The sequence below is a fragment of the Cyanistes caeruleus genome, chromosome 5 (genome assembly GCF_971803275.1).
Source record: "Cyanistes caeruleus chromosome 5, bCyaCae1.hap1.1, whole genome shotgun sequence".
Classification (NCBI taxonomy): Eukaryota; Metazoa; Chordata; class Aves; order Passeriformes; family Paridae; genus Cyanistes; species Cyanistes caeruleus.
The window spans coordinates 41,518,278-41,662,456 of record NC_141705.1 but is presented as its reverse complement, the minus strand read 5'-3'; the positions used below and the strand labels follow the sequence as shown (position 1 = coordinate 41,662,456).

At 37.0% G+C, this 144,179-nt stretch overlaps 5 long non-coding RNA genes across 8 annotated transcripts; 1 reads left to right on the top strand and 4 right to left on the bottom strand.

The window, feature by feature from the left end:
* Window positions 1-4,118: 4,118 nt before the first annotated feature.
* LOC111928354 (uncharacterized) lies at window positions 4,119-5,132 on the bottom strand. The gene is made up of 3 exons (XR_002864049.2): window positions 4,922-5,132; window positions 4,767-4,836; window positions 4,119-4,274 (listed from the first exon to the last, which is right to left on the bottom strand). It is a non-coding gene; the product is annotated as an uncharacterized LOC111928354 (long non-coding RNA).
* A 46,482-nt stretch (window positions 5,133-51,614) lies between these two features.
* On the top strand, window positions 51,615-101,524 carry LOC111927855 (uncharacterized). Of its 2 annotated transcripts, XR_015287470.1 has the most exons (5): window positions 51,615-51,723; window positions 75,303-75,428; window positions 93,065-93,206; window positions 95,363-98,982; window positions 99,315-101,524. It is a non-coding gene; the product is annotated as an uncharacterized LOC111927855 (long non-coding RNA). The 2 variants fall into 2 exon arrangements; XR_015287469.1 differs by lacking the exons at window positions 75,303-75,428; window positions 99,315-101,524 and having other exon boundaries at window positions 51,616-51,723; window positions 95,284-97,952.
* LOC111927856 (uncharacterized) lies at window positions 88,269-104,756 on the bottom strand. Its single transcript, XR_002863788.2, has 3 exons — window positions 104,595-104,756; window positions 90,131-90,199; window positions 88,269-88,355 (listed from the first exon to the last, which is right to left on the bottom strand). It is a non-coding gene; the product is annotated as an uncharacterized LOC111927856 (long non-coding RNA).
* Window positions 104,757-106,210: 1,454 nt separating this feature from the next.
* On the bottom strand, window positions 106,211-136,913 carry LOC111927857 (uncharacterized). Of its 2 annotated transcripts, none has more exons than XR_015287468.1 (4): window positions 136,454-136,913; window positions 108,782-108,833; window positions 108,306-108,550; window positions 106,211-108,147 (listed from the first exon to the last, which is right to left on the bottom strand). It is a non-coding gene; the product is annotated as an uncharacterized LOC111927857 (long non-coding RNA). The 2 variants fall into 2 exon arrangements; XR_002863789.2 differs by having other exon boundaries at window positions 106,211-108,121.
* A 2,074-nt stretch (window positions 136,914-138,987) lies between these two features.
* On the bottom strand, window positions 138,988-143,963 carry LOC111928355 (uncharacterized). 2 transcript variants are annotated; one of them, XR_002864051.2, is made up of 3 exons: window positions 143,619-143,963; window positions 141,762-141,812; window positions 138,988-140,398 (listed from the first exon to the last, which is right to left on the bottom strand). It is a non-coding gene; the product is annotated as an uncharacterized LOC111928355 (long non-coding RNA). The 2 variants fall into 2 exon arrangements; XR_002864050.2 differs by having other exon boundaries at window positions 143,624-143,963.
* Between the last annotated feature and the right edge of the window lie 216 nt (window positions 143,964-144,179).

Sequence of the window (144,179 nt, the reverse complement as noted above, 5' to 3'; positions counted from 1 at the left end):
GGTTGTGTGGTTTATCTAAAGCTCATTCCCCTGTGCTTCTTTTTGTGCCTGCTCCTCATGACCTCACCTGTGACTGATTCCCTGCTGCCTTGATACAGCTCAGACATGAGACAGCAGAGCAAATGGAGTAAAGAAGAGAATTAATAAAATATATACAGCTAGGGAAAGAGTTTTCTCCCAAACACTGTATTCTCATAGTTTCAGCATTCCTACAATTCATCATTTTGACTCAGGCAATGTGACTCACATAGACTGAAAATGATAGCCTCTTTCTTCCATTCCAAAACTTCATGAGTGGTTTGCCTTGGTTATGTGATTTAATCACCATTTTGCTTTGCTAAAAAGGGGTACCTAGAGAGCAATTGGTATTATTGGTATTAAAACTGAGGTAAAGAAGACATTAAGTACCTTATCTATATCACTGTATTCCCCCCTGTATCCAATAAAGGATGGAGATTCTCCTTAGTCCTCCTTTTGTTGCTAATGTATTTATAGAAATATTCTTTTTGTATTTTAGGGCAGTAACCAGATTAAGTCCTTGTTGGGGGTTTGCCCCTTCTAAGTTTCTGCCTGCATAACCTCACAAGATACTTGTAGTCCTCCTAAGATGCCTGCCCTTTTTTTCAAAGGTCATAAATTGTCTATAACAGACTCCCACCAGGATGTCTGCCTTGTTGGTCTATAAATACTCAACCCTGTCATCACCATCATTAGCTCTAGACAATTACAGCACTCCCTATTATACAGGGCCACCCCACTGCATCCTAAAAGGTAAAGTTTGGAATGCAAAAATGAAATGATAGCTTGAGTCTAAATTCAGAAATGTAAGGTTCTGGTTGTAATGTGTATTATTGGAAGTGACTAGATTTTGGGTTTGAGAACAGAAAATTCTCTCATCAATAACCTTTAAAATGATTTAAAATCTATTAAAAAATTTAATTTGTTTTCTTGTTAAAAAATCAATATACTTTGTCTTGACCAACTTTGTGTCATTGGCTGCTTTTTGAACATTCTATTCACTCTCATTTCTAGTGATTCAATTAATGATTATTCATTAATAAGTATGCTCAACCACATAGACCCTCTCAATTTTCCAAAGGTTACTTCTCTCCACCAAGAAAATTATCCATTATTCTACATTTCTGTCTTTTGTCTTTCCCTTAGTTATTTATTCAAGTGAGGAACACAGACCTGGCTGGACAAGAATCACTGAAGCAAGATGCTTAATAGTATAAATGCACTGCTGCTGTGGCACAGTTTATTAGAACTGCTCACTCTGCCTTATTATCCACAGAAAGGATTAATACAGATTTACCTATTATAAACATTTTATGCCAAGATCATATATGAAAAAAAAAAAATTCCCCATCAATGTCTTCAGCACAGTGCAGCTTAGTGTGATCTCAATAACATGAAAAGCATCAAAGTGACATTAGGAAAGATAAGTAGATGGCAGTAGTTATTCACAAAACAGGTCTGGCTTATCCCATATCAAAAGATTTAGCAGCAGTTCTCCCTAGAACAATACAAGTCTGGACAACTAAGTTACTTTTTCTTCAGTATTCAAGAATAGCTCAGAGATGTGCCTGTAAAGAATGTTACTTTGTTATATATAATCTGTGAGTGCAGAGGCTTAAAACTTAGCTTGAGTTTACATAGTTTACTAACACAAGAACTAATTCTCAGCATTGAAAGTAAAACCAGGGTAAAAATAAAAACAAGTAATTTAATTAAAATTATAGGCAGAATATTAAAAAAAAATAAAGTTGAAAGACTACTTTTGCTAGCATACAGGTAAAATTTGCTGTGTAAAAAACTATGACTATAAGGAATCATTCATAGAGAAGGAGGAAAAGCTCCTGATAGGAGAAGGTAGATAATTGTAACAATCTGTCCAAATATTTCACTATAAATTAACTGAAAAGGAGTTATAATGAAGAAAGACTAGGATCACAGTTCACTGAACAGTTCAATGTAATTGAGTTCCTGAAGTGATACGGTATGGATTAAGGGCTCAGCTTTATTGGGTCAAAGGATTAATTGTCCTTTTAAGGTGAAATTTCATGAGGCTGCTGAGCCAATTTAATAGAGAGTGGGTTGGGGGAATGAGTGCCACTTTTAGCAGCATCAGTTGCCTGTTATCTGGTGAGAATTCCCCTTTCTGAAACTTTAGCTATAATGTCTTACAGCATCTAAGACAAATGGAGGAACTCTGTAAGTCAGGAGAAAAAAACCTCACAAGATTCTGAGGGGGTAGAAAAAGAGAATTTATTTAGCCTAAGTGGGCACTGCAGCAGTTGAAAACCTCACTGATTCATCACTTAGTTTGGATGATATTCAAAGGTCTTGTTATGTTTATAGGTAAAAATATATTTGTAAGTGGTTTAATTGTGCAGAAATAAACCCCAACATCTGCAATGTCTTAAGTTTACTTTATGGCATTTGTGATATTTGAAACAATTTTTAATAATTTTTAACTTTATGGCATAGTGTATTTTGAGGTTCTTTCATATATTTGACTTCAATTCAAATATTTCTATATTCAGAGAAATAACCATAGGATAGTTTTAATACTTGAAGACAGTAAAAAGGAATACATGTGACCTTGCCTAACACCACCTGATTGTCACACTGATGACCAAAACTTGGGTCTTCTTGCTGTCAGCTAAGTACTTATCCCTGCTCTGATTTTTTCTAGGTAAATTTAACATAACTAGTGATGTTGGTGTGAATCTACAGAACGCTGCTTTTTAAAAATAGAAATATAACCGTTACCAGTTCTGCAGTTGTTGGTAATGGGAACAGATGTATGGCTTACAAATGTGAATCTCAGTTTTTGGCATTATAAAATGCATATCCAGATGAGGAATCTAAAATTTACATTTTCCTTTTTAACTCCTTTGTAAAAGCTTCATCTTGTTCAGTGGCATGTATCTCGTGGGTCAGAAGATTCTCTAAGCAATATCTGATGTTTTGAGATCTCCAAGTTATGATTCCAAGAACATAATCTAGTACCTTTTTCTAGATATCCAGCTTATATGTTCTGGTTCATGGTGGAGTCTTAGCTTTGTATGTTTGTGATTATTTTTTTATTTTATTTTTTTTTACTGTGCTTTTTTACTTCACAGTATAGTAGTAGTATTAGTAGGGGAAAATAAAAGTCTAATTTGCTTGTCTGAAGTCTATGCCATATAAACAATTCAATTTGACCCACATCTGCTTAGTGTTTTCACCTTTTGAGAATAGGTTATTAGAGCAGCTCCAGCATATAAATGTCATTTATGGAGAAACAGGGGAAACTTCCAGATGGTATTTTTCTGTAGCAATGTGGTCACTTCAAAGAGCAGGGAATTACTGCTACTGTATAGTATTCTAGTCTTGTAACTAATGACAGCACAGATCCCTGCTGTGCTTAATTTTTCTGAGGTTCCTATAAATGGTGCAAAAACCTCATTAGAATTACAGTTCTTTGTGCAGGACCAAAACTTTTGTATACTTTTCTTTTTCTTGCTAGCCTTTTTTTTTTTTTTTTTTTTGATATGTGTACTTTCTAATGTTTTTACATTACATTCCCAAAATCACTTGGTAACACTGCAAATCAATTAGTACCCATAAAATGGAAGCCCAAAGGAGCTGAGTTTCTCAGTGATAGGGTTAGAAGGTGATTTGATAATACCTAATGACAGCTCAAGCTCACAGTCTGTTTCATGTCATTCTCATCTGTATGCTCTATGCTACTCCCTGTGCTCAACTATTCAGAGATATACAAGATTATATGTTAATGCTTTCATTGCTGTCTATATTGAACTATTTTAGCAGTAGAAATGTTAAATATTGTCAGCCAATATAGTGGAAATCATATTCTAATACTACTATGATTGAAATCAGGTTTGGGAATATAGTTCCAAAAAATCTCTTTTTAGGACTTCAAATGCATGGCCCCTGAGAAGGATCTCTGCCTATGATTCTAGTGATAGAATTGTTTTAGAGAGAGTCTCAAGTATTCAAGGGACTTGAAAAAGATGGAAGCATCCAATGTAAATCTCTTCAGAAGCTACATGTACAATTCTTCTGTTCTTTTGAAGTTTTCAAATACAATTTTTAATATCTTTTCCATTGCATTATTCCAAATGCTGGTTAGAAATAGAAGAAAGAAATGCCTATCATTTTCTTATGAAACCACTGTCCTTCTGTATCTTGAATGAAGTCACTGGCATTTGAAGTAAGCTACATCCCCAGGAGGCAATCTTCCTTTCACTTGCACTTACTATTTCCTTAAAAGTAATTTCAAATAAGCAAATAAACAATCACAACATTTCAAGTAATTACTACACTTAATGTTGACATTTCCTGTTAATTAATAAGACATAGCAGGTTTCCTTTTGTTTCCTTATATTTAATTTAATAAATTTTTAAACACTGGAGAGGTTTATGAACAGAATGCTGTCTCAACCTACCCCTGTCGGTGAGGGTAACTCAGGTTCTTGTAATAGATTCCTCAGGGGGATCTACTAACCCCTTAGGTTTCCCTTAGAGTGAAATGATACTGAATGATTGGTGTTTATGGATAAACATATATATATATTTATGCTTTATGTTAGTATATGGTTTATTTAGTTTGGTTGCAACAGAAAGCAAGTATGTTGCCATTTTGGTTGTTATTATCTGCAGAAATGCAGCAATATAAAGGAATAAAAACAACACTTCAGAAAATGTATGGGGAAAAAAAAGAGAAAGAAAGTATAGGAGTAGAAAGACATAGCCACCTGTTGATGAGACTTGATTGTTGCAGTTTCGATGTCTGTTTGTCAAAGTCATGGTTGCAGTCAGGAATTGCTGTGAAACACAAAGTCCAATTGGTTAAAATACACTGAGGTTGGGTGGGAAACACCCCACTACCTCCCCTGGCTGGAAGTTTTACGTTGTCTGTTGCAGCACTGTGGATCATGCACAGACCCCTGCTGGAAGGCCCCAGAAATGAGTTGGGGGGTGCTTTGGGCATCTTTGATGGTTTATGAGCCCTTCTAAGACATGAAACCCCCTTCCATGTCAGTGCAGTTGAACCAGCTATGCCCAGTAAGAGGAGATGAACATTCTACAGCCTGAGAATGAATGTGAATATCCCATATGGGTGTGGGACACTTCCCCCAGGGTGGGCTGGAGGGAGGAGACTGACATCATAAAAAGCATTATCCCACCTCACAGGGTCTGCTATTATCAGCCATCTCCCTTATCTGGCTCAAACTCCAGAGCCCCTGGTGTTCACCCCTCTGTCTCATGCAGACCACAGGCTTCGCCACTACATGCTCAAGACCTCCCCTCCTGCCCTTCTGGGGCAAAACCTGGTCCCAGCAAGGCACCCTGCCACCTCCACAAATGGCCAAATATTTGAGCCATTAGCATCTCAGTCTCTTGTAAGTGCCAAGTCCTAAACATTTGAGAATGGCAGATTGCACACATTTGCTTTTCTGACTCACTATACATCGTGTACTTTGGCTTATTAACATTATATAAGCACCAGATCTCAGCACTTTGACCATAAAATAACTGCATAACAAACCAGTCAAGTAGTTGAGGTTGACCCATGAGTGTGTTTTTTTCTGGTATTACATTTCTTTCCAAAGCCTGTTCAAGTCAATAGGTTCTTACTGACAAGGCTATTTTGGACACGACCTAAAAGTAAACTTGTCTCATTCCTCACTAAGTGTTGTTATTGAAACCAGGGAGGAATTACTCATGGTTGCTGATTTTCAAAACTCAAGTTCTACTCAGTCTTGAGAACCTGAACTTCTCTGAGTCTTTAGACTCTTTCTGTACTTGTAGATAAATATGCACCTCCACCCTGAGACAGGAATGCAAAATAGATGGGCTGATTTAGAAGAATGTAGATGATTCAAGATCATACTTGGGTAAGACTGAATCCAAATTTTTATTGAAATTGTCATAGTTTCACCCCAAAATGAACCTCTGACTAGTACTGTAGGCATATGTTAAAGTAAGTAGCTGACTATGGAACTGTCAGTAAGGAATTCTTGAGACAGAATGTACAATAAATAATAGCCATTGGAAATACTGAATTCAAGTCTCTCCACTCCATGTTGAGTGCTCTGGTAACCAGCTTATAGAGATATTTCTGTCTTTATTTAGCCCATAATTACTCTGTACTTTGAGAAACAATTTTCCTAGGAGAGCGCCGTATTCCAGACTAAGTTATAGCCTGGTTATCAAGGCTCTTTCCATGAGACAGGTGCTTATTTCCTCAGTCAAAAGACATTTTGAACCTTACTGTCTTCTCTGTTAAAGGTACCAGAATTATGCAAAATAGGAGTGAAGCTTTACTTCCAGTTAATGTACTGGGAATCCTGGCTGCCTCAAGAAAGTGGTATCTGAGCAGGGTATTTTAAGATCTAAGTTATATGTTTGAGAACTTCACTGAAAATTAAGTGTTCACTCTGTGCATCTGGCGCAGTGCTTCTGCTGACTTGGTCTTCTGCCTTTTTCTAAAGATTTTTTCTAAGATGTTTTCTCACCTGTGTAATTTCTCCAACGAAAGTTATCGGCAAGTTTTCATTTTAAGTCCAGCAGATTCAGTACTGGTAAGGACATTTCAGAGAGGTAACACATTTTCAATGTGTTTCAAAACTAATGGGTGATTCTTTATTTATATTTTGATAAAGTCTTATTTCCCCTATCTGTGTTAGGATTCAAGGAAAAATTAAAAGTCATAATTGAAACTTGATGTTTAAACATGACATTAACAAAACTTGTCTCTTTCTCACTGCAAGTTCATTGTAATACAGCATTATATATGTTTATATTTCCATTCTATTGTTTATGAATAAATGTCGATAAATAGTGGTAAACCAAACTGGGATCTATTGTGCTGGACTGAGATAGCACAATAGTGCTGCAAGCTAGCTGTTAACCTGTTCTTTCCCTCTTGGTATTGTAACCTAGAATTTCCCTCTGGAAGGATCACAATAAGGCAGGTTGGAATATAGAATTAACAGAAGGAAATGGCTGATTATTTGCTTTATGATGCTACCCTAAATTCTCTGTCCATTGACAGTGAGGCCTAAACTAGATTTTTCTTTTCCAGATACCTGTAAGACTATAACTTCTATAATGACTTTCTTATTCTAAAGTCTTGGTACCATGATTTCAAAGTTTATTAAGTAACTTTACCTTTTGCTGTTATAATCATTTCTAAAAATAGTATTTTTGTTATCTATAACCTTACAGGGTGATATTTGCATCCCTTTAATTGTGGCAGTAGATGTATTCAGGCAATAATTTAATTTCTACTTGTCTTAAGATCTAGAAAATAGAAAAATAAGTGTTGGTTTTGAATTTTTTATATATTTGTGTGTGTGTACTTACTTTCTCTGAAGCCCATCATGGACAGCTTAAATATGTGTACCAAATTATTTATACAGTAGTATGACTTTGAACTAATTCCCATTTGCCTGCTAAACAGAAAGAATAATTTGGCATCTTGATAAAGTATTATTTACCACTGGACAAAATTTTACCTCTCAGGGTTGAACAAATCATTAGGCTGATTTGAAAAGCATCTATTTTACTTGTCAATCTGGAATGGGGGTCTCCTGTGCAAATAAATGAATGGCCTTTCTAGAAGCAAGAATATATCTCTGCAAGTTGTGTCAAAGCTCATGTGTATGCTGTGTCAGTGTATGTCATATTTATAGATGGATATAAGAAGATGGAGAGCTAATAGCTGACTGTGTTGTGGCACTTTTCAGTATGAAGTCAGTGATTCATGTTGATTGAAAGAAACATTAATTTAGCAATCTCAGCTTTATAAAATTGACTTTTTTTTTCAGGGGTTGTAGATACTTTTTTCCAAAATCTCAACTTTTCACTTTCCCAGCCTGCCATGTCATCTGCAAGATACCAATCTTTCATTCTCTCATTCTGCATTAAATTCTCCTAAATGTGTTATTCTTTTAAATGTGGCGTCATATATAGGCTGTTACTGTGTTCTCTTGGTGCATGACTTCTTGTTAAGTTGTGGCTACTGAATTATGTGCTGTAGACTCTGGTTTCTTTAATAATTGTCCTTTAATCAGAATCTGTTTCTGGATTTTCAAAAGTGGGGTAGTTATTTTGCAGGAGTGAAGCAGAGGAGTGGTTCTGCTACCTTTTTGTCACATGTCTAGAGTAAATGGAGTTTGTTCCAGTGTGAGGAGAGTACTTGGTACTGCTTGAATACAGCTGGGAACAGTGGTTTTCTCCTGGGTCACATATCTTTTTTTCTTAATTATGTGACACAGACAAGAGAGATGAATCTATGGAATCCATAATGTAAAGACCGAGATTTTGCAGGAAGGAGGGTTTATGCTGCTGAGTTCTACGGGGAAAAAATAAAATGAAGATAATAAATACTGAATTATCTTAGCAGAGTGTAAAGAAGTAAACAGGGTTAGCAAAATTTTTCTTTTAAAATCTCTTTGGATAAACAGCATGTTTTACTCAGTTTGATCCCTAAATTTCTGGTACATCTGAGGCTTTTTAGATGTTGACAGATATCCTTAGCAAACTTGTATGTGTAATTTCACACATCAGCAGCATCTTAAAGCCATTGAATGATGGGCAAGCTGGTGTACGATCCATAACAGACATTTTACAAACCAGATATCTCTTGCTGTAGAACATCTATTTCAGGTAATAACATAAATGTTATGAGGAGGACTCTTCTAATTATTATCCAAATTATAGTAACATTTCTGATATTTTTGAAACAAAATTTTATGGTGACACATGAAAAGGAAAAAAAACACTCTAGAGAATAACAGTCTAAAATAAGCTGGCATACAAAGGGAGTAGCTGATCTCCTGTGGATGTTGCAGATGACTGCACTTAGAGAAAAAAAAAAAGAATGATGGATTACATTTGAACTTTGAAAAGATTTGACAAGCTGAATATACAGGAGCCACAAAACATTTGTAATTGCAAAAAATCACATTATTTATAAACATTTAAGTCTTGAATATGTGATCAAATTGGATAATAATCCAGTGTGAACATGCATTTTTATTATTTGTCTGACACACAGCTGTAAAATTGGCCCAGAAATACTATTTATCAGACATGAGAATATTCTTCTGAAAACTAATGAATGAAGCTCATGGTGTAGACAGTACATTCAGTGTGAAAATGAAACATGCTTCTCCTTCTGTGGTTCTATGAAAGTGGAAGAGATGAATGGAAATATTCTGCTTCCATGCTAACATAATTTCCATGATTGCCTAGGGTAACTATGTTTTTGAATATCTGTATTCCTCAAAGCTTTTTAAAATGCACAGCAGTTGAAAACATGGGTTTAAAATTAGGTTTTGAGATGTTCAGGACACTTTGCTGAAATTTTACATTCTATTGTACTATGAATGATATTGCTATCCAGTATGGTATTGAATTTTCATTTAACGTGAAAATAGTTTTCAAACATTGCTGAAATAGGACTTAGTAATTACTTATCTTGAATTCTCAAAATAGCAAGAGCAGTCAGCCTTACTGTTTTCGCTCTTAATATCTGTGCAATTAACTAAAAGTTAGTCTCAGGGTTTGAATTCAGTCATTGCTATAAGTATTGGCATAACAAACTTCATTCAGATGTCAAAACTGTGAAGCTTTTATTAAAAGTTCTCCTTTAATCTGTGCATTCCAAACAGGATATAAACCCAGTATTTAGGTTTAAAGTTTCTACAGAAGATGAGGATGAATCAATAAATAGGGACAGTGTGTCTTGAGAGCCTTTGCAGTGGTCAATATCCAAGTCATGTGACAGAATATTTGGTGTCTCTCTGAGTTTGCAGTCACTGCAAGTCACTGTTCTGTGTGTAGCAGCCACATCAGCTCACTCAGCTGCTGACCTGTATGTCTGCTACCATGGACTGCTACAAGTTGGATGAATCTGGAGTTTTAAGTTCTAGCTTGAGCTAGAGCGCTTCCCTTAATGACTTCAAATCTTCTTAGCAGTCATCTTCCCAGACAAATTTTCTCTTAGTTAGCTGATGTAACAATGCTGCCTGGTCTTTCTAATTCACAAAGACCTACTGACCCTTGTTCTTGAGCTCTGAAGACATTTTCCATTCAGTGTGAGGGTGAAGCTTAATCTATGATTTCTGATTATATGCCTCTTAGAAGTACTGTGGTAATTTTTCACATAGGGCCTGACTCCATAGAAAGGATTACAGCCCTTTATGCTCCTACCAGATGTTCTGTACATACTTTTCTGGAAACTAAGGAAATAATGTAAATAAAAAAGATATTGTCAGTCGTAAAAATCCATGTTAAATCATTTGCTGCTCTCCCAGTTTGTGAATCTGAATGATCCTTGTGATGTTACAAAATTAATTTTTCCTGTTTCTTGTACAGCTGCCAGTTAAGCTGAGCAACTTCAGGAACTAAGCAAAAGAAATAGTAAAAAAAAAAATATGTTTAAATGCAGTGCCTTCTATAGCTGGACACTGCTTGTGTTGTCCATGAGACTATGATATGTCCAGTAATTTATACTTATCTTAAATTTCTCTTTATTAGATTTATTTCAGATGCAACTTAATTTGTCACTTAATTCAAACATATGGTTTGTAATGGTATTGCAAGGAATTTTCCACACAAGTTGCTCTAATGCTTTTTGGTAGTGGTATTTATTGTATTGTGCATGTATTGCATTAAAAGCAAATAGTCTAATGTCTCTCTGATAGCTGAAGAGTTCCACTGCAATATCCTCTGTCTTTACTATATAAATATAATAATTCTTGGGACCAATTCATGAACCAGTTTCCTTTAATCTGCAGGATGCCCGTAGACAACATGCATGTGGCTTTCTTCTTGTTTTAATGTGTTACCAGCAAACATATATTAAAATATTATAGCTGGTAGTAAGCTGATGCTAAGCAGCCAGCAGTTAAGTGATAGTACCTTGAGGAAGGAGGCAGGGATTTATTTATTTTTTTTTTTTTATCTTTTACTAAGGCAGGCTTCATAGAGTCCTTGGAATGGTCACTGAGTGATTTTAAAGCAGATGTCTACCATCACAAGATGATAGGGATGTTGGTGCCATGGCAAGATGATGTGTGGTCATGCAAAGGGGGCTGCCATTCCTTTTCAAGGTGACAGGAAGGTGGCAGAAAGATTTGTTCACATTGCAGCCTGTCATTATTTGTAGTGCCTTTGGGAAGAGATTGACAAGCAGGACACTGTGAGCTGTATGAGTGTTTCAGATGACTTATTGAGGTTTTCAGTCAGGAGATCCTGCATTTCTTTTGTTTAATTTTGGTACTTGTCTACCCATCTGTAAGTCAGCTCTAACTTGGTCTTTGAGGTTTTCTCTGCCATTGCTGTGCTCTGAGAGCACGTCGTGAAGTTTCCACATTCCATGATTCCTTCATTATTTCTATTTGCCAGGACCATTGTTCTCATTGGTGTCTCTATTATGCTGCTTTTTCTCTCATTATATAAAGTTCCATGTATTCCTTTCTCTCCATAATGTGAGAAAGGTCATAGGTACCCAGGGGTGTAATATCTCTCTATGACAGTAGAAAATGTCAATGTGAAATAAAGAATTTGTCTGCATTAATATCCACTGGGAGAATAAAGCCTGAACTAGGAAAACTTGTAACTTGTAATGAAAATCTCACAGTTTATGTTCATTTAAACCAAATTCAGCCTTTTGGCACTGGCTGCAGTTTTTGCATGCTATAAATTGCTGCTTGTGTTGTCATTTCAGCCCTTATTGATCTATTTCCATTTATTCTCCAGAAAATATTTTGCTTTTTGAATTGAAAGTTTTCAAGCTTACAATTTGGGTCTTATATCCTCAGAAGATGACTGGAGAGAAGGCAATAGCATACCTTTTAATACTATTTGTGCTATTTAGTACTTTACATATTTACCTGCTATTTTGTATTCTGAGCATGTTTTGAAAACATTAATTTTTTCCAGAACTCCTTTTTGGGAGATTGTATAGTATTATTACTATTATGTGGACTACAACATTAAAATAGAAGTGGACATTTTCTCACAAGGAAATTGCTAAAGTTTTTCAGTTGGTGAAGAAGTTGGTAGCCCGAAATCCCCTTCAATTGATTATTACATCTAATGGAATGAAGTTTGAATAAAAGAATTTCCTCGGCATTCTGTAGTGGTAGACTTGTGGCAGAAGTTGAGACTATTGATTTGGTGGCACTTTGACTTGACAAAGAAGGAGCTGAAATACATCTATAAAGTCAAATACATACAATCTTCAAGTGGCTTCACATATATTTCAAGAGACTGGGACAGAAGCCAGTTTTCTTCTGGCAGCCATGTAAGACTGTACAAAGGCTGAGCTAAGTCATCAATCTCCACATCGTGACCGTATAGGCATGTCTGCAAAGAGAAGGACTTGTTTACAAGGGAATGGATTGTACCCAGAGCAGTGACTAACTGCAGCTAGGATCAAAGGAATTTCATATGTGACACTGAGAATCATACGTGGCAAAGAGAGTGCTCTAGAGAAATTTATCTCCTTGGCAGTTCATCATTGCAAAACTGTTCCTGTGCGTTTTTAGATGGCTGCATATTTTACCACTATTACAGGAATCTGCTGTACCATTAATCATGTTTGGATTTTTTTTTTCCTGGAGCCTTGGCTGTTGTAAAGTAATGAAAATACCTGGTAAAGTATGAGCACATCATCCATTACTGTTCAAATATAAATGGTTTTGATAAGCTTTGAAAGAAGATGAGCCAAAACCCCCTTTTGTATTCTGTAAAAGTGCAGCTTTCAGGTAACCCTGGAAAAAAAACACCCAGGCTTTGTATATGAAAAGAAGTGGTCTTTGTCTGCCTTTAAAAACAGGCATGCTATTTTGTTAAATGTTAGTGACAAGCTCCTACCTAAGTCAACAAAGTCATTTTGTGTACGAACAAATTGTTCGGATTCTTTTTTGTGGAGCAGTGTTTATCTAAAATTTGGATTCCATGAGCCTGGGACTAAATGTCAGTGTTTAAGTGTTCTTACAATAAAAATTTCTTAGGGAGTTGCAAAAGATATTTCTGTTGATTGTGGCAAGTTCAATCAATTATACCTGTACAATATTTTGACTAGAGACATATTCCACTAAAAATGGTTTAATGAAATGCAAACAATAGTAAGTATTTTTTTCTCTCATATCTTGTGTTTAATTAGACAGATTTACATTAAAATCTTTGTCTGCCTGCTAAACCTCGCATTTCTGGATTTTCGTTTCATGTAAAGTAAGATTTCATAATTTCATGTCAGGTAAGATCTGAGAGATAAACAGATGCATTTTTCACATTTTTATTTCAGAGATGAACTATAAAAACAAGTAAAGATGGAGACTAGAAGTGGGCATAAGTAGAAAAGGACAAGAAGGAGATTGGAAATGATCACTTTCAAAAATCAAGAGGATTTCCCTGCAAAATTATTTACCCATTTTCTGAGACAATTTATAAATATATTGGCAAAAACAAGGACATAACTATCTGAGGAAAAAATTCATCCGCCCATCAGTGTTTTCTAAAGTAACAGTACTGTTAGCAGATTTTCAAATAAAAATTTCCTGCTTAGTCTTCTGTGGGTTTCTTCTTTTCTTAATGGGATTTTCAGAGATCAAGACATTGCAGGTCTTCCTTTTTTTTTTTTTATTTTGCCTTTCATCTCCCACCTCCCCTCTAGTAAGTTGTAAATTAATAGTATGAACATCTCACTGTTGCTCCTTTTGATATTGCCACAGGCACTTTTGGTTTGTTCCCTTTGCTTTTGGATCCTGTCCTTGATTCTCATTTTCTCCATCTTCATGTAGTAGCATATGGAAAAGTTATATGAAAAATATTCCTTCTAAAAAATTAGCCACATTAGAACAGTAATTTCCAGCATGTAAGACATAAAAATGTGCCATCAGAGACCACCTCTTCCTTTGCTGTATGAGGACAGGCAAGGACACTTGGTCTGTTCAGCCTGGAGAACAGAGGGGAGATCTCACTGCGGTCTTCATCATCCTCGCAAAGGAAAGCAAAAGAACAGGCACTGATCTCTTCTCTGTGGTGAGCAGTGACAGGACCCAAGGGAGTGGCCTGAAGTTGTGTCAGGGGAGGTTTAAGGTGGATATGAAGGAAAGGTTCTTCACACAAAGGGTGTTTGGGCACTGGAACAGGCTCCCCAGGGAAGTGGGCACAGCACATAAGTGACCACTGCCAGAGTTCAAGGAGCTTTTGGACAATGCTCTCAGGCTGATGGTGTCACTCTTGGGACTGTCCTCTGCAGAGGCAAGACTTTCACACAGTGATCCTTTTGGGTCCCCTCCAACTCAGCATATTCTATGATTCTATGCAGCAAGTCACCTTGATGCAAAAATTATAATACATAATGGAACTTATCCACATTCTCTATATCTCTAGGGCCTCTATCCTTTGAGCAGGAAATGGGCAAACCTTTAATATTTGAAACAATATTGTAGGACTTTTTCTCTATATGCTGTACAAATTAAATTCTTGAAAACTCAAGTTTGTGTTAATTAGTTAAAAAAACCTCACAGGAAAAAGCCATAAGCTAGGCCTCTTCCAATATTTCAGTTGAAACACTGGTTAAAAATAAAATACATAAACTGAATAAAAATAGGGAAATGAAATCTTGCTCCATAAGGATGTCTTTTTTTTTTATGTTCCTCAAATATCCAGTCTCAGAGGCAGTTAAAAAGTCAGTGTGGCTAATTCCTGGCAGTGGAAAAAAGGCTAAGGAAACAGATGTTCTGAGGCCACTTGTCAAAAACATGAAGACACTATATTTTGGATAAAAGCCCATGAAAAGGACATGGGTTTAGCAACATGAAAGGACAAAAACTAATGTCCTTCATGAAGAATGCCACCATTTTCCATTAATACTAATAGAACCCAAAGTCATTCTTTGCACAATTCTTAGTTAAAATATATATTTTCTGCTACTGGTAGCATCACAATGGTTGTGTTACCTTAAACTACTCTGATTGACTGACATGTTTCATAATATCTCCTTAGGATTTTATTTATTAACATATTTGAATATGACTTTAATTTGATAGAAACTCCAGCAGACTGCATATGGATGATTGTGCCTAAGTGTGATCTGTCTGTTTGTCCTAAAGTGAAAGAACTGAATAATCAGTTTGAAATCAGTGGGAATTATTGTATGCTGTAAATTAAAAACAGGATCCAAGTAACTCAAATCTTCATTGCTGGGATCAATTAAAGAGTTGGATGTGGAATAATGGTATGGTAAAGGTATTGTATCCAAATGAATTAAAAAGACAAGCTCTTCATTGCTTTTTATGAAGTTCTGTATAGTTTTAGTTTTACTCTGACAAATTTGTTCCCTTATTCTGTACAGATTTCAAACAAATCAAAACAAAATGTCTAGACCATATTTTACTTTTAGTTCTGGGATAAGGCACAAGTGAGGCAAGATTCCTGCCCAGGGATAAGCAACAAAGAAAATTTTTAATAATCAATTGACTGCTAAAAAAGTAACAACTGCTATCAAAGTCAGGACTAATGCATGACAGAATAAATAATCACATTTTGATCTCAGATATAGCAAATTTCTTGTGTTTTTGTGGATCTATTTTAATTTTGGATACAGGAAATGTTAACATGAGTGGTAGTCCAGAAGGTGACACACCACTGCCTTGCCAGCAAGGTGCACTTTATTAGATAAGTCACATCTATAACATAAATAACAAATTTGTAAATATAACAAATGCTTCTATATCTTACTGCCCACCAAATGTGGGGTAAGGCAGAAGAGTGAATAATGAACAGTGCACAGTTAACACTTTCCAGAGAAAACAGACAGCATAGTGATAAAGGGACCATAGTGCTAATGGAACCAATTCCACTGCTTCTTGGTGAGTCTAATGCTGCCCCTGGAAATGCAGATTTATGACTAAAATGTAAATGAAACAGCCGTTGTTGGCTCTGACTAAGTATAAAGCACTGAACAAATGGAGGATTAAAAATGAAGGCAAATACTCTTTATGTTACAAAATGTCTTTTAAATAAAAAAAAAGCTGGCAAAAATACACTACTATAGAATGGAAACATCAAGACAAATGCTATTTTTATAGTGATTTACTGGAAAATTCCTTGAAGAAAAACAATTCCTTTGCATAGAATATTTGATGCTAATGCCACAAGAATTTTCTTAGCTATGGAGTTTCCATTGAGGTAACTCTCTAAAATGTTTCATTTCAGTTATATTGTAGACAACCCAAATATGGCAAAGGCGATTATTTCAATTTTATTAATAATTCCAAATAATACTCAGAGAACAGGAAAGATAAATCTGAAGGCTAAGCAAACATTAATGCAGAGAATGACATTCAAGGCAGAAAATAGTGTGAGGTAGGATGCCAAAGACAAATACTTCACAGGGTGATTATTCTTTAAGCAGATGGTGCACAGAGGACTAGACTGGTTTTTGTGGCACAGTAGGTATTGCACAGCACATGTTGCTCTAAGAATAATGAAGACATTTGCCATCCCCAAAATTAAGGGTAAAATGCATCATGCTATAACTAATGAGCTGTCTGGGTTATTTTTGTCTCAGTTTATTATGAAAAGATTGGAGTAAACCACAGCAATAAATCTCCAGGACACATACATCCCAGACTGATTTGCATTCAAGGTCATGACAAAGTTCAGCAAAAATGCAGATCTGAGCAGAGCAACTCTTCATGTATCATGTATCATGGATTGCTGTGTTTCTTTTCTTTTTAGGCAGCTCTAAAGAATAATGATGATTATTATATCATGGTGGATAAGATATTAGGGACACTATGTACTTGTGCATATTTGTCTTTCAGTGTTTGTCACATGCCCACTTGTAACTTTCTAGCCAGAGTGGAAAACATTCAATACTGCACTCCATAAGTTTATAAAAAAAACCCCAAAAAACTCCAAAGTATCTGTTGAGTTATGAAGAAGATTTTTCCGGAGGAGACATTCAGGAGACTGCTTGACTTTATTAATCCAACAAAAATGCCTCACACAGAAACTTATCTTCCTGTGTTATGAATGAGAAAAAATATATATTTGAAGTTGCAGTTAGGACCTGGGAGCTCATCATGTGTCTGTTCATGTATCTGATGTATGATCTCTGGTGTGTGTCACCACTAGATTCAAACTCCTTCTCAGTGATCTGATTTCTGTGCAAAACCAAAGTACTTAAAGTACGCTTCAGCTCATCTAGGATCTTAACTTTCTCCATTAATTTTATGTGGAGATAAGTATCCCACCTTAGTAGTTTTATTTAGGTTTTAAGGTTAATCAATTAGACAGTTAGATACCCTCTGAGCAGTAGTTATCCATATCACAAATCTGGATAATTTAATTTATGTGTGATTTTAGATGGCACCATTTTATATCTTTTTATAGTTCAATCAGGGGATAAATGGCAGTAATGTAGATATACTAAAAGTAAAATGTGAAATATACCAAGTCTTCAATGAAACCTAGAGTGAATTTCAGGGCTTATTGAAGGAAATTGGCTTCTATTTTAACATGCAAACCCTAATTTATACTTTGTGGCTCATAATTAGTCTGCTTTTCTCTCTGCAGTTCATCAGTGTGGTCCCCATCAGTGTAGTGATGCTGCTCGTCTTGTGTGATAACTAAACTGTGTCTTCTTTGCTTCTATTTTATTTTTATGCCTGGCAATATGTAGCCTTTGCATTCCTGAGATTGCAGTCCGTGGAAAACAAGGTTGCAGTGGATGAGAAAATTATTCTTCACAAGTAAGAGAAGAATTTCCTACATATAGGGAGAAACAGTACTGCAGAGAGACCACTAATCTGATAGTCACTGTATATTTTTTTATATAAATATAAATATGTTTTTCCTTGTGAAGGAATCTCAGGAGTCATGCTCATTATCGCTATCACTACCGAAAAACTTCTGGAATGAAACAAAATAATTAAAACATCCATCAGCAATGAAATCTCTAGTCATCTAGTCTCTGCATTAGAGAACACTAGCTAAAGGATGAGGCAAAGTCAATTTAATTTATTTCAAAAATACTCCTATAAAAAATGGAATGAGAAAACATGAGATTGAACCAAAAATAATTATATTTCTTGACATATTTTGAAACAGGGAATAGAGATGGATAGATTATTTTTTTATTCAAAAATATTAAGCTATTAATAAAAAACAAGAAAGAGCTAATGATGGCCAGTTAAAAAGAATGAAAAGCATTTTTTGGCAGTTGTTTTGTTTCTATTCAATTAAAGTTAAAGCCCTTAGATTTGTTGTGTAGAGCAAACCCTAAAGGCAGTTTCATTGAATTCCTTCAACAGGTTTTATGTAAAGAGAAAATTCTTGTGAGTCTCTCTTTCTGCAGTGTTGAAAAGGTATAATGTGAACAAAGGCAGACAAGGATGTGGTGTGTCAAATTAATGTTACTTAAGTGTTCCCGTGCCTCTGTAAAATTGCTTTTTGTCATAGGCTGATTATACAGTTTGCATATGAAACATTTTCCTGCCAGTGAATTTTTCTGAAATAAAAATTCCTCAGAAAAAGCAATACTTTTTGCAGGAAATTTCTATTTAGTTCTAAGTCAGGTCAGCTTTAATCTCCCTATTGCCCCAGTCACTTTCTTCTTTGTTCTTTTATATTTGTTGCATTATACAGAAACCAGAGGGCCCAGATGCACCACAGAACATGTGCCCAATTATGTCCTGCCTCTGTATTTGGATAAGTGGGACTGTTTGGTACCATCTTCAGAGATTGGTTTCCATCTAAATGTGAAAATCTACACATGAAGATCACACAGGAGTGTGAAATGATGGAACTGGATCCCTGATGAACCAAATGTTGTGCTGTGATAAGCAAGTCTTTACCCTCAGCAGACTTTTAATACTTCCCTTACCATATCTATATTTCAGAAGAGTGAAGAGATGCTGATGATTACTTTACTGCCACATATCATCATGGTCTTGCACAGCTTATGTATTAATTTCTTGGGTAGAAAAAGCGGTGAAGATAGCTGAGGATCGCTTGTGCTAGCAAATGTAGGGTCTTTGGAGCACTGTTGCCACCCTGTCTTCATTGCTATTATATCTGCTGCATAGATGGAAGCTTGAGTGTCTGTGTCTGTTGTAGTTATGTGCTGAATTTCTCCTTAACCACAACAATCTCATCTGTGTTTGGCATATTTTAGTAGTTAGAATGACTGAAATTTTTCCATATTTTTTTCTTCCTTCCTTCTCTACCAGTGATGCAAATGTTTTTCCTATAGAAAGTAGGAAACCTTGGCTGGCTATGTGATTTTGCACTGCACTACAGCCTCACTAATAAATCTTTTGGAAACTATAGCAGCAACCTTAAGGGCTTATAAAACAAGCTGGACCGAAGGTGTCACTGTACAGAGCCAAGTTGGAAGTCCTAACACCTGCAGGTTGGATAAACTACTCAGGAATATTTCAGAGCTGACTATATTTTGATTTTTGCAGCTGTAACAACCTAACCACCAGTCTAAGTTATAATTCGTCAACATACCACTCCACGTAGCTGAAACAATCCCTTGTTGCATAGTAAGGCTGAACAATGCCCACTGGAAGCAGCATTAGATGAAATAATTTCATTTCCCTTTGTTTTGCAAATTTTTTTACCATTACTCATGAACTAGTCAGGCTGTATTTTCTTTTTATCATGTATTTTATGTCAATTGAAATTTGAAATGTGTAGAATTAGACACATTGAACAGAAGACTTGAAGTCTTACTGTCATTCATTCCTCACTTCTCTCTATTTCATCAGGCAGAGAAGTTGTAATTGTTAGACTTATTTAATAATTTAAGTACCTCACAGAGATGAGGCTGGGTAAAGGTGAATATACTGAAGACACAGTTCAATAAAAAATCCACAAACACTCTGTCTGCCACTACTTCTTTGAAGTGACTGAACACTAGAAGTATATCATTTTTAGCAATAAAAGCCTCTCGACACCTTGCTGCTTTTGGGAAACTCAAGTTGCTTGGCTTAAGTAATTTAGCACTTGTCTCCTAAATAAACCCACTTAGAATGTAGATGCTACTGCTTCCATGTGTAAACATGTATTCATACCTAATTAATGATTAATAATTAATGATTATTAATATAGATATATATATTTTAAAAAGTGGAACTAATATATGATATTTTTATAAAAAAAAAATTAACTAAATCCTGCTCATGTGGGAAAAAACTGCATGGCAATGAAAGAAGCAACTCAGTAATGCTCTATTCTCTTTCTCTGCAATGTTTGTTCATCAGGATCAGTGCAGTTAATTGCCAAAGGCTTCAGATAGGCTGATAAACAGTGAAGTATATGTTTCACAAATATAATAGCTAAGTTTATGGGTGCTTATGCTAAGCTTAGGCTTATATATGAGCACTCTTTTATTGTCCAGACAGTTCTTTCTGTGGTCCCTGGCATGGTTGTGGCCTAAGTGAAAAAATGTCTTCCATTAACACCCAGGTGTTAGCCAATAAATATTCAGTACATCTGCTTTGTTTTGGGTCTAGGCACGAAGATGGGCTTGTAACTACAGGGGAAATAGGCAAGAAATGAGGTTTGTAAGCATAAGAGATTTATTTGCATCCTTAATTTGACAAAAACAGATAGAGAGGAGAAGACAAGAAAAAGAGAGAACATACAAATGAGGAAAGAATTAGGAAATGCTTGAGATTGGAGGAGAGGATTTGGAGGTGATGAGATAAGCTTTCAAATTTCTCATGGGAGAATTTGCTTTTAATTCTTTAGGGGATAGAAAGGAAGAAAGTAAAGCATGTTGTGTAGACTAGAAAAGTACTACAATTTTACCACTTTTCTCTTTTGAAATAAATAGATATAGTCATTGCAGTGTTATAAAAGGAAGCAGGATAAAGGGGTAGTTTGAGCAGTGAATTAAAGGTGACAAGAGGGAGCTGGGAACGGAGAAGTCGTATTGTCAACTGGAACAATGGAAAAACCAAAAGTAAAGGGTTTTGACTCAACTTCAAAGCAGATCCACTGAAAATATTTTTTTTAGTGAATAGTATGTATGCTTAAAGTATTAGAATGATTCCATTTATTAACTTAATGACCTTCTTTAAGGTGTTCTATTTTCTTTTATACCTTTTTTTTTGGTGCAGTGTGTATCTAGTGATTAAAACTCAAAAAATGTACATGTGCATTATCATGTCACAAGTCTCGTGTCAGTCAACTCAAGTCTACTCTTCATGCAGGTTACTAAGTTTTCTACTTTGATAAAATAAAAAAAAAAAAAGGAGGGGGGAACCTCTGTTAAATCCTGATTTTGTTTTTTAGTCTTATAGTGGAAAACATGGAGTAAGCTGTAAGTGGTGGTGCTTTCTGCATCACCTATATTTAAAAATCCAGGATGCTGTCTGTCCTTCAGACCTGATTTGTTTCCAGGGAAAGTCAGAATATGATAAGAGAATTTCTACTATTCTGAGGTTTTATGATCAGTTTTTTCCTGATTTGTTTATGGCTTTTATTTAACCTATTTTATTTGTGTAACAGGTGGTATTTATACTACCTGTTTATAAGTTTATATGACTGCAGATTGTCTTATGAATTAGATTAAGGTCCTTCAAGGTTACAGAACTGCCTCAGCAACACAATTTCCCTCCTGAGCTGTGTTTCAGAGAAAGGAAGAAATACTGCTGCTGTCATGGCTGCTGAATTCGGTGCTGCCAGCAGCTCTGAAAGCCTTTGTAGAAAACAGCAAGTCACTAGCAAGTGTAAGACGGAATATACATTTTAAAGGAAGTCCATTAGTAGCAAACTGTGAACACACAATGCAAGAGAGACAAAAGTGTGTTAAATTATGAATCACATCAAAATAAATAATTTTGGAAGTCATCAGTTGCAGATGACTGTGATGAAATGGTAAGGTAGAGAATGGCAATTTCAAATAATAGCAGGTGCAATAAATTAAACTGGAAATGAGGGAATCCTAAAATATTGTAATTGGCTTTGATTTCAGATGCTGGGCTGCACTCTGAGTTTTCAGCTTGAAGACAAAATGAAACCTATGAAAAATAGATATGAAGAACTGTACCTTTTTACTAGGTGGATGACAGGAAGGATGGAAACACACTGTGCTTTATAGGACCTTTTTTCAGCTGCGGTTAAGGCTGTAAGTAATTGATAACAGGTGACCTAACTCAGCATGGAAAAGCCCTAACCCAGTTCTGGGAGAATTTTGATCGTTTTTTTAAACAGACATTGAGTTCAGGAATAGATTTTTAATAACCAGTTGCACAATATATCACCAACTGTTATCAATATGGAAATTCAATTAGTCCTAACACATTTGGAAGAGTTACAGTAATGTTGCAGCTGCTGTAAGAACTCAGTAGGACACAGGGCATTTTCTTCTCCAGCTGTCTCTCTTCCAATACACAAGGCTGTGGTACAGATGGAATTACAGCCAGACCAGGCTTGGCTGTGCTCTTGCAGAGCTTCTTGGCCACTTGTGCCTCAGGGAGGAGCTCTGCAAAAAGCCATGTTGAGGAGGTGCTGGCACCAGTATCTCAGTGGTGAAGTGCACTTGCTTCAAGCCCTGGGTCATTCTTGTGAGATCAGAGACTGTCTTGAAAAGAAGGTGCTTAGGAGTCAGAGCTGCTCTGGTGTGATATAACCTGTGTGCTGCTGGGAATGGGAACCTCCAGGCTGTGTGTTTCCCAGAGAATTGTTACAGAAGGAAAGCTGTGCCTCTTTGTTGTCTGTGGTAAGAGCTAGCTTCACATCTGACTTACATGAATTGAAGGTAGTTTGTATGTTTCCTTAAATCACAGCTTACAAGAAACCAAACCACTTTCCTCAAAGCTCCCTGCACCAGAAGGGCCAACACTTGCCCCCAAATTTGCTATATCAAGCTGATACCCATGTACAAAATTTTTGCCTGGAAGTAGGAAGCTGAACAAAACACAAATGGGGAAAGCAGAATAGCATGCAGTGACTTTTGCCAACCCTGAGACTAAAATAATCCATGTCTCAATAGCAAACACATGATAGATATGTTCTAGTGAAAGGTATTTGTGCAATACATCACATACGTTTATACTTTAATGAAGAGACTGTTATGACTAATGCATAATGTGTATGGTCTGTTAAGGCCAAAAGATATGTATTGAGCAAATAAAGTAGATTTATAGTTTAATAGTCCCTTTTGAGGATATATAACAAGATAAATTTGAAAAATGTAAACTATACCCTCTCCAGATCAGTAACTGTAAGAAACAGAATGTTTCGGTTCAGAGAAAATTTCTGTTATTTATATAAAATCCATAACCTTAGCTGTTACTGTGAAAAAAGTATCAGTGCAAAAATCTTTAGTACATTAGCAGTATTTCATAAATCACCAGATAAATAGAACATTTAAGCTTCTGGAAAGTTCAAATGTTGCCACTAAGAAAAGAAAAACCCTTGCATAAAAAGTTAATGTGCTCTAATTAAAACAAACAAAAAGAATTTGAAGATCAGTATACAAAGTGAATGTATGAGTTCAGAGCTGTGGTATGAGAAATGAGGAGCTGTTAAGGTCTATCCACAAACTTTGATAAGGAATTGGAATTCTTAAGCAATTTTTAAAGTTGAATTGCAGTTTTTGACATTTTGTATCCAAACATTTCAGCAATTTTCTTTTGCATTGTTATTACTGTTATTTTATTATAAACCAGGATTCCATGTAAAGATGGAGCTTTACTGTCCTAGAATTTCTGCTGTGTTAGAGTAAGAGTAATGTGCAGCTGTCAATTTACAGCCTTTAGGTTCAGTTTGGTAAAAGCTGTGAAAAAGTAATCTGCAGCTTTCTGATTACTTGAGTCCAAATCATGCCTATTTGTAAGACTAAGAACTAAATATGTGTGTGGTATAGTAATTCAGGGATTTAAGTGGGAATAGGTATTATTGATAATCAAAATAGTTTTTCAGGATGCTCAAAATAATGCATATGTGAAATAAAAACATCTGTCGTCTTAATTTTTATTTTCTGTGCAATATCTTTAGTTTCCACAATCATGGAACTGTTGCCATCACAGTTATTAAGATTTAATAGAAACAGAGGCTAGTCAAGAAATTAAAGTATTCAACAGTCACAGATGGCCCAACCTCTCTTCTCAGCTGGGGTCTTTCTAGAGCACATGAAGAGAGATTGTGTCCAGAGGGTTCTTGAAAATCTCCAGTGAAAGAGATTTAATATTCCATTAATTCCTTGGGACTTCCTTTCTAAGTGGTGGTATTTTTAGTTATTTCTGAACCAAAGTAAAAAATTGGCAACATAACAGACATTGTATTCCAGATATTTGGGGGGTATGTCACATTCTGATCCCTAATTTCTAGGCCAAGTAAAAACTCATTTTGGTTCTGAAGTCCAGGGGAGGTCTACAATGCAGTGAGGAACCTGAATTACATCTTTAATCAAAGTAGTGGGGATAGCTAATGGAAGTGTCAGCAGAAATTTTGGTGTGGGCTGGAAAGGAGAATATTTGTTTCCACACGCTTCTCTTGGCCATCTCACAGAGAGGCTTGAGTAGGTTGGGCTGTTCCTGCTGGTGTTACACCCCCTGTAATGGTGCAGTCACACCTCGACAGCAGGGTGGCAGCAGCAGGGCTAAATCTGGTGATGGACAAACAGCCCACAGTGTCCACTCTGCCATCTGGGAATGGTGGCAGTCTCTAAGTGCTATCCTGCTGAACCATCATGTTGTCTCAAACCCTGACCCCAGCAACAGGAAAAATAGCTATGGATTTTTATTTATTTTTTTTAATATAATTTACACTTATAAACAGTTTTTTATATGCTCTTTCTTTGTGCCTATTTTATTCAAGGTTAAATGACAGTGAAATTCTTCCTCAACATGTTTGAAATTGTACGTGTTTATGAGGGTATATCTCAAAGCTTTCTCTGTAATTAAGCCCAGAGAGTCTTTGTTCAGTCTGCATTTATTTTTCAGTTGTGTGGGTGTATATGCTTGTATTTCCCTTATATTATATTTGTGCAATCTCATTTCTTCAGTGAAAGATTTTGAAGCAATAAAATGTTGCAAGTGTTACCATAGCGATAAAGATCTTAGAGTATCAAATATAGTATCTTGTTAAATCCCACTCTAGGGTTGGTACCCCTGCAGTTCCAGCATCACTGTCTCTTACTCAGTAAATTTTCTGGTTTTTCTTTGAAATATGGAATGAGTGTGACATCATATGGTAGTCATATATGAAATACCTCTATTAGCAAAGGTACTTCACATGAGAGTGAAATGTGACTGGTTATGAGGATAAAATATAGCATCATTCCAAGTCCCAGGGAAGATAGAGGATGTGGAAATTTTCTAATTAATGCTACAGGAATCTGAAAATAAATACATTAAAGCCAAATTAGTTGTGTAGCTGTTAAATGAGTAAAAGAGAAGGGAGCATGCTAGCAAAATCATATGATTCCAGCATGCCAGCTTTAAGCATAGGGAATTATTATAACATTAATTAAAAACATCCAACAATGAATATACTCAAGTGGGAAACTTTGGACAAAACCATTTGAACATTCAACCATTGGTATTAAATAAGAAGGGGTTTGTAAAACCCTGTCACATTAATAGTCACAGGATATTTTAGTGTGCCAGAAGTCTGTTTTGAAAAATGATACACCTTCTTTTGATAAATCAACCCAATCAACCCCTTGTTTCAAAAACTTATTTCCAAAGACATTTGAAATTTGTGAGCTAAATTTTGTTTTGAAAGATCATTAAAGGACTCCTAGTGCTCCAAGTCAACCTGCATATCATCAAATTTGATTTGAGATCTTATGTATTGTGTAGAAATCAATGTAGATGTGATCAATATTATGCCATAGTAAAAAATATCATATTCACAGTGGGAAAAAATTTGATTTACATTCTGATTTATTTTTATTTTTTTTACTTTAGATGTTATATATTGAAAATTTTTTAGTTTCCTCAGTATATTTTTAACTCATGCATAAATCTCCAAAGAGTGAGGTTTCTTAGACTGCCCACTGTTTTTCTTCCCCTGCAAGCCAAGTCACCTTTTCTACAATAAAATGTAAATGTTTTTATGTTTAACATCAGGTTAAGGAAAAATCAACTCCCTCAGATCTCTTCTTTCCCCATGCCTTTCTGTCTTCAAGTGGTTTTTGAAAGTCAACCTCTTTTCATGTTTCCTCAGGTGCTTTGTAACACAACTGTGAAAGCAATGTTGTGGTTTCATTCATAATGCATTTCTCCAATACTTTACTCTCTTCCTGTGGACAAAATTAAGGATAAAAGATGTTGGATTCTGTGACAAGACTTGGCACCACATACAGACCCATTTCATTTAATCTGCAGGTGTTTGCTTTGGAAGGCAATTAGGCATCTCTATCCTTTTGAAGTTTCCCTTACATTAATATCCCCATCTGTCTCCTTGCTCTTTTGTTTTTTTAAATGTGTTTTATAAGATAAAGATCAGTATTGAAAAGGTAGTGGCTTCTCACAGCCCTGTGGATTCATCATAATTTATCAAATGTGAATGATTAACCTAATAGAGTCTGAGAGCTGTAATAAACACTTTTTTTTTTTTTTTGTATGCAGTTACACTGCTGTTCAGTACTTCCTTGTGGGATAGGTGTTTATAGAGTTTATTAGAATGATTTACTATATTAATCTTTGTTAAATTACTATAATATTGGTATATCTTTTCCTGAAAGAACATAACTGAATTGCCTGTACCACAGTTCCTTCCACTGTGGCAATTGGCAATGCTTTAAAACATCAGCTTAAGTCCCATTGCTTAATCAGTCTGAAAGCCCTGAAACAGTAATATTGGCTTCTGGAACAACACTTCAGGAGGAATTACACATCTACAGTTGTATATCATGATGCTGCACCTCATTGCAGTAGTATCTCAGGAATCAGAGTTTATATCCAGGAAAGATATCTTAATGTATGAAATACCATGTGATGTCTACAAAAGAAACAAATTGTCAGATATCGGGATTACAATCCCGAGTTCTTCTATTTGCCAGTAACAATGTATAATTTGCAAGTATCTACTAGCTTTTTACTCAGCACAGGAGCACCTGTGATAAATTTATGGATGTCTTAAGAAGTTTAGTTTAGAAATCTTTAGATTACTAAAGTAATCTATTATCTATGTAATTATACGAAGAAAATTTTTCCAATTGAAACAACTTCTATATGAATCGGAATATTATCTATAAGTATCAGAGCTAATAATTTATCATTAGTTGCAATTGAATTACTACTATATCAGAGCAGTGTTAGAAACTACAGACATTTCAATCAATACTTCATGAATACTGATATCAATATTTTATGTTGCTGATAAGCTGTACATTTTTCTTTCTGTACAGGATGTCACATATCATGTGGCAATGTTTTAATTTTTATTGTTTAAATAAGAGGAATAAAAAATACCAATGAGCACATAGCATAGCACATAGTATAGAACACATCAATTTTGGGAAATATCTTTGTACTTTAATAGAGCTTTATGTTTTTACTAAGAAATCAATAATAATTTTTGTAATAAGAACTGATTAAATAGAAACAGGACTAAGATAATGCATATTTATTAATTTACATGTGCGGTTTTTTTTGTTTGTTTGCTCAGAAGTAGGAAAATGCTTTAGAATTTGGATATGTCAGCATTGCTTTTCTGTGTCTCTCATTTGGCCTTTCCTGTGCCTTCTTCAATAGCTGAGTATTAGCTTGAAAAGGTATGTATTAATATATATTTCAAGTGATCTGGTGTCCCTTTTTACTCTCATATTGATTAAGCCTTCTTAGTTATTTGAAACGTGAAGTCTCTTGCTGACAGGTTATGAGAATGCCTGCTGGAAAGGAAACATAATGACATTGCGTAGACTGATTGCTGTAAATTACATGGAGCACGCCAGGTTTGTTTACAAACTCTCAGAAGGGAGATACTGTGGTTTTCCCACTGCAGACTGATATCAACAGAGCTCTGTGATGCTCCTATTGTGCTGCAGGATATGATTTGGTTGTTATTGGAGTACTTAGTGTGTTTGATGAGAAGTGAAAGTGAAATACCAGGAACATGCAAATAATGTTGTACTTACAGTGTTTTTAAATTCTTGCTTAATTAGCTGCAGGGCAAAACCACTCTGATTTTGAAGAAAGCCTCAGAGGATTTTAATTTTGCTAAAATGATATCTAAACAATGGTTATGAGAATGGCACTGGTTAGGGGGAGTATACCTTGTTCCCTTTGCTTGTGTTATATCTGTTAATTAAAAAAAAAAAGTATATATATTTATCCAGTTGTTGCTTCTAAGTAAGACTTCAAAATATGTCCTAGTGTTAGATTCTTTAATATCCAGTACATTCTACTCCAAGGATCCCAATGCAGTCAAAAAGGGAATACGTTCTATTTTAGAAAGCTATGCCTTCATTAGGTTGTTCTCTTAAACTCTCCTGTAAACTTCTCCCAGAAACAATAGGTCTTTCCATTAGGAACACTTTTTATTACTTTTATTTTTTTTAAATTTCTTTTCCCCCAGGAGCTAACATTAAATTCAGAATTACAAAAACACTAGAAATTGAAAATCTGCAGTTTTTCAGGGATACTTCATTAATATTTTTTCATTCATTGCACTTAATCTCAGGAAAAAGATGAATTATCAATAACTCCTCCAGATAGATATTCAATTTATTATTACATGCATATACTTGTATTGGAAGAAGAGCTAAAGATTTGCTTCTACAAAGACTTTTTGTTCATGGTAAGTGATGCACTAGGAAAGTAGGTTAAAAATATGTTGCTAGGAAACAGAAGAGAATCCTAGCAACTGCTTCTGAAAATGAAAATTGTATGTCTGTGTAAGGATGGAGCTTCAGCCCACAGCAATCCAGCTAGCTAATACTGTTTTCTTAAAGAGGATTAATTCTGTAGCCTCTATCTTTGCTATTTTATTAGTAAAATAGCATTTCTTATTTAGAATAGTGTTCTTAGAGAAGGAAAATGATTTTTCATCCATTATAGTATCTTACAATGTACTAGTACAATGCTCAGTATTTAGCTGGACCAGAATAATAAGCTTTTGAGATCCATGTTCCTCATTTATATGCAGGACTCACCAGTTGGAAAGATGCTCATTAACCTGTGGCTTTATGCAATCAATACTCTAACACAGTATTTGTTTTATTGAATTTTTGCTGTTATGTTCAGGGATTTACCACCTCAGGGAGAAAGTATGTAGTAGTGATCCCAAATTATTTTTAGGAAAATAATAATAAGGGATTTTTGAAATATATGTAGCCTGCTCTTTCAGCACTAGTTTCACTTCCTTGCTGGACTTTTCATTTTTCCATCTTCTTTTCCCTCTTGCTGTCATTTTCACCAGTAGTTCACCTCAAAGCATTTGTGCCTTTGCTTTTCTGTCAAACCTTTTCTCCCTTCCTCTTGCATTTCTTACAGACAGACATAATTCCTTCTGTTTTTCCAGTCCTTGCCTTCTCTTCTCTCTCTCTCTTCTCCCTCTTCCCTGATCCACACAGTTATATTCATTTTCCCTAATGAACCTTTGCCTTGGAAAATAGGGCATTAGTTACAGGGCAGTGTGATGCTACGATTCATTCCAGCGTTGCTAACTACCTTCAAGGCAGAGAGGTTTCTATTGGTGAAAGCAGCAGAATGGTAGAGAAAAAGTCCTTGTATACCTTCAGTGTGCAGGCTAATGCCATGCAATCTCAGGACTGCTTTATCTACATCCACATGACTTTTAATAAATATAATGACACTTAAATATAGTCACAGGTAGCACATCATCCTAAATTTGTGTGTATTCTTACACATGTCATAAAGCTGTCTTGATATTTGCCTCAATGTCAAGATAAATTCTGATATAGGAGTACCATAAAATAGATCACCATGCAGAGCTGGTGTAGGTTCCAGCCTGTGTTATTCTTCTGTGTTATACACTTGAGTCAATCTTGGATCAACAGAAAGAGTTAAGTGTGTAAAAAGCCCAGGCAGTTATTGTGAAATGATGCTCTGTACCCTGCAGGTGAAGGCCTGTTAAAGAGTGGGAAATCAGAAGGAGATTTTTTTTCAAAAGGACAGAAATAAGGGATGACAGGTGAAGAAAAGACTATCAGATGTGAATTTACTTTCTGCAGCTATCTTGAGTAAACTACCTATGTATATAGGTAAACATCGCTAAGGAGTAGCTTTGGAGAAATTGTGATTTACAAAGTGGGAGATAGCAGAAATCACTGGAAGGAAGACAGCAATTCCTGAAGTAGGAATCATATCCAAGCTACTGTAGCATCCCTAGTATGTCCCTTTTAGAAAAACTTGTTTTTCTTCGATGCTAATTTCATGGGTCATTGGAGAAACAGATCCATTTTATATCTGCAGGGTTTTTTTAAGACTTTCTTCAATGCTCCTTTCTACTGTGGCAGAACTAAAGCTATGGCATGTGCATTGCAAACATGAGAAATGTAGCTGGCTCCCGTGTCTGTTAGTCCAATCCACTGCCAACCTTGTGCAGTGTGGAGATTCTGCATGCACTCATTTAATAAAGATTAACTCTGCCTAGAAAAAAATATGTACAGTAGCTGGTAAGATAATGGGGCATTGTCCCTTTAAGGAAACACATCTATTTTGAAGTGACTAAGAGTATAGTCCTTGTAAACACAGTGGAAACCTCAATAAATTTAGAAGTATTAAAAAAATAATTAGCTCTGTGTCAGGGTTCTTGATTAATAAGTAATTGAATCTCTCAACCTGCTGAATATAGAGTTTAAGTTTGATGAAATTAGATCTCTGTGATGGTATGAGCTGATCTCCCGCTTAAGTCAAATAAAATCCTCATTGCAGGAATTAGATAATCTTACTCAGATCCTCAAAATATTTTGCTCTTCATTGCTAAAATGCTTAATTGTTTACCAAAAGTTGGTGAAAGTGTTGATTTACAATATATTAGGTCAGGATGAAACACGTATGTTAAAAATGGTGCTAGCACAGAGTTATCTCCAAGTATATTCTGGTTTTCTTTTGCTTCATTAAAAACAAAGACTGATCATATTAGATTTTTCCTTTTGTATATAGTCATGTATTTGACAGCATGGGGAATGCAGTGGGGGAGGTGGATAAACTGGGAATTAGAGATGATATCTCTGTTTTCCACTACACGTAGTTCCACATCTTGTTATTTCCTGCAGTATTGTCATTTGGCTTATTTCTGTTTGAAAGGAATACCTTGCATTTAATATATTCAAAGGTGTATTTTTCAAGGACCTTGGCAGAAAATTGTCTGTCATGAATAATTTCTCTGTGAATGTCAGTCACCTAAGTCTCTAAGCACGGCTGAACACACAACATGTTTAATGAAACTTTAACAGACCCAAAAATCTGGTTGACGTGAGCAAACGTTTATGATTAAATTAAGGATTGTTTCCAGTCCAAAGCCCAGCAAAAACAATCCTAATGGCTCCAGCACGCTAGGAAGGATTAAAGAAAATGTGTGCTAAAGCTGACAGTGATCACTGATCAAAACTTCAGCCTTTTTAGCCCTGAGGTAACTGGGTCAGATTTCATCATTGTAAGCCTTAAGGTATAAAATAGAAATTGAACTTGCATGGTGATGCAAGCTGGCTATGAAATTAGGAGGCCTTGGCTCACAAAATATGAAAAGTTGGCATACTCAATGGAAATGATGTTCAAAGGAGTTCACAGTAAGAATGAGGAAAACAGCTTGTGCTGCTTTGGAAGAATAAACAGCGGTTCTCTTTTTTTCAGTACTCATATTTCACACATTAATAAGTATTAGAAAAAAAAAGCAAAATTAATATCAAAGTAGGAATAAAAATAGCGGTCCTTTGAAGTTTCTAAATGTTTAGAAATTGTCTATTGTGAAACTTCTGTAAAATATAAAAGGTATTTTTTTGTGAAGAAATAAGCATTTAGGGAAAGATCCAAGTAGCTACATACATATAATAGTATATTTTCTTCTAGAAAAAAAAAATATGATAAGACTAGCACTTGAGGCAATTTGAGCAAATAATGAAAGACATTCTCCTTTTGATACAGGTTTTTATGGCTGCATTTGATACTGTACAAGAGAATTTTCTTCTGAGTAGACAGGGAGACTATTTATTCTGTCTCAAAAGTGTAACAGTTAATTAATTCCTTACATTAAATCCTAGATTTTTAACTCAGCAAGAGGGTTGAAATTTAAAATGTACATCAGGAGGAAGCATTACCTGGTGAGAATATCTGAGCTGTGAGTGCTCCATATTAGCTCTAATTTTACTTTTCAAAATAGAAGCAGAGCATTGGGACTCCTCCTGAGGTATGGGCAGGGATCTCTAAAGGAGCACTGGTTAAAAATGAAGTCCAATATCTTACCTTCTCCACCATGCTCTGGGTGTCAGCCCAGGAGCCTCAGTGCTTGTCGGAAGCATCAGCATGATCAGCTGTCACAGTTCAACAGAATCCCCATCCCAGCTCATTGTGCTGCAGCACCTACTCAGGAACACTTAGGCCAAGAGCCAGCACTTCATCCTGCAGACCACCAGGTGCCTCTGAGTGGTTCACATGGAAGGAATAAGGCTCTCTTCAGCCATTTATGTGAAAGTCATAACGTTCTTTTTGAGGTGCTCCACTGTGTGCTGCTGGAGGCCCTCTAAAGACAGAAAGTACAAAGGGTACATGATGCACTTGTGAGTAGGTGGGCTGTGACCGCCTTGTGCTTCTTCTGACCTGTTTCAACATAATGTGAACTTCTGCCAACTTTATTCCCCACCTTCATTTTTGCCTCTTGACCAAAAACCCAAATTAAGGCAATATTGTTTGCTATGTGTCTCTAAAGAGGAGAAAAAGGATGACAAATTTAGAAAGACACAAATGACAAGTGTTGATGAGAAACTGCCACAAACCTGATATGAAATAAAATATGTCTTCTAAGCAGCAACTGGCCAGTGAATTACACTCCCATCTAAGACAGTTTGAAAATAGACTGGATACCTGGGGGTGCAGCAGGATGGGGAGTGGAATATGCTGCAGTATTGTTGTTGCAGGAGCTGGCACCTAGTTTTTGGCTGCTGTTGTGCACATGCGTGTGCCTTACACTACCCTGAAAGAGATACTTCCCTTTCCTATATACCCTGTGCTCCTCCACTGCTCCAAAGCTACCAGCTGCAACAGGCACTGTATTTAGCAGCTAAAGCATGAATAAATAAATCAAGCCTTGTGGCTGGGCATAGATATTTAGCATTAAAGGTTGCATGTGGGAAGAAGGTATCAAACTGGAAATATCAGGAAGGACTGTGATATTAAGGCATATGAGCACCTAAAAGCTGAGCTGGCATGGGATTGGAGAGCAGTCCTCCTTGGAAAGATAAGGCAGCAGGCTGGAATCCCACGAAAAACCCTGCCCAAGGATGAATTTATTGCTATGGACTTTTGATTCTGAACCTTAATGATCTGTGTATACTCCCTATTAAAATGTAATTATTCTTGGTTAAGCTTATTGTCTGCTACCTGTTTTGGAAGTCAGTCTCCTAATAATGTTCCATTTCTTGAAATAAATTTTGGATGTTTTCAGTGATGGAGATATGGTTATTTCCAGGGACTTCTGCCTAGAAAAAACATTGGCATAGAACTGGAAGAGCAGATCTCTCAGGCACGTTTTCTCTCTTTCATACACTCAACATACCTTTATATTGCAGTGTGTATTTCCATGCAAATGCACCCAGACCCATATAAGAAATTTAGGAGGTGATTTAGGAAATCAGCAAAGTGATAAAAAGACATAGCTTTCCTGAGCAGTACTTGTACAGAGTATGGTAATGTGTGCATGAGAGATGCAATTATGAAAAAGGAACCCAGCATGAGCACCGTATTTATGGTGATACAAACAGAAATAAAATAAGTAAGAGCATTAAGATTCTGGAATGTGTAAAGGCACTGTGAAGTGGAGGCGTGTTCAAGCAGTGGGGAGATTTCTACTGGAAGGAGTGCTCTCACTGAAGTAAATTCAGAATACACCAGAAAAAAATACCATTATGAGTAATCATACTTTGACAGAAGATAGAAGTAGCACGGTTTCTATTTCTTTTGAGAAACAACGGGACAAAATGGAAGACAGAAAACAGGTGTTTCCCTGAAAAAATTTGGTACAGTACTTTGAGTCAAAAATGTGGGAAGAAGATGTTACTCATCAGTATTTCTATAGTTTTATTGATGGAGTGTCCTGTTCTGCTTTGATATATACATGTTTGATTAAGATAATGATTGGTTAAGTGTAATGATGCCAATTTTAAATGGTTGAAGGTGAAGCTTACCAGTGGAAATTGTTGGCCAGTCCACAGCAAGCTAGTGCAATCTTGGTTACTCCATTTTCATAGATTCATGCAAGGTGTTTTGTTGAAATCACACCTTGTATTAATGGGGAGGCATAATTGCAGTAATATTTTTCATTATTTTCAGCATAGGCTGCCTCCTCACATTTCCTCCAGGAGTATTGGGAAGAAGAGTTTCAGGCTGACTTGAGGGGTGGGAGGTTGTCTTCTTCTGCCAGTGAGCAAAGGGAAAAGACAGATAAAAAACTGATGCTGAATGTCAGCCTGGGGTTTTAGCATGGATATCAGCTAAGTTTATTTATTTATTGTGAGGGGTCCTTAATGGCCCTTTTTATTTTTTTGCTATTGGCCACCTTGCAAAGGGCTTTTAAAGGGTTCAGCTGAAGTTGAAGCAATAGAACCGATGTACACAGTAGTTAATTAAATTGGCCAAAGTCCTTTTGGCTCCAGCTTTAGGGAAAGGCCTTATTAATATTTTCCAATTTGCTTTCAATGATCTGAAATTTAATAGCAGCACACTATTCCAATATAGAATAAGATATTTTATCAGAAAATTACAAATTGACCTCTTTAAGTCTGAATTGACCTCTGTCTATGAAAAAATCTATTTTCAATGTGCTGTGATAGCAAAAATACTGTTAAAACAACAATTTATATAATAGATTTTTAAGATTGCATACAGTTTTACTGGACATTTACAAAATTACCAGGATGTACTTTTAAAAAGAGTTATAAGGCTGAACCTCATTTACATTGGGTTTTAGTGGAACAGTAAACTGCAGCAGAAATTAAAGGAATATATATTATATGAATTATATGAATTATATGAAAATATTTGTTATGCTTTCATGCTGTTGGTGCTATTGTACCATCATACATTGCTTATTCTTGTTAATATTTTTGTTTCCAAATCAAGGAATTATTGAATTGTGGACTTACATTTGAAGAAAATAATGTTTCTTATAAATTCAAGGAGACTTTAAATGTTCCTTGTAAGTAAGATCAGTTTTAAAATGGAGGAAGAACCCAGACTTCTGTACACAAACAGAGTTATGTTTGTGCTTTGATGTATTCTTTTTCCCCAAAAACATACTCCTGTGTGTAGTTCTAGGTCATTTGGGCAGAAATTTGAAAATAGGCACCAAAGATTTTTTTTCCCCTCTTAAGAACTCAATTCAGCAAAAGCATTCAGGCCAGAGCAGATCTGTAGAGCACTGGTTTTCTAGCTTTGCATTTAGAGTGGCAAATCTTGTCAGTAAGCTTAGCCTTCCAGTAGAATTCTGGACAGAAACTTTCTTCAGTAGCTTTCTCTTCTTTGACAAACATCTGAAAAAGCTTGATACTGTGTTCAGTTCTTACAGTAAAGTCTTCAGGCTTGTGCTTAACTCTATGAAAAATGTTGGGGGCACTTTTCTGATTAAAAGCTAGTACTTGTTGACATTCTTCAGGCCATTCCCAGACATTTCATGCTTCATATTTGTATCCTGAATTTGAATCTACATTATTTCCCTTCCTAAATTTCTTTACAATTATATTATACTGTACAACAAACAAGTAGGGCTCAGAAATCTGAATCTTGCTAATGAATGTGTACTTTTTAGCCTGTTAGACCTTACCTTTTACTTCTACCCTATTTGTTAATATGAAAATAGCTATTGCAGGTTAATTTAAATAGGTAATAAAGTCAAGAGTTAGAAACATGACAATCTAAAAATACTTCAGAATGAAAATATTAAATGTAAGGGCATATTAACAAAAGCAACAGGATTGAGTTCCTTTCTTATTTATTTCATGTAGTAAGTTTTAAAATCCTGTTTGTTAATATTTCATTTAAATCCTGGTTCTCATCTGTTTGTGTATTGCTGTGCATGGGTTCCCAGGAATATGACAGTGCTTTGGCAACAGATAAACTAAATATCTCACACTGGAATGCTGGATATTATCTAGAGCTGTATAAAGCTGGCTTAGAGAAAAATATTTTGTGAGTTATTTAGGGCTTTAGCTATGACATCTGTTTTCAGTCAATCTGCTCATTGATACAACTTAAATATTAATAGCCTTACTGAAATATCAATTGCATAATTAATAAGGGAATGTTGTAAATTAGGTAGGAAGCTACCACTGAAAGATGTAGTTGGGAGTTGGAAGATATGAATAAGTTCAGAGCAATTCATAAATTTAGAAAATTTTTTCCCTTACACTTCACATGTAAATCCTTTAAATTTTTTTGTTTGGTTGCTTTGGTTGGGGGATTTTAAAAATTTTTATAGAATAATTGTGAATAAGATTTTGAGGATAGTAGGCTAGATGTATATTTTGCATGAGCATACCCATAAAAAATATTCCTATTGTTCAACAACTCATGAAAAGTCAAGGATACTTGAATATGTCATCTGAGAGAAGGGCTCTGTTCTGAACAGTTTCTCACAGCAGAGGTCAGAGCTTCAGTAGCTTTACAAACTGCTAAACTCTTATGTATCTTTGTAGTAAAGTTGATGTGTAAATTCAGATAGTTGCAAGTTGACTTTCCAAAACCTATGTAGCCAAAGCAGGGCTATTGCATGTGTTTTGATTTTCTACTTCTGATATTTGCAAAAGTCCAGAATTACATTTACTGCTTTCCTAACTGACATTTGGCTCTTACAGCTGTGCTGTATCTGTTTATAACCCAAAGATTTCTTAACCTGTCTGCCTAAGCCCCAGGTGAAAACTGCTGTTAATTGGTTTCATGATTATCTAGGTTTTTAGGGCTTCACCTTTGGCCATACACTTGCCTCTCAATCTGAATTATCTTCCTGTGCTTTCCCTTTCAAAATCAGTTTTCTTCCACAAAAAGGCTGTGTTTTGAAGAATTAGAATTTCTTGATGTTTCACCAAAAATTCCAGACAAGTTCTAACCTTTTCCAAGCCCACCCATTTTCTAATGATTATAGCTTGCCTAAAATCACACTACAAATATGTGAGAGAGGACATGCCTGCACTGGCACACGGAGGCAGGTCTGAGCTCCCTTTGGTTGTATTAGCCTGCAAAAGGCAGGAAAAGAGACTCCTGGTTCAATTAAATCCCAGCTACCTTAGTGCAGCACTTTCACACAGCCTAATCTCACACAGCTGAGAACTCATTCTTCTCTCATGTATAGAACATGATCATTTTACAAGTGTTCTCCACCATCCTCTGTTTATGAAGTCTGCTGCTCCCAATGAACATACCTTCAAAATGACCCTTTTTTCCATCCATTCCAAGTAGTCACCAAACTGGTGGAGAATGGTGTTCTTTCTTATCTGTATGTGAATCTGTATGTGGAACACTGGAAATGAGTGACTGCTTTTGTTACTTGAATTTGCTTAAAGTAATTCTATCCCAACTGATCTTAGCTGGTAGATAAGGAGAGGCTTGTTCCTGTACAGGTTAATTACACAAAATATCTACAGTAAACCCAAAGCATGAGGGGTTGTGAGACTGAGTTGTGCAGGTACTGGCTGCAGTGTCCATTCATCATGGCACTTAGACTGGAGCTCAGATATCAAAAATCTCAGACAAATGCACAGCACTCTGTTGTGTTAATAATGGAGGCTGGGATTTCTTACACACTGGCTTCAGCCCCCCTGGCTGTAAATCCAGGTTTAACTGATGAAAAAGTAATATAACTAACAAGTGGCATGTAGAGCTGCAGCATGAATGAAGCCCCATTTCCTATGGACTGGGGCCTTGTGGTTGTTTGGCCTTGATTGTTAAGGTATAAAAATCCTGTGGCTTTTCTTACGACTGAATATTTATAACTGCTGGCATGCAGATTCTTAGGTATCATAAAAATTGTGCACTCCTCCTGCAGCCTTTCCTTCAGCCACAAACTTACAGGATCTGATCTCAATCCTCAGTTTTATATTTCTGCAAAATGTATGGAAACATCATAATCTTTGAGATCAATGTCCTTTTGTTACATTTCCGCTGAGATCAGACTGTGAGCTCCAAAGCTGTTTAGGAAGCACGCATGGATATGTATGGAGTGTACTCAGACAATGTTTGACAGAGGAGCAAAGTATGGCAGAAACAGCACTGTATTTTTCTCAACTGTCATTAGTGAAAAGTTAGAATATATTTTTCATAATTCTGGATGTCTGTAGGGGAAAATTGTTGTCTTAAAAATTTCTGCTTTGACAAGTTTGGACTAAATCTTGATTTGTGCCTTAGGAAATAAAGCCAAATGAACTAGCTGTCTTGGAACTTTCAAGACACAGAAACAGGATGATGGACAATAAAGCAGGAGATTACAAGACTATAGACTTGTGAAATTTAGATTGGTTTTGAAGCTTCAATTTGGCACCAACCTACAACCCAATTGCCTGAAGTTCATAAGAAATGCTTTGCCTTTCTTGTACAGTAACCTTGTCTCTTCTTTCAAACAATAATCTGGAAGTCAGTTCTCAATATTTTATAATTTTTGTGACTTTTAAACCTTACAAAGTAAATCCACATACCTTGGTTAACTTTTAAGTTCAAAGAAACATTTTAGTGAAAAGTAATAAATATTTCTGATTGTGTTTATAACATTGATTTAGTACTGATTAAAACAGAAAATCTATTTTTTTCTCTGAGATAATATATATTTGCGATGCATATAAATTAAGGTCTGAAAAATATAAGTTATCAGAGCCTTTAGCACCAGTAAAATATTATTCTTGGCAGACATCAGTTTCAATGAAATTGGAACCACAGTTTATGCAAAGTTCTCATAAGAAATTAATGCGTTCATCCATGTAAGGCTGAAAAAGTCAGACCAGCAATGACCTGTGCAAAATATGGAGGAGTCTGGAGAATGAGCCCATGGAAGTGGCACTGATTACCTGCATCTTACTGCCTCTTCACAGCTGCTCACATCTAACACGGCTCACTTTTCCTCTGCTTTAGAATGTGACCACACAACAACCCTTTCTCCCTGCTGATGTTGTCTCGTGATGCTGCTCCTCTGATTTCCTCAGATTTATGGAGAAATCTGCCAAGAGAGAGCTGAGTTATGAGGCAGTATATTTATTTCTCAGGGGAGTTACCTCATTAGCAACCCTCTTTGCATTTGCCAATTTGCTGTACGTTCGTTCACTGGACAGCGAACAGTATGGCATTTACACGTGCACTTACTTACACATGCACATACACAGAGGAGCAGTAGCTTTGAATCTGCATCCTAGAAGCAAAAAGATCATATTTCAAATTGAGTAGCCTCTGCATTTGTGAATTAAATGGCTGTTTTTATAGCTGAACCTAATACTGAGATATTTGCAACCCATTTACCATAATCCTGAGGTACAGAGCAGAGAAGTGGGAGTTTCTGAAGGGAGCAAGGGAATATATACTCTTCTTGCCAGCAGCAATAGAGAAAAAATAGCATTATTTTAGAGAAGAAAGAAGTTTTATTTATGTCTGGGTTGTTTTGTTCTTTTGCAGCACGTATTGTATCTGTTTTAATTTCCGACATCCTCGCCCTTTTGATCTCAATGTTCATCCAAGCTGAATTCCGAGGCTTACAATCTAATAATTATTAAAATTCAGGAGTGCAAAAGAAACCTGTTAAAACTATAATCAGAAACTAGTGATTTCCAGATTAGTATGCTACACCTGATTTAATTTCCAGATATGGACAGTGTTATCTTGTGGCCTTGATGAAGAGGATTTGAGGAGCATGTGGGAATCAATTTGCTATGCCATAGGGTACTTCTGGAAAGCTGCACAAACCTGTGCAGTCTCAGGTGCATCCACAAGCTCTTTCAGTAACTTCTTTTTTCTCTTGCAATTTTCAGATCTTACTGGAATATCTGAAATGAATGATGCTAGACTGACAATCACAGATAAGGTGCTTTGTTAGTCCTTATCAAGGTACAAAAGAACACTTTGAAGTTCTTTAAGCATGTCCTGATAAAAGAACTATAAAATCTATCTGAACTGAAGTTGTATAGTGGTGACTTTTTCTGATTTCCTTTAGAGTTCTCAAAAATATAATACTTTTTCTGTGCTACCTCGACATCCTGCTGCTCTTACCTAAAAACCCTCTCAATTTCCATGCTATTGTCTCTTCTGAGTAATAAGATTTTTAAAAGTATCTCACTTAGATTGTTAAGCCCTTTAAATAGTTTGGCAAAAGTTATCTAAATAAATTCAGTTTCCTAAGGTTGTATATGAGAAGGACCTGTAAAAACAAAACAAAAAAAGATGATCAGGGGGTTGGAATGCTTCTCCTACAGAGACAAGCTGAGGGAGCTGGGGTTGTTCAGCCTGGGGAACAGAAGGCTCCAGGATGACCTTAGAGCACTTTCAAGTACCTAAAGGGGCCTACAGGAGAGCTGGAGATTGACTTTTTACAAGGGCATGTAGTGAGAGGACCTCAGGGAATGACCTTATGCCACAGTGAGAGGGTCCCTGGAAACATTCAAGGTCAGGTTGTCCACGGCTCTGGGCTCTGATCTAGATGAAGATGTCCCTGCTCACTGCAGGGGGGTTGAATTAGATGAGCTTTGCAGGGTCTATGACAAACCTAAAACATTCTATGATTCTGAATAATTTCATTAATCAACATTTAGTCGGAATAACATGTGATATATTACATTCTTATGTCAACAATGACTGCAATGTGCTTCTGTTCAGAAAAAACTGAGATGGTACTTTTAATCAATGTTTTCCAAAAGCTTTGATGAAGTATATGAAAATGCGTTTGAGGATCAATATAAATGTTTGAAAGACTAAGCTTTAGCTTGCTGATTTGAAAACATTGGGATTTTGAATTTATCTTTGTTCTCTTTGTACAGTAATCAGTGTTTAGAAACACTGGAATTGTGGCATCTGTGATTTAGGGCTGGAAGAAAATTCAGGGGAAATATTCTGTGTACTTTCTCTGTTCTTTTGCTCTTTCTGAATCTCCACTTTTGATCTCTGTCAGGAGCAAAGTGTGAACTAGACAGACCTTTGGTGTGACTCATGTTCTTGTAAGTACTTACTGCCTTTTTTTCTGTCACTTGCATTGTATTCCATTACAATAGTGAAGCCTGTAAGCTCAGGGACTGTGCATGTTTTTTCACTATGCCCAGCATAATGGGGCATTAACCTTTGCCACCTCTTGGTTTTGCCCTGGAAAAATAATAACATGACTGATAACATATACTACATTATTTTCTCCTTCTAACATAAAACCATTAGGGATTTATTAATCAATTTAGGGAAATAAAATTAACTTCCATGCATGTGATGGGAGTGGAATTAAAGAGTAAGCTCAAACAGAAAGTCAGTGTTCAGGTAAGTATCTTTTGCAAGTTTACTGAACCTAAAATAAGCTGGGATATTTGGGCTCCACTTAGTATACACCCGTAATACCAACACCTGTATTCATGTTTTAATGCTGTTATTTTAGTAATCCCAGATCTTTCAACCAGATCATGATGTGCTGGTGTCCTCTGCTTAATCAGATTTCCACTTAATGTGGTGGCTTTTACAACTGTGTAAATAATTTGAAAATAAATATTGCAAAGTTAACTGAAAGTAAGCCAAAATATGTGCATCAGCAATATGAATGACAATATAGACTGAAGTCTAAAAATATTTCTGTAAGATTATTCTGTAATGAAATAGTCTTCTGACTTAGGAAAATTCTTGAGGAACTGGATGGATGTGCCAGTAAAGTGTTTCCACATACTCACACCTCCCTAATGCCGTAGCTGGGGGTTGAAGGTACAGGACTGCCTGTGCATTTTCTGTGACTCAGAAAAGTTGTTCTTTCCCTAGACTGTTGCAGGCCACTGATATGTGCATCTCCTCTTTCCCCCCAGTAATTTCATCAACTAAATCAAGGTTTCAGATGACATGGTCCATTGAAAGTTCTGATAGATCAGTGCATTATTTGAATGATTCAATATTGCTGGCATGGGATTAGATGAGTTGTTTTAGGGATCAGTGGAAGCGTGCGTGCGTGACCTTAATGTCTCTCACAACAGAACAGAAATGAATTGCCATTTCTCTTGCTCATCTTGACTGTTCTTCTGGAGTATACTCTATTGTTTTACTGCTGTAAGTCTTTGTCAACCCATGTTCACCTTTTAAAAATAGTTCTGATAAAGAAAATAGATGTGAGGTTTCTCTCACCAGGCTCACTAATTAAGTGAAATAATTGCTTTCAGTTATGTCTTGCTGACTGTTTTTAACAGTTAAGTGACACATCATCAGTTGTGGCCCATGGGAATGTGTGAATTTTATTCTTTAACAAGGACTCTCAGGACGTGCCACTGCTGCCAATAATATCCTATATATCTATCATAACTTATAAGTGTAGTTTCTTCTTGAAAGACTTAAAATACAATGCCCATGTCTAATTGTAAATCATATTCCTAAAAAAGTGCTTATCTGGCAAAGAGACAGTTGAATATTTCTTCCATAGTGATATGAAAACATATGTTAAATATATGGGATGTTTTTCCTTTATGGCTGAATGTGTATAATTTAGGAAGCGTACTTCTAAATTTCTTGATTTATATTGAGTTGAATAAAAGAAAAATTTGGCACATTTTTATATTATCTTACAGTAATACTCATGCTGCAGAACAAAATATATTTCCCATCAAAGTTGCAGACCTTGTATCAGGGCTTTTAAATGTTTTTTCTTGAATTCTCACATTTATTTAATCTTTTACAGTTCTCTAAGGCAGAAGAAAAATTATTGAAAAATAATTCCATGCAATCCAGACTTCTACCAGAGGGGATACAATACTGAAACTGATGGTCACCAACATAAGGGTCAAAATCAGGGATGTCAAGATTGGAGGCAGCCTGGTGGAAGGATGTGGGTCAGATAAGGATTAAAGTTTGGCACCTGAACTTTAGGAAAGTAAAGTTCTAGCTCTTTAAGGAGTTAGGAGATAGATTGGATCCCCTGAGAGACTGCCTTCAGGGACAAAGGAGTAAAGTGAAGCTGGCAGATATTTAAGGTAGTCCTAAGTGCAAGAACTCACAAGTCCCAGGAAATTCGGCAAGGAAGGCAAGAGACTGCAATGGTTGAGTAGGGATCTGCTGGTCAGACTGAAGGGAAAGAAGCAAATGCACAGGCAGTGGACAGGTGACTTGGGAAGGGCATAGGGTTGATGTATGGCATGGTTCTGTACCTGCCAAAGAGTAGCAGGAAGGGCTTCTACAGGTATGTAAACCAGAAGAGGAAGGTCAAAGAATGTGTGCCCTCCTGATAAATGATACTGGCAAACTGGTAAAGATGGAGATGGCTGAGGTACTCAACAACTTTTTTGGCTGAGTTGTCAATGGCAGCTTCTCTTCCCACACCTTTCAAGTGGATGGATGGCAGGATGGGGAACAATGTCCCTCCCATGGTAAGAAAAGATCAGGTTCATGACCACCTGAGAAAGATGAATGTCCATGAGTCTATGGGATTCAGTGAGATGCATTCCAGAGTCCTGAGGAAGTTGGCTGCCATTTACCTGAGCAGTGTTAGCTGCAGGCAGTGAATAAAAGCTCCCAGAATGACATACCTCTTTGAATCAAAAAGATCCCTCATCACACTAAAAGGAGTGTTGTTTTTCAACCTGGCATTCCTGCTATACCTTCACAATCTCTGGACAGGAATTACAGACTCTGAAGCAAAGCAGTCTTAAACACAGCAGTTTCAAATCCTGCCTCCTCTGATATCTGTGGCAAAAATCCCAGTGGAGACAAGATTTCACCATGTTTATTCAGGCTCAAAGGTATTCCTTGATGTTTATGAGTTCCCATTATGAAAACAGAGTACTGTAAAAGTTCCTTTGACAGCAATTTCCTGTCCACTGGCAGAAAAGCAGATCTGGTTTGGCACAAATATTAGCACCTGGCACAACCTAGGGTTGCATCCACTAGTCCCAAGGCTAGAGGGGCACAAACATGTATAAAACAACCATTTTACCACCTCTCCTAGTCCTGTCTTCCATAAAATAGATCTCAGCTGACACAGAGAGCTGCATAATTTCTTCCAAAAATTACTTAAACATTGAGAAGTTATTTCTCCAATATGCTAGGTGTTGTATAGAGAATTCATGTGAATGTGAAGTGTTTTTAGGTTTTATTAGCACTCATTTAGAATGACCTTACATTGCTCACAATTGGCAAAACCACAAGTGAGTCACATTGGTTAAACCACAACGCGTGTCCATCCTAAATGCACACCAAGGAAGTCTCCATGCTGCACTGCACCAGGAAGGTCATTGAGTCATCACTGAGGCACTTATTAAGCAGCTGACAAGAGTTATTCTCCTCTGGAAAGTAACTCTGGCTCATTATGGCACACCACAGAAAAAAAAATGTCACCTGCTTTTGTTTCCATGATGTGAAGATGAAGATTTGATTTGCAGATATTTGAGTCTAGTCAGCAAACATTGGCTAGCTTAACAGACTTGTGAGCATGGGAAAAATAAAAACAATATACACTTTTCTGTATACTAATGGTGTGCTTATCTATCTGTCAAAACTTCAATAAAGGCACAAGTCATGAAACAATTTTAACAAAACAGTTAATTCTAGACTGTGGCATTTTCCAGGATACAGTTGACATATCTAATATGTGAAGGTATGTGAGTTTCAATATTGCTGTCTTTTTACTTAAAAGAACAAATTGTTAAATTTCTATCTCTATACAATTATGGAGGGGAAGACTGCTTCTACAAATCTTTTACTTTCTGCTATCCTTCTAAATTCTGTATACAGCTCTTCTGCTGACATCCTGAGTGTGACATGCTGCTCTTGAAAACAGGTATCAGAATAGTAGCTTCAGTATATTTGCCTTTTTTTAGTGAGTCCCTCTAATATCAGTTTACATTTCCTTGTCCACTTTGATGTCCTATTTTGAGTCATGAGTTTAGAGTCTTCCACAGTTTTGTCCCAAAATGTATAGGTGCTAATATGTAAAAGAAAGACTGAAAGGGTTAGACCTGCAACTTGTTTGAGACTGAAAGGAAAATAAAACTTGAATTTATTGTATTAGCTTATTGGTTCACTATAGCCATACAATTAATCCTGTGATAAAAAGGAATAAATTGAATTGAGAAATGTGACTGTAACTAGATTTTCGATGTTGAGACCATCCTGTGACAAAAATCTAATTTATTCACTTCCATGCTTGACATTACTTGTGATATTCTCCTGTTCTTCTTTCCTACATATGTAGAGCTCCTTTCTTGCTTTTTTCATTTTCAGTTATTTCTGATTTTCTCACTTTTGCAATGTTTCCGGTAAATTTTCCTATGAAAATCTTGTTCAGACTGGTAAGTTTTGTAACAATGACAGTATTTTACTTTCTATTGCAGTTTCATCCAGAACACTTCATAGGAATAAGACACTTTTCAAGAGCAGACACATTCTCTGAGAATGAGAACAGGTGGCAGTATAATGATAAAAATGCTAGACAGTAGCAAAGACAAAACCATTATTTTTAAAGAAGTTTCCACTGGACTGTTAATATTCATGCAAAAAATTTACAAAAATAGATTTATTTTATTACTTTTTTAAATGATGCTGTCATTCTGCAAGATTTAGTCACAACTGCATGCGCAACGTTCAATTTATTCCCCTGATGAGTACTCAGAGTGGCTGAATCGGTGAGAGCATTTGAATGTGTGGTGCCAGAGAGTCTAAGCTTGCTGTATTAGGATAACCCTTTCCTGATTTCTTTTTGCTTTTTAATGGAGTGCCTCTTTTTAGATTTATTTATAAATTTCTATCTTTCCTGCCAGGATGTTTGGCAACTACTGGGATGATTTACTTAGTTGAGAATTTACTATGTTGCTTTTAATCCCAGTCGAATGATCCACCTGCCTGATATTTACTTCCCTGTTGTTTTCTCTACTAAATCTCAGAAATAGGATTGGTGTACTGATTTGTGTGATACGGTGAATTTATTTTCCCCTTAAGTCTGCTAATGTTGTGTATGTTTTTTTAGCTTCACAATCAAATAGTTTTTTTCAAATAATATGCAAAACCAGTCATGCTCTGCCACTGTAACTGTCACAGAGTATGAGATATCCATAGAGTGACCAAAGAACTCACATTATGTAGCAGAAAGTTAAACATCTAGTGAGTTAGTATTTAATCAGATAGGCATCAGCTCACATTTTTAGGAGGAGAGGTACCATGCTTCAAATCACAGAGCATGTGCCATGCTACAGCATTCCAGAGCAGTTAGAGCTCTGCTGCTGGTCAGGGCATTGATGCATATCCATGCTTAGAGAGGGGAAAGATTCCCTGTTCAGAATGTCAAAGATAAAAAGTGAGTGTATCACTGTTCAAGGGTGAAGCAGAATACTTCAGAATGGAACATCATCTCCTTAAGAATCTTGCCAGGGTCTCGTGTGTGTAGCATTAATCTTAGGGTACAAGATTTTTTATAAAAATATTCCTTTGTATTTTCAACAAATTTCCTTTGTTATTTTCAAAAAAAATCCAGAATCCCAGATTAAGCAAAGTGCCTCAGAATGGTATTTGTAGCATCCAGTAAGTTGAATGGATGTAGTTTAGTAACTAAACTGGAAGTAAGAAGAGATTTCTGCACCCTGGTTGCTTGGCGTGCAGCTGTTGACTTTGAAGGAAATGCCAATCTATTAGAGCACTTTGGAGCTATACACTTAGGTGAACATATTTTTTTTTACAAAAGTTCAGCAGTGGAGATATTTACTAGAATGAAAGTGATGTTGTTTCAATTACCCTCTGTTTGACTTAAAATGGCTTAGAAGGGCTTGAAGTTATTTCAGTCATGTCTTAAGAAATGTCAGGTAAAGTGGGCAGTCTGGGAGCATTATTTCCCAGTCTCTCAGACTGGAATTGCTAGATTTTGTAGAAGTAAATGCTGATTTCAGGTGTCACTTAAACCTCTCTTTTCCTTGACATGATTTAGTGTTGTGGATATGAAAGTAAAGTGTGCTTATCTATTTCTCATATTTGGTGGTGTGGGTGTTTCTATCTGTACATGTCTGTCTCCTGCCACCCTTCAATGACTATTTTAGTTTGGGCAGAAGAGTGACAGAAAGTGTTAGGTGAGCACTAAATACCTGAATTTTTGTGTAAAATGAGAAGCAAACCCTCTCCTAAATCTGGTTTCATCCCAAGCCTTTTTATGGAGGTCTCACTAGTGAGTATGCTTTCAGAGCATCCTAAGGACTCCAAAGAACAGATGATTACAAAATCTGATGGGGGGATTCACACCAGCAGCATCAGAATTTGAGAATTTCAGATATGTGATAACATAGAGAGCAAATACTATGTTATTCAAGTACACCTATTTTGGATCACAGGGAACCAAAGTATTTATTCTCCAGAGTACCTGTGCTTCAAACCTTCTAACATGAATGCAATTTTTAAATCAGGATAGCTTTTTCACTGCCTTCTTCACAGATGCACTGCTGTTAGTTTACTGGTAACTATTTTAATCCCAGTAGGTGGCTAACCTTGGACTATTTCATGTTGTGTTATTTTCTCCAGTAGAACTGCATAAAGCAATAGAATATGGTATTTGGTAAGGAAAGAGAACCTGGCACCTGTATTACAGGAACGAGCACTTAAAATGCGAGACACAGTTTTCAAAATACCTAAAAAGTAACATTTTCACACTTTTTATTAACATCAGGGAGAATTTTCAGCCTATTCATTACTATTTTTTTTTTTCCCTTTAAGTAGAGGTCTTATTATTGCAATTAATTTCAGTTATTCATGGAGAGATACGGTTGTTAGTTGGTGTCCAGAGCAACCTAATGTGCAAACTAATGGGAGTAAAATGTATTCTACCATGAGCACATACACATCTAGTCAGATGATGACAGCAACACTTCTATCTGTAATCCAGATTTTCTGTGCTTTTATCTTTTAACCTTTGTTTCTTTTACTTTTCTGTACTCATGACAAAGTTGTGGCGAGGTTTGTGTCTTCAAAGGAACCTCTTTGGTTTTGAAGTTCAGTCCACTTAGAAATGGATGACGCATTACTGATTTAAAGGCAGAGTTTCAAACTTTTTATAATGAGAATTTTTTTTTTTTCAAAATATAAGCTCTTTTGGTGTCTTCAGAGAATCAAACATCTCCAGGGAAACTGCCACTTTTTCTTTTATCTCTTTTCTTTTAGTGGTGCTTTTAGAGACACTAAATTATTTCAGTTCTTTCTGGAGGATTTTGTGTTGAAAAGCAGCCTTTGCTGAGGACAGTGTCATGCTTGCGTAACTGCATGCCATATTTTTCCAATTTGCACCACAAGAGAAGAAATAAAGTTTATAGCATTTATCAGACTCTGGGTAGAGCGCCAGATCCCAGACAAGGTTTTTCTGAATTCTGCACGTGCCAGGGAGGTAATGGATAATGGATTGGTAGTAAGATGTTGATGCCAGGGGAAAATACTGGCCTGCCATGAAAGTCCCAAAAGGAAAAAGAAAAGCTGTAGCATAAGAAGTCTATTGCCAAAAAGCAATGAGATCAAGTAAAAGAGTGCAGCTGCCAAGCAGCAACAGGAGTGACATTTTTATGGTTGTGAGCCTGTTTTTCTAATTCTGACCTTCCCAACTGAATAAAAATGCATTAATGTTAATTCCTCCCATCAGGCCTGCTGAGGTGCTCTCTCCCAGTACTGTGATCACTGAATAGGAGCCATCAGCAGTGGCCCAAAGATGAGACTTCCCTCAGCAGAGCCACTCACAGGCTGGATAAAACAAAGGAGTCCTACGGGAAAGACAAAAATCATTTTCCCTCCTTGAATAGTTCTATTGAAGAGATCTACATTCCTCTTCATGTTCACTCTTTACATGACACAATCACATTTCAGCTTTCATGTTTCAAGTATATTTACCATACCACAGGGACACTGCTGAGACTCTGATGGAAGGTTGATGGTAGGTTGTTGTTCTGTGACTTAAAACAAATAATGGGTTTATGTCTGATCTGATCCATGCCACTTCATTAAAGAAAATTGGAAAGACAGAGACTCCTAAACGCTTCATAGGGCAGTAATTCCATATTATATTTTTAATTCTAGTTTGGTTCACTGTGATATGATCGCGTATAAGGTGTGAAATTCAGTAATTTTCTTAACAGAACAGAGCCAGCGTATCACACAGCAGGCTTTAAACAGTACTAGGAGCCAAATTTATAAGACATTGAAAAGCTCTGAAAACTGGGAGAAGTATTTTTGTCAAAAAATACTTTGTTTCTGTCCCTAATTTTGTATGTTTCCTAAAATAGTGTAAATCACTATTATTTTAGAAATTAATTAAAATTTAGTCTTTATTGCATTCTACACATGTTTCAAGCATGGAGGTAGTATGATATTGGTTTTTTGTTTGTTTATGTTTGTTTGGGGTTTTTTTTGGGGGGGAGGGGGGGTTGGTTTTTGGTTTTTTTTTTTCCTTTTGCTAAAGAGAGAATTAAAAAGATTACCCAGCATTTCATCAGTCAGAAAAATCAGAGAAAAAAATGCAAATTCCATGGGTAGGACTACATCTAGAATTCAAGACACAAACTAGATTTGCTGTGCTACCAAATATCATTCCAAGATGTCCCTGAATACATTGCTTGGTTTCTGTTGCACTCTGGCTTGGCTCAGCAGCACTCCTGCACCTTACAGGCCATTCTGAGGCAAAGCTGCAATGGAGGCTTTGGAAAGCTCAGCTCCACAGGCACAATGTAGACACCCTCTATAGAATCTTACATCTATTGATGAGATAAGGAGAGACCTTGCTTAGGGAACAGATTACAGAAGAAGTGTGTCATAATCAGGTAGTGTGGGCTGCAGAGCTTCTAATACTCATTAATAGCATGCAAGCAGGAGCTCAGGGTTGATAAAAATGAGTTGAATCAATAAATTATGGTCTTTGTTGGTATCTCATCAGGTATCCCAGGCGCTGTTCAAGCTGGTGCTTGCAAAAGCCCCTGGATACACAAATGTCTCCACAATCAGAAACCAAGTAAAGGAGGTGATTGTACGTTGGTTTTAATAGTGAGGAGTAACAGAGTTCATAAATTATCATAGGAAATCATATTTTCTTAACATTTAGCAGATAATGCAGTTATTCTTTGCTGTAAGTGAATCTTGCATATGCTCAAGATGCTGAGTTGAACTCTCTAGGACAAGATGTGCAGGGGTTATTTTACTTGTATCCACAGCAGCTGAAGGAGCTCAGCTCCACCAATTTCTCTCCCTGAGAGGCAGAAAGAAAGGAAGGTTTCTCGCTTGCATGCTGACCCTCCTTTGCACGCCTATGCAGATGACAATTTGAAAACTATGATTAGTTTACCAGATTAAACTCTTTCTTAAAACTCTTCTAGGAAGTCATGCTGCTTGTGCCTTGTTCTGAGATTTACAAATAATGAATATTCTAACTTGGCTCTCTGGAAAGTAATTTTTCTGTTGAAGGGAGTATGTTGTAATCACTTCTGTCATCTGCCTTTATTTATTCCTTGATAATCCATAGTAGTAAAGATTTGCAGTGAATAGTTTTTTTTCTCTAAATATCATGATTAAATTTCTGCTGTGTGTTCCTTCTCTTATTGCAGTTGCTTTTAATTGCAATCTTGTTTCCTTTTCGCTTTTGGTAAATACGGCTATTATCTTGGATTTTTTGATATGTGCTAAAATAAAGAGAAAAATGTATATATGATTATAGTGCAGGGCAGTGTATTGATAAAATATTAGTAATGTAATTTACTCCTAAGTAAGCAATGTGGATCAAATTTTCTCTTAGAATATATGATACTGAATTGATGTAAAAGAGAAATCCTCAATGTTAGTGATATGTTTTTAGGATAATTTGGTAATCACCACGGCCTAACCATAGCCTCAGCCTTACTTAAAGCTGTTGCATTACCTTTGCTGTTTCCTTTGCCCAAACATCTGCTGTTTTCTATTCCATGTTTATTTTTAAACAAACAAAACACTCACTACAATGCCTCATTTTTTTATGAACCATATTCCTCAAGAAAGTAAAACTGAAATATTTTTTTGTGTTAAGTGTCAGTGGGTATGTGAGGATTGTTTTTATCTCCCTGAAGCTGCTTAACTTCATTTTTAGCAATGGTTAGGAACCAGAAATTTTCTAGGTGTAGAAAAACTACCACAGTTTAAAAAGACGTGAAGGGTTGCAATATTTTTCATTTCTCATTCTCAGTCTAAGCTCAGGTGCCAGAAGTTAATGGTGATTACTGCTAATGAAAGCTACAGGCTGGGATAGTTTTTTTCCAGCCTAGATATGGGAAAGGCTTTTCTTCTCAGTCTCCTCTTCTATGTTGTTTTTTGGATTAGCAGGAGCGAAGACTTGCACTATCAAAACATTTGCCATTGGAAAGTCGTAAGTTTGATTTATGTACTTGTATTTGGTGGTGGTAGCTTGTTATTCCTAGTAAGCAATGGTAAAAAGAAAGTCAGTGCTGGAGAGACATCCTGAGACTCATAGCAAACATTCCATAGGCAAGAAGAAAGGTGGGTCTAGGTTATGATCAGCAGGTATGTTCTGGAGGAGGGTGACTTTCTTTTTGGTGTGTGTAGTGCTCATGTGTTGGCAATACTGTAAAGTGCTGGAATGCAGAATTGTCTGGGAGAGAGGAATCCTGGCTTTTGTGTGTATCTTCTGGCTTGGAAAACTTTCATATATGGAGTTGATCTGGTCCAAATACTGCTTTCATTCAACATAATTTAGGAATAATAATAATAAAGGATGCAAATTGTGAAGGGCTATTGTGAAGGGCTATCCCCATACTAGGTACTGCTGGTTTTAGCACAGAACCATTTCTTTGTTGCTGTATAAATTATGTCACTGCTTAGTAATATGTGTGCTGTAATTATATAATTAGTGAAGCTCTTGTCTTGTTTGTTCCAGAGACAAATAATTTTGCATGGTATAAATATTGATCTCCTTTGCTTTATTGAATATTGAACTTTCATTCACTAATGGAACTGTACATGTGATCTTAGAAGAGTATTACACCACTTTTTTTTTTTAATTTTTTTTTTATTTTCACTTGGGGGATCTAATTTAGAAAGGATGAAGCAGTAGGTAAAGTTACAGCTAAAGAAAGTCTGTTAATACTGAGAACTCTACAGTAGAAAACCATTATTATTTTACTCTCCTTCTCCTCTCTTCTCAAGGGTAAATTATGCTTCTTTGGGAATTTTGCTTCTTGGTAAGCCTTTAAATAAATCCTTACCAATATTAAAAACCAGAGATGAAAAATACCCCTCCTAATTCATGGGCCTCTGAAATCAGCAAGTAGTTTGCTCATTAGATTAGACTTTTTTTAATCTATAAAACATATAACTTCTCGCTTGGTACATCTAGCCAAAACCACTGCAACACTTCCCCTCAAGACATAATCACGGTTTTCTTGAGCCTTCTGATGTAAATAAATTTTCTTTTATGTCTTTTAAGAGGCATTAAAAATGGAATTCTCATATTCATGGGAAGTAATGCAAAGTTAAAAAGTGCTGGGAATGGTGTCTTGTAGCTTCTTTGTTTCTGTGCGCCATGGTGACCTGGCAGGATCTGAGTAGCTGGTAAGTGAAGGCACCTGCTACAAATTCCCTCCACAATGTAATTTTTTTTTTTTCCAAAGCTGCTTTTTGGTTCTCTTCCAGGGAGCTCTCTCAGTCTGTTTTCATTCAGTTGAGCCCAGACGTGTTTATTTCACTTATTTTCCGTGTTGAGGTGATGTGGCTTCAGACTGCTCACTAAAAAGAGTGAGGCCCCAGTTATTAATGCTGGCTGAGGGGAGAGCATATTGTAGCCCAAGAATTTGGGGTGGCATTTGGAAGTAGTTTCAGGCATCCTTCATGATTTGGTGATTTTTGGTTTTGTAAAGTTATCTGAGGTTTCTGTGGTGAGTATACACTGTTCTTGGAGATGCTGTATCATTTGTGAGTGAAATTCCCCATGTTTTGGTGGTTTTTGCTTTCGGTGCCTGCTTGTTTCAGTTGTTTGTTTGTTTTACTCTAGACTGCCTGACTACTTGATGTGGGCACATGTTAAAAGAATGGACAATTGGGATTTGTTATCACTTTATGAGACATTAAATAGTAATTAGGGTTGTTGCTTAAGTTTACAGAAGGAAAAAATCAATATCTGGTTGTGAAGAACAATAATGAAGTTTTGGACAGTAGGGAATATGTTTCGAGATCATGTTGGACTTAATTACTGTGCTTTTTATAGCAATGGGGGAAGCACATTATACTTGAAATAGCTCACCAAGGCTGCTTTGAGTTGTTTTAATTTAGAGAATTAAAAAAAAAAATTAATGAGAAAGTAGCCTCACAACAGACAGAAGAAATGGAAAGCAGTAAATTATTTTGATTTTCTTTGTCTTGTTAAAGTACGCAAAACTTCTAGAGAAGTATAGTTGTGTGTGTATATCTGCATATCTATATCTCCACACAAGAATATGTACATTTCATAATGAATTTTACCACTTTGTCAAGGGTTGGTGGTACTTTCTTTGGTCCTTCTGATAAGTGGCAGAAGTAGCACCCAAAATACAAGTGCACCATGGGGCTTATTCAGAAACTTCTAAGAACTTTCTGAAATGGCAATTTTTGGTCAGATGCTGCATGATTAGGCTTTGGTATGGAACAGTCTTAAGAATTGTCATGCTGTTTAAATAATTGCAGCAGCATGTAAGGACCAACCAGTCGCACATTTTCTTTTCAAGCTTCTAAAGGAATTTCAACAGCATGAATTGGAACTGTCACAACAGTGGTAGATGTTCTTATAAATTGAACTTTGCAATAATTTTCCCTTTGTTCTATTTTGACATTGGACATCGTGAACTTCAGCAGGCTCAGTGAGTGAAAATGGAACATCACGAAAACTAAATTCCAGAGCTGTCAAATCAAGACACAGAAATAATATTAACTCTTGTATCACTGCATTATAAAACACTTCTGTGTAATGCTGAACATGGCAATCACAACTTTGGTGATTGCAAGTGGAACTGTGTCTCGGCTCATGCCTTAAAAAAGCAGTTATGGCAATTAACATGAGCAGAGAGAGAGCGGAGTTTGAAGAACTGGATCACTTCATTTCAGAATTACTGGTTATTATGACAGTGATAACTGAGATTGCCATCAAAATAATGCAGAGGTCTTTCAAACTGAACTTATTTTAACTGGTCAAAGTGTCATGGGCATTGTAGCCTCTGTTTTATTAGGAGTTACATAGCCTAATCAATTAGGAAAAAAATGAGAAAAAGTTAAACATGTCTGAGTAGAGGCTTCATTGATCTGCATCCTAATAATTTCTGTGCAGAATTGAGAGAAGGTTTAATGTTGCAGGCTTTCAAATTTTAATTTTTAGAACGAGGTTAGACTTCCAAACAGATTGACTGCTAGCCCACTCCAAGAGCAAGAAAAATTCCTGTTGTCCCTGGAGGTGATGTAAGAGGTCTCTAGATTTTGATCAAAATGCAGAGGGAAACAGGGTAGAAGAACCGACTGACTGTGAGGCAAAATAATAGCGTTCAGCTGAATATTCAGAGAAGCTCAAGTATCTTGGCCAGTAAGGCTTTTGACAGCCCTGTTATTCTGTTTGTCAGCTTTGAATCTGTGTTGTCAAAAATCTTGCAAATCACTTGCAAATGGACATAGTTTTCAGGCAGGGCTCTTTAAAGGTAAGTGACTTTGAATTTTGTGATTGCAAACCAATCAACAAACATGATTGCAGTTGCCATAAAATTTATCTGAAGATTTAATATGGTAGAAAAGCCTTGACATAACTTTGGATTAAAGGAACATAATGAAAACTATTTGTCATGTACAATTTTAAAAGATAGACATAAGCAAAACCGATAGAAAAATCATATAACCATTCATTTTCCTGTGGGCCATCTACAGTCTATATAAGATGCAAAGAAGCCAATGCAGGCCTGGCAAAGTTCCATTTGCTAGACATTTATAAAGAGAAACCTTTTACTTTTAGATGAGGTATGCCCACAGTCTGGGGAGGATATCAGAAGAGTAACAAAACTTTCTGAAAGAAGACCAAGAAATTTGTTACACTGCTTTAGTCATTGGCCTGTCTTATTTGAAATGGTTTAGTTTCCACAGAGCCTATAAATTCTTTCTTGAAAGTTCAGTAAAATTATGTAGCCCTATAAACATCTGAGCTACAAATCAGACTTTGTTCAGAAGTTTGGGTCCGTGACAGGAAGAAAATAATTAAAATGATTCCCTGAGAAGAAAGGGCAGACTGAATATTTTGGCAGAACCTAAGGTACTTTCATTACTGGTATTGAGGGATGAAGGTTCCCCTTGTGGTAAGTATACCTTGAGTTCTCCAGCAAAAGTGACTGACAATTAAATTTATATGGGAATGAGTCTGGCAAAAAAACCCCCAACAAAATAAAAACCTAAAGAAAAGAAGGCAGTAGAGAACATTTGAAGTGCAACTGGATTTCCTTGTGGATGTTAAATGACAGTAGAGGAAGCAGGGTTTTCATTGCATCTGAATCTATTTGCCTGAGAAAGGATGGCAAAAAACATTCTTCATGTTCCTCACAGAGCTCTGGTTGCTGTCACCCCACTCTCCTCGCAGAGTCTAATGCTGTATATCACATAACTTGATCTGGGACCTATGAAGTCTTTTGGAGAAAAGTGGTAAAATTACTTCTTCTGTTGCTGGATTTGGGTTTGCTAGTTTGTTCTAAGTTTTGTAGAGCAGTGCTTCTACTGTGTGTAGACAATTTTAAGTGACCTAGTAGAATAAAAGATTGGAGCTGCTATTACATTATTGTTAGCAGTTAAAAGAGAGGGAAGTGCAAAGTAGCATCATTAGCCATCAAGGCGCTTTCTAGCTTAGGAGACCTAATGTGATTTAAGATAAAAATGCTTTCTTTGGGAAGTGCTCTGCTTATTGTAATACTGAAGAAACATCCCCTTCAGTTCTGAGCCCATAAACAAAGAACATAAGCTCCATCACCCAGTACACTTAGATCACCTTTTATGAAGTAAACAGAGCCAAATTGCTCTGAAAGAAAAATGGGAAATACTGTCAGATCCTCTTGCAGAGCTACCAGTACTGGAGCCAGTAACTCTGTATTTGCTCTGACTCACACTAAGCTCTTGCCTTTCTACTCCTCTCCACTCTCTGCAAAGCCATGATTAAGTGCTAGAAAGAGAGTCTGTGTTTCAGACAGCCAAGGGATGGTGGGAAAGGAGTGATCAGTGATTTAATCCAAGTGGCTTCCTGGGTGTGAATGGGTAATGCAGAGACTTCAAAGGTCTGTGTAGAATAACACCTAAAAAGAGAAAAAGAGAAGCAACTGGTGGCTTTAAAATGATTTGATGCTTTTGCACACATCACAATTTGAAAACAACTTTTTCTGAGTCTGGAATGTTCCATGTAGGAGAATGTGTGTCTTGAATAACTCAAGGCATAGCCTCAAGTGTAGTGTATTTATGCTCATGATATCTGGGCTAAGTATCAGTTGGAAGACATATGTATAAAATCTAACCCTTCATCTGATGCGGAAAAAAATCCCATTAAGTTGGGGTTTTTTTTCTAGATTAACTGCTTTGGGCAATTGTACCACATCCAGGAGCTTGGAGAAACTGAAGAGATAGAGAAATATAGATTTTCCTTATTTGACAAGTTTGTTCCTTCCATTGTTAATAAAAGTTCTCCCAGTAGTCTTTCTGTAAAAATCTGCACATCCCCGTGTTCTGTGGGTCAGCATTTTAGAATGTGATAGGGAAGTGCCTGGTGTGGATAACAAGCTGGCCTGAGAGTAAGAGTAGCACATCTCAGTGCCGTGCTCTGTGGCTATGGTGATAAACATTAATTCCATGCTAAGAACACAACATGCTAAATACCTTTTTCTTTTTTTTTTTTCCCTTTTTAAGTTGCTTGAAAAATATGATGTTTTTCCTCCTGTTTTTCAGTCAGGACACAAGTGAAGATCTATTTGAAGTATATGTGAAAAAATGAACTTTGCATGTAAAAATATTTCAATAAATACTTTGGCTTTAAGATTAAAATTGGAACATGTTCCATCTCCACTCATGTTTTCTTCCCCCTCACTTCCTCCTCCTCTCTCTACTTTCTGAATTTGCTTATCTTCAGATGACCTGAATTATGATGCTATTCCATAGAGGACTTTTGGGCAAGGGTGGGGGTCACAGGCTGAGCTCCTTCAGTAAAATAATACCTGTCATCTTTTTTTCTCTGTAGTAGCCAGCTTGACACAGATCAGAAAGTAGAACAGAGTATTATATTTATTTTGGTAATTCATAATAAATCTAATTTTTTTTTTTATTTTTTCTTCAGGTTTCATTTTCTCAGAATAGGTCTAATCTATTATGCACAAACACACCACCACCGAGCAACTGAAATGGTTTTAAAAGAACAAATAAGGTTAAATCGGCAATGTCAGTATCTCTTGATGTGACTTCAGAAAAATTTGTGTGACCCATAAGTACAAAATGATGAAGTCTGTTTCCAGCTGGAAAAGGCAGTCTTTCCATGTGTGAGGTGGGAGAGGAAATGGCATTGAATGGTTTTTTGAGCATCATTTTCTTGAAATCCTTCAGATGTAACATCCCCAGAGACAGTTTTGCTGAGAGGATCGAGTATTCAGTGACTTCCTAGAGAAAAAAAATAAGCCAATGTGTCTGTCTTTGAGAAGTTATCCTGGAGTACATATGCCTTCCTTCTTTCTCCTGTGTTTTCAAACTGCCTCCCAATGCAGTATTATGAAAATTTTAAAACATTTAAATATTTAAAATATTTTATTGTCTTCAGTAAATATGATTGCCAAAGATATTAAACTCCAAAGGATGTTATTGATCAGTAGAAATGATACATTTAAGGCCAAAGAAAACTTGTTTTTCCTTTGCATTCACATTTTTCTCATTTAAAATATGAGTTTTGTGGATCATATGGGACAAAACTATTTCCCACTTGAGGCCATTTAAATTAATTATCGCAAAGCCTTATTTCTGTAAATATTTTATTTTTTTTTCCTTCACAGAAGGATAATTAGATAACAAAGTAAAAGGGCACCAGATGCCAGAAGTGATCATAATTTCTGCAATATTGCTAAAAGTCAAGGTGGTGTATCCTGATTTTACCTACAGAAATAAGCATTTGTCTTTGGGCAAATATGTCTATAAGTTCACATTCACATGTGTCATCAGTCTCACCAGATTCCTGCACATCAGCCAAGGCATTGAGAGTCCTAGGGACACAGGGTGAAAAATTGAGAGCCAGCAGCTCCAGAGACTGGAGAAAAAGGGATCATGATACTTGTTAAGAAGCATTTTTTAGAGGGACTATTCCAAAGCCTTATTTTTTGTCTTGGTTTTGTTTTTTTTGGTAGGGGTATTTTTTTATTATTTGTTATTTGGGAGATTCATTCTGTCAGACGAGGAGCACCACCCAGTGAGGTGAAACAGAGAGAGGTTTGAGAGAGGTGGTGAGAGGTTTGGTGAAGCCCTAGACTGTCCAGAGGCATCGTTCTCATGCTGCAGCTCTGTGGGAAGTGCACTGGTCTCTGACATGTTTGCAGTTGCTCCAAACAAGGTCTGGATTTCTTGCAAGGCTGTTCCAAGGGCTGCCCAGGGGTGTGTGTCTGTGATGGGCCTGTTGCTGTGGGAACTAAGTGGAGTTCTAAAGTCAGCAGTAAGATTTCTTTCTGCTTTGATTCCTTGGAGAGGATGGGCAAGTCCTTTTCAAAAGCAAATCTTCAGTGTGCAGCCTTAGTAGAAGGAATAAAGGTGGGAAGGTGAATAAATCTGTATTGAGCTTCAGGCATTTTCAAATTGCTTGTGCTAGTGGTGCCCTTTTTTAACCTTTTATAACTTCTGCAGAGCATTACCTTGTGTAAGCTCTGCTATGCTAAAATCAGTCTGATGTTTGGGAGTGATTTTTCTTTTCTGTGTGCAGGAAGTCGGTGGTTTTGGTGGGAGTCTCTATTCTCTCTGTGACGATGGGGAAGTAGAAAGCTTCCTGCTCCCCCAAAATGATCTTGTGCAATTTTTGAATTTTTGACCCTTCCCAGTAATGCACATTGTGGGGTTTTCCTGTTTGTTGATTGGTTTTCATGTAGGGTTTTGGTTTTTTCCCCACAAGTAAATAGAAGCACAGGACGTGGCATGAAGGGAGGAATTCTGCCAGCTCTCTGGAGTTACCACTGTCCTTGTTCCCTTCCTTTCCTCTGCCTGTGACAGCCCCCACCTTATGCTTTCATCATTGCCTAATGCTGGATTGCAGAGAATTAATTTTAGATTTCCTTTTTTGACTTGCAGAAATACTTTGTTCTGCAACTTGTCATCAGTGCTAAGCTACTAATTACAGAGTACATTCTTCCAACATTCCCAAGGTATTTATTTCCTCAAAAGCCTGCAAAGTGCTCAGCACCTTTCCTGCAAGGACGTGCAGAAGCCTATAATTTGGGAACCAAACTATGTTCAGTGGATGTTTAATCAAAAGTTGAAACTAAAAGGATGATTGTTGTTACTTGCAAAAAGATGTTGTCTGCTTGATGATTTGAAAGCTGCCTTCTCTCCGAAAGGCTGACAATTTACATGCTTTAGGAAAAACTCTTAAGGGCTAGGTCAAGACTGCTGCTGCAGTTGGACAGAAAGCACTTCAAGTGTTGCTTCTGTGTTCCCTTAGCCTGGGACTGGCTTTCCAGTGAGTTCCTTTGAAACTTTAAAGGCTTTAAATCAGCCTTTAGTACTCTCCTTTTCTGCCACCAGTGCCACCCTGGGTCCTTGAGCTGGAATGATGGGATAGGGCAGGGACAGGTAAATGCAAAAGAGGGCCCTGTTGCTGGGAGGTGTGATACCATTGAGTGCTAGAGAAACCAGCCTGAGGGCAGACACAGCTCTCTGACACCTCCCTGAATCACCAAAAACCTCTCTGAATCACCCCAAAAATGGCTTGGATCAGTTAAAGGAGGAACAAATATCATCTGTCTTGCAAATGAGGCAGTTTTGATGTAGCTGTTCAAATGATCAATGAATAAAAATACAAGTTCTCCTTACTCAGCAATCATTATCAAAGCTATTAAGCAGTATTAATTTGGGGGTATGTTGGGATTTCACTGCTGTAGCTTCATTGACATCAACAGCATGACTTCTGCTTCTCAGGGGAACAGAAAAAGTAGCTGGACTCATGTTTTCAAAGTTTCTTTTAATTCTAGTTACTAAGTAGGTCATGACTTTTGCTTACCATGTGTTTCCCATAAAAGCCCTGGCTGCCTTGAGTGCTATATGATAGGTTGTCTGGAAGCTGCAGACAAAGTGCATGCACTGTGCTAGAAAGACTTTCTGAAATATCTTGTGTACAGTAGCTGAGGCTGCCACATGCTGCTTGTGCTACAGTGTCTGCATGTGGTCACAGTTAGAGTGTTCACACACAGCATTCTCCAGGAAAATATCCAGCGATGAAAGGGCTTCAGTGCATACAGGATGATGTAAAAATAAGCTAAAAATAAATCTCTGCAACATCTAAGGTGGAGAAAAAGAGACCGTGCGGGACAATCCAAGCCTGTGCATTTGTGGACAGTGGCAGGGAAGGGAGAACTAAAAGCACATTTCAAAACAAATACATTGAAGGATATAAGAAATATTCTCTCTTTCAACATTTATCTTTTGTAACAGAAAGCAAGATTGAGAGTTAAAAGAAATCTAATCTCTGTGTTGTGCCAATATAGAATAGCATGGTCTTCGGCTTGTAGAAGAGAGGTTAAAGGGTGATCACCCAAAGCCAGCACTTTACTGAGCTGTTTTATTAAAAGTACTGTTTATTTGGCAGGTGGCAATAAAAACTACCAGGATTTTCATGCTGGGGAAGGTGTGTGGGAAGGGTTGTTTTGAGGTTTATGTTGCCACTTTGCTAATGGTTATTAACTTTCAAGTCTGGAAAACTGGACCATTTGTGTGTAAAAATCAGCTTCATGAAAGAAGAAAATAACTTCACTAGTTTTTTTACCTTTATTCCTTTCTGGAAAACACTGGGTTTTTTCAACCTTGCTGAATTTGATGCAGAATCTTCCATTTTCAGTTATCACAGGATATTATTCAATATTCACATCACCAACATAGGTGGTCTCGCAACAACTGCTGTGGTTTCCTTTCACGGGTCAGGTTGTGCTGCATACAAAGGATATATCCCTGGGACAGCTGTCTCCAGTGGAATTCCAGAAGGGACACTGATGACTTGGCCACATTTCTGGGAAGGGAAGGAGGTTTGCAGAAACGATTGCCCGCGGTGTAGTTGAGCTGCAGAGCAGACGGATGAGCTGCTGGTGTCTGGTGAGCTCCCCACCAACCAAGGCTCAGTGCCAAGGTTTGACATCATGGACTGATGGATCAGGCTGGTGCTGCTGCTGCATCAGGGCTACTGCTCAAGGAACAGTTTCCTGCAAAAGACAGAGGTTAAACCTTGGTGAAGGATAAAGTCTAGGCAGACAGATTTTGGGCAGAATCATGCAATTCATTGCTTTTGCAAAGAGGCAACTGAGTAGCCACAGATTCCAAGCTAGACCCTATATTGGTTAAAATTTGTGGACTTTCTGCTGAAAAAAAATTGAAATTTCCAATGCTGTTGGAATTCTAAATGGCTTTGAAAGACAAAGATTTAGAAACCAACATTCTTGCTATTAAAAAAAAAAATTAAAACAGCAGAGCTAATTTCCTGTCTGTGATTGATCTCTTTTTGGTTAGTTCTGTACAAAGTTTTAATAAATTCCTCTTTAATTTAGGAGAAGGGGAAGAGAATAATCCCTGGCATGGAACAGAGAAATTCTGAGTAAAGATGATGACCATAAAATCTTTGTCTGTGCTCTAGTATGGCTTTTACCATCTGACACATAGATATGAAAACTGAGGAAACTATGTGATGTTTTAAGTGGCTTTTGGAATAGGGAGCCTTTCCTGAACAGACAGAACCTTGGATGGATGGATCAGGAAAAAGGCAAATGTCTTGCTGAAAAATCTGTCTTCTCTGCATCTAAATGAAGTTGGGACTGTAAGGCTTTTATGAGGAAAAGCTGATGATTAAGTCTTTTCAGAGCACATAAGCACATAATAAATCTGGATCTGAACTCTGCAGTGTGACTGACTGTACAGCAGGGTGTATCTGAAAAGCTATAACTTTGAAATCTGTGGAAAGATTTTGCAGTCCGTTCTCCAGTTCTGCACCTTGAATTAATCAGTTGCAATTTATACTTCTGTTTTGATTATGGAGCACTCGAGTAACTTACATAGCAGTACAGGAGCTAGATTTATAGTGGAAATGTATTAATCCTTGTGAGATAAATATCTAAAATCCTCTTTGTAGCCTAAATAGAAGGAAAATGTGTGGGAAGGCGATAGGGATCTGTCTGTGTATTTAGTCTTCAGTATCTTTAGCAGGGGTGTTCGTAGATAGATAGGAGCAGTCTTTGTTGCAAGGAAAATTCTCACTGCGTTATATGAATTTCTTTGTTGTCCAGATTTGTTCTGTAGAGTTATTCTGATTTATTGATCATCAGGTTTACCCTGACAAAATGAGATCCAGCTTATGTTTTCAGTAATACTGTGAGTGCTAATAAATAGTCATGTTATGGACAGGTATATTTGATCTGAATTCATTATTTTAGTCAAACTTATTTAGCATCTATTATAAGCCTTGAAGCTATTCAAGAGTATAAATTGCATCTTACTTTTTAGGTGGCTAAATCTGAACTTTGGTTAAGTATCATAAAAAACTTTAAAGTAAAGTTGAAGGAGCTCCTCTGGACACAGAGGGGCAGAAAAACACAGGAAATTTTGGAAGGTGGTTTAGTTTCTGCTTGGCATTTTGTTGTTGTTATTGTCTTTTTTATTATAATTTTTTATTTCTTTGTTGTCATTCTGGTTTTGCTTTGTTCTGTACTTCTATGTTAGACGACTTAATTCAAAGGAGAGCTTGAATTTAAGACCCAAAAAAGGAAGAAAAGCAGGATGCAATTCTCTAGAATTCTCTGTTGTTATGTAACTAAGAGAAGATAAATGGATATTTTTTCAAAGATGAAAGAGATTGTCTTGTTTTTCTTCTTCAAAGAGTTAGTTAGCCTCCTGTCATTGTCAACAAGTGAAAATAAAATATTTGGGTCTTACTTTGCTAAAGTGGGCCCAAGTATTTTATTTGTTTTTTTCCTGGATTGTTTGAACATTAATCAGGACTCTCTTCTGGAGCAGTGTCAAGAAACCTTGATGTATCTGTGGTAATGTTTTCTGACAGATATACATCATGATGTGAGGAATGATTTGGTTGTACCTTTCCCTGTACTAAATTCCTCTTTACTCCTCTGCCTATTACTCAGACATTTTACTATTTCTGTGTGGAAATGGAGGCCTATCCACATTTGTCAAAGTTCTTAAAACTGTCCCCAAGGCATTCTTCCATGCCATTAGTAAATGTGACAGATCTGGTGTGTAGAAAAAATGAGTGGAAGGAGAGGAAAGGGCTAGTGTGTCCCTTCCCATCTAAATTACAGCAAAATCTACCAAAACAATAACTTTGTGGGCTAACACATTTCTGCAAAGCAACTATTCACCTTGTGTACCCATCTCACTGGCTCTTTTCCCAAAAGGTACAAAACATTCCCTTTCCTGCAAATTGCTGTGTGGAACTGAGGGGCCACATGAGATGGAGCAGTATGAGAGGTTGTACAGCAATATCATTAGTGACCTATAAATACTAGTCAGAATGTTCTGTGGCTGTTTCACTTACCTGAAGGTAACTGTGCAGCAAAGCTAAAATACTGCTTTTTTTTATTATTATTTTTTTTTGTGAGTGAAGCATGCTGCTTTATCAGTCTTGATTGTACCTGTTGGATTCTTGTGCATACACACATATATGGTTGATTATGCAGCTAGGATATATATGCTGCATCTTATTTATCTGTTAGGATCAATTCCTTATTGTTTTATTTATACTTTAATTTATAATTGGTTTTCAGAACTTGACATCTTTCCCAAATAGATCTGTTAGCATTTTTGGGTTTGAATATCCTTTAATTTGCTTTACTATCAAAAAAGGCTATACATAAGACAGAAATATTCATGTCTCATCATCTTTTATTTTCAGTTTAGGCTGCATCAGTTTTATTCCATTCACTCTTAGGAAGTCTAAGGGCCATTGTAGAGCTCTGAATACAGTTTTTCTTTCAGGAAAAAAAAAAAATAAAATTAGCCTGAACTTTAGCTCTCTTTCTTTTTTGGTAGAGGATTTTTTGTGAGGCCACTCAGGAGTGGAGTAGTCTATTTTTCTCTTTCATAATGAATTTTGGAAAAAGCAGGTTGGGTGCTGGGAATACACTGACCTCCTTGCCCTCGCCACACAAGTTCAAAAGGATTTTTTCTCCCCAAAGTGTCTTGCTACATAAACAGATGACCTACCTGTTTACCAGACTCATTCCTGGATATGAAATAAATTTCAGTGACTCAGTGCTTCCTATGAAGCAATATTACTGGTATTCAGAGGAAGGTGGTGGAATTTTCCATGCTCTCTGTGGCAAATAGTTTATTTCCAGCACGTCTGAAAGACTTATTGCAGATGCCTTTCTGATATCACTTGCTTTTAGAAACTGAGGAGATATTTTTGGTATCTCAGGACCAGGTAATATATAAGTGTCTATACATGAGTAATATTACACCAGTAATCATTTCCCTAACTGTAAAATGAATGGAACATTTACAGATGGTTTTCAGACATGAGATAAGAAATGTGAAAAATTTTCTACAGTAAGAGTATGAAAGGCTGCTGCTAACTGTGGACCATTCCATGGTACACTGTTATTTTGTGTAATCATAATATTTGATCTTCTAGAGCATCATTTAGAAATTTTGGGTGGGGTCCTGCACTTATCTGTAAGGGATGGCTTTGTTACTGCATAGGTCCCCTGTGTGATTGTTGTCATGGCTGTGTCTATAAGTGGCCATGTACATGACAAAAATGGATCTGGGCATATATGGAATCTTCAGCCCATGTGTTTCTCATGAGTGCATTTTTGTTTCAAAGACTAATAAATGAGTAAGATCCAGTTCTGCCCTTTTGTGTCTGCCTGGGTACTGCAGTTTCTTTTATCAACTTGAAAAAGAGGTCAAGAGCTCAGTAGGCAAGAGAGCTGAACTTTTAAGGTTTGTTTTCCAGGATAAAGGCAAGCAGGAGCATAATATTGCTCTGATCTCTGCTGGTGAAGATTCCTCTGTGAGCCTTTCCTAAGGTGTGTGCTAAACTGTTGGAAGGGAATGGGTTTGTATGTGTTTTTTAAGTGCGAACTTAAATGAACAGCAATGGATTTTGGGAGCTATTTGTAATATATTTTTTCTGTTTTGATAGAAATTGTACAGAGATCAACACTGGTTGGCTAGTTCCCATGGATGCAGTTTGCAGAGGCTTCATGCCTGGCTGAATGTAATGTTGGTGTAGAAGAAGAAACGCTAAATTAACTCCTCGGTTAAAAGATCTTGCATGGTAATCAAATTCCTTCGTATTAAATCAAACTACCTTTGCTTCAGACGTGAGTTAGAACTTAGCAAACTCTTAGCTGGGAGCCAGGGAAGCTGAGTGAGTTTTCCCTAGCTAAGGCATCAGAACACCCCAGTTTGCATCACGTGTACCATCTCCCAGCAGAGTCAGTGCTGGGATTGGTTTTGGTGGAAGTCATAGGTGTCCTGTTGTAACTGCCCTCCTCTCATTCAGATGGTTTTCATAGCTCCACTGCAGTGTGAAAGACTGATCTCTTACATGGTCTGTAGTGTGACCTGGAGTGATTTGCATGGTTGAGTCATTGATCTGACTTACAGTGACTTGAGGCTTGATATTTAGCAGTGAATGGAGAATAATTGAACTGAGGGCAGTGGCACTGGGTACAAAAAGGAATATGGAAGACTAATGAAGTCCTGGAAAGCAGAATGAATTGATATCTTGAAAAAAAATTACAAAGCTGAACAAATTCTTTTGAAAAAATTTGGCTGAACTTGTTCTATAAAAGTCTTGTGCGGCCATCGCCAAAGAAGTGGTAATTCCTGTCTTGGCCATGAGTTTACACTGCACTACTTTTAATGCTAAATATAGAGAGATATATTTAGTGTGTATATATAACAGTAGCTTTGAATAATATATTGTGCTATTATAGCTAAATGTTTCACCCAAAGTTGAATCCACAACAGATTTGGTTTTCCTTCTCTAAAGATTTTGATTGAGCATCAACTTTATAATGAATATAATGAGTAACAAACTTAAATTTGATAATTTAAAATCTGGAAAGTAGATCATGATTGTCAGACACTGATTTTAGTGAAGGGTGCAGTACTCTTAACAAGTTTTCCCTTGTGTTTCCTTGTGTGTACCTCTGATTTACTTGACCATCACCATATTTTTAACCTGTAGTTTTAAAGGCATTGTCTGTATTTCAATTAAGGGATTGGAGGACTACAAAAGACTGTCCTCTGGAATGCTCCCTAATTTTATTTCATAAGTACTTAAATGTAATGTTTCCATATGTGTTGCAGCATTCTGCATCCTAAATAACCTGAATGATAGGCAGCCATTATCATTATTATCATTATCATTTCTTCATGACTCATTTCCTTAAAGTGAAGCTCTGACCAGTTGGTCATTTATTTAAGGAGAAATGCTGTTAATCTGTCAATTCCGTCATGCTCTGAGAATGCATGAAATTCATTCTCCTTGCATCTACCTACATACTTGCTTAGTATAATATATTTTTAAATCATGCTTGGGATGTTAGTGGATTTTTTTTGTAGCTTACATTAAAAATTCACCAAATCCATAGGCTTTTTAAGCCCCCAGTCTCTTTTAATCAGTGAGCTATATGTATTTCAATTTACTGAGCAGTTTATTTTCTTTTCATTTATTTGAAAGGTCACCTTACCTATTTAAAAGTAAAAATAAAGTTAATTTTATTTTCCATTGAAGGGTTGCAATTTATTGTGAGCTGCTGCAATCCTTTTGCTCTGTTTCCAGGAAGACAACTTCAATAAATGTCAGATGCAGAATGCCATGACATATAATGACATTGCTGCAGCAAAGCTTGTAGACTTGTCACATGTGCCTTAGACCTTTCTCACCAAAACTACCTGGGGAAAAAAAAAAACATCCACTGTGTTTTTCATGTCCTTTTACTTTCTTTCCTCCCCTGAGTGATCCCTTCTAGACACTATGCCTATTTCTTCCCTCTAATATATTAAGGTAAAGGAAGACTGAAAAGATCAGTGTCATACCTGTAATAGTGCTGTCCTTGTTGAAGGAGAGAGACTTTTGCCTGGGAATTGTGATGATTCAGCATTGGGTATCATTCTGGAAGTGTATTTTTTTTTTTTATATGTGGGGTTTTTTTATTTGCTTGCTTTTTCTTTCTCTTTGTTTTGCTTGTGTTTTGTGTGTGGTGGTGGTGGTTTTGTTGGTTTATTTGAATTTTTGCTGTACTGATACACCTAAGGCATGAATTCCTTCAATTTCTCTGTGTTATTTCAATGTGTTATTCCCTTTTGGGAATGAGAATATTGTGTCTTCTCAAAATTACATTAAAGTCTAGCATCAGTCACTTGAAACAAACCTCAGTGATTTCTGTCTGGAGAAGCAGCACAGGCATGGATCACATTTACTCCAACCTGTTGTGTATTTTGAAGTTACATATAAAAGCCTTAAGGGTCAATTTTATCACTCATGAGTTTGTCAAAGGAACTTGAACGACAACAGCCACCATTTAAATATCATCAGGTGCCTCCAAACAGTTGCAGAGACATCCATCTATGCTGCTACCCATGAATTTCTGTGCCTTCACTGTGGCCTGCTAATAGGCAAGGGACAAAGTTTAAGTGACACCTTTGCCTCCTAGCTTTGGGACAGGGAGCTTTCACAGTGAGCTTCTGCCTCATACCTCAGCAGAGGTGAATGTTGCAGTGGGCAGGACAACCAATCCTTTGGATGGATTAAGAGAGAGAGTTTGACTTCCTGCAGAGCACCTGGCTGGAATATTTGCCAGTGTTTTAGGACATCAATATCCCACCTTGGAGGCTTTCTAAAAATAAGGGTGTTGTCTATTCTAGGGGCAGGCTATAGAAAAGCATGAATGTAAGCATGTTTTAATTTTTGTATATCTGTATTGCTACCTTGGTGCCAAGATGGTGATCAGTCTCTTCACAGTGCATCTCCTCCAGATTTTATTTTTTGGTGATGTGTATATATACATACCTCCCATGTTCTACATTAATTTTGCAGGCAGCTGTAGCACTTCTTCTACTGTGGAAATGCGAGCATAATGTAAAGCTGGGTTTCCTGACCTTTTTAATCATGACTTTACATGGTTTTTCCCTTCAGAGTCACTCTGGTAACACTTGTCCTTTTCAAAGTGATAGTTGCATTTACTAATAGTAACTATTTATACAGTCATTGACCTGCTAGTAGAAGGGAGACAAGTGCCTTCACTAAATAAAACCTTATTTGCACAATCTAAATGTTCAATAAAGACAAATTTCCTATATAACTAACATTCCTTGACTATTGTAATTTTTAATTTGATTTATCCTACTAATTGTTTCAAATCCTGTTTTTTTTTTTAAACTTGTCCATCTTTGTTTCCAGAGCACCAGCAGTTTAAATGACTGCAAGAAGGGTCTGTTCTGTTTTTGTCACACAAGAGGTTGTGTCTTTCACCTTTTATATGTGCGTTTTTAAGTGTGTAGAACTTTAAAGTACTTGCTCGCAGTGCAGTGAAAACCACATGCTTACTCTATAGTAAACTTCTTTAGCTATTATTTTAATTGTAATATTTATTAAAATAAATATTAGAGTTTTTTCATCAAACGAAAGATATGATATTCATTTCTAGTCAGGGATGGGTGATGCTGGAAGATGATGTAGAAGAAGAATGTAGAATGGAGAATTAATATTCTTGTCATCTCCACAAATGAATGTGAGGTTTCCAAATTGCATATGCTGCCATGCTGCAGGGATTTTAATTCCTGATATCTATTTACTTGAGTTTATCCATTGTACAGCTTAGATGTCTTTTGTCCTTGGACTCTTCACGTGTATGTGTATAAATAGCTTCCCACAATGTTTACAGAAACTTTGTATGGAAGCCACATTCATGTGGAGTAAGGGTGGGGTCTCTGCTGTGGATTTAATACAACTGTTTCTCAGTCCCTGAGAACTTTGTTATCCCTACTTGACTCATTTATCTTTTCTTCTCTCCTCTCCCTGCCATTAAAAGAGTTTCTTTATTTTAATTAAATATTATAAGTGCAATGTCATCAGCTTGGCTTAGAATAAAAAGAAAAGCATATCCTGGTGGACAAAACAGAGGCAGATCTCCATTGGACATGATAAGTGATGGGGGGGGATTATATGTGGGTGGCTTTGAATTACAAATGAATTTATACATGTCTTTAATACAGTAAAGTATTTTAAAGAACAGGAGATAATGTACAAATTAAAAAAAAAAAAAAAAGTTTCCTAGCCAATGGTGAACCTGTAAGAAAAGATGGAAGTAAATATGAGAGACGAACAAGAGAACTAAGTAAAGAAAATGTTGGATTTTTTAAATTTATAAATCTAAAGAACTGTTGCTGAACCACAGATTATTTAGGATTAAAAGGGACCTCTGGAGCTTATCTAGTCCAAACCCCCTGCCAAAACAGTGTCATCTCAAGCAGGTGACACAGGAACTCTTCCAGTTGGGTTTTAAACACCTCTAGAGAGAGAGAGATTCCACAACCTCCCAGGCAGCCTGTTAAAGTGCTCTGCCACCCTCAAAGTAAAGAAGTTCTTCCTCATGTTGAGGTGAGACTTCTTGTGGTCATTTCTCATTGCCCAGTCTCTGGGCACTGCTGAAAGGAGTGTGGCACCACTCTCTTGACACCCGCCTTTGAGATATTTCAGTGCATTGAGTCCCCTCTCAGTCTTACTTTTTCAGAACGGGCCCAGCTCCTGCAGTCTCTCCTCATAAGAGATGTTTCAGACCTCCTCATCTTCCTTGAATTGCAGGGGCTAGAACTGGACACAGCACTCCAGATGTGGCCTCACTAGGGCTAAGTAGAGCGGCAGGATCGGTTCTCTCAACCTGCTTTCCACATTCTTCCCAATGTACCCGAGGATCCCAATGGCCCTCCTGGCCACAGAGGGCACTGCTGGCTCATGTGTTGGAGTCTGGAGTACAGAGTGTGTGCCCTTGTTTCTGATACTTAGTTATAAGATCCAAAAAAACACTGAATTTCATATAATATGAAATTCATGAGCGTGTTTTCATGGTGATACATGAAAACAAATGTTAAAGTTAGATGGGAAAAGCTAAAAGTGTAAGTGTGTAGATTAGAAAGTATTTTTAAATCACTGGGTGTAAAAGTTAGTTTAGAGAACAGGAGACAAGATGGAGGATTTAGGGTGTTGTCTCTTGTCCCTTCTTCTTTCCTCTTCATGTTCTTCTCCTAGAGGTTTTTGGGTAATAGTAAGTGATTGGACAGAGAATGCTGCAGTGCATCACAGAGGTGATGGGTCATTGGGTCATTAAGAAAAATAATATACATGTCTATTGTTAATTGGGTAAAAATAGGTATAAAGATAAAAGAACTGCGTATTTCAGGGCCATTTTGTGCATCAGACACGAAGTGTGCCACAAGGCCTTGTTTGTACCATCAGAAGAAAGAAATGTACCAGATGGCAAAGATTAACCTTGTGTAGCCAGCCTGGAGAGACCTGTCAAGTTTTGTGATGACCTTTTAATAAACACGAGAAATAAGATTCTAATGAGCTCGGGAGTTTTCTTCGAATCATAAGAACTGAGATAAGCAGGGCTCCCCATGAGGGAGGATCCCAAAAGAATTCAGTCCAAAGGAGGCTGAGAATCCAAGAATAAAAAGAAAAAATACAGAAGAGATGCAGCAGAAACAGAGAAACAGAAAAAGGATTTTTTAGAGAAAAGTTACATCATGGACAGCTTGTTGCACTCCAAGACTCCAAGCTCCTTGCCCACAGAGCTGCTCTCTAGTAGGTCAGCCCCCCTGTGCTGGGGTTATTCCTCCCCAGGTGTGAGACCCTACACTTGCCTTTGTTGAACCTCATAAGGTTTCTCTCCATCCAACTCTCAAGCCTAAGGTCCTGCTGAATGGCAGCACAGCCTTTGAGTGTATCAGCTTCTCCTACTCAGTTTCTATCATCTGCAAATTATTCTGAATTATCCTGTAAGGTATATATTGATCTTGTGCCTCTGTAAAAAAAATACTTTGTATTTTGTCATGGAACGATAATTAAAAGCAAAATTGTGCTGAAATGAAACAGCCAGAGGGAACTCTTTAAAACAAAGTACACGAAGTAATATTTGAGCCAGAGTTGCACACCAGTGAGTGCCAAGACTAACTATTGCTGTGTCTGTCAAATTTGGGAATGTAAATGTCATGCCAAAAATGAAAGAAACCTTCACAAAGAAGTAAGAAATTTCACTGTTGCCAGAACTACACAGGAGTTCATTTAGATGCTTTGCAAAATCTCACCAGGGTAATTCATGGTGAGAATTTAGAAAATGTGAGAGTTGTAACTGTTCAAACTATTGGAGAAAAATGATTGTCTGAAGAGAATTCTTTCACTAAAGGCAGTCTAATGACCAAGCAACTGAAGATCAGTAAAGATTTTAGCTTGACTATTTGACATGAAGCAACTTTTTGTGGTTGATTTCCCAGATAGCTAGGAGTTATTAATGAGCTAGAAAGACAGCAGGGATGTGACTTGTAGGAGTTTTGCATTTGTCTGCCTCTTGTGGGTTTGGGGATGGTGCTTGCCTCTGCTTCTCTGCTTTTATATTCTCACTTCTGGAACCTGGAAGCCTATCTTAGGATTCAGAGAGAAGGGCAGAACGGTTGTGCATGGCTGTGTTTGATTTTTCTCCTCTTAAAGACAGATATGACTTTTGAAATTCACAGAGGAGAAGGGCAGGGAATTTGGAAAGCTAGAACTTGAAATAACATGCAGGTAGAATTTCTGCAACGCGGAACAAATTTTACTCCACAGCAGATTTAGTGTAATACATGAAAGAAACCACCATTGCAAAATGCTGTTCTTGAGACTGTTTTTGACTCTTTATGGGATTGCTCAACCTCAAATCAAATTGTTGGTCCACAGTTATAGCTCCTTTGACCCTAATACAGTATATATGTGAAGTTGTATAAAGATGACAACATGTGTGTAATGGTAGTTGGTCTGGGTTGGTTGTAAATACAACAGTCTGAAATAGTGTGCTGTGCCTTTTGGGACCTTATTGCTGGTTTACACACATATTGTTAATTTGTTGTTTTCCCACACCTGATTCTAGTACACTTAGACTGTAATTTGGCTTTACATAGAAATCTAGTATGAGGGAGCAGGTGGAAGAGGGAGTACATTGGCAATTTCTTTATCTGCTTCCCAGCTAATAATGAGTTTTCATTCTTCAGTGAGCAGAGACAAAGTGAACTTAAAAACTTTTCAATTGTTGAAAAACGTGGCTGCATCCACTGAAGAATAGGATCAAAGGAGATGCTTGAACAGCCTCTCTCTGAAGGCTGCTCAGTCACAGCCTTGCTTGTGGAGCACAGAGCTTTGAACCCCTGCTCAGTTCTGGCAGCTGGCAGCAGTTTATAAGTCTGTGTTTTAACCCTCCATCTGCCTTCCCAATGCTATCTTTGGTCTGGTTCCATGGTATCTCAAGGATTAGCGGTGTGCATACTCCAACAGCTTTGCATGTCTCTTGGCAATATCCGGCTTTAAACTTAATACAGTAGGAGGTCATTCTTCCCATTGCTGTGCTTCTTATTTGTTTAGATTTCATGCAGTCACTGGATCTGCCACAAGCTTCAAATTCTTGAATGATTGGTTGGCCAGCGAGAGCACGTGTATAACATACTGATAAGTGACACATTTTTGTCATTGTTTCCAGACTGGTGTCGTTCGTTACGCCTGTCGTTTTGTGTTCAGTGGTAATCTCTCTCAGCTGTTGTATGCTGACGTGTCTTAGCAAACTATTGCTGTCAAAGTACCTGAACAATTTCATTATGCTTATATAAACAATTATCTTTGTTGTTTTAACACTTATCTTTCTAAGTAGGGATGTTAAGGCACAGCTGAGATGAGAAAGCATTAACCCAGTTTTTAGGGCTCAGAGCTGTAGAGTGTGGGTATGTGCCCACCACCTGCCTCACACCCATGCCAAGTGAGGATAATGGCACAAGAGTCATCTAAGGAGGCTCAGAGTTGGCATTGTCTTAAAAATTTCCTTTGTGCAAGGATGTCTGTGAAATTTTATTTACTTGACTTTGTACTTACTAGAGAAAAAGCAGGTATTTGTCCAAAGGAAAAAGGGGAAAACATCTCCTGTGATACCCCTAGCTGTTGGAAAGGGAGGTGTAAGAGCATCACCAGGAATTTTGACTCTGATCTAAGAAATAAAATAAAATACATAAGAATTGACAGGCAATAAATATTCTGTTTCCGTTTCACTTTTCAGAGTCCTACAAATGTAACACTGTAAAAACTGTGCTGAATATTATCAAATTATTTTGAATAGACTCTTAAGAAAAGCTCTGCTCTGACTCATACGGTACTTAATCAGAATGAAATGTGTCAAGAAGTTCTTAACTCTTGCTGATGCTGCCAATTGTTTTTCTAGAGCATGATTCCTTGCTTTAAACTTGATGACTTCTTGAAACGCTATTGCAGTTTTATTTTGTTCAAATTTATTTTAAGCCTGACAATGTCTCCCTCTAATTTGGATTTCTTCTCCAACAACTTAACACTAAATAAATGCATTTCAGTCCTCTAATGTTTAAGAATAGATAAGTTAATCTTCACTGCCTTGGAATAGCAATTTTTGGTTTAATCCTGAACACTCACAGTCACACTTTGGAAATGCCACTCACCCACTGCTAGCTCTTTCCAGAATGAGACAAGAAGTTAAATTCTGAGATTTCTGAAGCCATTAGCCATTAGACTCATGCAACTCTATAAAAAAGAGGAAAAAAAAAAAAAAAAAAAAGAGGGTGCATAATTAACCAAAACAAAAATGTGTTACTCAAGATTTGCACGCGTCTCAATTTGAAATCCCCAGAGGGTTTCCCTGTGTTTTGCAGATTCCGTGGAGAATTCCCAGCTGATGCCTGGCTGTCACAGTGGCGGCTGGTGTCCCTGGGCACAGCAGGGAGGCTGGAGGGCAGGGATCACACCGTGCTGTTCGCTGTGGTGGCCACCGGGTGTCATTCTAGGAGCAGGCTTTGGCCAGCCCAGGAGCACCACTGTGGCAGCAGCACTGGAGGCTTCAAACTGGAAATTGCTTTGCACCAAATCAGCCCCTAAAGCAATGATTGTTTACCTTCTGTATCTCTCTCTCTCTCTATATATATTTTAGTAATTGTTCTAAAGTATAAACGGTGTTGTTAACTTCCATCTCTGCATTCAGAATGTGAAACACTGGGGTGTAAGAGAAAGCACTGAGGGAATCAAAGACATTTGTGTTAAGATGTTCTGTAAATGCTACACATGCAGCCAGGGAAAATTCTGCATCTACCCATCAAATTTGCATGAACTTTTGCATAGAGAATTTTTGAAGATGCTAATGTATTTTTTTAATGACTATTTTGTGGTGGGTAGCTGTTTTGAATCTATACATATCTGACATTTTACAATTAAAGCGCAGGAAGAACGAGGAGGAGGAGGAATGTCTTTTGGACACACAAAAGAATCTCTTTACAGTTTTGGGTTTTTTTTTTCCCCCAAGTCATGTCAAATAGAGAGGGAAATCCTAGAAAAGGTCCACAGCACCATGTAAGTCACCAATATGGGCTTAGGTGGGTGTTACACTGAAAAAGAAAGTTGTATTCAGTGTTTAACATATTGTTGGGCTTGTTTTTAATCATTCTTAGGAGGGGTTCATCTGGAAGAATGAGCAAGAAGGTGCACTGGATATTTCAAGAACAGAAATGGTAGCATGAAAAGAGCCTAAGAAGAGAAGGAGATGAAAGGTTTAATGAAGTGGAGTAAGATCCATCGTACGTAAGGCAATAGGGACAGATTTTGGTAGAGGGTTATGGTGCTTTAAAAGTGAAAATGTTAAATCTGAACTTAAAGCAGAAGTACACTGGAGGAAAACTGGGTTGGAAATAGGAGTAGGAGTTAGGATGTTGGAGAGCACTTTCAATGTACTGTAATGAGGTAAAAAAGGGATTGTTTTGTCCTCTCTGTCCCTGTTTATCTTCAGCTTAGCGTATTTGCTTCTTCAAATTATAAAATACAATGAAGTTGAAAGCATTGGAGTCAATCCTAATAAATAAACCTGGAGGCCCATGTAGAATGCTACTAAATTGCTGGGAAGTTTTTCAGGAAAACTTGGAATGGACTCATTGCATATGATCCTTACAAAACCTCCAAACCCTACTCCCCTCCATGAAATGTTAGTTCACATTTATTCTATATGGCATTTATCCCTCAACAAAGATACTTGGTTTGCTTGGTATTTATATACTAAGTACATTGGTATATAAGTATTTATATACCAGGTATATTTGATACTTGGCTTAAATTTTAAATATATTTGCATAAAATTATATAAAAGTCACATATTTAAATGTTTTTTATCCTAGATGGCACACAGAGGCCTGTCAACTCCACCTTGACCTACAGAATTAAAACTGTTGCCCCTTGTCCTGTCACTATCTGCCCATATAAATTCTTTTCATAGAACCCTTTTAGATACCGGAAGGCTGCATTGTGAAAATGGCTTCAAACTGAAAGAGGACAGGTTTAGATGAGATATTAGAAAGAAAATCTTCATTGTGAAGGTGGTGAGACACTGGAAAAGGTTGCCCAGGGGAATTGTGCTTGCCCCATGCCTGGAAGTGTTCCAGGCCAGGCTGGGGCCCTAAGAAACCTGATCTAGTAAATGGCATCCCTGCTTCTGGCTGGAACTAGGTGATCTTTAAAGGTCTTGTACAACCCAAGCTATACTATGATTCTATGAATGCCCAGAGGCTGTCAGGGGGCAGATATTTTTCATCTTTATAAGTTAAGAGCAAATTTTATGATGAGTTTATATGATGCAGGGGGTTTTGGGGAGTTGGTTGGAGAAGGGCAGGCACATTTGTCTTCCCTGTGGAGGCTGATGCTCCTCCTGCTATCTTTGAGATGAAATAGTTCTCAAACTTAGAATTCCAAAATGCAGCTAGTTTGATGTAGAGATTTTTTCTGAAGCAGCTGGATGACTTATGACTGTCCAACAACTTGTGAGTTAAGTGAAATACAAAGTTTGGGTTTTGGTTGCATCAGACAAAGGAACATTAAATTTTTTGTCATTCCACTATGGTATTTCTAGTTATGTCAGATCTTGAAAGCTTGCCTCCTTTTTAACCAATAGCTGTTTTAAAGACTGTCACATCTGCAGCCAGTAAGTTTTCCTCTGAAGGTACTTCCACAAAGAATATGGAGTAAGTTTCTCAAAGAACTTGCTTTCATTTGAGCTGTTTTTACATCAGAAAATTTGTGGGTTTTAAAACCCACATTTCAAAAAAATGCATGTGCCCCAATTCTTTGTGCTTTGCACCATTATTGTCTGTACCACACTATCTGAGCTCATATTGGGTTAATCAGGATGACTGCTCTGTCGTGTGGTGCTTTTCTTTCTCTTCCCTCTTGCCTCCCAAATTTCTCTCCAGGAAGAAAGTGGTGTCTGTTATATTCTGTATGTATGTTTGAAAGGTCTTACATACACATGCTGCTGTGCAGGTGTTTAGAGATGGTAAAGCCAAAGTGGTGTGTGAGTTTAATTCAGAAGAGACACTCCTTGCAATAGTTGCTGATGTGAGGGAATGCTGATTTTAATTCAGGCCAGAATCTGCTTTCTGGGGATTTTGGACATCTTATGTGTCAGGATTTGATGGTTTGAAGGAAAAAGTCAAGAGACTCCAAACCAGCTGGATGGCAGCTGAAACAACTGTCATCTCTCAACAGCTGAAAGCAGCAAAACTGATAAACACAGGAGCCAGGCAGGAGTGGAATGTCAGTGGAACCTGAGGGACGAGAGGGGGAACCAGCCAGGTGTGGCTGAGGAGTTTAAAACTCAGTGGAACAGCACTGTGCTACCAGCTGCTCCAGGACCTTTCCTGGGCACGATAGCATATTCAACTGCTTCAACTAACTCGTTTTAATTAAGGTATGAAGCCATTTAAGTATTTCTTTGGCAAAAGCAGTATGATCAGTGATTGTGAATGATCTTACTGCTGCTATTTTCCAAGTTTTAGTGCTCTATTAAAAATCACTTTGTGTCATTTCTAATTGCTGCTTTAAGGATTGTCACTTCCATTGCCAGTGAAGTTGCTTACTGGAATAATGCCATCAAGAAAATACAACCCACGTCCATTTAAAGGCTACAGATAAGAGATTGGAGGTGGATTTCAGGCTTTAAAACACATGTTGGTGTTCCTGTTCCTTACAGGATTTTTCACATTTTTAGTGTGTTCTGCTGGATGCATGCCACCTGTTTGGGAGTGAAAGCATTTGCCAGCTTCGTTTTGCCGGGGGTTATAATAATACACGGTTCACCCAGAACTTTTGGTGTGTCTCTCAACCACCTTTCCTTTGCAACAGAGTATTTATTGACTTGTACCTGCCTGAGGGAACTTCTTCCCAGAAGCTGTCATGGGCAGTACAATTCCCACCTGGGCTCTTTGGAGGCTGATCCTTGACAGGAAACATTCCTTCTTCCCTGGATGCTGTTAAAACCTTTAGTTTTCTTCTTATCAATCTCTCATCTTCCTCCTTCTCCCCACCATAGCTCTAGACAGGCTCAGGAATAAAACAGAAGGATCTATATATCAAATATTTACAAACAGGATTTTAGGTTACAGACTGAAAACAATTTATGAAAATCTTTAAACTAGAATTTTGTTTTATAGCTCAGATTCATAACTGCCTAGCTTGCTAAATCTTCCTTTTACCCCAACATCAGTGCTAGGAGTTCAGTGTGCTGTGACACCTTATTTCACAATGGTTGCAGTTGCTTCTGAATTTTCTTCCAGTGCCTGTTTCTGCCTTAGTGATAAATTTTAGGAAATGGATGAATTGCCATGAAAAGAATGACAGTTAAAAGAGAAAAGCTGGATACTTTGCAGTGAATTCAGCTACCTCAACTGATACGCAGTTTACTGAGCCTTAAGTGAAGCACTTTTGATCGGATGGTCACTAAAGAGCTACTCATTTTTTAGCAGTTCAAAGGATGGCACAACAGCTGCTCACTTTGACTTAGTACTTTCATTTATATTAAATGTCACCACACACATAACACACATTCTATGAAGACAGTGATTTTTAAACAAGTACCAAATTTGTCTTGTGAGTACATAAGGTCTTATTGACACAGTTAACTGATGTCGCCACATATTGTTGGCTTAGATGTATCTATGAGAGCTGGGCTTGTTTTCAAGTGTGTTCCCAGGGTGTCTTCTCAATCCTGTATTGAGAATCAGAATTCTCAATTCTGGGGAATCTGTAATCCCCAGAAAAAGGGTTTGTTTTTATTTTTATATCTTTTATAACAAGTTATGCTAAACAGTTTGGGGGGTTGCAACAGACCTAATTATACTATTGTGTTCTTAACGAGACAGAAAAATGGTATGTTGCATACAAGTAGTAATTACTGGAAGACTTAGAAGATATATTTGAAAAAAGACCCACTGGTAACAGCTTAAAATATTGTAGCTGCTGCAGAGTTTGCTTTTAATGTTAGGTTGGGTGTATATTCATACACAATACATCTAGTTACCAAGTCTGACTTAACTAGTAGTTGTCTTGTTTATGATGTTGAGCAAACAAAACAGAGAAAAAAATACCACCATTTTGAGGTTTGCTTTCAGTCCTGGTTTTGTTTGGTTGGTTGTTTTTTTCCTTCTTTTTAAAGGAACGGTATTGCTGAAAATCTAAGAGGGTTTGAATGTGTTATCTTGAGCTGGGTACTGCTGAAGCTGAATTTCACCGTCCCTCTATTCAACTTCTTCAATGTGGAACATCTTTAGAAGATGGGAGGGGGGAAAAACATCTCAATTTTACCAGAACAGAATATTCTCCGCAAATGTCTGCCTATATAGAGGCACATAGAGAAACATCTGCTGCTTCCACAGTGATATCATCCTTTTCTTGAATAGTTGTAGACCACAAGGACCACAGAACAAGGGAGGGAGTTTAGGCAGGCCCTGTTAAGGCTTAATTGCCATGTTTAGGCACTGTTTTTTACTCAGGAGCACTGGAAAGTGAGTCTCCTAACTCAAAAAACCCTTTCTTGTTTCTTTCTGGTAATAGGATTCTAAACTGAGACCTTGCATCTGTACATACATGGCCTGATCTCCTCTGAAAAGACAGAAGTTTGTGGGGTTTCCTCAACAGGAGAAAGCTCTATTTGTAGTTGTTAATTGTTGCATGGATGGGATGTTCCTGGTAATCCAGTGTGGTGCAGTGTTTTGAGATGCATTGACCATTTTTAACTCTGCTGAAATATATTTGAAAAAGAGAGTGTATAATCACAAGTAACTTGAAGTGTGAAAATGCTTGAATGCAATGATGACCACCTGCCTCTATGGGAAAAATAAGAATATTAAACACCAGAAAATTAGCTCTGTCTTTCTGCCTTTTTTTTTTTAGTGTCAGGCAGGTTTTTTAGTGTCAAATGAGAAACTGATAACTCTTACAGTAAGAGCTGGTGCTTGAGAGAAGCTAGAACAGAATTATTTCTCCTTCCTCTAGTTCATAAGACAATACTCAGGTCATGTAACTAAGACTTCAGCATGGAGGTTTGTGCTTGCTGGGAAAACAATGTTTGGTGAAGTGTTTGTTTTTTCTCCCTTCATGTATAAATTAGCTAAAACTTAGCTAATGAACCTATGCAATAAAGTTCCATTCAGATCATATATAAAATAGCTGCATTTAGTAATAATTAATACTGTGTAAATATTCACAACAATTAACTAAGATATGAAAATCTCTTTAGTTTAAATATTAGTTTGTATGGTCTTAGTTTGCTTCAGCTCTCTCCAAGGCTTTCATTTCTATCTCTAGCAAACAGTCAGAATCAATATGCACTCTAATGTCATTGGATCTTCCAATGCAGAAATTTACTGCTGCTCTGATATGATTATAGCAATAATAAGAGATCCGTGTGCTTCATGGTTTTGCAATTCATGCCTTTCATGGCTGATTTTGCCCTAATCCCACTAAGTGCTGGGCAATATTTGTAGAGAGTTACTGAGTGACTGGAAGGCAACAAGTTCAGTTACATGTAGCTCCATTTTGGAATTGATTTAGTTCTCTGGAGATATTAAGTGAAGGTTTATTGAGGGTAGTACAGATTCCTTTGAGGGTTAATTGTCTAGCAACATAGAAATTCCGAGTGGCACTCATTTTATTTTTTTTTTTCTTTTAGAAGATTACAGATTCCTAATAATTTTGTACCACCACATTTTTCTGTTTCTATTGGAACAATTTCTCTAGTTCATCATACTTACAAGCACGGAGTTTCATATTAGTTTCACCGACTTTTCTCAAATATCTATAAAAAAATCTTACAAATTCTCTCAGCTTTGACAGGTTTCGCAAGAATCATGGCACATCCATAAGGTCAGCTATAATACTTTGGAAATGAGGCCTGGAACATTTCTTTAAATTGTGTTCTAGAAGTCTACGAAGAAATATCATGTGTTCTTACCAAATGTTATAACTAGATAAGACTTGATTTTAGAGGCTGTAGTTGCAAATCATCACAATTTGTGTGTCTGAGGTGTGGAGGACCTAAATCCGATTCCAGAACCAAATGTTTTCTCCACACTGTTTTAGCAGACCACTGATTTTTAAACTTCAGGTACAATGCAGTAAGGTAATATATATCAGACTGAGGGTGAGAAGGAGAACTTGATCAAAACCTTATGTAAAGAGGTAACTGCAGTTTGTGACATTGAAAATAACAAACCAAATACACAATTAAATAGGGTTTGTTTATTTATTAAATAAATAGATTTATTTATTGAACCTGTTTGGTTTTTTTTAAAGTCACCACTGGAATATTAGGAAAGAATTTGGGCCCATAGATTTTAGTGTGCACTGATATTTTGGAAAGTTCTCTGAGACTTGAGCTGGAACAAGACTTGATCTGACTTGTTTAGCTTTTGTTTGGGTTTTCTGTGTTTGTTTGTTTGTTTTCCTTGCTGTGATCACTTGTGACTGAGACAACTGTTCTTTAACATCACTGATTTTTTTATGAAAACAGTAATAAGCTAGGTATTACTTTCTTCCATGGAATTGGCATCCGTGTATAGCATGGTTTTCTGGGTAGATCATAGGGCTACTAAAATTCTAAACCTTGCTAAGGAAATCCAGAAATCAATATTTTGGAAAAATAAGGATCAAGGAGTGGGCACACATAAAGATTCTTGTTGGGAGAGAGAGTAGTGAGGGAACAGAATTATTGCACTATCTCTCTAGAAAGCTATTACATTTTCAAGTAGTATGATGCATGCTTTGACTTCCTGTGTAGGTATTTTAGTAATATAGAATAGAAATTCACTTAGTTGTCTTTTGCCATTAATTTTTGTAACTTCATAATGAGGTCAAAATCTTATTTTGTTTCTTTGCCAGGAACTATATAAATAATTCTGCAGATTAAACTTCTGTGGGTGTACTGGGATAAAAGCTGGTTTGGTTTAGATGGAAGCTGAACCATGCATTCCCCCTAGTCAGTGGGGACTTGAACTTTTTCTATAGGCAATGTAATTTGTATGACTGGTTGAAGAAACTTTTGACATGAAAATTTCAGATATAAGGAATTTGGAGTTCAGTGACTTCTGTCTCTCAAAATAAAATACAGCTTTATACAGGATTCCTCATTTCAAGGCACTAAACCAGATGTGGAACACTGAATTTGTCTATAGTTATTGCAAACCTTTAATTGATGGGATGGGTAGCTTGTTCCTGCAGACCACAGCACCAGCTGGCACCTGCAGAGAATGGCATTGCCACTTGTGTAGGGACAGGTAATAACACTGATTACATTTTGCACACATGCTCACATAACATACTATGCATAAAAAATTAAAAAAGCTAAAACTCTCCCCAGGTCAAGTACCATTTTCTGTTAGTTCAGCTGTGTCCTTTTACAAGCTGTCTTTAGTACTTTCATTGGTTGTGTTCTTAAAAGGCAAACACTGCTCCCTTTGGAGGCAGTTTCATAATCAATAGACTTCATTACAGGCAATGTTTTCCCTCACTTTGTTCGTTTTATTAACCCTAGATGACTCTTGCAATCTCTCAGGAATCTAATCCCTAACTCTCTTTGGATCACTTCCATTCCTCAGCCCCCACCCTTATCCCACATAGTTTGGAGATACCACACAATGCCTCCTAGCAAAAACTTTCAGGAATTAACTTCTCTTTGCACTCTTGAACAAAGAGTGCACTTAATTATTCATCTGATATACTTGCCAAAACTATTGCTTTTTTTTTCCTTAATTACTTTGTTTCCCATTCTCTTTTACTACCTCGTCCCATTAGGAACAAAAAATAGCTTTTTTTTTAAATTTTTCCTCCCCTCCAAATGTTTGGGAGACCAGAATTGTTTGCAGGACTAGGTTTGGAGGATGCAATAAACACACAGCTGTGAAGGATGTTAGATTTCCAGTTGCTTTCCTCACCAGCACTTAAAATCTCTTGTGATGAGAGAGATACAAAGACTAAACTTATGCAGTGTACTGGAACACTAATTTACCTTTTTCTTTTATATTCTTTATTTGCATAATTTGATGGAATGTGTCCTTTTACAAGGACAAGATTAACAGGAAATGATACAATATTGATATGAAGTGACAGATTTTGATTTTTTTCCTCAGTAGTGTAGGAAATAAGGCATGTTTGCAAGGATTAGCTTAACCCAGTATAACTCAGTTTATGAAAGATCTTTAAAAGTTGAATCCTGAGGTAGTTGACCCAAAAGTACTGTGAGGAAAGTGAACATTAAGCAATTAACTTTACAATTAGGATATATTTATTACTTACATGGGCCAAAATATTTGCAGGAACACGTCAAAACTCGTTCTTTCTCTAACTTGCTTTAAAAGCATATCTCAGTATAATCTTCATGACTTCTGTTCTTTAATAGTATTTTTAAACCAGAAGCCAGTATATATTTTCAGATGGTAGGAAAGATGCTGTTTTCTATGGTGGAAAACAGCTAAAATTGGAAACTGAAATCCTTGAATGTTCACCAAGACGGAACAAATTATTTGCCTCTCTTTATTTTGTAATTAGAATGCAAACATTGAACCTTGTCAGAGATAAAATATAGGAGAAAACGAAAAAGCAGATTTATTTCATTCCATTTGTTTCTGATCAGAACATGGTGTAAGGTATTTGTGGCCTGGCAGAACCAGGGAAAAAAACAGTAAATGAACATGAAAAAATTATTGATGATGTCTGAAATATTGCATAGTTGCCACAGACCTATAATGACATATTTCAGAAGAGGGCGAGCAGCTACCTTATTCAGCACTGCCAGACAGGGCCACATCCCATAAACTCTGCTGCTTAAAATCAGATTCTACAGTTTTTGACATAAAGGCAGTAGTAATTTTTGATTCTTGTAACTCTTCATATTGTTTCAAAAGAAGAATTCAGTACTGCAGAGGAATTAAAATAAACTCTCCCTTCTCACTCTGTATTCTGAAGTACTCATGTCCTAGGACCTGAAGGGATGATCTGCACAGGATTCTGCCTGTACTGTTCAGTGCCTTGGGGTTATGAATATTTATTAAGAATCAAGCCTATTTCATAATTTACTGCTTTCTCAATGAACAGATAAAAGTCTAGGAGCATAACTATAGTTAGTGTGATAAGGAGAATTATGACTACCAAGTTTCTACTATATTCCCAATTAACTCCCAATACTTCCTGCTAATTTCATTTTCCCTCTTGCTTAGAAATATGTGTAAGCCTTATCTTGCTCAGCTATTTTCTGATTTCTATTTTCAATGGGCAGGAAAGGGAAAAGGTTAAGATATGCCTTTATTGTGGGATTTAATGCTTAGACCATTATCCCAAAAGTCACTTGTGACTTTTCCTTCAAAGACCAATCTGCCCCTCAGTGATTGAATTCAAAAGGTCACTCAAGATGCTGTAGTAACTAAGCTATGTGCACTGATCCAGTTCATAAACTTGTACAAAATATGATTCAGTGTGCATGCTCCTATGAAATACATGATTAATTGTGTGGAAAGTCTTCACCCTGAAATTTGAACACTGCTGTGTGATGCAGGAAAGAACATTTTATCTCTCTGTGGACTAATAATTTATTTAGAACTTAGAGAAACATCTGTTTGAGGACAGCAGATGACCATGGCTCATCTAACCAGGGGACATTGGCATTTATAAAGAGGTGAAAGCAGTTTATATTCCAAAAAAAAATATAAACTTACAAGCTGTTTGGTGAATAAAGAACTGGTACCAGTTTTAGGTAGGTATCCCTCTTTCCTAATATAGTCTTGGGAAGAACTTGAGCTTTTTAAGTGGAGGGGAAAAAAAATAGAAATGGTGAGGTTGAGAGGAAGAAGTGTTTGTACACAAACTTTGCTTCTCCTTGCTGATAGCAAAATTGAAGAAAAAGCTCTTGCAATACATGGAATTGAGTTACATGACTAAAAAACATCACAGCAGATTTACAGTTCAGTACACAAGGTGAGAGATCATGGGATATGATCCAAAAAACTTAGCTTACTATTTTAAATTTAATATCCTTGGTTTACCTGCCTTTGTAACATTTTATGTATGTTTAGGATTGCTAATGAATAGTTTATTCTTTCCTGGTCCCTTTATGTAAGGTTTCTTCAGAGTAAGAGTAGTACACACAATCCTATTTTACTCCATGACATGATAAAAAACCCCCAAACCAACCAACCAACACCAAAGAAAACAACAAAAGAAAGGGGAAATAATGGGTAGTTGGATAACTTTTATAGAGATCTAAGAATATTCTTGCTGATATGCAGAAGGTTCCTCTGTGAACCTGGATATACAGGTATGGGTATTCATAGATAAATCTATGTGTGAGACATTTGTGGTGATCAGAAATATATTTGGCATAAAAACCATAAATAGGAAGAACAATAAAATATTCTTTTTACATCTGAATTGAGGGAGCAAAGAAAGATTTTTTTGAGGGTTTTTTTGTTTGTTTGTTTTCAACTCTCACCTTTAGCCTGACTGTTATTTTTCTAGACTATTGCATTACAGAGAAGCCTGAGTTCTAGAAGGGACAATTATGATTTATTTCTTCTTGGCCCAGGCATTGGACTGTCACACAAGCCTTGTAGAGACTGCAGCTGATCACTTAACTAAAGTATATATCACTGCTCAGGCAGCATTTCTTCTAGTCCAGAGGGAGTAAGGCACTCATCTGCAAGCTACTTTTTTAAAAAACACCTTCTCTAGACCATTTTGACAGCTGTAGTATCAATTCTGTCCTTCTAGCCCACCATTATAATCGAATGCTTCATCCTTCACAGCGAGATGATAAATATGCTAATTGTAATGTTACAGCACTTCTGATTGCCCTGCTTATTGGTAGCTTGTTCTATTCCACCTGATAGAGGAAGAGGGGAAAAAAAAAAACTTTAAACAGGCATGTTTTCAATCAAATCATATCAGATTAAATAAATCCTATTTTGAAGTTCATTTAATAGTCATCATCTCTCGTGGCACAAGAAATGCAGACAAGTGCTCTGGCAAAGCTGATGAATGAGTCATGACTAGAAAGGTTTATTGGTTTGATGGGGTTTTTGGTAAGTATCAAGTATTTGTACTACTAGGACTTTGTTTTGATATTTCTACGCACTTTGAGTCTCTGGTAAACAGTCAGACCAGACTGAGTTTTCAAAATATGTATTAAAGAACAAAGTGGGCTACGTGTAGGTATCTTACAGACCTCTCTGCTCTTTCCATGCAACTCTCACTGTCTACACCTTGCTGCCTCATGTGGTCAGTACATGTTGTCTATTTTCTTGGGGAAATAGCTGAAAATAATTCTATACTTGCAAGCTTAGAATGAGCCATCCAGCCTCTGTCTTTGCTGTATGTGTGCATTATATTCCAATTTTCCCTCGACTACCAGAGTAATTTCTGTTGTCACCATGAGCAATGCATTAATTTCCCCCTTTAGATGAATTACTAGAGCACTCCCACAGCAATGAGGGAAGGATATGAGTCTGTGCACCCACTAGGATTTGGGACCCCAGGATTTATATCACTAAAAGAGGGAAAAAGGTATGTGAGAGGGCAGAGTTATATTATATTTAACTATAATAGTTAAAAAGAGGTATTCATAACAGTGCTAGGTATAAAAGTCAAGCCAATAAAAAGTTGAGCCCTGGCTCTGGATGCAGAGAACCTGCACCTGACACAGGAATTTCTGCCAGCAGCGCAATTTGGTTTTCCTCTGTAGTCAGGAAGTTCAAGCAGCTGCATAATGATTACCTTAAATGCACACATTCTAAGGTGGGGGCTACTGTTGGTTCTTTCTTTCAGGTGCATCCAAGCAGGAAAAGACAGTATTTGGGTTTCTTTGTAGCCAAACTGTAGATCTTCCACAATTTACTGTACATTTTCTGCTTTTAAGGTAAATGCTGAACCCAAGAGTAGTGTATGTACTTTGGAAAGTACTTGTACAATAAGGTCAGTACTCCATAGTGAATATTTTGTAGGCCTATGCAGTACAGTGATTTTTCCCTTTTTTTTTTTCTGGTTTGTGGTGGATTTTTTAGTTTTGTTTAGTTTTCACACTCAAGAAATTATCCAGGCTAGTGGCTACTGCAGCTGCCAAACCCACTCTGCCCTGACAGAGAAGAATGCAGAGCTCTTGAACTTTACAGATCCAGCTGTATCAAAGGATCTCTCACTGTATACATTTCTGTAATATATGATTTTACATATGATTTATTAAAAGTAATCAAAATTTCTCTCCTTCTTTCTTCTTACCATTACTAATTTTATCTGTTTTTATCGAGGATTAGCAAAATTTGATCCTGGAAAGGATTTTATACTGCTTAGTTTTGAAAAGATTCCTCTTTAGGAGAATAACTTAGAATTTTTTCACAGTCTGTAAAACCTACAGAAAATCATAAATTTTCTTTGGTAATCTTTTACTTGAACTGAAGGAAAGTTAAATAAAGATAATTTAAATGGAAGGAAGAAAAAAGGAAGAAAATGGTGGTCTGATGGGGTTTAATGGAGAAAGCAGGTTTCTTTGGTTTAACTAAAATGGATTTCCTGAATGTTCCTAAATAGTTGTCTACTTTTTTTTTGAGAACTTTTTGCCTTCCAGATTGGATATTACATATTTAAATGACTGTTTTTAAAAATGGAGCTGATTCAGAAATTCTTACCTTGAACAAACAGTTGTAATTGGTTCCATTCTCTCTCGTGTACTTACCAGGTTCTTTTTCTCTTTTTTTAGCTCTTACATGACTAAGCTGCCAAAAGCATGCACATAACATGTCCTGATTCTGTTTTTTTTGACAGTTAAATTACACTTAACTAATATTTAGGCAAATATTAGGTTTTAAAAATTCTGCATGCATCACCCCAGCCTAATATCTAAGTTAATTCTACAATTGAAAATGGGTCACAGGGAGTAAAATCCTTCCTTTATTTTGTAAGGTTATTTCATGTATAAAAGCAATAAGCAACTATTTGGACTTCTGGTCTAGAAATGGAGGCACATCTTTTATTTCAGATTTTGCTAGATTTTTAGTACATAAGTACATTAGCATTTATATTAGATTTTGACTTGTATTTCTTCCAATCTTGCAGTTCTCTTCTTCATGGCATGCTTTGGGCATCAGTTACAGCTCAGGATAAGAACTCTGGTTTATTGTGAGCATTCCTTATACAATTATATTCTGCAATGAAATTGTTAAAAAAGACAACAGTTATGGAAAACAGATTGGGATAAAGATGGGTGTTAAAAACATTGCATAGCCATTTTTTGGGGGTGATCATAAACCTTTTGTCAGATTAGGAAGATGACTTTAGAACTGTGTCCTTTTTGAAACAGTGTGAGATTGCTGGGAAGAGAAATGTTTATAAATGCTTGTACTGAAACAAAACTAAATACACAAACAGCTAAGTTTTGCATCTTCCCTTGTTATTACACCACCACAGAAAGTAGATTTCACAGTATCAAAATGAGCAGAAAAACCCCTCTGTCTGGGGGGACAGTGGGTTGTTTGTTTCTTGGTTTGTTTAAATTTTATTTTATTAAATGGAAGAGATAGAGCAAAAAGAAACTGAGTTTCTGGTAGATGATGAGGTAAGGTCTGTTGACCTGTTGCTGGCAAAGAACCAGGGAGTGCAAGAGGTGGTGGTAGTGTTGTTGCTTTTTAAATTGCCTTGAAACTAGGGCTGTATGGAGAATTACTGCACCAGAATGGTTTGTCTTCACTCATCCTTAGTAAAGTCAGACCTTTTATGTGGAGGAGATCTGACCATCTGCATGGTTAAGTTTCCTAGAAACTGGAAAAAGCTTTATAAACAAGTTGTTCCAAGCAGCCCAAATAAAAGACTGCCCCCGTGTCTTAGAGAAGCATGATCATTTCTATGGTGAAAAATTTTTAATCTTGTAAGTTTGGAAATCAAATTTTGTAGAGATGTAGAACTCTAAACTTATGTTCATGCAAAGCATTCTGATTTTGCTTCAATTATGTTTTCTCTGTATAAATGGTATAATATTAAATGACAATGTGAGGGTCCACAGCTCAATTTCATGTGTGTAGAATTGTGTCAACAGGATTTGGCAAACACTTTGATGCATCCAAATATATGGTCTGTACTTGCTTTAGTCTGGTAACTGATAAAAGAGAGTCAGCTCTGCTGTGGTATAGGTAAGTACAGCACTGAAATCCACGCAGCCAGACTTCTGCAGCATTAAAAATGGACCACATGCCATAAGGAACGCTGTTGATAGCTCATCCTTCATATTGAGGGTACTGGAGCATATTTTGTAGTCAGTCTAAAGAATTGTTCTGTAAGGTTTGATGAGGATCCAGGATTTTTCTGCTTAAAGAACCCCACAGGGCCATGAACATACACAGAAAAAGGGATATTAATATCAGGTATTTTTGGATGTCAGGCACTCAGTTTTAAGCAATGCAAAAATTGAGGCAGAGTGGGAAGAGAGAGGAACAAGTATTTATAACTGTATTTTTATATGAAAGGATATTGTTTACTGTTACATAAGAACATAGTCGTAAAGGGAGTCTTAAGGCCATGCAACTGGTGAAAGGGAGATCATTTTCCTCTGTATATTCCCATTACTTTCCTATTTCTGTGTGTCTGAATATAACAGTGTCAATTTAGCCAGTTTGCATGACAAAAAGCATTTATTTTATCTTTCTAACATGGTAAATGTGTTCTGTGTAGTGAGAATCCAGATCTATATGAAACAGGGAAACGAGTTCACATTGTCAAATTCCAGCTAGAGTTTAAAGTGCCAGGCATATACATTATTTGTTACCTTTCTCTTTTATGAGACTCCAGATCTGATATGGGTCTGGGTCTGAGGAATATCCCAGTAAAGCATACAGAGCACACCTCACTCAAGAGTCTCATCAGGACTCTCACAGATGTGGCCTGAAGGATGTTCAAGGTATCCTGAACAATGGGGCATTAGCAGTACCTGGTCAGCTCCTCTCTGCTTAGATGACATCTTGGAAGTGCTCTGGTCTTCCTTGAAGGTCTGTGGTGCCTGCAAGGTAAAATCAGATCCCATGAGATAGAAGTAGGCAGCATCTGCTGAGGACAGGAGCCTTGACGTCTGATGAAGAACAGTGCTGTGGCAGGGAAAGCTGTATGTGCGTTCTGATAATGGATTAAGTGGTAAAATTGATTGAAGGCTTCTGACAGACATGTTAGGGTGGATTCATTGCATGCTTCAATCCTATTGGAAAATGTTCATGAATCTCACCAAGACATGTATCTGTTAGATTCCCTTCCTCTTTTGAAGTTTTGAGTTATTCCTGTTACCACAACCTGGATTTCCACTGCTGTTACGTTGCAAGCAATTCCCAAAAGGTAAACTGCAGGGGTGAATGAGTACTGAAAGACATCATCTATGTAAATATGGACTCTTCAGAAGGTAACTAACAGGAAAATTCAAATCTAGTTCTTGGCCTGAATTGAGAACTCTTTCTGGTGAAGCTGATGAGGGACTGCTGCCATGTTCCATGTTCTCCATTGCTAACTTGAAGTAGAATCAGCAGCATGAGTGAAAATAAGTGCTTCAAGGATCTTTGGTAAAGATATTGCTATATATCAGGACACTAGAGTTCAATTAGTGTTTATGATGTGGGATTTTTTAAGTTAGGTTTTGAACTACTGTGACTAGAGTGTCTTTCACCAGTAAACTGTATTGGAGATTTCACAATAGTTTTGAGGTTGTTAAAATGTTTTTCAAAATGGAAAACCAGTTAGATTATGTTTCAAAAAAGAAGTATAAGAAAAAAGGACCTGTTTAAACAGGTGTCTGAAATCTGTTAATTGGAGAGAATAAATGGATGAAATGAAGAATATGTGAAGGTAAGTGATTGCTGAAGCTTATAGGAAATGTCAAATGCTGTAAGAATTTCTTATGACTGTGAAGAGCTGTATAGACCCTGGAACTGAGAGAGGAAAAGGGCAAGCTTGAAAGGTGAAAGATTACAAGTCTCAAGTGGCTGGACCATATTTCAGGGTTCTGGGAATCACTGTAGTAGGAAGCCTGTTTGTGAAAAGGAGGATGAGGTATGGAAGAACACGGCAGGAAAATCAGTATCTTGTAAAAAAAAATCTCTGCAGTAAAGGGAGAACAACTGACATCAATATTGCACTTGGAAAAAGTCAACAAGCTTGGAGTCTATCATGTAAAGACTTTTAGAATTATGGTAAAAATGTGTTGCCCTCCACCTGATGTCTCACTAAAGACAAAAAAACCTTTTAATGTGTATAATGTTTTTCAATACAAGCTTATTTTCTTTCCTCTGTTTTTAGTCCTGGGAAGGGTACTCCAGAATTCTGTTTATTGATCTGAAACTGAAAGAAGTGGAAAAGGAAAGGATCATCTTTTTGGTTTTTATGTCTCTAAAGACATAAATCAATCAATGAAGCTGATTTTTTTTTTAATATCTTCTCTTATTATAAAAGTCTCATCCTTATTTATCAGAAAAAAATAATGAATTTGTGCCTAGTAAAGGGAAACTTCTTTGTGGGGGGTAGGATTTAAATATTTTGAGTCCCATAAAACAGTGTAAAGCACAGAGTGTTAGTAATAATAAGAACTAAAAAAATCCTTAGTTTGGATTTCAGACTGTGTTCTGTGTTACTGAATGCAGAGGGCTACCTAAATCCTCACCCCACCTTGCCAAGCCCCATGTTATTAAACTAGAAATGAAAGAGTCATTAAGGTTCTGCAAGGGTGAGAAATGCAGGCTCCATGGAGCAGCAGCTGCCAGCTGTTGCAGTCTTGTAGGACAGTGGTTGTAGGGGTGGTTTTGTAGATCAGATTTCTGATCAGGCTATCATTAGGAGAGGCTGTTATGGATGGATTTGAGTGTGCTATGTCGTATCTTCAGATTTGCAGCATGACTATTTCTAAATGAAATATGGGTGCTATAGGAGAGCTAGTATTTTTTTACATATCTTTCAAATGTACTGCAAGATTCCATTATTTTATCAGCAAAGATAACCCTAGTAGCTCTAAAGGTTGGGAACATGAGCAAGGAGAGTTAATGGGAACTTAATTTACCAGACATTTGGAAAGCAGAAAAAAATGATGGTGAGTGATGTAGATTTCTTCAGGATGCTACAGCATAAGTTATGCATTTTCCAAAAACCCAAATGCAGAGGCTTTCTTTGGTGTCCCTCCTGTTAAAAGATTTAAAGGAAGATTAAAACTGATGAGCTGCAGTACTTCTGCATAGTTAGCTCCAGCCATATGCTACAATTTCCTCAAGCCAATAGACAAACCCAGAGTTTTTAATCTTATACCTTTAGGCTTTGTATCAGAAGAGGAGCTGGAAAATTCAGTTTTTCCAGGTCTGATTCAGCATCTTCATTTGTAAAGTCTGCCTTGTTCATAATCTGCATACATTATGGTTGCATTATATACTGTCCCAGTGTCTGTTTTTGTCAGCTCAGTAATATAAAATATAAAGTACCAGCACTGATGTGTGTAGTTGAGGATGAGGATCCTCAGGCAAGGTAGAGACCTAAGAGGCAGGCTTTTTTTTCTGCATATTATTGTATATGGCACTCCATCTCCCACAGCATGCACAATTATATTTTTCTGTAAAGAAGGTGGTAGAAATCTGCATTTAAATTTACCATTGCATAGGAGATGCATATATCAGAGATGTTTATTAGCAGTAACCAGTTCTTGCTCAGCTTGTTAAATCTAAGCTTTTCAATCTCTGAAGTCAGTTTGCTCATGCTCCTGCTCCTCTCCCCGGAGCCTTGCTACCTGTCCCAGCCTTGCTTGGGACAGGTTTCTCTGCTGGAGAACTTTAACCACTTCCACTGAATTTGGACATAGCAGGGAGCTGTTTTTTCTCAAATTCTACTGCTTTCCACTCTGTAGGGTGTACTTGTCATCTGGAGTGAAACAAAAAAGCCATAGCAGTTGGCTGCTGGATGTGTAGCCAAAAGAAAAGGAATTTGTAACTATGTCTGAAATCTGTTAATTGGAGAGAATAAATGGATGAAATGAAGAATACGTAAAGGTAAGTTATTGCTGAAGCTTGTAACGGTATAGGAAATGCCAAGTGATATAACATAGCACTGGAGGAGAATCTCTATGAGCAAAGCTCATTTGAGAAGCTTTGTACCTTTAGCCACTCACAGAAATAAGAATAATTCTGTGTAGAGTACAAAGGTCTCCACTTCTGCTGCACAGTTTAATCACACCTGAGTTCTGCTTGTGTGGCTCAACCTTGGAGACACCTAGTACTTGGTGTTTCTAAGTTCTGAAGCACATTGCAGATCTGTAGTGGAACAGCTGTTTAGCAAAATGAAAAATGTAGATGACCCAAGTCCAGAAAAGTATTTTATTCTATTCTTAATATTTTGGAGATCTTCAGAAATAAAGACTTTTTAGTCAGAAATGTTAGAGATTGTACTACTTTTATCTTCTTAAAAATGGAGAGAAAACATAACAGAATAACCTATTGTTATGTAACATCATGCAAGTAAGCTAGAATTTGGCAAAACTAATTACTGCTAAAGATGTGAATAAGCATGGTCTGTATGAGTCCTGTCCTGAGCTGTCTTAGCTGACTCATAAAACACAAATTTAACTGTGGAATTGATTATTTGCTGTACATTTAGGTAATATTTACACAACAATTGGTCATGAAAATTCCTTTTGCTAATGATTTTTATATCACTTGGTGTAGCTGTGTCTGTATATTACTATGTCTTGTGCTTTAGGACATCCTGGATGTACCAAAGAAATGCTGACAAATCAGATCACTCAACTGTAAAGTTCTCCTTGTGATCCCTGCTTCTCCATTATGGCTTACATTACCACAGTACCTCTAATTCAAGCTCTCACATTTTTATAGAGGAGAGTAAGAAATATTGCTTAAATTATATAGCCCAAGGAAAGCAGGCAAGGAAAATTAGCATGGGATAAAGCAGGATCTAAGGCACACACCACAACTGCTAATTATTTCTATATAAATAACGGGTAGGCATGGGTTAAGATAGACTTCACAAGGCAACTGTAAGGACAGCTACTTAATTGTTGTTAAATGTATCAAAAACTTTTAAAGTAAAAGATATTTGAAAAAGTCCAACAGCTTTTTTTTTTCCTCCTGCCCCTGCTCCAACCCCTTTCAGGTAAGAGGAGAAAGGAGAATACCATCCAAGTAAAATACTCCCATCATATCTGTAATGCAAGAGAGAAAAGAGGATTTTTATCATTTTCCATTTTAAAGTATTTTTATGGATTAGAGTGCCAGCAGATCTCTTGCTAGCTGTGTTCTGTGCCAAAAGCTTATACAGTCAGTACCAAATAACTAACAGAATATCATTTCAGTGTGTGCTATTAAATGTTAAGAAGTGTGCACTGAGGACAGCTCAAAACAAAATTTCACTTATTTTAGAAAGAGCTTATAAAAATAGAAACAACATTAGAAAAAGGAACATTTTCCTAGGAAAAGAAGTTTTGTAAGGAGACAGTGCTGGAGATGCAGTATTTTCCTCTTCTCCTTTCATTGATCTGACAAAAGCATTGGATGTGGTAAGTTGCTGTGCTCTTCGCAGCCTCACAGAAAATCCTTATCTGTTAAAGTAATTTGCAGTGGACTTCAGAACTGCTTCATATGAGCACCAAATGAAGCTCAACAGATTGATACTTTTCATAGGATAACTCAGAGTCCATCTTGTAAGTAGTCTTGTTCATGCTGCTCAGTACAGTGAGGTACATGATTGCTGTGACCTTCAACTCAGCATTTGGACTTTTGAAATTCACAAGTGTCACTTATTCTCTTCAAATAGTCTAAAAAATAGTCTAAATGGACAATTTGAGAATTCTTGGTTATAGCCACACATAGGTTATCCACTCCAATTTCTGATTTACAAGTGCTGGAGCAGAAATTTATTCTTCTCCAGACAGCTTTTAATTTGGCTGCCAGATGAAAAATTAGGCCTGCTAGAAGTAACAATAAAAAAGAGTGTCTGCTGACCCTCTAAACTGAACTCCTTGTCTGAAAGATGCTTGTTTTTTGGTATTTGCTGAGTAATAATGAATGCCTACTGAGAAATGGACCCAGGAAAAAAAAAAGTTGTTACTGACAGGTACTTTCAAGAAAACAGCAGTCTGCCATCAGGCTCTCCACCAGGTGTATTAAGGCTTTGAGCTCCATTTGTCATGTAGGAGAACTCTTTGGGAGCTGGACAGAAGATAAATCTGTGGACTGGAGCTCTGCTATGGAAACAACAGCTTTCCCTTCCCTGGAGGACACTGTGCAATGAATTGTTCAGTGGCAATGTTCAGACTTCATGTTCACCAAGGTGTTGCTGACTAAAGTCCAGCTGTGAGAGACCAGAGAAACTGTCCATTTGAACTAAATGTGAATGCTCAGCTCCTGTGCAGGGAGGTCGAATGAGTCAACAGGAAGCACAGCTCCTGCCAGAGGGGCTTCTGGAGCTGGAAGTGTGCTCCTGACTGCTTGAGACACAGCACGAGACTCTTCAGGACCCCAACCACGCGTAATGCTGCGAGCAGCCTGGCTTCTGGAGGGAACACACAGGTCTTGCCAAGCTCTTTGACTGGAAAATCACTCAAGTCAAAGGATGCACCCAGCAGCAGGAGTGCCTTGGCCAGCAGACTGAATAGCAGCATAGGTTATTTAACACCTGTGTACTCACCAACCCTTGATTCATCTATGCCTCAAAATGCTCTCAATCCTCAGCTTTGAGGATTTTCCTCTAGTGACATCAAGGATTATGTTAACTATTATATTGTCCCTAATTTTAAATTTGCATCAAATTGTAAATAATAAGCTTCTGACTGTCTGAGTCAGAGGTGAACCTATCAAAACCACATTGTTTTTACAATCTAACTAGGATTAAAATTTTATTGTCCCTCATGGAATCTCCACAGAAATTTCAGGGTTGGGAGGGAAATGTGAAAATTTGATGTGAAATTATGCAAGGTTCTCTGGTAGATGTGTGTTCAGCTTTTTGTGAGAATTTAGTGACTTGAATTATCTTATTTTTTTCCCTTCAGGACAACACTGCCTATGTTTATTTTAATATGGTAATTGGCAATGTAAATAACAGACTTAAACTGACAGTGAATTTAAATGTGTGCTAAGATTAAACTGTGCAAGACAGAAGTTTGTTTTTATGTGGGTAGTTGTCTGCAGCGAAGGGGCGGTATGAGGTGATTTAATAGCATCAGTGTTTTGAAGTGTTATAGCCAAATCTGCCAAAACTACTTCTGTCTAGGTCCCATAAATATTACTTTCTGTAACTCCTGAGATAGTACTTTTATACCTTAGACTTTTTTTCCCCAGAGTTTACAGCTAAAAACAACTTAAGTTTTGCAGAGCTGTCTCTGTCTAATAGCATGAGACTAAAATTCTCCAATTATGTGTTCATTAATAAATTGTATTATGAAAGTGAAAGGTGCCACCATTGTTCAAGAAAAAGTTAGACACTATCTTCAAGTGCTTACAATCTTTGGACCTTTCCCCTCCTGAAGCAGAGTTCTGCAGTTGCCTCTAAAAGGTGCAGGACTCAATTCTAAATCATCCTAAGAAACATTAAGGCTCTATTAAATAAATGTACTTTTGCTAAGAAGCTGAAGAAAAAGTCACCAGTCTAACTCATTCCATATAACCAAGAGGGTGATTAAATGTTCCAAATATGCAGAAGTCAAATGTCCCATTTCTGCTTTAAATCTTTTCCTTTTATAGGCTGTGGGTTATACTCCCTGCTTTGAAAACCTGTGCTGTTTAGGAACAAGAATTTATTTACAGTTTTAAAAACTTGCAACTAATCTTGGATGAATAGTCTGAATTAACCTTTGGCAGAGAAGTTGTAATTTCTAAGCCAACACATAACTGTATTTTGCATTAGTTTAGGAATATTGGGTACTTTGAGGGGTTAAGAATGAAATATTTTCCATGATTCATATCTCTTTTAACTTGAAAAGTCAACAACTCAATTCCAGTGTAGCCAAAAGGGGTTTTCAGTCCAAAATGTCTCATTGCTTGCAATTAATTTGGACTCTTGCAATTAGGGTTTTGTATCCCAATGCATTAATGCATGAAAACAGCTGCACAATGAGTAGTGCCACATGTTTGAACTAAAAATAATCTGTGTATATTGTTGCTGTACAAACAGTTGTACATTTTGGTCGCTGAAGATAATCTCTGTGTTAGAACAGCAGAGATGCAAATTGTACAACAGAGAGGGGACAATTGTGTGTGCCTGCTTGTGCCACTTACCCACGCCCTGTCCCTTTTTGTCTTAGCAAATATGCTGAATCCTGTTATTTAAATCCATGAAAAGTCCATCAAAACTTTTAGTGATAAACATACTTATGCAAATGGAAACAACTTTATTTTCTGTGAAATAAGGATTTTGGAGCTTAGACAACTGACATGACGTTTTAGGGAGGGGGGAAAAAGGTTGTGCTAGTTTAGAATGAATTTTGTCTTGCAGATATATCTATGGGCCAGGGTAAAAAACCCTCTCAGCTGAAAATGGCATGCTTTCCAACTTTCTGAGCTCAGGCCTTCTTCCACTGTGCTGGTTTTGGCTGGGGCAGAGTTAAATTTCTTCACAGTGTCTAGTACAGGGCTGTGTTTTGGATTTGTGCTGAACGCAGGGTTGATAATATAGAGATGGTTTTTGTTATGGCCTTATTTTGTTATTTGTTATTCCTGTTTGTTGAGCAGGGCTTACACAGAGACAAGGCCATTTCTGCTTTTTGTACTGCCATGATGGCAAAGGCATTGGGGGTGCATCAGAGATTCAGAGGGGACACGGCCAGGACAGGTGACCCCAACACACCAAAGATATTCTAGACCACATAACATCATGCTCAGTTATGTAAAGTGAAGGGAAGAAGGAGGAAGGGGAGGATATTTGGAGTGATGGTGTTTGTCTGCCCAAGTAACCACTACATGTGATTGGGCACTGCTCTCCTGGAGATGGCTGAACACCTGCCTGCCCATGGGAAGTGGTGAATTAATTCCATTTTTTTTCTTTGCTTGTGTGTGCTGCTTTTGTTTTCCCTATGAAACTATCTTAACCCACTAGTTCTCTGGCTTTTACCCTTTAAATTCTCTCCCCAGTCCTGCTGGTTGGGGGATGAGTGAGTGTCTGGGTGGAGTCAGATTGCTGTCTAGGGCTAAACCACAACATCCACTTACAGGTCAGTGTTTTGTGGCACCATTGAAGAGTCTTTGCCTTTCAAGAAACTCCAGAAAATTTATTCTGATCCCCATTCTGTTAACATTCATGAATGGCTTGTCTATGGGTGACTACTTTATCCAAACTTAGAGTAACTTTTGGGTCTCAAAAGCACTTGCTTCTACTTCCAGCCTTGCACCTTAATCTCTGCTCCCCTTTCTAAAGTCGACTATACAGAGGAAAAGATAATGTCTAAGTTGTTTTTCTTTTGTTTAAGTTCTGCAGCCTGTCTTATGCTATGTAGATGGTGGGTGTCCAGTGCAATACTGCCCTAGACCAGGGTCTTCACATGTGCTGGGAACTGCTGGCAAAGTGCACCATAACAAATGAGACCATACTACGTTCCATTAGAAGATAACAGGACTGCCAGCTATCACTGCTTTGTTGGTAACAACATCTTAGGCATGTTGTCTTTGTTTTCCAAGCTTCAGTAGAGTGCAATGTGCTTGACTGCCAACAGCCATAACTGACAGACTTTGGCTGCTGCCTCTCAGCATGGACCTCTTGTCTCCAGTCAAACAGCTTGGATTATAAATGTCCAGTGGAAATTGTGAAACTCCATTCCTGTGAGTAAGTCATGATCTTATTTGATGGGATGCAATTGCAGGTGGCTTTGGTCACCAAGCAAAACCTGAACAATCTGTGTGTGCCCTGTCTGAGCATAAAAGAATGGCAATATTGGTGAAAAAACATGCCCAGTTATAGTGTTAGCATATAATTTATACCAGAGGATAAAACACAATTATGGTGTATAAACTAGGTGCTTTTAACCATTTACCTGCCATTAGATGACTAGCTAATTTTTTTCAATAGTTCTCTTATGTCTGTTAAATTAGGTTAATGACAATATATTATCAAGCTTATATGTGCACTTTCTGGTTGTCTTTTTGCCAAAAATGCAGCATCAATTGAATACTGACAGTGGAGAAAGAGGGGCTGTAGTCCTGCAGCTGAGCATGCAAGAAGTGCAGCATAGAGAAGTGTTCAGTTTCCCATTAAGAAGGAGTCAAGAGAGGAAATTTTTAATACCAGAGTGTCAGCTATAAAGAGACTTTGATTTGTGATTAAAGAAACTGATTGCTATTGCATCTGTTCCTGAGAGAATGGGAAACAAAAAGGGATATATTCTCTCTAATTAGGATTACAGCTAAACCTGGGTATTTCCTACTTGTAAAGGTGAAAAACTTGGCTATTTGGGCCAGAAAGAATGATGGTATTTGAGTATGTCTTTCTCTTATTTCAGACGTGGTCTCTATTATTAACTCAATGTTCATTTGTTCTTTTAATTTTTATTTTTCTTTTTAGTTTTCCCTTTTGAGAGTGAGACAAGAGTAATGTATAACCATGGAAGAATTTGCATTGTACAAGGGTTTCCACTCCATGTTGGCAGACAAGCAGATGTGGGTCTGGCACCTCATTTGTGCTCATTTGGATTTGTTTACTGACAGTAAACAAACAAAAATAAACAAAAAACTGTGAGATAAAATTTTTTTTCTTTGTACTTTTGCCAAGATATTCTTGTGTACTCTCTCTGTGCCAGGATTTTCAGTAACGATGGCATTAAACTATACGCTCTTCTCCCTTTGGTTATAACATCTAGCTCGTTTATTTTTATTTAAATTGGCAATTTTAGAAATGCTCTTATCAGTTAAACCAGCTTCTCTTTTTTAGAATAATAACATGGTTGTGTGATTAAATCAAAAGTTCATACTGCAAAAAAGATCTTGTAATGCAGAGCTAGAGAAAATGAGGTATTAATTTCATCATGTATTAAAGATTTCTGTGTTTCTCCCTCGCTTTACCATAATAGCTTGTTTGGACAAATTTAAGGTAGGTTTGGCTGTAGAAATTTCAAGGTTCTGAACTCTAGATTTATATTTTATTTTTGAGAGGCCTAGAGACCCTATACAACCAACATTCCTTTGCCTGAGTTTTGTTCTCAAATTTTAATTAATAGACCATTAAAAAAAAGGAACTAAAATATTTGTAAATATAGAGGGAAAAAAAAAAAGGGATTCTTCAACAATATCTAGAACTGCAGATTCTGTGCCTTCTAAAAAAGTAAGTAGTAGCTTATTAACCCATGAGTATTTCTCTGTTGATTTAGATAGAAATTTTGAGAACCATCTTCAAGACCATGCACACTGCAGGGAGTACTTGGGAGGTTTCATGATGAAAATGGAATCCAAACATTTGCAAATTGTTTGTTTCAAAACAGACACCTAAATGTGTCCAGTTGATAAACAGTCAGCATTTTTTTTTTTTTTTTTCATCTAATTCTTCTCTTCACCTAGGTCTTGGTGTATTTTTTTCATCAGAATGCACATCCTTGAACACTCTGTTTGTAGATTGTGGTAAGAACGAAAATCTCTTTGGAATATAAAAGCCTCCTTTGACTAGGCTGCCCGTCCAGCATGTCCAGCACACAGGGGAATTTCCTTCTCTGCTTGAAGAGATAGAGATATAGAATCAGAAGGATGCAGGCTATCTTGGAAACCGGGGTCTCTGCCTCACTCCCCCCCCCTTTTCTTTTTTTTTTTTCAGAAGATGTACTGAAGTGTGGGAATAAAACTTATCCAGTACATCAGAGGGTGATCATCAGAAGGTGACAATTTAATATTATTGTTCATCACCTGTCTGGGATGGTGAATAGCCCAAGTATGTCAGTATTTAATATTAAGTAACTGCTAAAGAAATAATGTGTTTAGTTTTGGGAGCTGGAACTGAAAAGTGGTGCTCCTGCCACTGCCTTTCCTGGACCTCAGTTCATCACTGTTTCCTTTGCTGACTGCTCCTCAGGCTGTGTGCATCTAACATTCACTGCTGCAGACAAAACTCTGTCTCCACAGCAGAAACAGAATGTCCTCCTTCCTCCTCATTTCTGTGCAGCAATATCCATGGTCCGACCAAAGTCAAACTTTGAGGATTTTAAATTTGGCGAAAACTTGTTTGTGAATCCTGAGGCCCCTCACATGTGTTATAATCAAGAGAGTTTTCAGCCCGGTCCATGTATCAATGCTTTTGGCTATGCTTGGTTATGGAATATTTTTAGTCTTCATTCTTCTTTGTTAGTAAATAAATAAAGGTGGAAGTTTAATCATACGTGCTTAAACATATGAGTTGCCGTTCTTGCATCTCCACTGTTTGTACCGCCTTGTACTTCAGTGCCTATATGCTACCATCTGATTTGTTTATTTTTTATTTTCCTCCCCATATACTCAGAAAATTCAGCCTTGAGGAAAATTAGATGCATCTGGAAACATTAAAAAAGTCAAAATTCAGTCACAAAATTTGAAAAATAGGATTAAGTATTAAGGGATTTCAGGTTCCAGGATAAAACAAATAATACAGGGGTTTTGAAAATTTCAGTTTTGGATACAAATGCCTAAATTCCATTTCATGCCCACATTAGGCACCTAAGTCTTGCTTTTTCTAAACAAATAATAAGGAGTTTTTAACAAGTGTTCTTTATAGGTATAATCAAATTATTAGTATTGCAATTCTCTGCAAAACTGAACACAAAATAAAGAAATGTTTAAGGTAAAATCTATTTTTAGGAATACATCAGACGGCCAAAACAAAATCTAGACTGCAAAAAAAATCTTAATATCTGTAAATTTTGGTGCATGAAGAACTGGACCCACTTAACTACTGGTTCATTTAGACTTTCAGAAAGCTGTAGTGTTGTAATAAAAATACACATACTGCTCATAGTGGCTTGCAATAAAATGGTGTTCATGTAGCCCGACTGCTTTATGAGAGACATTGCTCTTCCCTACAAAAATGTGGATTCCTAAATCCAGAACAGAGGATGAAGCTTGGCTGCTAAAGACTAGCACTTATTGCCCTCAGGGAAAGTATTAGCTAACTTCTAGCTTTCTGAAAATGAGCTGTGGCAAGAAGCAGAGGTGTGAGAAATCACAGGGCGACAGTGGAAGTCTTTGGCCGAAACCCACAACAGAGGAGACTGAATGATCAAAGAGCAGTTCTCAGAAATCTGTGAGTACAGTCCTGCATTCTGTGCTGAACAGGAACACTGAGGTAGTGTGCTGCAAGCTCCTGGTCAATTAGAAAAAGTGGTATTGGAACAAGGGACACAAACAATGAAGCACTTCTGCTGTGTACTGCACTATTAAAATACAATTCTAGTAATGGAAGACTGTTCAGGCCAGTGTATCAGGATCAGAAATTCCTGTACCTATTGCACTTCAGGAACTTGGGAGAGAAAAGAATGGAAAACAGCAGATGTAAGGAAAGATTTAAAATGGAAGGTTAAAAATGCATACAGATATTAAAGTTGTTTTTTGTGTTGAAAAAGTTTAATAAACGAGACACTATCTGAACAACACATGATTGAGCTGAAGCTCTTGTATTTTAGATAAGTCATGCTATCAAAAAAGGAAGTTAAAGTACTTTGTGTGAACCACCTAACAATACTGCTTAGAAGTATCAATTTGACTAAGAAGTAAGAAAATTAGTCTTCTAAAACATGAAGTCTCCCTAGGGGGAAATAGGGCACTAAAGATCAGCCTTAATTTCCAATGGCAGATAACTGTTTGATGAATGGAATGGAATGGAATGGAATGGAATGGAATAGAATAGAATAGAATAGAATAGAATAGAATAGAATAGAATAGAATAGAATAGAATTAGAATAGAATAGAATTAGAATAGAATAGAATTAGAATAGAATAGAATTAGAATAGAATAGAATTAGAATAGAATAGAATTAGAATAGAATAGAATTAGAATAGAATAGAATTAGAATAGAATTAGAATAGAATTAGAATAGAATAGAATGCTATTGATAGCCAATAGAAAAGAAAGAAATCCATTTTTTTGTACTTGTTCAAGTGAAGTTAATTAAATTAGCGGCAAAAGAAATTAATTTATTTACAGGCAATATTTCTGCAATAAATAAATTTGTTTCTGTGTAAGTGTAAAAAGCAGTCATAGCAGTCAACTCTGCACAGATGATAGTTTGGTGGGGGTTGTTTTGCTTGTTGCTTGCTTTTTGGGTTTTTTTTTTGAGTAGGAATCCCAAAAGAATCTAAATATAGTGTGGATCTGAATAAAGAATTGTTTTCTTTCTGTTTGTTGAATTGACAAACTGCAAACAATTTATGAAAGAAAAAAGGCAGTTTAGCTGTAAAATGTGAACTAATTGATCCACCTGATTAAAGGAAGGATGAAAAGAAGCACGGAGGTTCTTTAGTAACAGTAACACACATGATGGGGGAACCTCCCTGGAAGAATTCAAGAAATGACTGCCTGTGGCACTTAGTGCTCTGGTTTAGTTGACACAGTGGTTTTCTGTCAAAGGTCAGGCTTGATCACCTTGTAGGTCCTTTCCAACTTAATCATTCTTTGATGCAAGAATCAAAAAACAGAACCCTCTGTTCAGCTGGTAGCTGTCTTAGAGCTAATGTTTGGGCTTGAATATGTTTGGCAAGTCCCTGATGGTGCAATGGTTACCAGGGCTTATCGACAGAGCAGCGTTACACAGCTGCCCTTCCTCAAGATCACACTGGCATCAGTGACGTGCTTGGAATGACAACTGGGCACACAGGAGATGTGGCACAGATGTAAAGATAACAACTAGGAACGGAACAGAGCTTGCCCAGAGGACATCCTAAGTCTTCTTCATAGGAAGAAAAAGTTGTCCTGTGCTTTTTTATGGCCATATGTATATTAGACAAGAGGATGCCATGTCTGATACATCCTCCAAATCATTTCTTAATAATGACATATTTTTTAATAACTTTGGCTATTACCTAAAACTTATAACAATGTTTTAAATTAACATAATTACAATCCATTAATGAGAATCTGTAGTTAATTTGGTTGGGTTTTTTTTTTTTTTCCCAAACAGAATTATTCCTCTTCCTCTTTTCTATTTCAATAATATGTAATAAAAACAGAAATCAGGGAAGTCAAATTTAACAACACTTCTACAATTACTAATGACCCAGTTTCATTGCAAGATGAAAAAGTATCTGGAAAGTCTATTTTATGTTCAATATGACTTTTGTCATATTGGACATAAATTCTTAGAAGATGCAGCCATATCTGATAAAAGTATTGTACTTCAAATGTAAGTAGGCTTGTTCCAGTTCCATTAGTGGAGTCTGCAAATATAGGAAAAAGTAAAAAAGACCAGGTTAATATGAAAAATTACTTACCTGACAGAAACGGAGACTTTTGTAATGTGTCAGGTTACCATTGCTTTGAGCCATTGGCAGTAACTGGTGTTTTCAACTAAAACATAAATTAATCCTTCTCCAAATTTAGAAATCAAGATATAATGCTGGTCAGGTGCAGATTTCTTCTGTTTCCTCACCAACCTACAAAGAGAAGGGCAGGGGCTTGAAAAGTCTGTAAAGGCGATGTTTTAGTGGCCAGGACACCTCATTTGCTACCACGCATTGCTCCATGTAACTGTACCTGAGAAGTCAGTCACTTTTTTTGAAAAAGCATCTACTGTGGAACTGCTACTGCCCATTTTTAAATTAATTTCTATTTTGTTTAGGAAAAAGTAGGTGGCTGAGAAATGCAGTTTTATTGTCAAAAACTAGGTGAGTACAGAATAATTCTTCATCATGGGTACAGCCTTTCTGTGTATTACACTTTTAGTAAAATAAATGGTAACTAAACATTAAAATTCCTAATACTATCTTGCTTATAAGTTTAGGTCTGGTATATGGGTTTGGAAGTGGCAAGGCAACATATATCCACAGAACCAGTACAGACTGTTCCATCTGAGGCTTCACTGCCATCCCCTGTGGCAGTGTAGGCTTGGCTGTGCAGATATTAATATTCTGTTTATCTGTCCATAAAGAGTACAAAGGAGCAGAATTCTTACACATTATTTTGAAGTCTCTTTTAGAAATACAGCCAATCAATTCCTAGTATTAACTATAGATATATGACTATACAATGAATATATGTATTATTTCATGTCAACTCCATTCTCAATACCACACTGAACAATGTGAAAATGAAGGTAGGTCATAGCTCATTGAAAAGATAAAATAGGAGCAGTTTCAAGAGGGTAATTATTGTAACTATCAACAATTGCCTTTTTTTTTTTTTTCTTTTTTAATATCCATGCTGATATGGAAAAATAAAGCTCAGGTTATTCAAATGAGAGTAATGGGACTAAATGTAGAGGACATTGACCCTTCAGGGATGGTAGTTAAAATGAAATACCAAAAGAAATTATCACATACAGATTTGGTTTATAAGTCTTGCTACAGACTGATATTTCAGTCCTTTGTGTGCTCCATCCTTTCAAACAGTATTTGTGTTGGCACTTCATTGTCCTTTCCCACACAGCCTCACTAGGCTTTTTGGGAACTGATGCTATTTGGGAAGATTTTTCTCTTTAAATATCTTCCTCTCTAACAAAGTTTTTAACATAAGGGAAGGCCAAGCCAAGGAAACTAATATAGTTAGGAAAGAAAGTAGGGTAGCCACAGCCACAGTACACACTGGCTTTGGTACGTGATCCACTTTATCTATTTTCTATTTGAGACATTTTCTGGATTTGAGCAGGTCAAGTGGAACAAGTCTCTATTATGGGACTGTGAAAAAATGTAGAAATCCATTCTCTTGCACCTTTCTCAACACTAGGTGCTTTACTATCAGAGGGAAAGTATAAACAAGAATTACAAAAGATTTTGGCTATACATGTTACACAGACAGGAGAATGTTAGATTAAAGCAAACTCTGAGTCCATGGAAATCACTAAATAAATGTTTCCTTCACAGGGAAACATCTTATTGCTTTGAGCATTCAATCTCTTTTCAAATCAATTTATTCTGGTTGCAAAGGAAAAAATAATTAATATGGGAAGGTTTATCCATTAAAAAAAATGCCAGTGATATCACTACTATTCTGTCATCCTCAACAGAATTATTTTCGTGATGTTCTTTGCAAGCATGGAAAACAAATTGTAAGAAGACCATCTGTTAGTGCGTAGTACTACACCTGCTTAGTTGTCTTCTGGTGCACAATCTAAAAAATTAAATGTCATCATTGGTATTGCAACTGCCATAACAAAAAATCTGAAATTAATGTTGTGATGAATCTTTAATCTACAAGTAAAACACAAAGCTTTCTTCTGGAAACTTTGGATTGGGAATGTTTGGGAATGTTTCTCAGCTAGAGACCTCAGACCTTGCTCTAAAACCTCTAGCCATTCAAGTAACTCCTTCACTAGTGAACTATGAGTTCTTTTGCTGTAATGCTACAGAGCAAATAATAATGGCTTCATTTTTGGGGTATTGTATAGTTTAAAACAGCATTTATAGGGAATTAAAAAATGGAGTAGTAATGAACATCTGCTGTATCAAATCACATCATATAAGATGAGCATCTCAGCATCGCTAACTTGCAGTGAGGTACTCTCATAAACTGTAGCTTCCCCCACCCCAAACTTCATTAAAAATGTCTGAAAAGAGTCACTGTTCCTTCCAAATTCAGTCAGAAAGCCACACAATGAGAAAGGGCTGCTCCTTGTCACACTGAGAACCTCCTACATTGCATTAGTATGCCCCATGGCAAGGGAGGATCAGGGGACCGTGCACGTAGGAAAATGCTCTGACTATGGGAAAAGAATGACCTTCCTGAGAAAGTATGTGAAAACAGTAGAAATATCTATAACCTAGCAGAAATAAAAGAACATAATAATTTACACATATACTAAATTTACAGTCAGTTTTAGTATGCCTTTTAGAAATGCAACACAAAATAATGCTTAGATGTGAGGTGTAAGAACAAGATTTCATGACATATTTTGTCTAATATTGTTATTTATATGAATAATGCTTCTGTCATTAGAATACACATACACAGAGCTGTTTCACATGCTAGCAGATAGATTGAAAAAAATGTACCTACTCACAAGTGTTAATCACCTCTGTCTTTCATCTTAATAGACAGAAAAATACCTTTCCACTATATGAACATGTGCCAGATAGGATTATAAATGTTCCATTCTTATTCTCATAAAGATTGCATTTAAAAAAATTAGCTTTTAACAATGTTCCCTTTTCCCTGATCTTTCTTTGGCCATTTCCTACCTCATTTGTTGCTTTTGGCTAAGAAATGCAAACCCTGAACTTTTATTTCACTGCATACAACAAGACAGATTTTAGTGACAGAAGCCTCCTGAGTGCCCAAAATGAAATTAAAACTGCATTTGGCATGAAACTGTCAAGCCTTTGTTTTAGAGCTGGGTAATGCCACAACGCCCAGGGAAGGATGTCAATTTAGTGTCCTCCTTCCCAGTCCTCCTTGTTGGCAGAAAAGATTTGTTAGCAGCAGCTTTAGGGGTTTGCCCTTACAGAGCAGCCCCTGGTCAGGCAGGTGTGAGCAGGTAAGGAACGGTGACTGTCGGGGCTGGGAAGTGATTGAAGTGTGGCACAGTGAGTGCACTCAGTGCCAGGCACATCAAACAAAGCTTTGTACCTCACCCACACAACCAGCTTTTGCTCAGATCCTTATGGCTTTGAATTACTGGATTCTTATGGAGCCTTTGAATTCACATATGATTTTCTGAAGGACAGAATAAGTTCCGTGGAAGTCGTTCTTCTGGGAGGTAGAGGCATGGGCTAGAACAGACCAGTTCACTGCTCCTGAGGCACTAAGAAGGCTTTGCATGCACATACAAATCCCAGGATCCATCTTCCTCATCACTGAAAAAATACTGAAGGGGAGAAAAAAAGGTAAATACTGAAGGGGGAAAAAAAAAAAAAAAAAGAAAAAAAAAAAGAAGAAAAAAGGTAATGCAAAGGGTTTAATCTCTCACATCACAAATATGACAAAGATGACACTGTTTCCCTGATGTGAAAAGCTTTGAGAGGAGAGAAGCTGCATCTACCACATCTTACCTTTAACATTGTGCCCCTTGGTGTAAGCAGAGGAGGCACAACAAGATTCCCATTCAATACAGGTAAGATTTATTGCCAGATGCTTTTTCTAAAACCTAGAATGGCAAGTTAGAAGGTATATTTGGATTTTATGCTGATGCTGCCGAAATGCTTTGCTCTGACTTGAGTTTCTTCACTCCCTTGTGGTTCCAGCCAAAAAGAACCTCTAGTTTTGCAGAAGTCTTGATTGTTGTATAACTTCTTTCCTATTGATAATCAGTCAAACAACAGAAAATTAGGTAAATCTACTGCATGATGATGAGACCCTCTGATCTACTGCTACAGTATGGGAGTGCTACAGCTCCATAGCCACAAACAGCCTGTACACCAAGAATGAAAAACAAATTATAGAACCCTTTGATATCCTTCCAATAAAGCCTCACCACATTCAAAGTCTCATAAATTCTGCTACTTGAAAAGCAACAGAGCATACTCACACTACTTTCAGTAGAGGAGCTGCTGGAAAGGGCTGTCTTGTTGCAAGAACCTCTGTAGAAAAAGTTGTAAAAACAATGGTAAATCTCCCTTCACATCCCTTAAACACCAGAGCACAAACTGCTGCTATCTGATTTCTGTCCATGAAATGGTATTTTGAGTTTCCAGTGATTACGGTGAGAACAGCAAGGTAGTAGGGGAAAAAAAATAAAAATTACTCTCCTGAACAACCCTGAATGCAAAAACATGGAAGAATTGAGGTTTTACAGAATCACAGAATCATTAAGTTTGGAGAAGACACCTAGACAGAAGACAGTCTTCCAGGGCTGGTGACTCCATCACTTCACTGACAGGGTGGTTAAGCATTGGAACGGGCGGTCCAGGGAAGAATTTCTTCCTGACGTCCAGCCTGAACCTCCCCCAGCAGAACTTGAGGCCATTTCCTCTTGTCCTGTTGCTGTCCTGGGAGGAGAGCCTGCCCCACCTGGCTACAAGTTCCTTTCAGGCAGCTGTTTAGTGTGATGAGGTCTCCCTTGAGCCTCCTTTTTACCAGGCTGATTCCAAACCATGCATAATATGGGGAAGCTATTTAGAATGCTGCTCTCATCTTGCTCCCCACTTTAGAAAGGAATTCTCATTCACTGTGCCCAAGCCCTTTTTTCATGTACCCAACTGAGAGCTTGGAATCCCTCTGCTACTACCTGGCAGCCTGTTGTCACCTGTGGATATCCAGCAGTGGATCATAACTTTGTTTTCTACTGTCTTTTATATTTACTGAGAAAACTGTTACAGCTTTTGGGGTATAGAAAACATTAAAGAAAAGTGAACTTCACTACTTAAAGTAAGGTTTGAAAAACAACAATCAAAGCAACCAAAAAGCTTCACAAACAGAGGAGCATATATTTCCTTATATAATTTTAATGTTATGTCTTTTGATACAGCTAATGCACAAAGCTGACTATTAAAATTCCTATAATATACTTTTTTTTCTAACCATCGCTATTAGAGGCTTTTATAATTAGATACATGAGGTGAAAAGCAATTCAGAAAATGTCTTTTTCAGCTTTAAATATCAAACAAACTCCTAGGGAGGTAGATTTACCTTCTGAACAAAGACACAAGAGAAATAGATATAATAGAGAACTGAAAGCAGAAGGATCTGCAAGAAGTCATAAATAGAAATTTTTCTTTTCTCTGAATCTTTCACTGCTTTCTTTTGTGGACAGACCTGGGGGCTTGCTAGTGTATCACCCCTACACTTCAGGCAAATTGAAAGATTTAATTCACAAAGAAATTAATGCCTGACAATATGCATCAGCTTTTGCTAATGAACTTCATAAACCAAAGTTCACTAAAAATAAATATCTTTAAATGTTACAGACATTACCTATACTTGATACATTTGTGCTCATCCATAGGTGCACATGACAAAAAGAAGTATATATATAATATATATATTTATATATATATAAATGTACATATTAACATACCACACCTACAGCTGAGCACATCACCTACAGCTCAACAGCAGCATCCATGATGTGTTTTACAACATATTGCTCATATAGTTTATAGCAATGGAGATCTAAGAAAAGTCTTGAAAAAAGCATTTTTAAAATGCTTTATTAATAAATAATAAATGCAAGATGTATTAAAAAAAAATAGAAGGGAAGGGAACTTAAGGGAACGTAGGCCAGCTTCTCTTGCTGCCTGGGGTTACTTAACTCAATTGCAATATTCATGAGTGACACGGTAAAAGGGCAGTGGTTCTTAACATGGCAAAGACAAAATAAAACCATTTGAATTTTTATCAGCTCAACCACCACCACTTGGGACTGCAGTGTACCAGAAACACAGACAGAATCCCAAGTTCCACTTCTGACACACAATTTCAGCTGATTGATGGCACCCTGCCTGATAACTTGATGCTTGTATGAGGTAAAAATCACTTTTCAGTCTTGCCTACTCTTTTGGTTCATATACCTCAAATGTCCCTGTAGACCATATTTTATACAGTGGGCATTTATGTGGTTTTGAGTAAAGTTCCATTGACATGGTTATAAAGATTTTTTCTTCTTAAATTTATTTTGGTCAGATTAATCTTTGAAGTTTACTTTGTTCCAAAGTGTCTGTAAGGATGAATGTTTGATAGCAATGTCTGAAAGCTCTTAACCATTTCTTTATTTGCACAGTAGAAGGAAAAAAAAAGGAAGAAAATTTATTTTAATGAGACCATTCCCCACAATGAGAATATTTTGAAGGGTTGCAGACATTGCTGTAACAGTGGCCTAAGTCAAACCATACACCAAATGCATCACAAATTGTAGTTTCCTTTGCTAAGCATAATACCTTATTCTGTCTGGGTTTCAAAACACTTTTCTAAGATGTTAAGCCACTTCCCACAAACTTCACTCTCAGGAAGTTTGAATTGGCTGCCTTTCCAAAGAGGTTTCAAGGATGCTAGTGTTCTCAGCTTTGTAAACTCAAAATGAACTTGTATTCATGTTTCAGATCAAATGAATGGCTTGAGTTTTATGTTTTATTTTTTAATCACTGTGGTGGCACTTTGGAATCCAAATATGCAGTTCTCCTTTTCTTTTTTTTTTTTTTCTTTGTAAGCATTTGCTGTCATATTTTGCCCAGTCTGACAGAACCATTAGCATCAGACTTTTCACAGCAAAAATACTCAAACAAAGATATTGTATTTCTAAGTCAGAGGCTGAGGGAGAACTCAGAAAGGCTCCATGACAATAAATAAAACCAATAATAATCTAATGAAATAGATAATACACAGTGGTCTCAACACACCTGAAAAGATCCACTGAAATGTGTCTCTAATTTATTTTCTTTTTTTAGATTATGCTCATTAAATTTATAAGCCTTAGATATTTTGATTTAAATAATATATTAAGTAGCAGTGATAACAGCACTAGCAGCAATATACTTTTCCTAGGTCTGGAGGAAAACAAACTGAACCAACCAAAAAGAAAAAAAACTAAACAACTCAGTAGTTATCCCTAGGACTTCAAGAGCACTATCAGGTCAGAAGCAAATTTTGAGGTACCCATGGATATAACACAAGAGAATTTTTACAATTATCCCACATACATAATGAGCAAAAATGAAATTAATAATGAAAAAGAAAACACAGTTGAAAGTTCTAGGCATAAAAGTCATGAGTCCAGATTCTAGCACAGCCTTAAGAACTAAAACTCTGTACATTTGAGAGAGAGCTGCTGCAAGGCCCAGCCAAGGACAATCTGTTCTGAAGGTATGTAGGCTTGACAGACAAGGGGGCATTGTCTGCACAGAAATAATGTGAAGCAGTCACAGTTCCTATTTTCAGCCATGAACCTGCTGAAGATGAGGGTGTTTAATGTCTCTAAGCAGTCCCTAAATTGCATTGCACCAGTTTACTGTTCCACAAGAGCAGAGTCTTGAATTTCACCACCCTTTCAGACACTCCTTTCATATCTTCTCTCCTACTTATGAGTGTTCTGACATTTTGGAGCAAAAGCCAGAATGACTCAACTGTCATGTGTGGATTTAGGAGACTACAGTATTCCCATGCAGTCACTAGATAGGATTATTTAAAATTGGGGTGGAAAATAGAATGATAAAAGCACAGAGAAGCAATGCTGCTGCCTATAGATTGTCAGCTAGTGCACACAGCCCATATTACACTTTTGGAGACAGCCTAACAAACTCCCCTTAGTGACTGGATGTGCAGCTAAATTGAATATATTGCTTTTACCTTCATTCCTCATGTGCACCAGACACCACCTTGACATAGAGACTGGGTCTGTCTGAAACATACTTGGATTCAGCAAATTTATTACAGTTGATAGCAACACCTGTCAATACCTAGAAATTAAACAAAAAGCCTTCCAGAAGCTCAAAGTGTCTCCCAAATTATTGGAAGATCTGTAGGAGTTAATGTTTTACACATTTTCCATGTTTATTCATTTGAAGAGTTGGCTGTTTGGGTGCTTAAAAAAACAACTTTAGAAGAAATTAAAAGGAAACCTTAGAAGTCTTCAAAGAAACACAGCTCCTACCAAACATAAACCAGCACTATAAAACAGTCATAGTCACATAATTTAAAAATTATTTTTCATGTAACTGAGCTGCACTACAATAAATATTCTGGACAGTAGATGTCCTAATTGTAACTTGGCAACACCTTTTGGCTAGACCAACATATTTAAATAAAGTGTCAGACAGTTATTGAGTAAAATCCAACTTATAAGGCAAAGAAACTACTTCAGTTTGAGATGTGCAATAAGCAGCAAACATATACTGCTAGGTTTTTTATCTCTTTTTTTTTATCTCTTTATAAAATAAACATACAAAATGTGAATCTGATAGAAGTTCCACAGCTGTTGGGTTAAGGCTTTTTAAAAAATATTTGTGATGTTTTCCTTGTCTTAATGATATGGACATGTAGAAGAATCCCTGAACTGTGTTAAATGTGATGTTTCTAGCCAGGGAATTTCTCAGTAAAACCAGTGAATTAATTCACAAGATAAAAATAACGAGATCAAAGATAACCTCCATCGCCAATCAGTGTTGGAAAGGCAGGTCCATCATACAATGTTAACACAAAGGTCAGATAAGCCTTGTTTTTATATAAACAACAGGCAAAAGTGCTCTGAGGCTCTGAGAGCCCATAAATCTGAGACAATGTATAAAAATGGATTCAGACTGTCTCCAGGTACCATCCAGCCAATCAATCCTACTCTCCAGACTCAAGATCTGTTGGCCAAATAAAGGTGAATAACTTTAGTTACTCTTCCTCTAAGGAAGGAAAAGGTAAAGCATGAAGAAATTCTACAAGTCACAGTATGAAGTATAAATAGCTTAAGGTTTTAGAAAATAGAAGCCAGGGAACTGAGCATTTCTGGATAACAAATACAAGGGCTCGTTTTAGACAAATGCATACAGAAAGCCTTAAAATAACTGACAGCTTTACTTTGTTGTTCTACTTCACTGCTTTTCCAAACTATTTTGGATACTTCTGAAATCTGTCTTTTCTGTGGAGAATAAATTTCCGTTGCAAGAAAAAGCTTTCTCTACCATTGCATAGGTTTTTTAATAGCAAGAGACAAGCTGCAGTGTATTCAGAATACTAACTTATCTTGTCTGCAATTATCCAATATATCCAAGAGAATTTAAGTGGTTTAAAAATATCACAGAACAATTGCTCAAAGTTTGAGAACTCCTTGCTTCTCAGAAATGCCTGAGATGCCAACACAGCTTACACAGGTCAGAAGCAAAAATTCAACAAATATTTTCTTGATACAGACACTGTAACAAAGAAAGAGCTAGATTTCTTGACTGATGGATTCCAGAAGTACAGGGAAACGAAAGGTATTTGAACACAGACCATCAAATTATATTTAAAAAAATCAATTAAAATATATGACAGAGTTGGTACTAGAGTTCAGACGAAGATTTGAGGGTCAAGAAAACAGTGAGGGTAAGACATTTAACATGTTTATCTGCACCAACCATGCAAAGCAGATTCATGTCTGAGTAGATATTTCCAGCTACTAATATAACTCCAGTCTAAAGCTCACAGCAAATGCACTGTGGTCAGCACATCTTAAGTGAAAAAGTTTCTGCTCTGCACATTGAACTGACTACATCCCTCCACCCAAATATCTGCAAGTGTTGTTAACTAAAGCAAAGCCTGCCCTGAAAAAGGAACTGTTCCTAGATCTGAGCAAGGCCACTGGGATTTTTTGTTTTGAATCCAACCCGAATGAAATCATACAAGTGGACCACTATGATGTCCATTTCAAATACCTGCAGATTCTAGATATTAATACAGAATACAATCTATTGTATAAGAAGATAGTAAAACATGCAGCTCTTTGCTGTACATGTTTTTATTGCCAGGTCATACTCAGTATTTCAAGCTATTAAGCCTTATCAGCTGAGATAAACAGGATCAGGGAGACTGGAGGTGGTGGGAAAAGGAAACGCTCTACCATGAGCTTTTCCCTTCCTATCCTTTCTGGTCATGTCTGCAGCTAAACAGTTCTCTCTTTCAGTAAGTCACATGGCAGATGTTAGCTGTTAACCCAATTTAAACTATTTTTCTTTCCTTTCCAGTACATTCCAATCAGCAGCATGAACCACAAAGAGTGCCCAGCAATTCGTGAGTGGTTGATGCCTGAATACCATGTTTTTCCTCTCCTTTCAATATCCTTGACTCATGCATCCTGCCTGAGCTAATGTTAGTTTCCTGATTGCAGTGTGTCTGTACCCTTGGACTCTAAACAAGGGCCTGAACCATCCCAGAAAGCTCACTCTTTTTTGCTAGACTTCAGCTTCACTGTGCTTTGACTGTCTCTCAAAACTACCTTGTTTTGCTAATTCACATCTGGAATTTCTAGATTTACATTGATTTAGCACTCCATTTCTTTTCCTCTAATCTAAAGCAATTCTGGACCATCATATAAAAAAATACTTTTCAGTTCTGATTTTATTTGACATCTAAGAAGACAATGACCTGCCACCACCAGGAGTTATACTCACCATACTTCTATTATCAAATAATCATATTCCTCCACCTGAATGAAATGCCCCCAAAACAGAGACGAAACAGAAAAAAAATATTCCTTGTTTGTAATGTACATTTCTTTGCACAAGGCTCTGAAACTCTCCAAATTACTACTATATTCTAGATACTGTAGCAGTGACCTCACACAACTTAATATTGTTTAGAATTGTAAAATCTATGAATATGAAGATGAAGTGCAGTGATGCCTAGTCCAAGAACCTGAGCTTGGATGCCTGTTAAAACAGAAGGCAAAATGGGGAAAAAAAAATATTAAAAAAAAAAGTAGCTTTTTTTTTTAGCTGTTTCAGGAATATCATCCAGGAACAGAAAGAAAAGAACAGAGTTGCCAAGTACCAAATTTTCTTAAGTACCCTAGCTGTGATTAAAGTGCAAAGAGTTATAGCTCTGTAGCAAACTCATTAATAGCATTAACTAAAGACGAAAAACAGTTGTCTTTTTTCATCCATTTATCCACAGTTAATACAAAACTCAAATTAGGGTCATTGCCTTTATTTTTACATGCTATAGCAGTGGGCCATATAAACTATGACAGAGTTGGACAAATGCTTTATTAAGCTACTAATCTCAAACTTCAGCTGCATGTATTTCCAAGTTGAGTTATTTACCATAGAGCCTTTTTTCTTTACCATCAGAACTTCTCACTATTTCCTTAACATTAAAAATATTTCCCCCAAACCTTGTGACAGGGAAATACTCTTACCTCTGTTTTACAGAAGGAACCAAAATACAAGGTCCATACAGAAAGTGTATGGCCTAGCCAAGACTCCAGATTTCCTGCAACTCACTTCAACACTTTCTCCTCTGTAGCCTTTTGATCTGTTCTTTCTTTCATGAATGACTAATCTATAAAAGATCTCTGTCTAAAGAATAGGCTTTAAGAACAAATACTCACTTTAGATTATTTACAAAAACTAAGCAAACAAGCATTTTAAACAAGACTTGAGCCTTATCCAATTCCAACTAGGTATTCAACATGAGGAAGCTTATATGAAACTATAGACACCTAATGTTGTAAACCTGTTCACAAGTTTCAGTAAATCTCAACTCATGGTGAATGAATTGTGCTCAAAGAGCACATAAAATCACATAGACATCTTTAGTTTTCAGAAGATCAATGCATGTATGTTATTTGGGCAATAAGACAACATACAAGGTCAGAAGCCTAGAGAGTTCCAATTCAAATGTATTTCCTCAAGTAACAACAGACTGTACATCTAAGCAATAATTGCCTCAATAATTAGCAGGTGGAGGACAGGGTCTCACCTTAAACTATGACAATGAAGCAAGAAATAGTAACAACAGCAGCACCTGCATAGTCTAGCACTTGGATAACAAACTTTAGGCAACAGATACAGCTTTGTTTCATCAGCTGTGTTTTTAAAATCAAGAATAATGCTATTACCTTGAGGTGCTGTCCACCCAAAAGAAACAAACTCAAAAGATGAGGAAAGTGAGGGCAGGGAGTGACAAAGCATGTTTTGCAAGGTGCAAAACCATACCTTATTTCCTCATAGACTTATGGTTGGGAAGGAAATGATCATATTTTCCTTTCTCCTTGGCCTATTTTCTTCTGATTACTCACAGTGCTTATTCTCCCTACCAAAGGGCTGTGAAGGCATTAGCTACTCTACCAGAGTAGTTGTACAGGCAGAGTGGTTGTACACAGAGCAGAATCCCACTGTGGAGCTCTGGCTGAACAAGACTTTCTTCTGCACTAAAATAACCCAGTAGCAATGCTAACTTTGAGACATTTAAAATGATCTCCTGTTGATGATATGATGACCATGATAGGTAGCTTTTCCTCATTTCTGTTTTAAAGCACTAGGCAATCCCCTTTTATTTGTGAAAACAAACAAGCACAACCAACCCAAGTTTCAAATAATGTCATTTTTTTTCTGATTGCATTACCTTTATAAAATAATATAAAATTACTGACGACACAGTTCAATTTACAATAATGCAGTTCAACACTGCTGAAAGGTTGAGCAGACTAAGATGCTAAGTATCACAATCCTGTTCATCCCAAGAAACTGTATAAGTTGTGCAATGCACAGCAGATTTCTATTGCGATTTTCACATTTGAAATGAGTGGGCATTCTGTATTCATTCTGATTTAAAATTGTTTAGAAAAGTCTATACTGGAATCCATCCTGTGAATCTGCATTATTCAGATGGCACTTAATTGTTCGGTTTGTGGAAGGAAATGATAGCTCATAGCCCTCTTGATAGCTGCAAGGAAGCTACCAAAGATGTAAGAGAATGAACTCATTATATTCCTCACAGTATTTTTAAACTTTCCTATTCTTGAACCAAAGCATAGACTGCTCTTGATTATCTCTTCAGCCCATTTATAATGCATATTGTGCAGATTAAGACAAGAAATCTCTTCTTCCCGGCTGTGCAAGCATTGATTTCAATAGCAGTCCCTAAGACCCATAATTTTCAGCCTCATTCACAATTTTTTTCCAAGCTCTATTTACAGATCTCATAGTTATACAATTTAAAAGTTGATTCTCTCCCCTCTGAAAAGAGAACAGCATGGAAGTGGTGTGCACACAGGGAGGGAGTCTTCCTAAAATAAACATTAAAAAAACAAAAAAAAAGTATCTTCTATTAACTGAGAAGTAACTATAAAGTTAACTTCATACAGAAAGTGCTTTGACATCGATATGTCTATCTAAATATCTTTATAGGTTTACCATGATGGTGTGATACTGAAATGGATACAAACCTACAGAAGTGAATTATCTTCACGAAGTTTCAGAAGGTTTTTTGTTGGTTTTGGGTTTTTTTGGTATCAGTGTGTAGAGTTGGTTTGGTTGGTTCATTTTTGCCTCTACTGATTGTAGTCATTGAAAACTATTGCTACACTACCTTGACAAATGTTTGCTGAAGATGTCCTTTGTCTATAGAAGTGTTTTGAAAGCTTTTGTAAGTAAGAACATCACAGTTTTAGTTCTTGGTCATATTTGGCAATCATATTTCTTCAAATCAAAGGTCAATAGTTTCTTCTTGGAAGCTGTTTATAGTTCAGTGTAGAGTTTTCCAGGAACTGAGTCATGCAGATATTATAGATATTTCTCCATATAAAACAATGCCACCTACTAAGAACTTTATTGAAGTGTTCTCCTGTTGCAAGTGCAACAGAATGTGACAGAAGTGTGACATTTCACATAAACTGAAATCACAACTGAAAATAGAGCACATCTGAAATTATGCTGAGATAGCCTGAATGTTAGAACTGACCACAGTTATTTGTATTACCACTAGCTTTTAAAGGCATATTTTATATTTTATCAGAGAATGCAAATGTACAAAGATAGAGAATGCCCACATTCATGATATTTAAAGATCTTACAGTATATATTTCTGTGGGTGGTTATGAAATATTTGTACATTGCCACACACAGCTGATCTGATTGCTGTTAGCACATTGTATTGATAAGATCGTGGGAGACTGGTGGCAGCAGCACATGTCATACTGAGAAAAGCTTACTGGAGATGTACTTACATCATACTGTATGCAGCACTAATTTAATCAGGAATAGCCCAAGCAGGCCTGAATATAAACTACAGTTTTCAACTTAGTCACAAGAATGTAAAGAATTTAATTTTTAAGATTTATACCTCACTCTTGTCCACAGGGAGCAGGAGCCTTAGCTGTCTATTGCTCTGGATTCCAAGATTCCTCTCATATCATCTTAATAATAAAACTGTCAGTCACAAGACTGATCTTACATTTTTGGTAGATTTCTTTATTTTACTATGGCAAGAAGCTCACAAAGACTATTAATTGCTTTTAATTGACTACCTACTCTATTAAAATTAAACTATATCTGTCTAAGGGAAAAGTGCATTTAAATCAAGTTATATTTTAAAATGCTGCTTGGAAAAAAAAAAACCATGAAGTGGTTTGAGACAGTGAAAGTTTCTACCTCACGAAAGACTAATCTATGGGTGGTATCAGATATCCGTTCTTCACATGTGTATATGCACAGTTCCACAGCTCAAGGCCCAACTGCTCTTTGTACACAGCCCAGCTGAGGTTCATGACTTCAAGGCTTCAGTGGCATCCACTGAATAGTCCAAAATCCAGAAGTGCGTGCAATTGTCATTCAGCTACTCTGAGGAAGAGACAGAAAATTCAATTCACCATAATTTATGAGTTTTTCAAGACAGCATGATGAAGTTACATAGATATCTTGGACTGATTTTCGTTGGGATGAATGTTGAACTTCCTTAGAAAGGGGTAGGCAAATGCTTAGGGACTGGGATTTGGCCCTATACTTCTTTCAAGGAGAAAACTCTTATTTTTTTTTATTTTTTTTTATGGGTGGATGAGCACAGAGATCTAAGCACATTTAGAAGCTTACACCCAGCAATTCAAGATTTTTTCTGAGTTCGTTGTTATCTACTTTTTTCATTTCAATAAGAAATAGCATCATTACATATGATGAGGAGAGGAAATCTGCCTACCTTAAAAATAATTTTTAACCCAATAAGTATATGAAAATATTCTGTAAATGTGATTAGGAAGCATATGGCCTGACTTGTTATTTATATCTGCTGAACTTGTCATACTTTTTCCTCTCAAGCCTTAAAGACAGTGTCAATGCCAAAATGTTTTTGTTGTTTAGGAAAGAATTAAACCATTTACTCCCTTAATAATACATTGCTACTATCCTGCAGAAACTGAATTTTAATTTTAAACCAACTGTGGATGCTAATTTTTTTTTTTTTTCATTGCTGACACAAGCAACTAATCCATTCCTGTTATTTTTTATTTCCATTCTCATAAAAACTCCCAATATCCTGACTATAGACTTGGAGTCATTTGTCATTGAAAGACTGCTGTTCCTGTGACTTCTGTGAGAAAGCCACATTAGGAGTTTCAGGGAAAGAACTGACCCTAAAAGTAGTGTCTATTCTAACTCTAAGTGGGCTGCACCAGCATTATCAGAATCTGTCTAACAACAAAGTCTAAACACACCTTCAAGGAAATAATTATACCAAAAACATCTACAATGTTTTCTGTGGAGCAGCCAAATTACTCTCCTAGTGAGAGATGTCTATAACGCTTGCTAAATCTTCTAATTATCATCATGTTGTGTATTTTTTTGTCTTGTGTACTTTTGCAACCATATGGGTTTTTTAATTTCCAGGGGAAACTGTAAAGACATATACATATAAAGTACAGATTATCAGCAAATAATTGAAACCATGAATTCCAGTGAAGCAATATCCATTAGAAAGGATTTTGTCCTCTTAGCTCAGCCTACATACCGTAACTGAAATCAGAGTACAACACAATTTGGAGCAATGGAGGTTTTATATACTATCTCCTCTTAATATGTTACCAGCCTGAAAGATTCCTTATGAAAAATATGATGACTCCTATGCTATTCTTTTTTCTATGCTTTAATTTTGAGCTCTAAACATCATGGTTTCCAGCCCGTCTGCAGTTCCTTGCAATTCTTTTTGCTGCACATAACTTTCATCTTTAAAGTCTCAAGCCTTCAGCCACAACACATTGTCAAAACTAGCAAGACTACTGTTGATCCCACACATCTGGAAGTCATAGCTTCAGGATAAAAACCAAAACACAACAAAACCCAAACTAAATGAAACAAACAAAAAACCACACAAAATACCACCCCACCAAAACCAACCAGAAATTCCCACTGCTAATTTTATTTGGTCATACATATTTTTAAGTAGTTTTATATATCAGGATTGCACAGCTAACTTTGCAGTCCATTTCCATTTTTTATGTAGTATGCCTAATACAAATTTAAACTGGCCCTCTATTAAGCAAACTAAAAAACCTCAACTTTCTGTCAGAAAAAAGGTGTTTTCTGCATCTAAAACAGACTTTAACTTACGATAAGAATTATGATTTTTAATGGATTCTTTATAAACTAACTTTTTGTAAAACTAGGAATTTTCACCAAACTTATAAACAACAGATGAGAAATGAAATCAGACAGTTCCCGTATTCTTTTTTGGTATTGTTTTGGAGTATGTTATAGTCCTAGACTCTAAGATCAGGATGGCAAGAACATTTTAATTTCCATTGGCAAATGCTATCGCTGAGGAGGAAGGACACTGACCATCAGATGAAAGCCTTGATCATACTCCTGCAGCATTCTGCATTTCATATCCACACATCACTGGCCAAATGTCTGCAGCAGTTCAGATTTGATTAAGTACATTTCTGTGGAGTATTGTGATATACCATGGAGAGAGGGATGCTTGTGAATGGTCTAGCATGTGCTGGCCCATAAATAACCCTAAAACAGAGTTCCAATGGATGCTGTAATCTGATCTGTCTAGAAAATGTACACAAGCTGATATTTCTGTATCTTGTACTAAATAAAAAAGCAATTGATTAGCTCCTGACACCCCAAAGCTTGCTGAAAATACAAACAGAGGTAGTCTCTGCCACCAAAAAAAAAAAAAAAATATATAGATATATATATAGGTTATTATGTGGGGCAGGAGCCAACCTTCAAGACTAGTCAGTTTCCTCTGACTGTATTTATTCAGTAACATCAGCCCAGCATTTGAGCCGGGAGCCTCTGCTGTGGCAGCAACCATGAATCCTTAAATAAGTCAGGCAAGGTTAATTACCAGTGTGTTTATGTATAAAGATGATCTGTGACAAGAAAGATTAAATACAGGTAAAACACCAGGTGTTTGTTTAAGGTTTTCATACTGTAGAAGTAATTTTCTATCTCATGCTCACATCTATCACAGCACAGCTCTTTATTTTAAGAAGCCAATTCACTTCAGGTTACTTTATTTGATCAAAAATCAGCCTCCACACAGCACATATTTCCCCCTCATAGGCTATCTATGTTGCTAGGTTGGGCAGGAACTGAGCAGCTCTCACATGCATTGCAGACCTATAAAACATTACCACAATTTACTGAGCCTGGTGAGGATGCTTTTGTTACAGCTTTTTGTTTTAAATCCAGTACTCTGTCTGCCTCCTAGGGCCATGAAGTAAGTCTCTTTTAAAAGAGCTACAGATTTATTCTTCCACTTTGAATAAGTGAAAATGTGTTTTGTTGAAACCTCCTGAGAATAAATGGATTTCCTATAGAATCCCCTTTTGTTTATGGCTTTGATGAAAGCATTTGGCACTTGATGGTTCCCAGGCTATCCCCAGTTTAAAAAAGAAGAAATCAAGTGTGCTGAGTGTTAAAATGTTTTCAACTAACCTCAAAGCAAGTGTAATATAAAGACTTGCATCAGGTGTCAAATTAGTATGGGAGGGTAATGCTTCCTGTCTTGCCTCTTCAACATTTACACTCAGTATACTGCCCCATTTTGTTCTTAAAGCAGAGCTAAGGGCTGAATTTATTCAGGCAGCCACCTGAAATCCAAACCTTTTCCTTTCTGTTTTATCATCCTACTACTTCTTCCATTTCAATTTCTTCTCAAAACTATGCAGAAATTGTTGAGATTACAGGCAGGTGTTAACTCCCCACAACCAGCCCTTTAACAGAAAGAACTGCAGACTGAAAGTTATTTGAACACAATGAGCTTCCATTCGATTATTAAACTCCTCATAAGAGATTGTTTTATGTTCCACTAGCAAAGTGGTTCAGAATAAAATTTCTAACAGGAGGCTATTTACACTATAAATTCACAGAGGACACAATAAATTGACACTTCTAAAAGGATTTGTGTAGGATTGATTAACAGCTGTTCCAGATTTTGGTGACCAAACTGTATTCACACAGAAGCATAAAAGTATTAAACAAATCTGTATCAACTTTTGGGACAATAATACTTTTTCATAATAAATTATCATGAATCAGCAAACTCTTTAACACATAATACACCATGTGCAAATCTCAGAACTATCTATTCCCACTTGGAATAGTCAAGACTTCTCCCATTAACTATTTTGAGAAAACAAATACTTATAATTCTAATCTAATTCATTGTAATAATAACATTGAATTTAGCTTGCCACTTGCTTCATTGAACTTTTTATTACTGTTCTTATAAATAGATATGACACAGTCCTGGCAAATCCATCCTAGCTAGCAAACATCCACCTGATTGAATCAACTGTCACTGTCTGGTCAAAACCTCATAGTTCAAAGTCATTGGTTTTACAGTCATTTGCAAAAGTGCCACAGGTTTATGACCTCTTGTTTGAGGCAAGTTTCTATACTTCAGTTATCCTCTGCTCTGTGTCTAAAATAACTTCACCTTTGATGTGCTTTGTGACACAGCAACAGAGCTGAGCTCAAAATAACTTATAAAATTCAAAAAATAAGCAAATAAAGCATAATTTCTAGTTCATGTGATCTCATTTCACTCTCATATCTCCTACGATACAGTTTAAACCTGCTGCCCAGAGACCACTAGCAGCCTCCAACTTATGTGTAAGAGATGTGAAAAAAATAATCATGGCTGCAGTTTTATGGGCCCAGTTGATAATCAAAGGATCCTTCCCTTCAGAGATCTTGGGTTCCCATTGCTCCCTTCTGTGAATCACTTAGTCAGATATTGTGTAGAATAACTATTTCCTCAGCTTAATTTCTTGTGCTACCAAATAAAATCAGCTCACAGGAAGGGTCTATATCCCAGTTCCAGCACAGGCAAGACGAGTAATGCTTCTTATTTACAGTGCAGTGAAAATGGTCCCTAGTATAATTCTGTAAGATGCTGAAAGAGAAGAAAAGCAAGCCAGCATCTTAAAGGTACAGTGAATAACCCTATAAAGACATCAGGTCAGTGTAAACATGCCTACATTTTCATTCTGAAGCACAACTCCAAGGGAAGCACAAGAGTCTGAAGAGAATAGTAGAATTGGTAAGTGATACATGAATGAAAGTGATAGATGAATGTAACAGGGATTTTCAGCCTTTGTTTCCACACAAGAAATGACTGAGACAATTGTTTTCATCCTGGCAAGGACAACATTGAAGGGTAATGTGGCAGAGTCTCATAAAACCCCTTGTACTGTGAAAAAATGAGGGGGGAAAAGATATTCACTGCCTGTTTTAAAATAAGGGTTAAGAAAGATGAGACTAGGGTCAGAGTAGTCAAAACAAACCAAAATGAAGCTTCTTCTTACAGTATAATGTATAGTTAAGCTTGATGCCACCAAACTGTAACTACTCACATGTACATTTATTGTTGTGCTTTATTGTTTGGTTTTTATTTGATCTTTTCTTGTGAGTTTTTGTGTGGGCACCACTTTGGGTTGGGTTTTCTCCTACAATGATCTGTGTAAAAAAAATGAATTAAATCTTAAACCACTCCCTCTGTTTTGGTTGATTCCTGAACCATGTATTTACCTAATCTGCAAGAGTATTCAGAGAAATACCACCTCCACCACCACTATGCTCTTCTCTAATACTTTTCCATAGTAACATTATTAGGGAGAGCAGAAAAATCTTAGCACAGCTCTGACTGGTCTGAAACATTGCTCATTGTCAGCAGACCTATGCAGAAAATAGTGCATCTTCATTGGATCCCCAAATCTGAAAATCAACAAACTAAAAATAACTTCCTGAAACAAAGCTCTTATGGAACATTAATTATTTGCATCATCTTAACAAAAAGTTATTAATAATGGCTCCTTTTTTCTTCTTTGTTTTCTATTACCATTTGCTCTTAATCATCAAAAAAAGATGGCTCTACCTACTGGAACTTGAAATAAGGGGCATACTAGATGCCCCTTATTGAAAAAGGAGCATACTGGATGCCTAGGTGACATTTCTCACTTTAATGTGTTTAGACTATTTTATATGCTTGCAGACCATCTCCTCTCCCAACCTTCCCCCCACCACTCCTCTGACCTTCCTTCCCCTATAATTTTATCCAAACTGGGGACAATCCAGAGATTTGCTTCAAAAGCACATCCCTGATTTGAAATTCTAGTGCAGTACAATGTGCAATCAGCATCAGGACCAGTATAAGATCAGACTGTTAAATAATGAGGAAATAATTTAGAGCATAAAAACCTGGATTTTTAAAATAATAATTGAACTTTAAATAAATATTGGACTTTTAAATAACAACTTAGATACCCAAGAAAACACTATCACTTCTGTTTTGTTGCCTCATTTTTACATTTTATGTTCAAACAGCGGTGACACAGAATTAGGAGCAGGTGTATTCTGGGGATGCACGAAAATATCTCAGCAAACAACATTAGGAATACAAGCACTGCCCTTTTAGGAATCCTCTTACCTGTGGTAGCACAGGAATGCAAGTAGGCAGCTGCCTCTCTGTCACTCACTTGTCCCAAAGTCACAGAGGACACAGACAAGTGTAAACACAAGGTGAACTTTTCAGTTTGTATATTCTTTTATGTTTTGCATTAAGGTTAATGTTTTAAAAAAAAATGAATAGGAATGTTTTTTTCTGTACTTTAAACCAATACTGGGTAATAGTTCAATCTGTGTACCAGCATAACCATAGTCTGAAAGTTTCTGTCAGTATAGCTTTAAACAATGTTTAACAAATATTGCCTTCATGAGTCAGGCTTGTAGCCAGAATATTTTATCTCCTGCTGACTAAAACTGGATATTTCTGAGGAAAGTACAGACTGCATACTTATAGAATAGTATATTCACAGACAACTTTCCCTAGGCCCCATTAACATTTCAGCACTTAAAATCTAATCCATTTCTGTTCTATGCCCCTTTGCCAAGTACCTCTGGCATTTTCATACTTGAGTGTGGGCTAAAGCAAAGCTACTGGCTACTTTCCGGATTGTGTTTCCAGTCTCTAAGGAAAAGGCTAGGGGAAAAAAAAACTGCAAGAAATGCTTGCAAACAACTCTTAGCTTGTTGCACTAGCAACACATCTGCTTAGGGACCAGCAGCCGTCAGAGCAAATTAGTCTGTTTTGGATTCCCTTTTCTGCTGCTTCCTTTTTGCTGCTGCTTTTTCCCACCTAAGGAGAGTGCCGTATCAGCCTAACTTAAAAAATTAAATCCCATTATATCTTCTTGCCCTTCATACTGTTCCTGTCTCCTCTTTCTCCATTTGGTTCTGGATATCAACATGACAAAGCACCAGCTGTATACATAAGCTGAAAACATTTCAGTTGTAATTGATCTGAGACATAATAACTATACTAATGTGCTCATTTGCAGCGCTCTCATCATAGCTTCAGACAGAAAAAAGTTTTTACAATTTTACAGATGAATTCCCTTCAATCTTGGTGTAACTTTCCAAGTGGCTTCTGAGAAGTCAGTCTGTACATTCGCTGAGGTGAGTCCTAGTACATAGCAGCAGTCACATGGGAAGGAGAATTATCAGAACAAAGACAGGAGCAAAATAAACATGGATATCCCATATGGCAGGAATTCTCCTTTCCAATACAAAGACACAAACAAAGCATGATAACCACAAGTTTTAACAGGCCCAGAATGTAAACTGCTGTTTGTAATTAACTTCCTGCCCACTGATATAAGGCTTTCCAGGCAGTTCTTAGGTTTTGATTGTCATCCTGGGCCTACTGCATATATGAGACATAAAGCAATTTTCTTCTAAAATCACTCCAGTGACTTTAATACTTACTTTATTTTGTTACATTTGCCATTAAACACAGGTACTTCTCATCCTGTGTGGGCATTTCCCCTCTTAAAATATTATAGCTACAGGCTAATTACCAGACTACTTCTGTATCACTCAAGTCATTACACACAGCTGCCATGGCAGAACAAGTTCGAGACATTAAGTGTCTTGGTAATATGTTCACCTCAACCAGGATACAAAGCCCAGCCAACAGAAATTCCTGCAGCTTTGGGAAATTATAGAGAGTCAGTAGGAAAATCTTCCCTCATGCTCAAGAGTGGCAGCAGAGCCCCTATTATTTCTATTTTGGAGTACTTCCACCTCTCCCTCTGATTGTGCACATTCATGATCCTACCTGAAGGTACTGACAGGATGGCCAGGGACAGCCCCACTGATGAAGACATTCACTTCAGCAACACTGAATCAGTTCCACTGTCAAAGAAAATGGACTGGGTTCACTCTCAGAAAACCTACACCAGTGCCTAGGCCTCCTTGTCCAGACATGAAAGAGAAGTGCCACAGCTGGTTAAATAATTCTGCTCAGAAGATTAAGTACGTAAGGCAGGCTGTCATGCTTCCCGTAGTCCTGATAGCCATGCACTTTACAAAAGATGCCAAGTGCTATTGCAAACACAGTTTGTGCTTCCATGACAGTAAGTGCTTCTCTGTGTCTTTTCATTGCCACAGACCAGTGCTTTTGATCCATCAGCAGTTCTCAGGGCACATTCCCAAGGGAAATTCTTTGAAATGTACCTTCATTTTGATCACTGACCTCAAGCTGGTCCGCACCATAAGCACTAGTGCAAAGAGCTGCAGTTGCTTTGTGCAGAACTTTATCTGATTACCAGATTTCAAAGAAGCTAAACTCAGGCTAATCCACCACATAAAAGAGTCAAACTATTTTTAATGCACGTTTTCTCTTCTAAACCTAACAAGCGACCTAAAATTCAGACCACAGTTTAGCACAGCTTTTTTTTTGTCCCAGAGCCAGTCTGCTACAGTTTATCACAGAAGATTATGCTGTATTAAGAATATTATTCTAGAGATAATAGAGCATTAGAAATACTTAGGAAAATCAAACATATATACAGATTCAAGAAATAAATTCCCAAAAAACACATGCAGAAAATGAAAATGTAACAGTTTTATCTACTCATAAACAATTAGCTGTTATTACTTTATTCTGATACTACTAATATATCTTGCAAAGACATCATGGTTCTATATTTTGTTCATATTAATGACTAACAAAGACTTTATGTAAAGACTAATTCATTTGTCTACTACTTTTGACACAAGAGTAAGTTGTGTGAAATTTTTTACACATAACATCTGCAACACTTTAAAAAAATGCTTATAATATATTGAGAGCCCCAGCTGTTGTGGGAATGAAGAAATTCTAATGATATCAGAAAGCAGGAATTATATTTCATTCACCCTTTTTGCCATGGTTAAAAGTCAGTCAACATGATCCAGATGTTTGTTCTGGGTGTTAGAGAATGTCTATGTGGTAATTATTGTGTGAGACATGAGCTTTTTCTTTATAGTGCTGAAATAATTGATTTAACCCAGAAGTAAAGAATTTAGAAATACAACAGCCCTCTTCCATTATTTTTCAGAGTGGAGGAAATGTTTTAACATTTTTTTCATATTTTGATACTTAATGTGAAAGTCTCATGAAATTTTCCAGTGGCCAAAAAAATCAAAAGGATAATGATAAAGCAAATAATGAAGTATTAGAATGGCAAGTTAGGTTTCCTAACAAGTTGAATGAAATTCTCTTTTTTTGGTAATGTATGTCATTTGTAACTAAAGTTACAACAATCTTTTGTAATTGTTTTCAGTTCTATGTGAAAATCATTCTACTTTTTTTAACAGGGAGAAAAACTGAAGTTTGGAGTGCAAAGCATATTGCAACTACCCAAAATATTTTCCTTTACTTTTAAACCTTGTGCACTTACTTGCATCAAACCCACTGTATCTGAGCTCATAAATTTCCCAATTCCAGCTCCACAAGTGTTTATGAATATGGAGGAATAGAGCACCAAGAGAAGAGAGCTCTCTCACCACAGACCCAACACAAGACCTCTGAGGTGATGAGCTCTGAAAGCTCTTCTAGACCAGCTGGGGTTTTTTTAAATACATCAGACAGAGTCAGAAATTTAAATCAGCCATCAGTATTGATATTTAGGCTGACAGAGCTTTAACACCACTACTCTCAGAAGCATCAGGTAGTGACAATTATTACTGTGTACCAGAAAAGAGAGGAGCAATAAATAGCTATATTTGCACTTGTATACAAGTTTCCATCATTACATTTTAGTGGACTGACAGAGTGTATGCTTGCACTACATCCCCTTTCTTAATTTTTTACAGTATCAGCTGTGAGGAAAAAAAAAATTTTAAAAAAATCACATAATATTTTCCATTGATTTCCCCAGCTGATGATAAATGTCTCTGTGACACAGACAACCATGACGTTGCACAGCCCATGCAAAGTCCACAGCAGCATAAAAACAATTATACTTGCAAAATTATTTGAGCTCTTGAGGCAGGAGAAAATGCAGTATGACAGTGGGCCTGCTTACTCTTGAACAGGCTTAGGTCAAAGTGGAATTTATTCAACTGCAGGAGCCAGACAAATCTACTGAGAGAAGCACCCAGGCAATGCTCTGGCCTTGACTCTTTTTGCTTTAATCTCCTTGCTGTTACCTTAACATCATGGGCATAAATTAAAAGACTTTTTGTTATTATTTATTTAAATGAAAGCTGCAATGATGACTACAAAGCTATCCCCCTTCTCCCCCCATAGCGGACAATTGACTGTGATGTCTATAAAGTCTTCTCAACTCTATCATTGTGACAATACGCTGCAAATAATTGACACAACCCACCAGGCTGCTGCCAATCTTATGTGCAACACCTGAATTCAAAGATTACACCAATGGGAGAAAAGCAAAGTCAGCCATAAAATGAAGAAATTTATGACTGCAGTTAACTGAATATTTATTGACAAATACTATTTGCTCCTTGTGCACCTGTATTATGCACCAGATAGCAATTAGTCAGAAATGCTGGTCTTTGGATGCTGCTTAAGTGAACATTTGCATTGACTGTTCATTTTGTAATGCATAATTTATTGCCAAATCTTCAGATCCAAAAAAAGCTGCAATGGTGTTTGCTCATATCCAACTTACAGTATTGGAATTAATCACATTTCTGCAAAACCAGACACTCACCTGGATTCCTCTGGAAAGAGGAGAGCATACATAGCACAAAACTTAAAAGCCTCTCAAAGAGGGCCTGCTGCAGCTTCCCTGAGGTGATCAGGAAAGTACAAACTACAGTGAAGCTTTAATCTCTATCACCCAGCACATTCATGTATTAGCAGTGAAAAGAGCTCTTCTAGGAAGGCAGTCAATATCTGACCTCTTTTTTGGTACCAAAAATCTGTAACACCACATTGAAGTTTGACTGGGGGCAGGGTGGGAAGGAACCCAAAATACTGACACCACATTCAGGAAGGTGGCTGTAGGTTCACAACTCAGCTAAGATACAGAACATTTCAGGAAAATAGCTAAAACATAGATGAAAGTCAAGCAATAAATTTCATTAAGAAGTCAGAACAACAATTTTATTTGCAAAGAACATTCTTGAATAAACTTCCAAAAGGGGAAGACAGGAAACAAAACACATCAGAGTTAAATACGATTTATTTTTGAGGTGTTCCCTGACTAATGATTTCTTCAGAGCTTCTTAGATGAGGAAAATTTTGGGTTAAATCTTTTGTTATTTATATATTAAAAAAAAAAAAAAATTAAAATCCAGTCTGTAACAGCCTGTGCATATATAGGTATAGGGTATATGGTAAAGAATGAAGGGGAAAAAAATGAAAAAGATTGCAAAGAAAACCCAATATCTAAAATTGCTTAAACTACTAAATTGCCCAGATTATTCTAAACATTTTTAATATTTTTATGGAGAAAAATATTAAAACAACATGAATATAGAAACAACAAGAATATGCCAGTTGGCTAGAAGAGTGAAATCTCTAAATAAATTATTTATGTAAACACTCTACTTCCAGCTGCAGCAGCTAACATATCAAGACAAATTTTTCTGCCATCAAAAAATACCAATTTTTTATTTATTTATTTGTCTAAGTGTTAAAGTAGCAGTGAAGGACCCTTGGTGACTACAATTGTGTCAATAAATGTACCTAATTTTGAAATAATCTCTCTTTACAGACAATAGAAATAAATATTTCTGGGTAATAACTTTTTTTTGCAATGAAGAAGGCATCTGAAACAGATCAGAAGGATCACACCCTAAACTTTTCCCTTTCTTTTTAAAGATTTCTGCAAGAACTTGATGAGAAGCTAAGGGGCTAGCACCTACATCAGGAAACTCCTATGCCCAGTCTCTGACAAAGCCTCTAGGGTCACAGTCACCCCAGCTCTTAGGTGCAAGGTTCACACCATTATCATTTTGGGATTTGTTTTCCTCAATATGTATACAAGCCATTTTAGTGCTATTACAAATGTCTTGTATCCTGTTTCTCTCAACAGAAGTGGAAAAATAACAAGCTCAAAAAGTAGAGCATGACAAATTTGTTCAGAGTACTTTACAACAGAATGAAAACTTCCCAGAAAAATAGGACTCATATTGTTTTCTCCCTGTTAAAAGATCCATAGTAACCTTCAACTATTCTGTCACAATAATTATCTAGAAGTTTAGAGAACTGTAAGTGTTGCAAAATGGAGATTCTCTTTCAGCACATAAAACCATCTCTGGAATGAAAGAGGTTAGCATCTACTTATGTTAATGAAATTCCCCAAACGAATATTTACACGAGTGAAGATAAGTCTTCATACATGTTTAGCTTTGCAAGAGCCTGAGGAAAAAGAGAAGCATGTGCCAAACTAAAGACATCACAAAGTGTTTTTGTGGAAATCTTCCCCCAGATTCCCCATTCTCACTGCCAATATAGGGACTACATATCTTGGCAGTCATAGAAGTCAAGGAAAGAAAATAAGTGACATTTAGGCTCAAAGTGCATCAAGTTCCTTTTTCACTTCATTGGAACTGAAATTCAACAGGATCATTATTCTTATGTCTCATATTCTTGAGGCTACCAACAGACAAACCACATTTTCCTTGTTCAGTTTAATTATTCAGAATCTCCTATAGACCAGCAGGCACACAAGAAAGTCAGGGAAGCTGCATGCTCACAGTGAGCTGAGCTTATGTGAATCCAGAGCTGTTATTATATTCAGCATAGTTGTGAAGGCCACTTACCACAGCCTGACAGTTTGGAGCATGGAAACCATCATCCTAGCCCTTCATTATAAATACCACAGTTATCAAATATAGCCAGCACTGAAGTTCACAACAAACCACAAAATGATAGCTTCTGCAAAAACCGTAGTGGTCCTCCACTTCCACTCACACCTGGTTTTGATCAAAATATTTGCATGGATTTTTGGCTACTTGAAGCCATGTACTGGACATGACACTATACACAGCTCCCAATCCTGGAACAGGGGACCACAGAAGCAGCAGCCCTGCCAGCACTGCACTTCCCAGCTTCTTTCCTGCACTCCTAGCTTTGTGCTGATACACAGGATATTTTCCTCCCCATTATTCATATAGATAAAGACAAGGAATTCTGAATTTAAAAGTCCAAGGAATACTTGGTCATAATAACAGGTCAATTATCAAGGACAGTACCATGCGGGTTACTATTAAAAATCAAGCATCTGATTAACAAAGGAAGAGAAAGAAATACTAAACAGTAAGAAAGTGAAATAAGCTGGGCCCAAGTCAACTCACTGAAATCTAGAACATATTTGCTACAAGTATATTTTAACATCGCTTTTGTGTCTCTATGTTTTTGCCATGCACAGACAGATCCTTCAGGGGGATTCATTAAAAAAAGGTGCATCTTAGTTCTTACAAAATGTGGTTGTAACACAGATGGTACCAGGGGTGGTGCAAGAGAAAGAGCAGAAGGAGAAAGGAGGGAGGCAATACTCTGAATTGTTACTAAAGTCAGGAGAAGCCTCCACTGACAGCATAACTTGGGTCAAACAGCAAAGGGTTCTTCAGTTGCTGATCCAGGAGAAGCCTGAGGCCAAGGTGATATAAATGTCAAGGTTACCCCAGGCTTTTAAGCACTTTCTCATGGCTGTTGACTAATTTCAGGACCTTGGCAACCTCTGTCCTGCCAAGGCACTGGTTATTTTCCCACCTAATATCTTGGTTGGTCTAGAGGTTCATGAGTGACCACAGGTCTTATTGAGATTTAGACACACAGAAAAATAATCTGCAGTTTTACCTCTGTCCATCCACTGTATGCATGTTGAGTGGACAGTGCCAAACGCTTTCATTCAGGAGAGGACAACATCAGACACATTAGTTGACCTCAGCACTGTTTTAAATGTTATAAGCTTAGTAGTGTTTTCTCTTATATACATTTTGACACTTCCTAATTAAAGGAAGGTAAAAAATAACTAAAAAGGAATTGAAACCACCTCTGGTGGTTTTCCAACTGTGTGCTATTTTACTGTTGCAAAAGCTTCTGAAGTTTGATTGCCAATAACATACATCACTGTCTCCTGCAAGACTTTGTAAAACAAGAAATTTTGTAAAAATTTCTCTTTTCCAAGACTAATAAAAATTTTAACAGTGTCACATAGGATTGCAGATGACTTTTCATACAAATTATTGGAAAGCTGATTTTGGTTCCATAGAACATATAGCCATATCATTATAGCTTACTAGAGCATGGAGGTGGAGGGCAAATCATATCCCACTTCATCACTCTGCTGCTTCAAGGGGTTAAACATTTTTTTTAAACCCCTTTGGTAGGAAAAGCAATAGAAGGCAAAAATATAAAAAGATATACAAGAGGGAAGATGTTTGCTTAGGAAGCAGATTGAACAAGTTTAGTTCTTCTGTTCTTCTAAGTAAAATATCCATATATGCACCTACTCTGCAGCTTCTGTTAAAAACAGGAAAAAAGAAATAAAATCCATAGGTCTGAACCTAACTGAACCACGTTGAAGGGGAATAACAATCCAGGCAATTACAATCTTACTAATGTACAGGTTGGTTGAAGTGATAGTGAGAAGGACTAACTGAGCAAAATTCAGTGGTCTCTCAATTTACTTAGAAACAGATATTACCTTTATTGCCCACCATTAAAAATGCCCCCAAAATGCCGTATTAATTGAGTCTTTGTAATTTGATTAAGTTTAAAGTGTTTTCTTCATATATTTAAAATAAAATATTTTTCCCAATTTTGATATTAAACAATCAGAACATTTTTTTCAATAAAAAACATTTTTTGCCACATTATTTGTGTAATTTAAATAGTATTGAAGTAATGCTTGTAAATAGTTTTTCTTGGCATCCTTGTCACATGGCTACGGTGTTCAAAACATAATGACATTTTTCAGCTTTAAAAGAGAGGAATTTCTTTTGCCTAATATGTGAGTCAGTAGATAAATCTGAAGACAATGATTGAAATGACTGAACTTAATCAAGAAACCATTTGCAGCTTCAACTGTGATTTATTGCTTTCTTCTGAAATACTGTCACACAAATCATTCCAAGTATCCAATGCTGTACATAGCATGGCATGTCAGATGTATGGAGGTAGAAATCCTTTCTTTGTAGAACAGGAGTAGCTTAGAAATATCCATGCATTTAAGAGGCTCCAAACCATTATGCTTGTTCCTGTGCTTAATCAGTAACTCACACAAAAAAAATCCCTATTGAGCAGCAAAAGGCTCCTAGCAATAGTAAAGGAGTGAAGGTTTGCAGAAACAGTTTCACTCACACACTTATTTGCATTTACCTCATTTTAGAAAAGCCACAGTCAGTGGTACCAGTTTAGAAATAGCATAAATATAGTCAGGCAACTTGAGCCCACCAGTCTGAAGTTTCACACTCATAGATCTCATTTGGCTTCCGCCTTACTCTGTGATACCTATATTTCTTGAAAGGGTTAAAGAGGTGGCTGAAATTCTTTCTGCACAAAGGGAGAAATCTTCTGGGCTTGCCTGTAACTGCCCAAACCTTGGCAAAGCTAAACAAAGAGCACAGACCCAAGCCCTGCCAAGATCTCTGAAGGTGAGCCCTTTCCTTGCCAGGTTTTCTCAGCCTATGACTGCTCTTTTTTTCCTTATCATTCCCATTTGTTTTCTTCAAGTCCCCCCTCTCACCCCTTCTCCTCAATTCTCTAAATCCCTCTTAATCTGGAGAGAAGGGAGGGGCATTCTATACTCCAGAAGCACCCTCACTGAAACACCTGGCCAAGGAACAAAACATGGCTTTAAATTCTCATCTCTGCTGAAGGTGATGGAACAGGAAAAGTAAACTCTATGGGTTTACAGGGCTCTCTGGCATCTTTCTCCACAGAAGTAGCTCTTGTGTGGAAAAAGTACTTCATTGAAAGTGAAAAAGAAAGACATTGTAAGTCATTTTATACTCAATGACTCAATGTCAGAAAATTGGGTCCACAGAGAGCAAATGTACTGGCACGACCTAAGAATTAGAACATTTATTCGGGAGAGGGATTGCTGGCCAACCACACTTTGTATTTTATATTACATATGCCATTATTTAAATGGCTAATTGAACAATTCCACAAGCAAAACTGAGAGTGCTTTATCACAGAATACTTTTCCACTCCATGGCTTAAAGCATTCCCACTGGAGACAGTTAAGTAGGGGTCAAAGCTTGCCATTAAAGAAGGAATTTCAGCCTTAGCTTTCCAGAACCTGATAAAATATTTTAGCTCCTACCCAGAGTTTTAGTTTCTTTTTAAAGGAGTATTGTTCCAACAATGTTTTTTTTCTGCAAAGCTTATTAAGGGTACAAACTGCTGATGGAGTGGATAGGCTGCTGTCACATTTTGTTGGAACAATTAGTTTGTTCTTTTCAAACAACCATCTGTGTTTTTTTTCTTGGGAACAGAACTGAATTTAAACACAGTGTAGTATCCCACTAAGTATCTGATTGGCTGTACTTGCCAAATTATCACATTCACTGACACTGGATTTATTAAATTTGATGAAATGAAATAAAGGAGATTGGAAGAGGAGTGCCAGAAAACAGTACCTATCTGTCTCTTAAAGTGCTTCTTCCTTAAGGGCAACCGGAGGTTGCTGTAGTTTCAAAACTGCCATTTAGAAACCCTCTGGATCTTGGCCACAGAGCATTCTTTTCAAAATTGCCACAGACACTCATCACTCAGATGTGGGACACACAGAGACAAAGCAAAAAGCCAGAGCCACACACGAGCAGCTGCTGACATTTGATGCAGGGGACAGGTGGACTACTCATACACCTAACAATAATATTCCTTGCCCCTCATCCCCCATTAGACATAGAAGCTATAAAAAACATTAAACAATCTCTTAACTTTCACAAAGACTACTTTTAAATACTTGAAAACATTGGTATTCTACTGGGTTTTTTTCCCCATGCCTTCTCAAACTCCAGATTTTCTTAAAGTGGACTCTTACCCTTTGTGACAATAAATATCTCAAGTCAGCAACTTGACTTCTTTGACTTCTTCAAAACAAGAGCCCCTCAGTGCCACAGGAACGTAAAGGAGAGGAGGAATGCAAATTTCTCTGTGCTGCATCTGCTGGAAGATCTTTGGGCTGGTGCAAGGACAGCAAAATGGAATGCCCAGGGCTTTGCAGAAGCAGAAAGCACAAACAGGCATTTGCAATTTCTATCAGCTGAAGAGCAACAGTAAAAATCACACCCAGCAGCTAATTAACAGCTCTAGCATCCATTTTGTTTAAAAACCAACAAAAGTAAGGGCATATATGTCCTCCTAAGGTGAGATTTTGTCAGTATTTGCAGGCACTCCCTGTGTGATGTGCAGCAAGTAAGTATGATTGCTGGGTGCTATGTAGCCAGTGCCCAGATTTCAGAGAAGATGCTTTGCCAGAATCCTCCAGACAAAGTCAGCTCAGCATAGAAATGAACTGCAGAGCCCTAAGAAACACCTGGGGGGAGCACACAGGTGTTGCAAATTCCAGTTTAAGTGCCAAGAAAAATAGGATATTTTTAACATTTTGATAAATATTTTTAACATCTTAAATCCTTCTAAGATCTCTTCTGGAGTGGACCACAATTAAAAAACTTGATGTCACTTTATTTGTTTTCCAGTTGATATAGGTAGGGGAAAATGTGGACTGCAAAAAATAAATATACAAACATTCTTACCTGTCACAGATGTGACAGAAAACATCCTTGATGCTTTTTTACCACATGGACACAGAAAACGAAATACTTACAGGTTTTTTTTTTATCTTGCAAATCCTGATAATGTAACAATCAATTCTTAAAATTAGATTTGAGAAAGGGGGAATTCTGCTTCACAAGCAAATTATTGACAGAAATACAAAAGTTTTGCATAATGCTGTTACCTTCCATTTTGTAAACTTTTAGCAAAAAGCATTACTATATCTGTCCTCCAATTTCAGACCATTTGCATGGTCTTTATGTTTTTATGTGTGGTCACTAGGTATGCCTGTTCTAAGAATCTAATGAAATCTTGAGCCATCCACATATTGGAAAATTCCAGGCTGCCAAATTTTAGGAAATTAATATATCTATGACTTAGTATTACAGTACCTCAAACAGTGAGGAGTTTCATATCCATCAAGTCTTATATCATATATTAACTAGTAATTGTAAAGCAAATAGGTGAGTTTTCAGCATAGAAGCCATGGAATTCGTAACTATTAGTTTCACAAGTGCTTGGAAGTGCAGAAGATGCATATTTTTGCAATAAATTTTTGACATTGATTGATGGCTCTATGTTCCATTTGAAAAATATAGTTGCTGAAGTAAAAATACACTATTCTGCACCTTCAAAGTTTGGTAAATTAACTTACTTTGTTATCCTTATGAAAACTATAAACTTACACAATTTTGCTAACTTAAACATCTGATACAGGCAAATTTTACTTTGTCAAGATGAAACAGTAAAAGAAAAAAATAAAGCTGATTTTCAATAATAATTAAAAAATAATTAGTTTGTATAAACTTCAGTTGTACTAACTTTTTAAAGTATTGATTAAATAAGCAAAATCAAAACCCAAAATGAAAATGTACTTTCATTGTACAGTGTTTGTCACATTGTTACTGCAGGTTGACAAAAAGAACAAGAGATTTATTTGGTTGATACTTTTCCCTTACAATCATTTCTGTGGTTTTAAGATCATAGGAAGTTTTTAACTTTTACTTTAGATTTTCAAGAATTTTTTTGTTTTTTTCTTTTATCTTACTCTAGTGATGAATTTCTGTTTAGCACAAATAAGCAGCATGATTTAGTTTTATTCACAGGATCTTGACCTTTTCTCAGCTCTTAACAAGCCAAAGTGGACACATAGGAAACTATGTGCTGAACACAATTATGCATTTCTGAAATCCTTCTTGTATAAACAAGTGGAGCAAACTCAGCCAGTAGCATAATTATTTTCAAAGATGATAGGAAAAAATCTGGGGTCATTGGGTCAGTGGAAATACTTTTGCCTTTTTAGTAGGCCGGTAACCAAATTCAAAAAGACATTTCAGAATCTTGCAGGACCAAACAGAAGATCTGAGCATGGCTGTAAAGCATGACAATGGCAGTGTCAAGATTTATCAAGCAAAACTCAGAATACCAGATCCACAGCTCAGGGAGTGCTATTTTTGAGGAAAATGTTATTTTAAACATCTCTGTTGTCATCATAGCTCTCTGTAAGCCATTGAATTCAAAATTATTCTTACTAGTTGGGGTTGTAATATGTGTCCCTCTCTACACAGGAAGTGGGTCAACATAAACAAGTGTCTTTTTCATTCTCTGCTGCAAGAATGAGATATATTAATATTACTTTGAGACTGTGTATCTTGCTGTCCAGTATCCCGAAAAATGAAGGCAAATTTATTTTTAGAGCAATCTTAAGCTCACACCACTACATTTTAGAGAAATAATCACAGTTTTCTGAAAAAACAGCACAAAAAAATCAAGCCTATTTTTAGTTTTGTAAATTTTCACTTTTAAATTTGTTTGATGCTCTGTTTCAATCATCAAAACATTAGTAATTAGTAATTAGTAAGTGGAAAGCTTCTCTTCAGTTGTCCTTGCATTTGTCTGGGTTTTTTTGAATGGCATGCTGAAAGAGAAAGCTTGTACCTCTGAAACACACAGAGGAAGACATGCACCATCCTTGCCTCTGAAAATGCTTAACTGGTTTTCTGGCGGATCAAAAATTCAACTCATTGAAATAATAGTTCACAAGATGTCCTGTAGGAGCCAGGAAAAAAAGCATGAAGCAGCAGAAAAATATACACTACAGTTTATGTGTTGATTCAAGAGAAAAATGGAGAAGGTTAAAAATAGAATGCCCATTTACATGTAAAAGAGTGGGAGTATCTTACTCCAGAGACAGTGACTGGCAGTAGATGGAACAGTTCCAGAGAGTGAAACTGCTGGTGAAGTAAATTCAGACTATTTTGAGTGACAGACAAACCGATCCTGCAGGTTAGGGTAGCATAGGTGGAAGTGTGGTCTGACAGGATGACATGAGGGATGCAGTGTGTGACACATGGGCTCCTCCACGTTCGCTGTCGTCTCCTTCAGCTCTCTGCTGTAGTCAGCGGGGCCATGGAAGGAGCACGAGGCTGGCTCCTGTCTCAACACACACAGAGCCCTGCTTGTGCAGAGGCACAGACAGTGGAGAGGAGAGACCTCTGCCTCTGCCTGGGATCATGTTACAGCCTAAAGCACCAAGTTCAGCTCCCCTTACCCAGACGCGCATTTTCTTTGCAAGACACTTTGTATGAATGAATACAAAGGAGTAAACAGTGAAATACCCCCTCTGTGCCAAGAAGGTTTGGAATGAGTTCTCCTGACAGGAAATCTGTTACCTGACATGTCTTGCACAGCACTTGATTAAACTCAACACACTTGGGTGCAGATTCTTAGTTACAATGGGGCTGGGTTTTGCCACCCTGCACTGCTGCACTTCTCACCAATAACTGCAATCAAGGAGAATTTTAAACAAGCCTAAATCAGGGCAGTCCTCAGGTTGTTTTATGGCTTGTGGAAAGCAGCCCAGTCAGCAGGGGACCACACAGCTGGAGAAATACAGGAAGTGAAAAAATAGGCCAGTGTTAAAAAAATTCTGAGCATGTACGAGAGTAACTGCAAACTGCCTCAACCTGGAACCATCTATCTTCACTTATTCATTTGAAGAAATAAGGAATTTAAAGAGTATTTCAAAGTAAGGAAGAACTTGACTCTTTTCTCCCCAAGCCTTCACAGGGAGCAGCTCTGATGATGGGGAGTCCCATTCCTTCACACTTACAGTGGTACAAGTAAGGAAGCAATGGAGGCTGGCTTCCTGCCCCTTTTTATTTGCATTCCAGAAATCATTTTTGCACCATCTGTGATCCTGTTGCAATACCTACATGGGAATAAAGATTACCTTCAGACTTCATTGTAGATAAGACCACACATGGCAGAAGGCATGAAGAACGTGCTCCCTGAGGCCTTATTCACAGATGTGACTGAGTCTCCTCCTCTTACAGGTAACTATCTGATCAGCTGCTGTAAGGGCAGCTCCCCCAATTCCTGCTCCCCATGTAAATGGGGACCACAGGGATGTGCTTGTTTTCCCTACTGAGAGAAGAGCTTTTTATGGTCAGTCCTCTCTAATACATGAATAGCCTTCCACTCTCCCAGAAGGGAGATAAATTGGCTATGCAGCCATTTTGCTCCAGACCAGAACAACACAATAAATCATAATGCTTTGTCAGGGATGGGGATGTGAACTGTGGTGCCTGGTTCAGGTGTTTCTCAGCAGCTTTCAATATAATCTGCAAAGAAAATGCCTGACCGGAGTTGCCTCTACAAAACCATTCAGTTCATTGCCTATGGGAAGCACGTACTTCTCACATCACCCTTCTTCCCCTCACAGTGCTTTTCAGTAGTATGGCAAAACACCAGACCTATCTATATTCAGGCACAGCCTTTGCATGGAAATCTCTGCATAGCGGGCAGCTTTCCGGCTTGCTTTCCATCACAAATCTTACAGCAGAGGAGCAGCAGTTTCAAAGACTTTTACAAGGAAGCCTCAGGGCTTCTTTGCCAGACTTCAATGGATATGTTTAGAGCATGGTATATGGAGGTTGAACTGCCTGACTCTCATTAACATTAACAGAGTCAGAAGGCTAAATGTCTGCACACCATTCTGGTGACGTACCCGCAGCATCTGGCAGGTAGCCTGCTGCCATTTCTAAGTCCTTTTGGATAAGATGTTTCCTTCCTCAGTATCAGGACAGCAAAGTTAAACAGAGGGATAGCCTACTTTCCTTCAGCTAAGACATTCTAAAAAGTAAAATAACTATGAGGGCTCTGCCTGAATTTTAACACAGGACCTTCGTCTTGCACATGAACTTACATAAACCAGAAACCTTACAAAAACTAAATTCAAAACCCCAAATCAAACTGCTGTCAACCTATTTGTTTAAGATGAAAGAGCAGGGTAGAAGTTGCACAGGATTCATGGTCTCACGAAAATTCTAAGATGTCTGGATTATATGTGCTCTTTGAAAACTATAGATAAAGGAGGTACTTTTCAAACACAAGGCTGTTGCAACTGAAGCAAGTAGCTAATTTAAAATTTAACCTGTATTATTATAAAAAATCCTTCATTCCCTGTTTATGAACACCTGCAGTTTTTATCACACACATTTTCACTGGAAACAATCTGTTAAAACTGTAAAATTATTATAGTGTGGTCCCATAGTATGTCACACTGGCAGTACCTTTGATCTCAGCCCCTGGGAAACATTTTTTCATGTGGGCAGCAGCAGCAGCTGTAAATACAATGTTAATACTGTTGAAGTATTAAATTTCTCTTTCATTTTGCTGGCTGAAGTCTGAGTGCTTATGCAGTACTATACTTCCCATATAACTCACTTTCAAGTTTCTGAAGTTTCAAGATAATCGAGTGTCCGAGATAATGGACTGTCTTAGGTACTTTTAATAATGGTGTTACTAGTTAAAAAAAAAGGACCTCTCAGTTTCTTGAAAATCTGTGAAAACATACTTTGGTGATAAATTATAATCTCTCAACGTCTTGATCCCCTCCTTAGCTGCTGGACAATTCCCAGCTTTCCTGCTTTAACCTGATTAGAAACAACCTGTTGCCTAAATTACTTTGTTACAACCTACAGATTACTGTTTTTTCTCGCATGTTTAGTCCTACTTCAACAAAAAATGTCTCTTTTTAAAATGCTCTCCACATCCCTGGTGATTGTCTGATTGTCTTAACACTAGAATTCTAGATTGTGTACCGACTTTGCCATACACAAAGAGCACAAGGATCTGCCCTTAGCTTGGCATCACGCTGTGTAGCCCACAGCCACCACACACCCATCCCAACCATTCCTGAAGCCCATGGTGTAACAACTAGAAAATGCCCTGAGCAGTGTAAAAAAATAGCTTGAGATAGATGAATGCTGCTCAAACCCCTACTATTTTGTCCTGATGGAGTTGCTTTGCAGTAATATCTTACTCATTCAAGTTTTATATGTAAAATATAAAATTATATTATAAAATTATAAAGATTGGGCAATTTTATTGTTCATGTACTGAGTACACATCTTCACTAAGAATATGTCTTTAACAACATTTTAATAAAAAATACAAAAACCCACACATTCTGTTTAGTGGAAATTTACCTTTATGCACATATCAGTGTTTTAAGCGCTTTATGCCTTTCAAGGGCACTTGCATTAAAATGTCTTAGGAAAAGAGATTCTACCAAAAAAAGCACCATCTTAAGTGTCATAATTATCTTGATTTAGCCTCTTACATTCACTGCTTTTTATTCTGAATGAAAACACAAGGCACAAGGCCTGTTCTACTTTGTATGCTCTGTACACACTGCCATCAGAAGTGCATAATAATATGCATTTTTGTTCATTTTCAAATACCACTGTAATAGTCAGTTGTGTGCACACAAAGCTTTTTAAATGCATACGCTGTGGTTTTGTGCCTTAAGGCAAATCTCATTTCATGCTTCTTGGTATCAATATAGCTTGGGAATGCAAGGACTGAAGCCTATATTCAGGGTCTAAATCCAGAAAAGATATAAAAGACCTGTTAGAAGGAGGTGGGGATGGAGGGAGTGTGGGAGAAAAAGTGGCAAGCAGGAGAGTACACTTCCTGCCAAAGCAGGTACATCACTTTCCTCTTCAACGTGGGAGTAGAATTAGACATCCATTTGAGACTTAGAAGAGCCAGGAGGCTAATGTTCATGGGTTTTTTTGTTAATCAGGCATCAGGTAAAGCTTTTAAATAACCACTTGCAAGGACTGGAAGTCAGCCTTCCACTTTTCCCAAGCAAGAGCTGTAACTGCCCCAGGACACCTAAATAACATGACTATTTTGGCACAAATTCTGTGCACACTCTCCTCCACCTCCTCCCACTAATGAAAATAAGTGTTCCTTTCATTCCTGGATGTTTATTTTAAATGTAGAGGTTTTTGCAGAGGAAAGCCATATTAGAATAGCTTTTACACGGAAAATTGGGGTAAAAGATGGACCTAAACCCCTTCTGCCAGGCAAAGATTGAACCCACACTGCATACTCATACTCCTGAATGAATGGAGACTCACATCACCTGCTGCTGCTGCTGTGCTTCATGCACAGCCTGCACCATTAGTCATGCTCGAAGGATGCCAGCTGGATAGAGCCCCTCAGGTGAAACAGACTGAGGAATGCCTTGCTTATGAATTCAAATTAGGCTTAAATGTAAATTATGGCTGGGTCACTCCACACTAAGCTGGTTCGAGGATGCCCAGGAAAAAGGAATTTAAAGCCTTCAGGAAATGTAGGGATTTTGACATGAACGGGTGGCTGAAGACAGGTTCAGTCTGCACTCCCTCCAACCCAGCTCTAACTAAGGCTGCTCCATTGGAGAAGCTGAGCAGCCGGGTCAGTGCAAAGGCTCAGAAAAATGCATGGCAACTAAAGAATTCAGGTGGCTCCAAATTTATGCGACCCCTTTATGACTTCAAGGAGTCATAAAGGCTGCAGTTTGGAACACAGAGCCTTAAAGCAAGTATTAGGCAGCTTTGCTCTTTCATATTCATCCTGTCTTGATTTTCTTCAGATTATTTATATGGTGAAAAATCCTAGTAAAAGAAATTCGAAATTTTAGGGAGGAAAATTTCACA